Raw genomic sequence first — 140,736 nt, forward strand, 5'->3', positions numbered from 1 at the left:
CCAGTCCTGTTCCTCCAGAGTTCCTGTCCTTGCCCGGCTCCTCGCTTTGGACCCCGCTTCGCCCATGAAGGACTGTCTGCCGACCCTCAACTCAGGTCCTGGACCTCGCCCCACGGTAACCTCCCCCCCGGGACCAGCACAACTGAGCTAGATGGCCCAATCATCTGAGTCAACATGAAGCAGTTTCCTATTTTCCTGTTTAAAGCAACCCTTTGCTCATCAGCATGAGGACTAGAACCTTGCCATATTTCTTTGGGAGAAGGCCTAGGGCTTGGTGACAGAGCCCCCGTCTTGCCTGCGGAAGTTGCCAGGCTGAGTCCACAGGTAGGGCTAGGAGAATCCCCTGCCTGAAACTCAAGAGAGCAGCTGCCAGTCAGTGTAGGCAATACTGAGCTGCCTGGACTCCAGGGCCCAGGTTGCTAAAAAGAGGTTCTAAAGGAGGAAGGCAGCGGTGATTTCTCAATGTTTCATGGATGGACAGGATCAGAGGCACGTGAAGGGGTCCTCCGCTCTGGGGCACTGGGGCAGTTGGCCCCACAGCCCTCAAAGCTTTGCTTGCTGCAGCTACCTAAGATCAGAACAGCTCAGGCATCGAGAACCGGTGACTCATTTTCCTGCAGTATCAGTGGAAAGGGGGGAAAAATCATCTAGCAACAGAGACTCGGAGACACAGCAGGTTTCAGCTGCCCTTTTCTGGGTTTGGAATTTTTCTCCATGTGGTGAGACTGACGGCCGGCCTGGGCATGGTGGGGGCAGATTTGAACCCAAGTCTGAAACTCTTCACTCTACACCACACTGGCTCTCAGCATACATGCATGTTTTTATTGATTAAAGTATAATTGCAAACATACATTAATATACAGTGGTACCTCGGGTTACAGATGCTTCAGGTTACAGACTCCGCTAACCCAGAAATAGTACCTCGGGTTAAGAACTTTGCTTCAGGATGAGAACAGAAATCGCACAACGGCAGCGCAGCGGCAGCAGGAGGCCCCATTAGCTAAAGTGGTGCTTCAGGTTAAGAACAGTTTCAGGTTAAGAACGGACCTCCGGAACGAATTAAGTTCTTAACCCAAGGTACCACTGTATACATTAACTTCCCCCCTCAAGCAATATTTCAGGATTCTGGTTTCATTTCTGCGAAGCATACCATATTCTATCGAAAGAATAAAGAATCCATGTTCCAATTTTCCTAAATCATCCAACAGCAGAATATATATGTGTGTGTGTCTATTGATCTATTCTTGTGCGTGTTTCCAATCTGTTGTAAAATGCTTCCATTCTAAGCAAGGGAAGCAGCAGTGGGCAGGACAGGGTTAAAGGCTACTTGGGGTCAAGGTGGGGGCTGGACAGATCCAATGTTCCGCCTCTGGTTATAAAGCTGATTCCTATGTTTCTTTTTAATCCATAAGTTTACATTTAAGGGAAAGAGAAGCATCTCCCGTTGGACAAGTATTCCAGGCCGGAAGGACAAGTATTCCTCTCCCATGATATAAAAGACACAACACAAAAGGAAAAAGGGATTGGGAGGGAAGAGGAAAAAAGCAAGCTCAGGCATTCCTTCTCTGTTCCAATGTTGGAATAGAAAAGATTTCAATGGGGAAGAGGAGCCAAAGGTTTCTCAGCCCAGCCCTGCAGCTCCACATCTCCCCTTCTCTTTGAGCTGATGTAATGCCCTTGGCCAGGTGGGAGAGAGAGCATCCTTTGTTGCAGAAATCACAGGTAAATGGCCAGGCCTTTGTCTGGAAATGCCATAGCTGCTTTTTTGCAAGAGAGCCTGCCTTTTTCTTTCTCCTCCTTCCCTCCCACCACGCCAGGATGGGGATGACGTCACCCAGGTAGCTTGCTAGGAGGCAAATGAAGGAGAGAGAGAGAGAGAGAGAGAGAGACAGAGCAGTCTGAGTTAGACAGAAAAAGAGAAAAGGGGGAATGAAGTCTGGGCTCTGCCAAGATCTTGGAGTGCTGCCTCAAGAGCCAGACCATTGGGTCCAGCTGGCTCAGCAGCGTCTGCACTGACCGGCAGCATCCAGTGGGGAGGGTCTAGAGGCAAAGTGGGCGGAGAAATGCAAATGTTGACTTTGTACAGACTAGTTTCTGCACACTCTGCCACACCTATATACATTGGTACCTTGGGGTACATACGCTTCAGGTTACAGACGCTTCAGGTTACAGACTCCGCTAACCCAGAAATAGTGCTTCAGGTTAAGAACTTTGCTTCAGGATGAGAACAGAAATCGTGCTCCAGCGGCGCGGCGGCAGCATGAGGCCCCATTAGCTAAAGTGGTGCTTCAGGTTAAGAACAGTTTCAGGTTAAGTACGGACCTCCGGAATGAATTAAGTAGTTAACCTGAGGTACAACTGTGTATGTGTGTATGTGTGTGTGTAGAGAGAGAGAGAGAGAGAGAGCGCATTTTGTAACCCTCCATTTCTTCCAAAGAGCTCAAGGTGGCGTCCCTTCTGAAGGCAGCCCTGTTCAGGGAAGTTTTTAATGTGTGACATTTCAATGTATTTTTAATCTTTGTGGGAAGCCGCCCAGAGTGGCTGGGGAAGCCCAGCCAGATGGGCGGGGTACAAATAAATTATCATCATCATCATCCCTGGTTCTGCTCCTCCCACCCTCATTTAATCCCCACAACACCCCTGTGAGGTAGGCCAGGCTGAGAAGCAGTAACTGGCCCCCAAGGTCGCACCCATTGAGTTTCATGGCTGCTTTGAACCCTGGTCACTTCCAGGTCCTAGCTGGACATTCTAACCTGGCTCCCCTTCCCTGTCCTCTATTCGGACAGGCAAAGAGGCAGAATCAGACCTATTTCCAACATTCATGTGAGGGGTATGAAGCTAGGCTGGGGAGGGGTGTGTGGCTCAGAAAAGGGAGTGGCCTAAGGAGAGTCCCGAGGGCCATACAGAGAGGTCTGGAGGGCCACATTTTCTTAAATTTCCCAATGGATGTGGAAATGTGAATAAATGAGCTTACACGTGGAATAATGAGAAAAGCTGAAATTGACATATTTGGTCACCCGTTACCTGAAAGTCAATCTCCCATAAATAAATGGGATTTACCAGCCAATAATCACGGTTAAGCTCACGGGGCTATTTTTTACCATGCCGGCCTAGCTGAACCCTTTGGAGACAACCAAACCCTGCCTGATTTGCAAGGAAATCTCTCGGTGCACAAGCCTCCCTCTGACGTCCGCGGTGCATCTGTGCATTTTAAGAGCGAGGCCCAAGTCTCCACTGAAGCCACAAGGAGGGCCCTGTGTGTGCTTGTCTCCACAAAACACCCGGCAACATGGCTTGATGTGAAGACGTGTGCCTTCCCTGATAAGCCACAGAGTCACATCAACACAGCCTGGGGAGCCAGCCAGCCAGCCAGCCAGCTCGCTCCTGATGCAGTCCCTGGTCCTTTGCAGATTGCAGAACTGCCTCCTGCAAGCGCCTGGTGCCTACGCAGAGCTGATCCTGTGGAAGAACTTCTTCGTTTTCAGCCACTATGAGGAAGTTGGCAGAGAGATGCATTACTGTATAATAGAAACGACTACTGCTTTCATCTTCTATTTGGGAAGGGGCTGTAGCTCAATGGCAGACCAGGAGGTCCCAGCTTCAGTTCCCGACAGTATCTCCAGGAAGACCTGGGAGAGACTCCTTCCCTGAAACCCAGGAGCATTCTTGCCAGTCACTGTTGGCAATTCTCTGTATAATGCAGCTTCCTATATTACTGCTATTTCAAATGAATATTTTATACCATTTGAGGTAAAGCTCTTGTCGCCCTAGATTTTCAAAAAAAAATTTGCTAAATAAACGTATTGTTATGAATAATAACATTAGCAACAACTGGTGATATAATGCAATGTTTATAATAAAGGTAAAGGTACCCCCTGCCCGTACGGGCCAGTCTTGACAGACTCTAGGGTTGTGCGCTCATCTCACTCTAGAGGCCGGGAGCCAGCGCTGTCCGCAGACACTTCCGGGTCACGTGGCCAGCGTGACAAGCTGCATCTGGCAATCCAGCGCAGCACACGGAACGCCGTTTACCTTCCCGCTAGTAAGCGGTCCCTATTTATCTACTTGCACCCGGGGGTGCTTTCGAACTGCTAGGTTGGCAGGCGCTGGGACTGAGTGACGGGAGCGCACCCTGCCGCGGGGATTCAAACCGCCGACCTTTCGATCGGCAAGTCCTAGGTGCTGAGGCTTTTACCCACAGCGCCACCCGCGTCCCTAATGTTTATAAAGCACTACATTTTCTGAAATGCTGTACATGGATTGAAATATAAGACAGGACCGACCTGAAGGCCCACAGTCTCATAGACAGGACAGAGAAGGGAAAGGGGATAGGGTGGGTCTCTGCTCAGTGGTTAGAGCACCTGCTTCAATCGCAGACACATCTCCAGGCAGCGCTGGGAAAGGCAAAGGTGCTCTGGGGAGCTGCTGCTGCCAGCCAGAGCAGGCTGCACCAGGCTAGGTGGACCCATGGTCTGACTTGGGAGCTTTGGAGCAGCTGTTCTTTTGCTAGCCAGCCGGTGGATTGGGCCCAGGCTCTTTCTGACAGGCTTGGAATGGTTGCAGCCAGCCACCAAGCTGACAGGGTGACCTGAGGTCAGTTGCTACTTATCAGCCTAACCTACCCTGCAGGGCTGTTGTCAGTTCACCCCCATGAGGAGTCCACAAATCCCAAGGCCTCTGCTCATTCCTACCAGAGTGTAACACCCACAGTGCTTTCTTTTGGGGGGCTCCCTTCTCACAATGATTCTGTCCCTTGGGCGGCCCCTCACCAGCAAAGAGAAACCCCATGTGGTTTTTGTTTTTCTACAAACACCCCCATGAATTGATCTCCTTGGTACACTCCGTTTTCCTTTTCACTTCCCCCGCGATTCCCCCCATGGTACACTCCCTCCCCCTATTTGAGACACTTTCCACTATTTCGGAGGACCTTAAGGTCCATAAATAGCAACACCCTGGAGGTCCTGGGCCCTAAGGAAGTTAGATTAGCCTCAACCAGAGCCAGGGCCTTTTCAGTACTGGCCCCAACTTGGTGGAACGCTCTGCCTCATGAGACCAGGGCCCTGCGGGATCTGATTTCTTTCCGCAGGGCCTGTAAGACAGAGTTGTTCCGCCTGGCCTTTGGCTTGGAATCAGTCTGATTCCCTCCCCCTCTTTCTTTTTCCTTTCTCCTCCTGTGAAGAGGCTACATCCTAATGTTTTAATGTTGGATTTTAATCTTTTTAAAATTGTATTTTAATCAACTTGTTTTTATTATTGGTTGTTAGCCGGCCTAAGCCGGGTCTTGGCTGGGGAGGGCGGGTATAAATAAATTATTTATTATTTATTTATTTATTTTTTATTATTATTATTATTATTATTATTATTATTATTATTATTATTATTATTATTATTATTATTATTATTCCCCTTTGGTACACACCCAACCCCCCCCATGATTCGGTCTCCTTGGTACACCCCACGTTCCCTTTCCAACCTCCTCCCCCCCCAGGAACCCTTCTCTTAATTGTCCTGCTCCCACTTAGTACGCTCCACTTCCCCCCTCCAAGAACGCACTTTTGACACTCTCTCTATTTTGCTCTTGAAACCCTCCCTTTCCTTTCCCTCCATTCCCCTTGGTACGGTCCACTTTCCTTTTCTCTCTTTCCTCCCCCCTCCGTTTCCCACAGTTTGGTACGCTCCTTCCCCCCCTTCTTCTAACGCGATTCCCCCTCTGGTACGCCTTCTCTTTATTGTCTCCTTGTGCGCATGCGCGCTCGCACCCTTCTCTTCCCCTCCCACCCTCCTTCACCAAGCCGTGAGAGGAAGATAAAAAGCAGTTGACGTCTTTTTTTCTATTAGTCCCACCCTCTCGCTTTTCCCCCATGTGCGCACGCGCATTCCATCTCTCTGTCCGGCCCGCCCATTCGCCGTCCCCGCCTCCGCCTCTGGCTCCTCCCTCCTCCCCTCCTGCCAATCACCGCGCCTCCCAGTCAGTCCGCGAGCGCCGATGACGAGAATGGTCCCGTTCTGGTTCTCGCCGCCGAGCTCGAGCCCGGGCCCAAGTCTCGCGAGAGGGAGCCCGGTGGGCTGCTGAGGCAGTGGCTGAGGCGGACGAGGAAGGGCGGGCGGCGGCGGCGGCGGAGGAGGAGGAGAAAGAGGCGGCGGCGGCGGCTGAGGCGACTGAGACTGGGGAGTCCGAAGGGGGGAAGCCGGTGCTGGTGGCGGTTGCCCTCGGGGGTGGGGTGCGAGGGGTGTCGCCTTCGTCGTCACCATCCTCCTCCTCCTCCCCGTCGCCCGTGAGGGAGGCGCCGGCGGCCTCCGGCCCGGCCCGCCCTCCCCGCCTCCCTTCGGCCCTCCCCGCACCGGAGCGGACTGGGCGGGCGCAGGCCGGGCGAGGGGCCTTGGCGGCGGCAGCGACATCGGCCACGGAGGACGAGGAGGACCTGAAGGGTGAGCGGCTGCGCTCCGCGGAGGAGGGCCGGAGGACGAGGGCGGCGGCGGCGGCAGAATCAGAATCCTGCTTGGGGCGGGGCCTCCTCGGGTCGTGGAGGGGGTGTGGGAGGGGTGTGGAAAGGGTTAAAAGGAGACAACTCTCCCCTCCTCCCAAAAGCAGCGGCGTTGGGGGGAGGAGGGGACACACACCTGGGGGGAGGGGTCGACGTCTCCGGAGGGGGGGGCGATCTTCTTCCCGTACCCTTTTCAAATTTACATGGGGGTATAGCTTCCGAATGTGTGCCTGTGTATAGGTTTGTATCTCTATGAAAGCCTGTGTGTTTGTGTGTACTGTATATGTATGTATATAGTGTGTGTGTGTGTGTGTGTGTGTGTGTGTATAGTGTATACTGTAGTGTATAGTGTAACATTCCCTTTCTCTCTACACATACACACACAGTCTTTTTCAGACATACATTTGGGGGGGGGCACTGGAGACAATGTGTTTAGGTATGGATATTGCATGTGTGTATGTATATATATATATTACATACAACAGGCAAATATATAGAGACATGTAATGTGTAATATTGAATCCCGTATATGTGTGTGTATAGAAATTGATATAAATATATAGATACAACTTGATGGCACATGGGGGGCACTAGTGGCTTAGGTGTCTTTCTCTACTGGGGAAGAATCAGGATATATACAAGGGAAAGGGATTTGTCATCTCCCTTATAGAATAACAAGGAGGCGTGGATGCTTTTAAATGGGAGAGAGTCAGGAATAGGAGATAACTGTCCTCAAGAGGGGGGAGGGGATCAGGACAGGTGTAATACCTCTGTTGGGGATTGGATCTCTCTCTCCCTCTATAAAATAACTAACATAGGGTGTATCTTTCATTTGTTTTTGGTTTTTGGTGGTGGGGGGAGTGTCAATGGGGGATGAGGAGTTGCCTTTTCCCAATGGGGAAAATCCGAATATAATGTGAAGGGATAGTTTTCTATGGAGGGGAATTCTTTCCCACTCCCACAATATAAGACAGGGTTGTGGTGTCTTTTTATTGCAGGTGGGCAGTCAGGGCTTTGGAAAGTGTTGTGCCTACTAAGGAAAAGGATCTGAATGTGATATGGGGCGGAAGAGGAGGGCATCTTTATTGGGGAACAGGAGGTGATCAGGACATCATTTAGCCATTCACATGATACTTTTTGGGGTATGGGTGGGTGTGGGCAGTGATGTCTTGGGGCTGCACATCAAGGTTTCCTTTGTTGTTTATTTTAAATATGATATCCCGTCTTCCACTTATGCCAATAAAGGCCAATATAACAACAATATCCCATCTTCTTATTAGAGAAAATGTTACAAAAACAATAGAGTTGAATAGCAGGGGGAGATATCACAGGAAGCCCACCATGGTTGATTGGTGTTCCTGGGGGTGGGGTGCAGTGCTGCAATAGGGGAGGGCAGCACCCCAGATTGCCGTATTCCTTATAGAGGTCAAAGGAACAATATTGTGGGTTGATTGCTTAGAGATGTATTCTCTTCATGGTTGGAACAGGTGACAGGAAGGCAGAATGGAATTGCGTGTTCTTCAAGGAGTGGGGGTGAAGAGGAAGGGCTGCTAGTGGATAAATTGTGATGTTCTTTCTCCAGGAATGTAATATGTAATTTTTTGTGATTAAAAAGTGCTTGTAATTAAAAGTGAGATTTGTTATTGCAGGGTTTGTTTGTTTTCAGCGTTAGATATGTAGTGGATAGTTATCAGTTTTGTGACCTTTCCGAGTTTGGGACCCCTTCCCAGCTTTTAGAGTGTAGAAGACAAATCACAGGCCTGGCTCAGAGGGAGTTTAAGAGGGACATGTCTCCTTCTGTAGTGTAACTCATAGAACGGGTCTGCTTGGGGGGGGGGAGGATTCTTAGCTCCTGGAAGGCTGTGCCAGGATTTGCAAAGTGTTGCCCCTTCAGTTACGGCTCAGGGGCCTTTCTTTGTGCCCTGGGAGCCAAGCAGAAGACAGCAGGGCCACCTGCCTATTTTTAGCTATGTTCTTCTGGGTGGTATGTGACTGTCTTCCCTCAGCCCACTTTTCTTTGTCCCAAGACTGGGTGCACAAGTACGCCAGCATTTCCTGGTTGAGATGATGGCCTGGACAGGATAGGGGCATGGAAAGCTGCGCCCACCCCACAAAAGAGAAGCAGCTTGTAGCCTGCGTTTGCTAGTTGTGTCCGTATACCATTGGAGGCTTGTTCTAGTAGCCTTCTGGGGTAGCCAGAAATACCCTCCCCTTTTTGGATGCCTGTGGTGCTGCAGAAGTCTTTCTCTTTCCACATACACAGCCTTGGAAACTGTTGTACCCTTAGAGGTGGAGCATCAGGAGGCATAATGGCACCTCCTTTGGAAGGGTTGCTTACTCTTTTCTTAACCAGTAACAGGACCAGCCTGACACACTTTCCCCCAGTGACTTGTGGTGGGGATGGCAGTCAGTGGGGCCACTTGTCATTGATTTGGCCTGATCACATCCTAGTGAAGACCCTGGATGAAAGCTTTAAAAAAATGTGGAAATGAAGGCAACATTTATTTCATGTCTTCCTTTTAATTGGCCTGCTCATTTTTGCTGGAAACCTGCTTCTTTCAGAGTGACAAGAGAAAGGGGTGTGTAGTGTGGAAAAGGCTTTTTTTTCAGGCTGCCCAGGCTGCTAATTGATGACTGTGACCTATATTAAAAAGGCCTTGTGTTGATTCTCTTTAGTAATTGCTGTGCCCAGCAGCAAAAGAATCATTTCAGTGCATCCAGTTATCTTTTGGGATCTAAGTGTCAGGACTTATGAGTTTTCATTCCTTTATGATACCTTGTTTGACTATCTTACTCATTGCTGTTTGGCAAGATGGTTGAAAATATTCTTTGGTGGATACCAATACATATAAGTGCTCTGGCATCTTAGTGAGGGGTGTGGTACAAGGAACTGAGTGAAATTAAAATTGTTTTGTCATGTGAGTAATATATTCATTACTTCAGTATGTTGATAAATACCATAACTTAAGCCTTACATCTTCATGAGGTCATTTTTGAAGCCTTGGGTCTTCATGAGTCTATTTCTATAGCCAAGAGGAAGGTATTTTCTGTTTATCATGACAGAGTGTATTTTATATGTGGTTTATTTGGGGGGCAGTGGCTAAAGTTTCAATTGAGAAAATTAAGCAAAACTGTTCCTTCATTCTTGGCTAAACTCTGAATGTTACCTGCAAATGTGCCACATACTTTGTGACATTAATTCTGTCTATATTATGTATGATTCCTTTCTTCTTACTAAATGCAATACTTTAAAACATTGGTCTTCAGCTGGTGGGTTGGGTCCCACTAGCGGGTCACAGTCTGATCCAAGGTGAGTCAGAATAGCAGCATTACCACCATGCAAATATATGGCAAAAGATTAAGAAATGGGTCCTCAGGTGCTTATTTGGGTTAAAAGTGGGTAAAATATTTTCAGTCTTGTTGCTTTTCTGCAATTCAGACTTGCAAGTGGCAACTTGCCTGGCTGGCCATTTGTGGCTAGTAAGAATTGTCTCAAGGTGAATAGGTGTTTTGTTTAAGCCATTAATGTAGTAACGTGTCAACAAGACTGCTCTAGAATGTAGCTCATCATTACATATGGAACTTGAATCCACGCAGTAGGAAACTAGGATGTAATTCATAGAGATGTAGATTTCTTGCCATTTATATTTCTACAGTACTGTAGGCTGCTATACGCTTGTTTTTTCACAGAAGAAATGGATGCTTCAGACCTCACCCCTTTTAAATACAATATATCTTTTTACTATTTGCCAGCTGCTTGTGCCCAAGGACAAGCATGGCTGACAATGGGTTTGACCTTCCAGGTCAAATTCTTTGCAACATTTGTACAGTACTAATTCAAGCTGATGTGCCTCTGTGTCACATCCATATATTTTCTCAAAATGCGTTCATATGTTGTTGGTATGCCGGGGGCCACTTCCTTTTTATGCCAAGCTTTTGATGGATTGCATGGTTTTCCCAGTAGTGATGTATGGAAGTGAGAGCTGGACCATAAAGAAGGCTGATCGCCGAAGAATTGATGCTTTTGAATTATGGTGCTGGAGAAGACTCTTGAGAGTCCCATGGACTGCAAGAAGATCAAACGCATCCATTCTTAATGAAATCAGCCCTGAGTGCTCACTGGAAGGACAGATCGTGAAGCTGAGGCTCCAGTACTTTGGCCACCTCATGAGAAGAGAAGACTCCCTGGAGAAGACACTGATGCTGGGAAAGATGGAGGGCACAAGGAGAAGGGGGCGACAGAGGATGAGATGGTTGGATAGTGTTCTCGAAGCCACAAACATGAGTCTGACCAAACTGCGGGAGGTAGTGGAGGACAGAGGTGCCTGGCGTGCTCTGGTCCATGGGGTCACGAAGAGTCGGACACGACTAAACGACTAAACAACAACAACAACCTGCCTAGAAAGCATGGGGTGCAGTGCTGGACTCTTTGTGGAAGAAATGGGTGTTATAAGTATTCCGACTTCTATCTTTCTTGGTTTAGAGACAATTTTGACAGTTTACACGGATTATTTGTTTGCTTCTGAACCCCTGAATAGATAGAATGGGGTGGTGGTGAAATAAGCTTTTTTATTTTTAGTATTTCTCATTCTGTGTTTAGGTTTGTAGTATGTGGGATTGCTGAGAGCACTTCTTAATCCTCCAGCTTGTGAAGGTATTTTTCTAGGCCTCTTGTGTTGTGATTTATATTGGTTTTCTTGCATTTTATTGTACTCTGTTGTATATTTTTCTGTTCTACACTTTGGAGACTTTTATTATTTTTAATCATTATCATCACCACCTTAGATTTATTGTGTCATACTGAGACATCAGGTTGAAGAAATACTCATTCTCAATCATGGGTTTAAGGGCACTGTTTCTTTAGAAACAATAAACGGGTCTAAGTGCAGAGGTTAGTGGGTTCTTTTTTAAAAAACATGGACCATCAAAATAATTTTTTTGCATGTAGCAAACAGGTGTTTTCTGAACTTTGTAACATCTAAGGTAGACTTACATAAATGTTCCCATTTTATTTTTTTATTTTCTTTCTTACGAAACATCATAATCATCCCCTTCCCCTTTCAAATAATGATCCAGACATTTTCTGCGTTGGCATTTTAGAAGCTGTTACTTTTAAACCAAAATATAAGGTTAAATGCATAGGAGTTGGTGCTCTGTGCCTAATCCTTGGACTTGCACTCTCCCTCCTCACCTTTCATAGCAATTCTCTCCTTCTTCCAAACCATAGTTTGCCAGTTTGGGTGAAGTTGCAAGCTATGGTCTGCCAGGAAAACAGTGAGGAGAGAATCCATCCAGGCTCATTTACATAATGCCAAGCCACTCCCATATCTCCTTACATATTTCTTCCTGTGATACAGGTACGTGAGGGAAAAATTACGAAGATAACAGATGAGGGTGTGTAAGACAGTACAGTATACGTTACTCTTTTTACAGATCACTGTACTCATTGCATACCTGTATACATGGTGTATGTAAATATTACAAGGCAGTTTACCTCAATCACATGGCAGCCATTCTCAAGAAATATACCTTGTAGAATCTTGTGTGAAGAGTTAAACGTTGTTGAAAGTGCAGGAAATAAGTCTCCTTTTAAAAAAATACTTATTAAGTTCTGAATTTTTGGGATTTGCTATTTTTTTCTGTCTTGTGGTTTTTCAACTGACCCTGCTTTTGTAACTCTCAGAGATATATTTGTTACAGTAGCACGTGATGTGCAGAATGAGGTAGTCTTGTTTCGTCACGATGCTGTGAGAGCGTATTACCTGAAGATCTTGCAAGGCTAGTATTCTGGCTGAATGACTTTGAACTTGGCTGTTTGCTGGTTCAGCACATTTTAAATGTTCAAATTTCCTCTAATATTTAAACTGCTCATGTGGATTTTGTGTGTTAATTAGGCCAGAACCTTCAGCCTCAGGATTGTGTATGTCTTGGTGTAGCCTACAACTTCTGTCTTACCTTCGTTGAACTTAATGAATCTTGCTCCATCAAAGCCTCAGTCTGCCTCTTTGTTTTGGACCCTTCAAAGTGGGCAGACATTTGCTGCCATCCTGCTGCTCTACCAGTTTGTCTAGCCAGGTGTATGGCACACCTTTTATTTTGTGGCCTTTTAGTTCTATGGTATACAAAAAGAATTCTCTGAACCCATATGAGTATATATACAAAGGCATACATGTGACAGGGAAGAGGAGGGAGATAGAATTACAAGCCCCCTCCGGGGGGGCTCCGCGTGCTTCGGGCTGCAGGCTGCCGCCCCAAGCCTCGCGCGCCCGGCGGGACCTCCCACCAGGCGCGTAAGGCTTGCAGACACTTGCCCGAAGCAAGGGGAGCCCTCCGAAGGGCTCCGCGTGCTTCGGGCTGCAGGCTGCCGCCCCAAGCCTCGCGCGCCTGGCGGGACCTCCTACCGGGTGCATAAGGCTTGCAGACACTCGCCCGAAGCACGGGGAGCCCTCCGGAGGGCTCCGCGTGCTTCAGGCTGCAGGCTGCCGCCCCAAGCCTCGCGCGCCCGGCGGGACCTCCCGCAGGCGCGCAAGGCTTGCAGACACTCGCCCAAAGCACGGGGAGCCCTCCGAAGGGCTCCGCGTGCTTCGGGCTGCAGGCTGCCGCCCCAAGCCTCGCGCGCCTGGCGGGACCTCCTACCGGGTGCATAAGGCTTGCAGACACTCGCCCGAAGCACAGGGAACCCTCCGGAGGGCTCCCTGTGCTTCGGGCAACAGGCTGCCGCCTCAAGCCTCGCGCGCTCGGCAGGACCTCCCGCCTGCTGCGCAAGGCTTGCGGACACACGCCGGGGTTGCAGGCTGCTGCCCGCAAGCCTTGTGAGCCCACGGGAACTCCCGCCGGGCTTGCAAGGCTTGCGGATAGCTTCCTGAAGCCTGGAGAGCGAGAGGGGTCGGTGTGCACCGATGCCTCTCGCTCTCCAGGCTTCAGCGAAAGCCTGCATTCGCCCCATAGGACGCACACACATTTCCCCTTCATTTTTGGAGGGGGAAAAGTGCGTCCTATGGGGCGAAAAATACGGTAGTTGACTCTGCCTGTCATTGTCTTATCAGTCCCAATAAGCACCAGCTACCACTCCGTTAGACTTAGTTGAAAAAGCAAATTTAGGTACTTTTGCAGAGAAATGATAGCATTTCTGTAGTCAGAGGCGTTCTCCATCCACTTCTCACTTGCCTTACTCTGTTGGGCTCAGATGAGATGCTAAGCTGCTTGTGGTGCTGAGTAATCAACTTGCATAATAGTTGTTTAGTTCTAATGAGCACAGATAAATACTGAAGTCTTGGTTTAACAAAACACTTCGAGGGTGGCTAATTTTCAATCTTTACACCCAATAAAACATTTTTGTTTTCTTCCTATGTTCTACTGGCTCTTTCTTGGAAATAAGTAGTGCAAACCACTTTTGTCTGTCCCCACGATCCATTGTAAAGGGATCTTAAGTGAAGGTGGAGATGGGTAGGAAATAAAAACATTCCCTATACCTCCACCCATTTTTTCGGTTTGTGCCTCTTGACGGAGAAGAGAAGCATACAGTGGTACCTTGGTTTTCAAACGTAATCCATTCCGGAAGACTGTTCGAGTTCCCAAACATCTGAAAACCGAAAACTCAATACAGAAGCAGCATAGCATGTTTGACTTCCAAGGTGTGTTTGAAAACTGAAGCATTTACTTCCGGGTTTACAGCATTCGAAAACCGAAGTGTTTGTCAACGGAGATGTTTGAAAACTGAGGTACCACTGTATTTGCAAAACAGGGATTGGAGTGCTTGGAAGTGAGAAGTACAGTGGTACCTCAGGTTACATATGCTTCAGGTTACAGACTCCGCTAACCCAAAAATAGTACCTTCGGTTAAGAACTATGCTTCAGGATAAGAACAGAAATTGTGTTGCAGCGGCAGCAGGAGGCCCCATTAGCTAAAGTGGTGCTTCAGGTTAAGAACAGTTTCAGGTTAAGAACGGACCTCCGGAACAAATTAAGTACTTAACCCAAGGTACCACTGTACCTTAAAACCACCTTCCTTTGTCATCCTTCCCAGTTAGTTTGGACTGAGGTGTTAACCCTTTGCTCCAATTTAACATTACAGTGGTGCCTCGCAAGACAAAATTAATTCGTTCCGCGAGTTTTTTCGTCTTGCGATTTTTTCGTCTTGCGAAGCACAGTTTCGGAAAAGTTTTGGAAAAGCTTCAAAAATCACCAAAGTCTTCAAAAACCTCAAAAAAGGCTACCACACCACATGCTATGAGTTGCTCCTCGAAGTCAAGTCGCAACTGTATTGACTGTTTAAATAAAAAGGAAACAAACTTGCAAGACGTTTCCGTCTTGCGAAGCAAGCCCATAGGGAAAACCGTCTTGCGAAGCAACTCAAAAAACCAAAAACCCTTTCGTCCTGCGAGTTTTCCGTCTTGCGAGGCATTCGTCTTGCGAGGTACCACTGTAGGTCACAAAGAACTTGCTGTGTGAGCGTTCAAGAAAAATAAGCCCAAAGCCTCTATTGGAGTGCACAAAAGTAGTTTTGTGTGAACCTGCAGCTGATACATTTGTCTATAAGAAAAATCTGTTTCTTTGAAATTTAGCCAAATAGCATTAGTTGAAATATCTGTCTGATAGATGGTGTTTTTGGCCTCTTGAAATTTATTGAAATGCCGGGAGAGAGGAGGAAGTTGACTCCTGGACCTTGCTAGGGATGCATGCCTTCCACTAGGCTGGAAGAACAATGGCTGTGTGTGTTTGTTTCTACTCATCTTCTCCCCACATGTTGGTTAACAAGTTGTTCTATTCAATCATGTGAGGGTTGGAGGGATAAATGTTGGAGTCATACTGGCCTGGTGAAGCAGGACCAGTTGCTTTTTCTCTCTTGTGGGAGTCATAGTCTGAATAGAGTGGTACATTTCAGAAACATGTAAAACTGTAGTAGTTTGGCTCGTTCAGTCCACAGAGGCTTAGAATCTGGGATTAGGAAGCAAAGAAAATGCCATGGCAACGTAAGGCAAACTCCACATCCAGAATTATGAAAAGTAACAGCATGATTTTCTTGGTTTGCTAAGTATGTTTGGCAGAATTTAGCATTTCTGGTCACACAATTCTGCTTTTTAAAAATTCAGGTTTTTTGTGTAAACCAGCCAGTTTCTAAACATCTTTCCACATCCTAGATGCCAAAACAAAACATGGACATGTTTATAACTTTTCTTTCTTGAGCTTCCCCACCACCAATTGTCCAAAATACTGATTTTACCATCTCGCTTGATTTTCAAATGTGCTTGATCTTCAAGTTCTAGTTGTTTTTCCTTTCTGCTTCTTTTGACTGGCTTGATCTGTTTTCTCAAGGGAATTTGCCATGAATTACCTTTTGAACACTGCCATGAATGAAAATCTCATTAGTTCATCTTTTCTCTCCTGTTTGAGGGATTTATATCTTGTATGTGACTTAGCGTGGCAAATCAAATAGGCTTTGGGATATTTGCTTTGCATGCAAAAGCCCCCAGGTTCAATTCCTGGTATCTCTAGGTAGGGTTGGGAGAGGCTCCTGCTAGTTACCCTGGAGACGCACTGCCAGTCAGTGTAGACAGTGCTGAGCTAGATGGAGCAGTGGTCTGACTCAGTTTAAGACTATGCTACTATGAAAGATTTGAGGTGCAAAATGAATTTCCTCACCCTTGATTTCTGCTAACTCTGAGATGTCAGAATTCAAGCAGCTTTTGGTGTTACCTTCCCAAGGTTGTTCGTTTTAATTATCCCATTACTTTGGTGTGCAAGCAGTGTTCCACTTTGTTCCAAATCGATAATAGCTTGTTTTCTGGTACACTCTAGTTTTAGCTGATCTGAGAGGTGCTTGCACATGAAGCTGTCGTCCCCCCCCGCTAAATCTGTTGTGTGTGTCATTCACATGTTGTAGGTGATAGGTGTTGTAGGTGTTTTATTAGATTGGCTGCTCTCTGGTCACCCTATCCTTTGAGGGCTGTGTGAACTGGGCCGTCTTGTTCAGTGCCATAGCCTGACAGCATTCCATAGATTTCAACTTCCAGATACCAAGGGGTAGGCAGGCCTGCCATGGTTAGATTTGCACTAGGAAGCCTTAGTTGGAGCCCGTCCAGCAGGATAGGTACTGGAGCATGGTCAGATGCAAGCAGGATATTCAGGGCTGACGGGAAGGACTGGAGCAGCAAGTCAGCGTCAAGAACCAGGGGAGTCAGCCCAAGAGAGCAGGTCAGGAACAAACAGGCAGCAAAGGAGGAGAATCAATAGCGTTTACTTTTGAGTAAACATGACTGCAGTTGTGCGCTGCCACTCAAGTGACTTGAAGCTGATATGCCAAAAACAGGCCTCACTTCAGATACATAGGACACAATTTTCTCTGCATCCTGACTCCTCAGTGTATGGTGGTTGTTGCTTGGATTGGGTCTCCCATCTCCCCCCACCCCTCAAAGTTAAAAGTGCAAATCCATCGTTGCCCCTTGTCTCCTCTCACATTTGATCATTATGATGCACAAGTAAACCATGCACTGGTAACCTCAAGGTTAGATTACTGCAGTGCATTATACGTAGGGCTGCCTCTGAAGACGGTTTGGAAACTTCAGCTGGAGCAGAATTCAGCGTCTAGGTTGCTCACCGGAACAAGACGGTTTGAGTATATTACACCGATCCTCATCTGACTTTACTGACTACCAATTACCGGTAGTTTCCAGGACTAATTCAAAGTGCTCAGGACCACAATACCTCAAGGACCACCTCTTTTGATATGAACCCACTCGGACCCTGATAGCATCTTCTGAGGTCCTCCTTCATGTGCCTCCTCCTCAAGAGGTCCGGAGGGTGGCAACATGAGAACAGGCCTTCTCTGCAGTGGTTCCCTGACTGTGGGATGCTCTTCCAGGGAGGTTCGCCTGGCACCTTCATTATACACCTTTAGGCGCCAGTGTTCCTCTTTAACCAGGCCTTTGGTTGATTGACATTGTATGCCCTTTCAAAATGTGTTGGGGGGTTATTGGGTTGTTTTGTTTTTATTTTTGATTATGTATTTTGTGGTTTTATATCTTTATCCAGTCAATCGCTCTGAGACCTGCAGTTATAGGGCGGTATATAAATTTAATAAATTACAGTAACCTCCTTGAAGAAGTTTTTAAAAAGAGGTTTTCTAGAAGAGACTTTGCAAAGGTGTTTGTTAAACAGAGCTAGCTGCCTGACACATCAGTTCTTTTCTCCTGATAGGTTTAGTAGATGTTTGTCTGGATGCAGAAATCTTTTCTGTGTGCTCTGCAGCCTTTTCCACAGGAGCTGCCTCTTACTTTGTTGCTCTGCTGAACAGGCCCTGGATACCCAGAGGAACCAGCATCTCTTGTGTGTCACCCTGAATGAGACAGGCACGATGAATGGCCATCCTTAGCATTAGAGGCCCTGCAAAGAGCCCTTACTTGTTCATTGCTATTTCGGTGCCTCAGGTTTAAGATGACACCACTTCTAATGCTTCACCAATTGCTCCAGTGAAGTTCACATTTACTGCCCTTTAAAGTTCTCTTGGAGGTTGTGAAGCTTAAGTGGCATGACCTCAGGGGGAGGTAGCTGACGACTCTGTCTCATACAGCTGCTCACAGGACGCCTTCCACAGATTTGCTCCTTTTTAGCTGCTGAAAGATGTGGTGGAAGAAAGTGTCCTCCCCCTCCTGCCAGAAGAGTTGAGCCCCTTCCTAGACACTCAGCATAGAAATGCAGTAAAATTCCCTGTCCCTTTTCTGCCAGCCCCCAGCATGGCTAATAACTTTTTTTTTGCAGGCCAGTAGCTTTCGAAGACTAATGTGCAGTGTTGTGTTAGTGTGAGGTAAGCTCAAGGGAGGGGCTATTTGCCAGACAAGCTTACAAGTCACAAAGCTTCTACCTTCTGAACGCTGCTGCCTTTTACAGACACTTCCTAAACACTTCAGTCATGTGTCTGTGTATCTGTGAGAGAGAAACCTGGGGGGTCCAGTCCAGCACTGTTGAAAAATATGTGAGTTTTGCACGGGCATTGCTGTGAGGAACCAGGCAGAGGGCCTTCTCGATAGTGGCACCCTCCTTGTGGAACGCCCTCCCACCAGATGTCAAAGAGAACAACAACTACCAGACTTTTAGAAGACATCTGAAGGCAGCCCTGTTTAGGGAAGCTTTTAATGTTTGATGTATCACAGTATTTTAATATTCTTTTGGAAGCCGCCCAGAGTGGCTGGGGAAGCCCAGCCAGATGGGCGGAGTATAAATAATAAGTTGTTGTTGTTTGTTGTTGTAGAAGTATTTTTCTTTTCCCCCTGAAATGTAGAGGGACAGGACTGAAATCCAATCACCACCTGTGATACTGAATTCCATGAGTGTGGAATAGCAGAAGTCTAATAGAGGTAAAAAGCTGCGTAGACCTTTTTGGCACAAATTGCAACACTTAACAATACTGCGCTTGCAGTTGTCAGTGAACTTCATAGGTAATAAGTGCCTTTTGAATGCAGAGGAACTAGCTTCCAAGAAAACACAGTATTGCAGGATGGTGCTATGAGGTGACTGTTGGCCCATGAAATAAAATGGAGGATACATAAATGTCTTCAGAGAGGTGTGAAATGCTCACTGCTTTGTGACTGAGTAATAGGGACAACTTTTAATTCTGCATCTTGTAGATGGATTTCTCTCTTCCAAGTGCCCTTGATTTGCACCCTCAATGTGGACTGTCTTCAGAGTCAAAGAACTGAAGAAGTTGTTGTTTGTTGCAGTGCAAATTCACACAGGGAAGTCCTCCCTGAGCCCCACTGAAATGAGCAGGAGCCAGCACAGTTCATTGTGGCTTTTGCACTCAAACCTTAATTTGCTGATTCATAGCCTCACTTTGTCATTTGACATGGATAGAGGCTATGGCGTGCCAGTTCTATATTTCAAGCATATTTTCAATTTAATTCTGCTTTCAGGCGTCATTAATAGGTAACAGTGAAAGGAAAAAACTTGGTGAAACTCTCAGTTTGCCTCCCTATTCATAAAAGAGATAATAATTCTCACTGTCAGCTGAAAGCCATTCAGGAAGAATTTAATGGTGTGTTTAGAGGATAATTTTAATCTCTGTCTCATGCACTCTGTGGAATTGTAAGTAACCTCATGCAACATAACAGAAAATCCCTTTCCTCCCTGGCCCTTTTGAGCAATTGCGGGGATGAGGGGGTAGGTGTGTGTTTGTGGGGGGAATTAGAGGAGGAAATTCATTCCTGCTTCTACATTAGATACTGCAGAAGGAAAATAATTTGACAACTGGAACAGTGGTTGCTCTGCATCTGGCTTTGATGCTGCAAAATCCTGTCCTCAACTTTGGACAAGCATTTTAAAAAAAGAAGCATTGAAGTTTCATTTAACATGATGTCCTCAGTTTTGTCCCGTGTGAAATTGTTTCAAAAACCCAACTAGTGGTGCTTCTGAGTAGAAAGTTGTGAGAAGGGAAATTTGAGGATCTGAATGACCCTCCAATAACCCCAAAGAAGGTTTAAACAAAGTTAGAAACTTCACCAGTATGAAAATCTTCAAATAATTTATGCTCTATTATTCAGGAACTTCACATGAGATTTTAATGTTGTAATATGTTTTCTCTTTTATTTTTTTAAGGCTTACTGGATATTTTATTTTCAGAAGTTCTTGCTCCTGCCATCCAGAAACTAGGTGTAAAAATAAACTAGTCATGTGATAGGAGTCCATGCACACAAGAGGAGATTGCAGTTATGTGCAAACACTCCCTTTATTGTGATAGCATTGACACATGTGCTAAACTTTTAATTGTGTTTTCTCCAGATTGCCTCAGGTGCCATTCCAGAGGTGGATTATATGCCTCTCAGGCTCATAGAAGGCAGCCTGTTAACATACAGGGCTTGGAGTTAGCCTCTAGGAACATCACACTCGATCCTGTCTGCGTCTGTCAGATGTCTCAGAAGGAAGTGTGTGGTATCTTCCCCTGCTAGAATTATTCAAAAGACTATAAGGTGTCAATGTTATATACGTGTAATTCCTGATAAGTTCCAGTGTTTCTTCTCAGTGAATATTATTCAATTTATATACTGCCCTTTATCAAAAGATCTCAGAACGTATGCTCACCTTCACCAGATCCTTAAGGAACCCTTGTGTACTACAAACCATGAAATAAACCTTAAGCATGCCTAAGGGACACACAAGTAGCTTACCTTCAAAGTAAAAGAACACAGCAGTTGGCTGGTGAGAAACTGCATCTCCTAATAAAACACGTAGTGGAGTTCTGTCTCCAGACATGGCCATTGTGGTGAGGACTTTTGTTTTGTAATATTGGAAGAGAAGACATAAGAAAGCAGACAACTGTGCATCGCGAAAGAAAAGTGTGTATGCAATAGCTTGGGGTCTTCCTTGTACCCCCTTCAGATGCAGAATGTTTAGTCACCATGTACATTGGCTTTTCCTTCTTACACACCAGCGTCCCACCAATGGAGGCTCTCAACAAATGTAATGCAAATCAGAACACCCCCCCACATGTATTCTTCTCCTAACAGCAATTAGGTCTCATTTAACAAGAAGTTATAGCAGCAAATTAAGTGTGTTGCAGTGGGGATCTTTCATGGGCCTGGAAGTGGCTTATTTTTATGTATGAATGAATTTGAAAAGAAGATTTATTCATTTGACACACTAATTCTTGGCAATATTGTTACATGGTGACAACAATTATATAGGCGTGTTTCTACTCTGGAGGTAGGAGGTCTTTCTGCTTTTTATAAGTGGATTGACTCTAAAGACAATAATGCACAATTTGAATTGCATTTAAGAAGTCCACAGATTTATTGAGGTAAAACTGGAAGGAACCCAGTGGGTCATCTACTACAACACCCTACAATGCAGGAATCTTGACATAGAATTGTATAGTCATAACCCTAAACATACTGGATTTTATCAATACTCATATTCAGAGTAGACCTGTTGAAATTAGTAGGCCTGTGCAAGTCATGTAGAGTAATTTCAACCATAGCCCCCTTAATTTCATGGGATTTTCTCTAAGTAGAATTTAGCTGGATACAATTCGTTATTAACAGATTGCCATATAATAATAAAAATAGCATAGGAAATTCAACTTTCTTACCCTTCCCGGACATTTTAGGATTATCGTAGGCGTGCATTGTATAGACAGTCCCACTAGATGAGAGAGTTGTGGTGTACAGCATTAGTCCTCAAGGAGATTGTGCAGGAATCTTCCTGTGACATAGAGGTCTGCCCTCCTCCACAATGGTACCATTGGGTGGTTTTCATGGCATGAAGAGATGCTTATTTCCCTGTGCCCATGAGAATATTGCACCAGAGGTTTCCTTGCTTTGTCTCAGTGCATTCTCGCTATCAGGTTTTACCTTTCAGAGCTCTCCACTTCACCCATGGTGACTTACAAATGTTGACTGATGGAGAAAATCAGACAGGGCTCTTCCTAACCCTACCTAGAGATGGAACATGGCACAATCTGCATGTAGGTCAAGTGCCCTACAGATGATCTTTGCTTCCTGTCTTTACCACCTGCCACTTGAGATTGCTTGGTGTGAAAGTGCCATACCTAGCATGTCCATAAGTAAATTGCCTCACTATTAATATTATTATTATTATTATTAGTAGTAGTAGTAGTAGTAACATCTGTATCCCTTCTTTCCTTCAAGGAGCTCAAGGTGGCATACAAGATTCTTCCTCTTCCCATTTTATGTTAAAAACAACCCTGTGAGGTAGGTTAGACTGAGAGATGGTGACTGGCTGAAGGTGACCCAGTGAGTTTCATAGCTCAGTGGGAAATTGAACGCCAGTCTCCCAGCTTCAAGTCCAGCACTAGAAGCTGTCTTCCTGGTCAAATGGAACAGTCCCTTCCCCCTTTCCCAACCAATCCAATTAATACAACACCTGGGGGTGATTCTGTACTCAATGGGGCACCAGATAATTCTGCTTCCATACAGGGAATTTAGACTGATGACCTTGATCAACAGAATTCAACACAAGAGGTCAATCAAAATCAAAACAGTCACCCTCCTTTAGGGATCCATTGTTTCAAATATCAGGGCCCTGCCATGGGCTTCCTTCCTTCTGTTGTTTGATAGCAGAAAACAGTGGGCAGGGATGATGGGAGTTGTAATTCAGTAACACCTGCAGAGCCAAAGGTTTCCTGCAAGATTCGTCTCATCTTGCTGCTTCCTTGACCTAGTGGGTGGGCAAATCTTTAGCCAAAAGTGGGGGACCTCAGTGACAGAGCAGCAGGATATATTGATTATGGATTCCAATCTGAGGCTCCTCCATGAAGCCAGGAAATAACAAGGCACTCAACAAGCACATCTTTGACCTTTGGTCTGTTACTTTGGCACTCTAATAATGGGCTCTTTGTCTTCAGACACAGCAGACATATCAAGAAATTGTTCAGTGGGCCTCTCTTTCTGTGCTTTCCCCAAACCTCAAAATATGAAATAGGCTTCTCTGGATGGTGAGGTGGCAACTTGCGGGAGGTTAGAGATGGGGGCAGGGAAGTTAAGGGAATTAGCCTGCTCAAGTCCCTGGGACAGCTTAAGAGAAGTACCCTGGAGGAGAGATGGGGGTTGAGGGGGGCAGGAACTGTCCTTGCTGCTCTTGACACACTGCAGTGTTTTGTTGCAGATCCAACATCCTCCCAGTGGCACAATCTGGATTGGTTTGTTCTTCAGTGAGATAGCCTGAGTTGTTTTAAACCCAATACTCTGCTGCACCAGGGTGACTACACTCATGCATGCATCCATGTGCGTTGTGCTTAGGAGAGATGGGATGCTCCTCCCCACTCCAGGCCACACATTTCCTTCTGGTATTTAAATGTGGCCCTCCACACTGTAACTAATCCAGCTTTTAAGCCAATTTGCTTAGTCAATTCTCTCTTGCCTTTTTCACTTTCACTGTAACAGGTAGAGTATTGGAATTTGGGGCGGGGTGGGGGCTTTAAGATTGTCCATTGGCCAAACCTGGATTTCCATGTTTCATGGTCATTCTCCTCATTCTGAAGAAGGGAGAGCAGATGAGATGTTTGGGCAGTTGGGACTTTCAGCTCCAGGCTGGGTCCTTTTAGGACAGATGTGTCATTATTTGTAACCTGTCAGAACACAATAAACGCAGGCAAAAAGGTTGAGACAGCATCTTTATCAAGGTGGGTAAAAGTTTGTGTTATGCAAGCCTATAAGGCCCCCAAGGCTTCTCCTCTTCTAGCACAGACCGCAGTCCCTTCTGTAAGGGCCAGCTTCCTGGGCAGAGCACTTTTAATGTCTCAACTTCATTTAGGAGTCCATTGTGGAAACCTCAATCTATTCAGTTCTTTCCTCTGATCCTCAGTTCTTTTTCCCAGTCTCCAGATTCTTTCAGGTGTCAGTCCAAGCCCACTCCTCTGTAACAGTGGCAAGTGAGATTGGTAAATAATTTTTGCCTTGAACTCATGGAAAACCAGAACATATTGTCTCTCCTGAATTTGAAAGGTTTTTTCCTGGTTTCTTCCCTGCTCTGGGTCTGTCGAGGGGTGGGAAACCTCTAGCCCAGGGGCTGAATGTGGCCCTCTGGGGCTCTCTGTGTGGTTCTTGGGAACTCCTCAGGTCACAACCTTCAACAGCCAGACCTTTACCCTCCTTGAGTGTTTCTGCCTGCCTGGAATGTGTCCTTGAACTCTGATAATGATTATTGGGGTGTTTGAGAGTGTGTAGGCATGTGACCCTCAGAAGGGAAGGTGGCCCTCAGCTGAAAACTGCTCCTCAGCCTTGGTTTAGGTCTAGGCAAAGCAGGCAAGGGAGTCCATTGAGAGACGTCAGACTCTCTTTACAATAGCTTTGGTCTTCTTCAGAATATTTATTTTACTTTGGAATAACTTCTCTGGGAAGCTACAGGAAGGGCACATAGGATTCCTTGATGCAATCGCTCCAATTAGGGGGGGTGTTCTGTGTGTGTGTGTGTGTGTGTGTGTGTGTGTGTGTGTGTGTTTTGCCAAGGCCTGAGAGTAGTCTGTTTGAGCTTTCTGTGGGATTAGGTTAAATGACGGAGCCAGCATTATGCTTACTCTCCATTTTGAGTCCGGCTGCTTTTTTTGATTGGATTTAAGTGTTGCATTGTGTCTGATTACATTGTGTGGGATTTGTGTTTTTAAACTGTGTTATTGTGCAGCACTGAGAGATTATGGGCATCTGATAAATAAGCAAACAATGCCAACTGGTGCGGCGTCACCTGAGGTGCCCAGTTGGGTTAGGGTTAGACTTCAGACCGAGGTGGCTAACCTGGCATTTCCCAGAGGTTGTTGGCCTCCATCTCCCAGCAACCTGCATGACCATTGGTGAGGGACGATAGGAGCTGCATTCTAGCACCATCTGGAGGGCCACAGGTCCCCCATCCTTGCTTTAGGACAAACCTGAAATATTGCTCTGCTGATTATTACAACCATTTCTGGATTTGATAGTGAGCATATAGTACAGCCTTTCCCAAGCTGTGACCCTCCAGAAGTTTTAGATAACTGCACCTATCCACAGCAGCGGAGGGCCTCACCACACCTATCCCATGTTGATGGAGGGCCTTTCTGGGCCAATCCAGAGTGGTGGAGGGCCCTGTTGCGCTTCCCCATGGGAGCAGAGGGCTTTGTGGGCATCCCCACAGCAGCAGAGGGCCTTGATAGGTCTTTCTGCAGCCGTAGAGGGCCTCCCTGGGCATCCCCACAGAGGGAGGGCCCCATCGCACCTTTCTGTTAGGTGGAGGCTGCACTTCTCTGGGGCAGTGGAGAGCTTCCTGCAGTGGTGGAGGGCCGCGCTGCGCCTTCCCATGGCGGGTGAGGACTTTAAAATGTAAATAAGTAGTAGATTTAATAAAAATATTAAATAAACTTCCATATAATTTATTTAATATATTTTCAACTAATATAAGAGTAGTTTAAGTGATTTACTTGTCAGGTTGCATCTGCTTCCCCACTCGGAGGTCTAAGTGGAATCTGTGTGTGCATAAGCCCTACTAAGTTCAACTAAACTTCTACTTTCCTGGGAGCAAGCCCCATTAAATTCAGTAGGGGTTCCTTGTGAGTAGACATGCATTTGCTTGCACTGCTTACTGACAAACATCCTTTGCACCATTCTCACACAGTATCCAACCTCCCGTTTTAGCATAAGGCAGCTAGCTAAATCTTCTCCCCTCCATCTGCCCCCCCATGGAAAGCCCCCCCCCCCAGTCCTCATCCCTCCAATCTTTCCCTTTTTATCAAAGGGAGGGAGAGCAGGTAGGCTAATTCAACAGAAAATGATGCTCAGGGCCCACTGGTCTCCAAGCATCTTAAACTGCGGCTTCATCCTCATAATAAGTGTTGGAGATGTAGTAAGGGCATTGACATCTTAGAGTAGCTCCAGAACATGTGGACTAAAAGTGTCCCATTTTGAAAAGAATTATATGACCATAGTCAATTATATCATCCAAGCTGTATATTACTTTTTAATAACGTAATTTTATGACTTATACCAGCTTCCTTTAGCAGAAAGTAGACCAGCCAGCAAGAGCTTTCTTAATAAGTTAAATAAAAATCAAAACTGATAAGCTGCACTGATGCCTCAAAGAGGCCAGGAGATTTTGGAGTTATTAGATTTAACTGTCAAAGAAATGAAACTAGCGTACAACAGAACCAACTGTGAAAACATGTGGTACTCAAAATGACAACCAGTCTTAAAATGTTTGTGCAGAATATCAATTTAATGTTTGGGGATCCGCAACATGACACCCTCCCCAACCCAAAGGAAATATTTTTTTCTTGCTGTGCACAAGGGGATCCAGTTCATTCAAGTCGTTTTTCATGGGATCCCTGAATTCTCCTGCAATTTACTGCAAAAGCTTCATTGTTTAGCATTCTCCTGGTACACCAGATGCCCTATTAAAGGCAGTGGTGCCATGGGGAGGACATGAAAGGTGATGGCCTTGCTAGGCCAAACTCTTAAGCAACCCTTCAGGAGTGGGCAGGGATATTTCTAACAGCAGCTAGAAAAAGAGCTTGCACATTAATCAAAAAACCATTGGTCATAAAATAACATAATGGCTAAAGCCACAGACTCATAACAGCTACTCCCTCTTTCTTTGTTGTGCAAAGTTTAATGTGGCTTTATTCTGTGAACCCACCTACTCACCTGCCCTCAAAAATATTTCTTGGTCCAATATGAAACAGGTGCTTGCTGTTTCATGGTAAATGGAGTGAAAGGTAATAATTAAATTACGAAGCATTAAGTACAGGGTTTTTAGTGGGTTGGGATTGGGGATATGATCCTTGACGCCCCTGGTTAAAGTCAGATCTGCTTCCACCTGGTTTCTGGGCAGCCGATGGCAGAGATTCAGATGAAGGTGTCTGGAATCACAGAAGAAAACCTTGTGGTGACCTTGACCCAAAATGAGCTAAAACATGGGTAGGCAAACTAAGGCCTGGGGGCTGGATCCGGCCCAATCACCTTCTAAATCCGGCCTGCGGATGGTCTGGGAATCAGCATGTTTTTACATGACTAGAATGTGTCCTTTTATTTAAAATGCATCTCTGGGTTATTTGTGGGACATCAGAATTCGTTCATCCCCCCCCCCAAATAGTCCGGCCCCCCACAAGGTCTGAGGGACAGTGGACCGGCCCCCTGCTGAAAAAGTTTGCTGACCCCTGGCTATAACTCACATTAGGCAGCCATGGCAACAAAGGAAACTGACTTCTCTGCCCTTGCTAGGGACATGATATGTCAAGGACCATCCATTTGAAACTACCTGTCAATTTTGATAACCCGTTGAGGCCCTTTTGCGCATTCTGCCAACTTCTGAGGCACCATTGGGCCGCAGTGGCTGGTATGGTTGGGCAGGGAGACCAATAGTAGGTGTTGCCAAAGCCAATGACAAGCAGAGTCCTCCCCCCCCCCCCCCAGCTTTCTTCCCACCCTGCCTGCTGAGATGCATAAGGGCAACACTGAGGCTGAGAAGGCAGCTGGTGGGGAGCACCACCCTCTGGACCCTCTGAGAAAGAAGTCAGGTGGGGGGGTCCTTGTCATCCTAATGGACCAGCCTCCACTGCCCTTGAGGGTGTGGCTGATGTTACTCAGGATGTGGAATTCCTTTTGCTGGAAAATTTATTGAGCTCCATTCAGTTCCAGGACCTTTTTTTTAAAAAAACAACAACACAACAACATCAAAACTTTTTACCTGCTGCTTAGCGAATATTTTTTGTTGTATTTGTCAGTTTAATTTGCTGCGTGTTTTTCTTCCATTGTTTTGTTGTTTCCTTTCTGAACGTTCCCCCCTGTTTTTATTATGAAATTGGCTTTGGTGATGTCAGCGGCCTGGAGCATTTCCCTTTGGAACTGGGAATTTCAAATGAGAGCTGGAGAGTTGGTGGATCTGCTTTTAAGCTTTACACAAAGGCATTGGATCAGTCATAAACTGAGTGACCAGAATAGTAGGTTACCCTAAGGCTACCAGATTTTTTTTTTTTAAATGAATCCGGGGACACTTTTCAACTTCATCAGATTTTGTATGGGGACTGATTTGTCTGGGACTGTCCTCAGGAAACGGAGACGTCTGGTAACCTGAGATTACCCTCCTGCAGCTGAGTCAAACATGCATGCATTTTAGGGGACATTTTGTAAGGCCACAAAGTGCTTGTTTCCTCCATAGGTGAATGGGCTGTGTCTTGGGAGGACTCTGCTTGAACAGCAACTGCAGCTAGTGTTGGCTAGCATTGGAAGCTTGTTGCTGCCCTGTCTCTTGGTGACTCAGAGCTCATCTACATCGTGGTGGTGGTTGTGGATGGGAGCAGGCCATGGATGCTACCTCTCCAACGTAGATCTCCTTACCCAGGGAGTACATAGCCTTGCCCAGAGGCAGGTGTGTGAAGCCCTCTTCTCTCTGGTTAACACGAACAGATACGAGCAGGGTGGGGGGCAGCAGAAGGGCATTTAATAATAATAATAATAATAATAATAATAATAATAATAATAATAATAATATCTTTATTGTCATTGCCCCCTCTCAGGGATTGCAGCATTTGCATCCTGAACAATGTCTTTTTTGTAAGGGCCCAGTGCTGCTTAAAGATGGAATATGACCTCATTACTTTTTGAGCCAGGAAGAATTTCTCCCAGTAATACGGAGTGTGCTGTCACTTATCAGCGCCTCACCCCACCCTCTCTTCTGCTTGATGCTTCTGTTTATTGTTTGTTTTAGAAATGGACTGTAAATGCAAAAAAGTGTTCTATAATCTTAAATTCCTTCTTCAGAGTGAGGATTAAGTTGTAGCATTGTTGGACTTTTCCCTCCTATGTGAGGAATGCGGCAGATAGCATGCTTTCCATGGGGCCTGGCTAGCTTGCACCTAATTCTTTTGGCTGTGTGCAGTGTGTTCCTTTCCACAATCAGCCTTGTTATTTGGCCACGGGTGGAAGGGGAGGCATAGTTCCAGTAGCCCTCACCCCACCTGCTCTGGGGACCTGATCCGGATCGTGTGCAAAACTGAGCTTGAAAGGGGAACATCAGAGGGCAGCTTGTACCCAGCTCAGTCAGTCGCTACCTTCCCTTAAAGGCCTTGTTCAGAGGTGGGGCCCCTTTACAGTCTGAGGGCCGCAGTCCCCCTGGGGAGCCTTCCCAGGACTTCATGCCAGTGATGGGCTGGGCCAAAGGCAAGAGTGGGTGGAGCAACAGGTATAAATCTTCAGCCTTGAACAGCAGGCTAGTTTCTACACACACAAACAAATTGCATGTCCATCTCTATCCTCTGATAGCAAGAGGGTGCTGTCAGAGTTCAGTGACACATCTCCAGCAAGAAACACATAAGTAGGGTGTGATTCAGGGCCTGGGGAGAGTCCTGAGGGTGGGGGGAGAGAGGTATGGAGGGCTGGATTTGGCCCTCAGGGACCTGAATTTCTCCACCCCGGCCCAATAACTTAAAAAGCCAGGGAGAAGGCTTTAGGTAGGGGTAGACTAAAAGTGTGGCGTGGTGGTTTCTAGACACTTACAATATTGGCTGGGTTTGGAAATTGCTGTAAAGTCAGTTCGGTTGCTGCCCTTGGAGATTTAGCAGTTGTTTTCTGTTTGGAATCTTCCCTCCCTAATTTTATGTGAAATCATGGGGTTAATTCCTCTTGAAATGGGTTCTGACATTATCTTTTTTATGTTTGGCTAGCAAGAATGTGAATATGCATTTGAAGGGGTGGGTAGAGACGAAGGTCTTAAAGATCTGTCAGATTTGACTGCACAGTTTCTACATTTCTGCCTCCATTGCTATAGAAACAGGGTTTGCTGATCTGATGTGGTACTGGGAATACAGTTACAGTGTTGAAGATCTAGTTGCGTATGAGTTTTAATTGTGTAATCCATCTAGGTAGATCTAGGCATGCCTGATTTATGCAAGTGCTGTTCTAATTTGGGAGAAGCAGCATGCATGGAAAAGTGGATGCACACCACTTGGGCAGAGTCAGACCATTGATCCCTAGCCCAGGATTGTCTGCTTTGACTGACAACAACTCACCAATTCTCCCTCCGGCTTGCCAGCCCTACTACTGCAGATCCTTCATAGAGATGCTAGCAAATGCACCTTGGACTTCCATGTGTGACCCTTAAAGAGGAAGACCCCAGTTTGTTTGCTGTGCATTGTGGGAGCTCCTGAGCCCAGTCTCTGAATAGCCTACAGGACAATGATACAGTGTTGCTGCCTGGAGGAAGGGTGGGATATAAATTTAGTAAATAAACAGGAGTGCCTGCTTTGGATTCCTGCATAGACACAATCTGGTGGCATTCAGGATCTCCTTCCCCCAAAAGCACCTTGCAACGTGGATTGTAGCTTGAAGTGGACACCTTGTGCAAAGAGAACCTTTGCAATGCTGCAGCGGTTGGCCGAGGATTTGGTGTTAACTGTATTTTGATTTCCCTTCCTGTAACATGCTGCCTTTTCTCTCCCCTGTATCCTTGCAGTGATCCATGCTGAAAAGGCTCCATTCATACAGATGAGCCCAGGGTCGAGGTGGCACTTTAAACCCAGATAGTCGGTTGGCTAACTGCCCAGCAGAATGCCATCCACCAGCCGAGCGGGCAGCCTCAAGGACCCCGAGATTGCAGAGCTCTTCTTCAAAGAAGATCCAGAGAAGCTCTTCACGGATCTCCGAGAGATCGGCCATGGAAGCTTTGGAGCTGTTTATTTTGTAAGAGGGCTGGGGTTGGGCATGGAGGTGCTGTGGGGCACATGGAAAAGAATAAACTCACAGCTAGCTATTGGCAATCGCAAGGTGTCACTTGCCTCACATGACACCACTAATGAACATTAATGATGGTTGTGCTTTGCCTCTACAGTCAGAAGCAATAATTCTTCTGAATGCCTGTTGCTGGAAACTGCAGGAGCGGAGAGCACTCTCTCTTGTGCGCTCAGGTCCCACAGGCATTTGATTGGCCAGTATGAGAACAGGATGCTGGACTAGATGGGCCACTGGCCTGATCCAGCAGGGCTCTCCTTAAGTTTTTATGCCCACTAAGGGCCCATTGACTTCTTACTCTGCCATTGGCTGTATCTTCATTAATGCTGAGTTATTCAGATGCTGAGTTATTCTGCTCCTGCGCCTGCTTCTTTTGCACAGCTCTTGATTCATCCCCCCCCCCTTTTCTCTCCCACTTTAGTTGTTGGGTAGATCTCCCCTCAGTGGGTCTGCATGTTATTTAAGGGCTGGAATAAAAAAAGCCATGTAGACTGATCCCATGTTTACTAAGGTGCTCTGGGGGTGGGGGGCACTATAGCTTTGCCTGTCCAAAATAGAGGGTGCATGCACACAGCTGGCTCAAGCCATAGAGGCCTTGACAAGTGCAATCGGGAGGTGTGTGTGTCTTCCTTGTGACCCATGTCACAGGAGCAGGCATAGTGAGGGCTTTGCTTTGTTTCCGGTTTGTCTTGAATTAGAGGTTTGTCATTGAGGCTATTAGTACTCAACTCCAGTGTCCTTGTGAGGGACGAGGAGGGCCTCCCTGGAACAATAGCGGACCTAACAAAAGTGTGTTGTGTGGAAGTGGAGATGCTTTGCAAGGCTGCGTACTGGCATCCATTGTCAGTGTGGCATTGTGGAACACAGCTGGGAATTGTCACCCCACCCCCCTGCAAGCTCCTTGCACTTGCTAGAGCACTGCAGCGTGTGGTCCTGAGGGAGGCCGGCCACGCTCTGAACCAAGCGACCTGGAATTTTAACTCTGGCTGTTCTTGAGGCCTTGCAGGTTGAGAAGGCAAACATGCACACACAAAAGGATGGACTTCTGAGTCCTTCTCCTCAATTCTTAGCCCCTTGTCCCTTTTGTCATCCAGCTTTTGGAATTTGAGAGAAGCCTCAGAATGGTCAGTTTCCTCCCAAGAAGGATTAAATCCCTAATAAAATTAGGGATACAGGCATAAAATATTAGGGATACAGGATCCATTCTGGCATCGGCCACCCTCAAGCTTTCTTCTCTTTATGTGGCTTCTGTTAATCATATTTATTTTGAATGAGGAGCTAAGCAAATTAGACAAAAATGTTGACCAGTCTTTTCCAGCGCCTTCACTTGCTCCTTCTAACTGAGCCCTGTTCTCCCACCAAATCAAAAGTGGTTCCCCACCCCTGGCTCATGAATAAGGTATTGCCCAGCCATTACGTCATGTTAGTACTCAGACTGCGTGGAGTCTGCCAGTAATGCAGATTCTTGTGTCTACCCTGCAATAAATGACATTTCGCATTTTGGTCCTTTCTGGTTACTTGCCAGGCCAAGCCCACTTCCTCACCTTCTTCAGGGGGTGTCATTGCCAGAGACGGTAGTTGTGTGCTTTGCCTATGGAGGCTTTAATTGTGTGACACATCTGCAGAGGTCCAGAGCCATGCTAGGGCTGCTTGATTGGCACCTGTGGTCAAGAGGGGGTTCCCAAATGGCCGGCTGTCAGACCTGGATCCTCGCAGAGGCAAAGGGAGTCTATCGCTAGCACTGGCAGCAGCAACAGCAAAGAGCTTGCTGCTTAGGCTGGGAAGTGAGTCTGACCCAGCAGACTCTACAGGATTCAAGAGGTCTTGCTTGCCTTGCTTGCTCTAGTGCACAGCTCATTCACTGGGAAGCTCCCTTCCTCTGACCAGTGCTGGGTGCTGACTACAGTTTATTCCCCAACATCCCCATGTTCCAGCTTCAAGACCTACTGTGGGTTTGAGTCCTGATATGTTGGATTTCAATTTGGTGGGATCTTCTGCTAGCAGAATAAACGCTGTGACAGCATTGTGGTTATTGGTTTGTTTGTTTTGTACATTGCAGGCACATGATGTGCGCACCAATGAAGTGGTGGCCATCAAGAAAATGTCTTACAGTGGGAAGCAATCCAACGAGGTACGTGAGGCGTTTGTGAATGGTTGTGCTGCATCTGCTGACGTGAGTTCATTCAAGCCAGTCTCTGCCAACCTGGTGCCCTTCACAGGTTTTGGACTACAACTCCCATTAGCAGCAGTAACATGGCTAATTGTCAGGGGTGAGGGGAGTTGTAGTCCAGCACCAAGATTCTGTGGGAGGGGAGGCTGATTTAAGCTCTGCAACCATTGGGGGTGACAGGAACTCCTCGGGGTTCTTTCTCCAGAATGTTCCCTTCAACATTTCACTAGTTGAACCGCACACAGAATGAAAATACAAAGCAAATATAGAGAGCAGTAGTAACCAGTATCTTTGAGTATTCAGTGTCTCTGGGGACTCTGTCATAATGGGAAATTTCAGTCTGTGCTAGAAGGGGAGGAGAATAAGGCTTCAGGGATCCAGGTAGGCAGCAGGTGAGGGGCCTGCGGTGTTTGGAATTTTGAGGAGGGAGCCAGAGAGATGAAGTGTGGAAAAGATTGTTCTTTCCCTGAACACAAGAAACATTTTCCTGCCCTCATCCCTGAACCTTTAAGTGGTCCTTTCCCCCTGTCTTTAAACTTTATATCTGCAATCATGAAGAGTAGAAGTGTGCTTTCAGAAACCTACGCAGGAGCTGGGATTCTTGGGGATCAGTTGAATGCCATTCAGGGAAGCTTTATTTGCAGGCATGACCACATCCTTCCAGATTGCACCCTTAGCGATGAAGTTGGAAAGAAGTGCCACAAGAGATACTCCTGGGATTTCTTGAGTCTTGTTGCTTCTCCCTGTTGAATTAGCCGGGGACTGATCAGCTGTCCTACAACCTAAAAAGGGCCTCTTTGTGCAAAATGCATGTTATTATAACATCAGTAGCAAAAGCTGAAACGAACCTAGTGCTGTGGTATTCTGACTTAAGCGCACGTTGGCTTTCCTCTTTGGCCTTCGACATTCCATTCTAAAATTCTGCTTCAAAACAAAACACCCAAAGCCCCATCGCCTGGCTAGCTAACTAAAGAAAACTTGCTAGGAATGGTAGACATGAATGCAGCAGAGGCACCAGCTCAGACAGCAGAGCTTGCTTGCCTGCAGAATTTAATCAAAGGCAGATCAAGCAGAAGCTCCTCTCTCCCTTCCTGGCTCTTTGCTTTGAACAAATCCGTCCCAAGGAACTTCAGAAAGATACAGTGGGGAAACGGTGTGAGCGTGGGAAAATTGCAGGCCAGGCAGATTAAGGTCGGCTTTGAGTGCTACCAGCAAGAGCAAGCCTTGGAGGTTAGGAATGTCACCCACTCTCCTGGCAACCCTAGATCCGCTTGAGCTCTAGATCCTTGGCTGAAGACCCTTTAGTTTCATGTTTGAAAGGAAGTGTGGAGATTTTAATGTTATGCTGTGTTTCAAGAACTGCAGTCCTGTCTGGATTTTGTATGAACAGAAGCTTCCCTTGCCTGCTTTTCAGCCTAAGGGCTGCATTCCCTTTATGGAAATCTTCTGGGAGGGGGGCGCATGGTGGTGGTGGGTGGAGCTGCAAATGTAAACTTCTACTTTTGAACCATAGGCTGCTTTCTACACATACACACCCTCCGTCCTCTGTCCAGACAAGCAAGATGCATTATCAGTGTTTAAGGACACAGTCCAGCCAGACAAGAACACTCAAGGAGGGTGCAAAACAGGGCTGGTGAGGTGCAGGGCCTGAGGTTTGCTACTTCTGCCTTAACAGAACAGAGCTATTTATTCAGGACTGTCAGTAGAATGGGGGCGCATCCTGTGCACCAAAGATCAGTTATTGTTAAAACATTTTATTTTCACTATGGAATAACTGAACATGTTTTCAGAACGGCAGTTAAAGTGCCCAGGTGCCAGCAGGCTCTGAGGCTTGGTGAGGGCAGAAGGCCAGGGCAGAACAGCCTAGTTGCTGCTTCTTGCTGGCCTTGTCCCTGAAGCCTGGCACATTAAAAGCCCATTCGGCTTCTGAGGCTTCGTGATCACTGCAAGAGGGGAAAGGAGAAAAGCAGAGGTGTGTGACATGGAGTGTCAGCAACCAGCAGGGGGTTCACACAACAGCACTCTATCTGGGCTGTGAGGACTTATATTTTTTAAACAAAAACCAAAACAAAACAACCACAGCCTGCTCTGAACTTGCCCTGGTGCTGAACGCTTCAGGGTGAATATAGAATAGGATGCCTACCTGCCATGTAAAAATGCCTTTTAGTGGCCCTTCTCCTACCTGCGTCTTGAGGTACTGCAGAACTAGGAGTCCTTTCTCTGTTTTCCCCACACCAGCCTCCCGCATTCCATTTTTATTCTGTTCCTGAAGCCTTGTGCATCTTGTTTAACCATGCAATGGTGAAAGTCTAATTTATACCTGTTTCTCATCCTGCTGATTTAATTACTATTGGGCTATAAATACTCTGTTCACATGAATGAAGCACATGGTGCCCGCTTCAGAAATAAGGCTGGATTGTCTCCAGTGGGCGGGTGTGTGTCTGTTTTGAAAAACACAGTTTAAAAACTCTTTCTAGATTGCTCCTCTCTTGCCGAAAGAGAAGGCAGCTTAAGTTGCAGTTACATTTAATCATCATGCCAGCAACACTGAAGGGTGAAATGCAGCTACCTTCTCCTCCGTTCTTGCAGTCATAAGAGTTGGAGGTCATCTATTACACACACACACACCAGCTCAGTTCAGGATCAGCTAAAGCAGTGGTTCCTAAACTTTTTTTGGGCCACCATCCCTTTGGTTCCATAAACTCATCCCCAGTGCCTCCTACCCTGTAAAAGAAATTATTCAGAATAGCAGGTTGCACAACCCTTTAAGGAAGATAATAACACTGTAAAATTCAAAAGAGAAGCTATTGATTGCACATTTAGTCAAAATCTACTTAAAACAATTTAGTTTAATTAATTCAACAAAATTGATGCACTTGGTTTAGTAGCTCCCTCTGTGTCAATTTTTCCCCTTGGGCCAACGTGGCTGATCAGAGGGCCAAATTCCTCCGAATTCCATCTGTGCCACAACACTCCTGCTTCGGCAAGAGCTCTTGGTGCAGCAGAGTAACTCTTGTGTCTCCATGTGGAAATCACTGTATCTGTCAGCAGCTGCATTAGGGGCTACTTGTGCAAAGAAAGATAGAACACAGTGGTTGGGGACCTCAGGCCTGGGGGTGGGGTGGGTGGCAAATGCCAGGCTTCTCTGTTGGGAGTCTCCCTAGGATACACCCCTCACTGGCATTGCTCTGTGCCCTCAGCGGCGTTCGCCCGGCTGGGGCGAGTCTTTGAATTGTGCCGATGCCTCTTGCATGCCTGGATGGAGGATGGAAAGACGTGTGGGCGAAGCGACCTCTGACATTTGCCCGACTGAATTGTGGGCTGCTCTACAAAGGAAAGGGTTGCATCCGTTACTCCGTCCTGGTTTGCTTCTGGCCCTGCCCACCACTGGCAAACGGTCCCCCCCCCCATAAAGTTACCCATAAGGGAATGCAGCCCTTGGGCTAAAAAAAAAGAAGTTCCTACCCTGTGGTTCTGCAGTGGGGGTCAGTAGGAAAGGCAGGTTGAAATATGGGTTGAAATATGGATAAATATGTTTTAACTTAAGTTTATAAAGGTCAGCTGAAAGGGGGAACATAAAGCCTTAAACGTATCTTGTTCTTGAATGGAGAAGGGCAGCTGGTGGCTGAAGAGGAATGTGGCCGTTCCTCTGCCTTGTTGCTTCTGATCTTCTTAGTCATCTGCCTATGTATTTGTCCTGGTCAGATCATACCTGCCCTCTGCCTCCGATTCCCAAAAAACATTTTCTCTCATCTGTAAAGCTTGACCTTCTCCTTCTTTTCTCCCTTTTGTAGAAATGGCAGGATATCATTAAAGAAGTCAAGTTCCTACAAAGAATTAAACATCCAAACAGTATAGAATACAAAGGCTGCTATTTGCGGGAGCATACAGCATGGGTAAGCACATCTTTCCTTTCCCTTTGTGGAGTTGTGTGTGTGTGTGTGTGTGTGTGTGTGTTGAGCAGTGTAAAAAGGAAATGTGTGTCTGCTGGCTGAAGGTATTGAATCAACACCCTTCGCCAGCACTTGCCTTTTCCCAGTTCTTACCTCCTGAAAGTTGTTTACAATTCTATTGAATGAATGTATGAATTGCCATTTACATATATCTGAAGGTGATCTACAGACACACCATAAAAACAGCTGTGAGTTTTAAAAACAGTACAAAAAGACAACCACAGGTACATTTTAAAAACAATGCAAAATGAGCGTCCAAGAAAGGGACTGACTTACTCAGCTGGGACAGCTTGTTTAAACAAAAACATCTTCAGATGGTGGATGCCTGTCATTTTTCTACAGGCATGCCATTCTACAGAACTTGGGGCTGCCACACTAAAAGCCCTTCTCTGAGTTACTGTAGAGCCAACTTCTGATATTTTGGGGGCTTAAGGCGGAACTCTCCTGCAGAACGAAGTGACCTGCTGGGTATATATGGCAGCCATATATACATACATACACACACACACACACACATATATATATATATATATATATATATATATATATATATATATATGAGATCTTTTGAGCTTCTGTAAACTTCTTTGTCTAGCAGGCATTGACTGGATTATTGAGGCAATACTCTTGTCATCCGGTACCCTTGGCTTGTGAAAATTTTGACCCTGTATGTTAGAGATAGCTGTTTACCTTTTATTTTACCCCCTTTCATGGTTTTATCATCAGCCTCATTCCCTGCTTCTACTCTTGCTTGAGACTCAAAGCTCCAGCAAGATTCCTATCATACCAGGCATCTCTCTTGAAAACAAAACGCAGCATCAAAGCTTTGATGAGATTTATGGCATTCATGAGAAGAGTTTGCTCTAACTGAAGCGGCATAAGACATTTGCTCTATTGTATAGATCGCTCATGAAATATTTCGTTAGCTTTCGGCCAGTTCTTGGCCACTCTTTATTGAGAATTGCAATATGGAAGGCCTTTGTGGTCTTTTCATCGGCTTCCCAAAGCTTGTGGTTCTCCAGATGTCTCAGGACTCCCAACTCCCAGAAGCCAGAATGGACAGTGGTCAGGGCTGATGGGATTCCAGCAGTCTCTGGAAGGCTGCATATATTTCCCCACCCGTGCTCTACACAGTGCCCCATAAAACCATCATCTAGCTTCACTTTAAGGCTCTGGGATCCTAACATACCAGGGTGGTTGTGCCTAGAAACCTCTAGTCCAAAGTGCCCCTTTAGCCCTTGTTCAAATTTAAGCAAATGTGGAAGCAGCTTTTCAGTCTTCCTCCAACAAGGCTCTCAACCAAAGTTGCAGTCCAGTTGCTTACTTATTTGGAAGTAACAACCCCCCCAACCCCCCACCCCGAAAAATCAGTGGGTCTTGATTCTACATAAACATCTGCAGGAGCTGGCTGCTAGTGAGTGAGCCTTCTGGATGATTGACTAAATCCCACGTGACACGTAAGAGACCAAACTTTCAGCTGGTTTCTTGCCCTCTTAAGCCAAAAGCCTTTGAAGTTTTCTCTCTCCCATTTGGCCTGAATTTCTAGTTATAATGCCCTGCCTGCGTGATAGGAGATTTATTGATTCCTCTGGAATTTTAAATCCTAAAAGAAATACAGAAATGTGTTCTCTCAGCTTTGACGGAAAGGGGGCAACTTGTGCAAAACCCAAATTATAAGCCGCCTCTTTTGAGAACAAAAGTCAGTTGCTGGCATCCCTGTGTCTGTAATGTCCCTCAGAGAGGAAGTCCCACTTGGATTAGGGATGATAGGCACAGCTCAGACAGCAGAGCAGAAGCTTTGCATGTTGAAAACCCCAGTTTCAGTCTGCTGAATCTCCACTGGACAAAGGCGCTGTGCAGAAGGCTGGGAAGGACCTTTGGTGTGGCATAAGCCTGCTTCCTAGGGTTAGTGGAGCCCTGGGCTCCTTTGGCACAAAAGGTAAGACCCGAAGAAGAGCCTGGCTGGAGCAAGCCAATGGCCCATCAGATCCAGCATCCTTCTCACAAGGGCAACCAAATGCAAGCAGGACCCCAAGCATAAGAGCACTATCCTCCTCCTGTAGTTTCCTCCTGTGAGTGAGATGTGAATTTAATAAATAAAAATATCAGCTTGGGGTCAGGATACCTTCCTTACACACACAACAGTTCACTGCACTCAGCAGGAGTTGGCATCCCGCAGGTCTCGTCCTATCAGGAGCTCCATTCTGCACAGTCTTGAAACAGGGCCTTCAGCGTGGTGGCACCTGCCCTTTGGAACGCTCTTGCAGATGCAGATCCCATAGGCACCTTTTCTGCAAAAGACACCTCCCCTTTTGACAAGCTTTCTGAAACCTTTATCCCAGTTAGTGTCTGTCTTGGGGATGGAGTGGGTTTTATCTCTATGTGCTGCTGTTCTTTTAAACTGTTCTTATGTTTAAATCTGGGTTGTTTTTAAAAAAAATATTTTTCATATATGCAGTTGGTTTTCTGTGCATGTAACTGTCCATATAAATCCTGGAAATGAGTTCAGGATGCCTCATAGGAGCCAATTGTGAAACACAAAATAAATAGCAATCAACATGAGGAGGGAGAGGGGTCATGTTCCTGAAGATCAGGATAAACGTGCATTTTGTGAGATACTTTAAAACTTTGGCAATGCTGTTCCTCAGTCAAATGGACAGGTGGGCAAAGGCTCCTCCCAGTCATCGGAGGTTGACAGTCGGGGCCCTGCTGACACATTTCTTTGGGACACCTTGAGGGAAACTTGCTGGCGGAGACAGGCTACCTCTGTATGGCTACCCAGTACAGAAGCCGTGGGGAAAGACTGGAGAGGGTCGGTCCAAATAAAGCTAATGGATAGCCTGTTGAGGAATGTGGGGGTGGTGGGGTTCTGTCTGAGGAGCAGGTTGTCATCAGACCCTGTTTTAGGGTGTTGGGGGTGCTACCCTTGCCATTTGAAGCACTTACTAACACTTCCCCCCCCTTCTGCCCTATACAGCTTGTTATGGAATACTGTTTAGGATCAGCATCAGATTTATTAGAAGGTATGTTCCTCTCAGTCCCTTTGATTGCCAGGTGATCCCATGCTGTGTGAAAGGGAGGAAAAAGGAGATCCCCTGGAATGCCCCATAGGTGTATTTTATGGAGCCAATTTTTCAAAACTTGATGGTCTTTTTCTGCCGTTTCCCCCTCACCAGTCCCTTCCCCAATCAGGCAACTTCCCCCTATTTGGTTACATAGAGTCTTTGGCCCTGATTGGGTGGCCTCTGCCTGGGGCTGCTCAGCAAAGGGATGTAAACCCACAAAACAATTTTGTAAGGGGGCAAGGCCCACCACACTACCTTCTTAAAATGCTGGATGCTTCCTTGTAGTAGCCTGGTGAAGCACTTGAAAGGTGAGCTTCCATTGTGCTGCTATGTGAGAACCCCTGATAGTGGCTGGGGAGAGGTTAACCTTTTACAACCTTTTTGCTCATTTGTTCGTTTGTGGAGGCTTGTGATGTGTTTGACAGATTGGATGCTGATTGTCAAACTGATATTTGGGGAAACACAGGCAATAAAGTAACTTGTGCTGGCTCTTGAGTTCATCTCAGGGCACACGGCAGACTGTCTGGTTCCCAAATCCACCTGGCCCTCTCTGTGTTGTCGCCTACCTTACGGGCCTGGTCAAGTCAGCAGCGTGCATATTCAGCCCGTCCCTTCCTGTTTTGCTAACTGAGTTTCTCTTTCCTCAAGTCCATAAAAAGCCATTGCAAGAGCTGGAAATTGCTGCAATTACCCACGGTGCTCTCCAAGGTTTAGCATACTTGCATTCTCACAACATGATCCATAGGTAAGTCCTTCCTCACGACATCGCCAGTGGTGCCTGCTTGAACTTCACCTGCATTTTGTGGTTTCTCTGGGCAAAAAGCTTGTGGTTTTCTAAATGGGGTGGCTTTCCCTCTTTTTTCGCCAAGTGTACAGAGAACCTGCAGTGATGACTTGACTTAATAGGGCAGACACATACACGGGATAGGGGTGCGCTTGTGTACAGGTCACTGTGTGTTATGCGTTAAAATTCCCCAGTGCAGATCTAGAGTCTTCATGGGGTGCTATAAAGACCCCAACTACCACTGCCTTTGTCAAAAAATTTAGCAAATAAGGTGATAAAAACCCAACTCAACTTTCTTCAGTACATCAGGCAGATATGAGGAGCTGCAGTTTTGCTAATAATAATAATAATAATGATGATAATAATAATAATAATAATAACAACAACAACAACAACAACAATTTCTTTATTTATTTGTACCCCAGCCACTCTGGGTGGCTTCCAGCATATATAAAAACATAGTAAAACTTTAAACCTTAAAAAGCTTCCCTATACAGGGCTGCCTTCAGATGTTTCCTAAATGTTATATAATTACTCATCTCCTTGACACCTGATGGGAGAGCATTCCACAGGGTGGGTGCCACTACCAAGAAGGCCCTCTGCCTGGTTCCCTGTAGCTTCACTTCTTGCAGTGTGGGAACCGCCAGAAGGCTCTTGGAGCTGGATCTGTGTCCAGACTGATCAATGTAAACAAGGGGTTGATTTATCAGAAAATAAACACAACACGCACTAAGTTGTATCCACGCACTAAGTTGTATCGTACTCATTAGAATAGACCATTGAAATGGATAGGTGTGACTTGCCCAGGGCTTTTAATTTCAGGTCGGTTTGCTTTGAGTATAATTTACTTAGGTATGACCCTCTAAGCTTTACTGGCAGCCTGAGCCTGCAGTGACTTTGAAGGATATGAGAAGAGCCCATGTCCTGGGCCACGCGATTGGCAACCTGTCTAGTTCAACACCCTCACAGTGGCCAACCAGATGCTCCAACAGGAAGCCTGCCACCTCATGGTTTTCTTTGAGGCTCCACAACAGGGTGGACACAGGATGGGTTCATTGGTCCTGTTGTTCATGCTAGTGCTTCCTTCCTTCTTTACTACAGCTGTGTTTGTATGCACCGTATTTTTCGTCCCATAGGACGCTCCGTCCCATAGGACGCACCTAGTTTTTTGGGGGGAAAATAAAGGAAAACATTTTTTCCTTTATTTCCCCCCCAAAAGCAGGTCGGGGAAACCGAACCAGGTTGAGGAACAGCGGGATGGCGGCGCTGCGCCTCCCTGCTGTCCCCCGAGCTTGTGGGGCTGGCCAATGTCTGCCCGGCGCGAGGGGCGCTCTGCTTCAGGGCGTCCTGCCCGCCGGGCGGCAGGCTGCTATCCGCAGCATGGGGAGCCCTGCGGGGAACTCCTGCAGGGCTCCCCACGCTGCGGATGTATGTCCGGCGCGCAGGGCGCTCTGCTTCAGGGTGCCCCACGCACCAGGCGGCAGGCTGCTATCCTCAGCGTGGGGAGCCCTGCGGGGAACTCTTGCAGGGCTGCCTAGGCTGCGGATGTGTTCCCGAAGCACCGGGCATTCTGCTTTCAGGGTGCCCGACACTCTGGGAAGCAGGCTGCTATCCGCAGCCTAGACATCCCTGTGGGACCTCCCGCAGGGCGGCCTAGGCTGCGGATGTGTTCCCGAAGCGCTGGGTGCTCTGCTTTCAGGGCGCCCGATGCTCCGGGAAGCAGGCTGCTATCCCTAGCCTAGACATCCCTGCGGGACCTCCCGCAGGGCTGCCTAGGCTGCGGATGTGTTCCTGAAGCCTGGAGAGCGAGAGTCGGTGCGCACTGACCCCTCTCGCTCTCCAAGCTTCAGCGAAAGCCTGCATTCGCCCCATAGGACGCACCCATATTTCCCCTTCATATTTGGAGGGGAAAAAGTGCGTCCTATAGGGCGAAAAATATGGTAATCTCTTAATGGCAGGGGTAGCCAACATAGTGCCCTCCAAATTCTTTGCACTATAACTCACGAGTCCCAGCAAGTGTGGGATGTTGGGCGTTGTAGTCCTACAAGATCCGTGAAGGGTGGCAGAGCAGCAGTTTGGCTGTTCCTGTGTTGGGGCCAGCAAACAAGTGTGGCATGTTGACTTCTATTTGTTCCCCAGAGATATCAAGGCAGGAAACATCCTACTGACGGAACCAGGCCAGGTGAAACTCGCTGACTTCGGATCTGCTTCCATAGCATCTCCTGCCAACTCGTTTGTGGGGACACCATATTGGTAAGGGAGGCTTCAGCATTGGTATTGCTGTGGGAGTTAACGTTTTGCAGTTAATGGTCTTACATGCACGGCAGATTTCTGGATGACCCTTAAAGTGGGCTGGAAAGGAGATTACTTCAATGCCAGGTCTGTCATTCCAGAGTATAAATATTGGGGTCTAGCAATGAGTCGTTTTCCACTTGCCAGCACATTGTCACCCTTTAGTACTTCCTGAAATAGCTTATGAAGACTGGATAGGAACATAGAAGGTAGCCTTATACTGAGTAAGACCTAATATATACTTAAGGTAAAGGGACCCCTGACCATTAGGTCCAGTCGTGGCCGACTCTGGGGTTGCGGCGCTCATCTTGCTTTATTGGCCAAGGGAGCCGGCGTACAGCTTCCAGGTCATGTGGCCAGCAGGACTAAGCCGCTTCTGGAGAACCAGAGCAGCGCACGGAAACGCCATTTATCTTCCCGCCGGAGCAGTACCTATTTATCTACTTGCACTTTGACGTGCTTTTGAACTGCTAGGTTGGCAGGAGCAGGGACCGAGCAATGGGAGCTCACCCTGTCGCAGGGATTCGAACCACCGACCTTCTGATCAGCAAGCCCTAGGCTCTGTGGTTTAACCCACAGCGCCACCCGCTCCACCTGCTGTCAGTCATCCTGCCTTCCACCTTACCAGTCCCAAGGGACACCAAGTTGCCATTGCATCTTTCTCTGGCCCATCCTCATTTCTCCTTTCCCTTCTCCTGGTGAAGATTAAGTGACTCAAGAAAATGATGTGGAGGAAGAGGACGATAAGAGAACATCCACATGCAAGACATATATTCTCTCTCTCTCCCTGCTCTGCCGTTTCAGGAGCCCTCAGCCCTGCTTGTGTTCCCACCTCATACTGGGTTTCCTCAAGCAACTACGTAGCATCCTTGGGACCCCAGGCCTCCAGATATACTCATATTCTGTATTGTTTTCTCTACACCTCAGGCTAGTTAGTGTTGGTTAGTAGTCAGTGTTAGTCTTCATCCTAAAGGGCAAGGCAGAAATGGTCAAGGATTTTGGTGAGTGGATCTGCTAAGCACCTTAATTTTTCTCTCTTCAGGATGGCCCCGGAAGTGATTTTAGCCATGGATGAAGGGCAATATGATGGTAAAGTCGACGTGTGGTCACTTGGGATAACGTGTATTGAATTAGGTAGGCCATGTCTGCCTGTTCGAGTTCTGACTTCTCCCAGTCAAAAGTTGTACATTTTTTGCTGCTGCTGCTACTACTACTGCTGCTGCTACTACTACTACTACTACTAATAATAATAATATACTGCTTGCTTGCCAAAATGGCTTCTAAGTGGTTTTACAAGTGTAAAACCGTTTACAAAAATATATCCCCACAGAACTAAAATACACAACAAAACAATTTCATCAAAACATTAAAAAGCACCCATAATTAAACTGTCCAATAAAACAAACCCACTAAAGCAGCATAATAATTAAAGCAGTTTAAAACAGCAGTTAAAATGATTAGATGAGGAGTTTCAGGTCAGGAAATCAAGAGGATTGCAGTCTAAACAGGTATGTCTTCAAGAGCCGGCAGAATGCCAGTAGTGATGAGGCCTCTTGTATTTCAGCAACACGGGTGCTAAATTATGTCTTGCCCCATCTAAAAAGATTATTTTGGAACTGAGAAAGATAGAAAAAGAAGCAACCAAAGTTGACCAAGGGCTGGAGCATTTTCCCCCTTTGGAGAAAAATAATAGAGCACTTGGGTCTTTTAAAAAGAAAAGATAATTTGGATCCAGGGGAGAGGTTCATGAATTGGGGTGGAGGAGGAGAACAGAAAGAGACTTTCCTCATTCATATTACAGTGGACCCTCCGGATATGAATTAAATTCGTTCCGGGGGTCTGTCCGCAACCCAAAAAGTCCATATGCAGGGGCACTGCTTCTGTGCATGCGCGCAGCGTGATTTGAGTGCTTCTGCTCATGCATGCGCAGCAAAAGCCAGAAGTATTCACTTCTGGGTTTGTCGCATTTGTAACCCGAAAGTTACGTATCCAGAGTGGTATGTAACTAGAGGGTCCACTGTATTAGAATTTGGGGTTAGAGTTCCACACAGCTTCTAGTTAAACTGTGGAAATTTCTGACATAAGAGACAGCGATTTCTTTGGTGGCTTTAAAAAAAGGATTTGGTAGAAAGCAGATATGTCAGTGGTAGGACTGTGCAAAACATTCATCAGTTTGGAGAAGCCCCCCCCCCCCGACCCCTTTGGCATTTGGGTGGCTCGTTTGGCCATTGAAAGTGCAACAGTCATGGTATTTACCCCTCTGCTGCAGTGAGGAGCGGGAGGGTTTGGCAGGTGCAAGTGACCTCGTTCTATCTGGTTCTGTCGAGGATCAGGCACAGTCCGGCTGGGGCGCCACCAGTTGCTTCCCCCTCCATTAAGCAAACACTTTTTTCTTTCTGTGCAGCGGAAAGGAAGCCTCCCTTGTTTAATATGAACGCAATGAGTGCCTTATATCACATAGCGCAGAATGAATCCCCTACACTCCAGTCCAATGAATGGTGAGTGAATGCCCGAAGGAGGAGAGGTTGCGACACGTTTTGGGGTCAGTTGTCTGGGTTTCGGGATCAACATACCTAAATGGGCTTATAAGTCAGCACCTTGGTGATTTATTTATTTATCTGAGCAAAAATGAAATGTTAGATCCATCACAGCAATGCTTTCTTGAGAGCAGCATTTGCCATGTCAAATTGTAATGGTGGGTGGTTGCCTCTCCTGTGCGTCCAATTTCCGCAGTGGCTTCTGGTCTCTCGGTCCCGGCTGCTGTGTTTCCTCTGATGATCCTGTGCAAGTGATGTGTTGACATGGGCGAAAAAGGCAGCTGTGCCCTTGACTAAACAATAGTTGAAAACTTCTGTTTTCCCTTACCCTTTATAGGTCTGATTATTTTCGAAACTTTGTAGATTCTTGCCTCCAGAAAATCCCCCAAGACAGGCCTACATCGGAGGAGCTCCTGAAGGTTAGCTTGACTTCCTTTATTCTTGATCTGTCAGCAAACCCCCTCCCCCCCCCCAATATTAGAATCGCACATGTTGGTTACCCTTTCAGTCTTGTCTTTCCATGTTTTTCACGTACCATTTTCTCCCAAAGCCTAGCAGAACCTAGCTATTTTGTGACTTGATGGTCAGCACTCTGAGCCTTGTAAGTTAACCTTTCAACATTCCTCCATCCCTCCTCTTAGCAAACTTGTCAGGCCTCTCATTCTTGGGGCTTCCCATCTTCATATGTTGATACCGGTTCGCGGCCTCCTTACACCTTTGAGTTGTGTGAAAACCTATTATGTGTTAACAAACAATCTACCTTTCCCCTCTTCATCTATTTACATCACGTGTGTGTTTCTTTTATATGTAGTCCTCCCACCACCACACATGCGTGCAAGCAGGCTTCCCATCTTACTTCTCCCATGTTTTTCCTTCCCCTGACACAGATTGTGTACAAGTCGCCTGCTGCTTTGAAAAGGCCATTCTGTTTCTCCTTCCCATCTTCCCTGTAGATCTAATTTCATTAGCTCTGCTGACAGACAGCAGCAAGTACCAGTAAACCGGGGCGGGGGGTGTTGTTGTTCACTATTGATGGTAGTTCTTCTTCACTGCAAAGATGCTTTCTCTACTTACATTTATTTTTAAGCAAAGCCCATGGAGCTGCCTTATCCTGAAGCTGCTCCAACTGGCAGTGGCTTACCTGGATCGTGTTCTCTGCCATCAGCTGATCTCTGAGGTTCTTTTTCCTTTATGGACTGACCCAGTGCAATATTGCACTTCCAGACATCCTAAGTCATAGAATCATAGCTAGAGTTTCTGGTGGTGGTGAGCTTTTATCTAAACAGGGAGTAAACATACTGGAACTCGAGTGCCAGGTCTCTCTGCCTGGGACCCTCCAGTTGAGCAGTTCTGCATGCAGCTTCCCACAGGCCTTTGCCAGGCAAGGGATTCCCTGGGCTTCGGACTGACGGAAGCCTTGCCAGACCATCTCTGCAGTCGGCACCTATATCTTTTCCCAGTCCAGGAGAACGCTTTGCCTGTAGCCATGGCATGCTGTGGTTTGTGGGCAGAGCCTGAGGTCACAGGGCACTGACACTCCCCTGCCCGCTTGTGTCTTCTGCTGCAGCACGTGTTTGTCCTCCGGGAGCGCCCTGAGACAGTGTTAATAGACCTGATCCAGAGAACAAAGGATGCAGTCAGAGAACTGGACAATCTTCAGTATCGCAAGATGAAGAAACTCCTCTTCCAGGAGGCGCACAACGGTCCCGCGGTGGAAACCCAGGAGGAGGAGGAGGTAGAAGCAGAGGCTGGGCTTGGGGGGTGGGGAGGAATTCTTCACCAGCCTTTTGCTCATCACTGTGTGGTGCTTGCTTCTGGCATCGCCACCACGGTCCTCTTTCCCAGCAGCCCATTCATATCTCCATCTGAGCTTAACCTGCATCTTGGGATATGTCCACCATAAACTGCCCTCTGCAGTTTCGGCTGTCAAGCCACGGCCTTCCCTTCCATCATGCAACAAGGCTTTCCTCCTCCTGCAGTTTGGCAAGCACAGCCTTCACCCAGCCTGGAGCTCTCTGGGCGTTTTCAACCACAGCTTCCACCAGCCCCAGGCAGCACAGTGCTGGAACCCAAGGGACTTGTAATCCCAGACACTTGGAGGGCACCAGGTTGGGTGAAGATTGCCTGAAATGGCCGCAATTAGATGCTGCTCGTTTGCAAGAGTCGTGTTTTAAAATTGTAGCAGAACATTCCTTTCTGGTAACTTTTGGAAAGAGAGCATTGCTAAATCCAAGCCTGTTGGATTATCATCTGTGGCAAAAAGCAGTGTGTGTGTTTGTGTGTGTTTGCAACTGTAAGTGCTGCTCTTGATACAATTCTCAGTATTGTACAACTTATCCACATGATTTCTTTCTTGGGTATTTAACGAGGTCTGAAGTATCCTTTAGATTTCTTTCCCTGTAAGATCGAGATCAAGAACTGAGCATTCTGTATGAGGCTAGCCAAGCAAAGAAATTTGAACCCATGTCTTAACCCTGATGCTCTTGTCCACAAACACCTGCCTAGTTTGTGAAACTGGCTAATGTCTGGCAGACCCATGTGACATTTTATTTCCCCAAAAGACTCAGGGGTCTTTCCTTGGCTACCTGTAAAGCTGAACATTCAGCAGGGAAGAGATCTAAGTGCTGCCGCCTCACTGACAACGATTCTCATGTTACAGCTGCAGTGGGTTGCCCTGCTAACAACCCTCTGTGATGTTCTCCCCTCTTCCCTTCAGGAGCAAGACCACGGCATGGGCCGGACGGGAACAGTGAACAGCGTCGGGAGCAACCAGTCCATCCCCAGCATGTCCATTAGTGCCAGTAGCCAAAGCAGTAGTGTTAATAGTCTTCCAGATGCCTCGGACGACAGGAGCGAGCTGGACATGATGGAGGGTGACCACACGGTGATGTCCAACAGCTCCGTCATCCACTTGAAGCCGGTAATTCATACAGCAGCCGGGAGAGGGCATGATCTGTGTCTCTTCCCATGGCCCACCTGGAGCCAAAAGGGTCAAGAGGTTTCTTTTTTAATCAATCAGCCCCGCTGATATTTCTTCTCCTCCTCCTCCTCCTCCTCCCAAGGAGGAAGAAAACTACAGGGAGGATCCGGACCCCCGATCGAGAGCGTCGGAACCCCAAGTGTCTCCACCCCAAGTCTCTCGCCACAGATCCCACTACCGCAACCGAGAGCACTTTGCTACTATACGCACAGCGTCGCTGGTAGGTTCAACTCTCTCTTTGTGGAGCAGGTTAGGCCCTTGGCTAAGTAAGTGTCATCTTGGGGCTTTTCAGGGGGGGGTTTAATTATTATTTGTAATGCCTGCTCTGAGTAACATTAGATTCAACTCATAACAGCCATACTTCAGTGGCCAGCTTAGCAAAAACAAGGGGCAAAGCAAATTTCGGGGGGGGGGGGTTAGTAGAAACCTTTCCATTACGTTTAATGGGCAGCTGTATCAGACTCCTTATCCTGCAAGAAAGTCCTGTAACATGAACACAATGATAATGTTCAAACTTGAGAAAAATGCTGTTTTGCTTGGTTTTTTAATATAAAATGTTTTTGGGGGTTTTTTTGCAAAAGGAGGAGGAGATCTGCTTCTCTAACACGTTGCTTTTCTAGATGCTTGCTAGCTGAGGGGTCCCCCCAATATTCCCCATAACAATTCCTTCAGCTGACATAGGAAGGAAAGAGGGAAATAGAAAGCTGCCTTAGACAGAGTCAAACCATTGGTCCACCTAGCTCAGTACTGTTCACACTGACTGGCAGCAGCTCTCCAGGGTTTCAAATAAAAGGTATTTCCCAGCCGTACCTGGAGATGCCAGGGATGGAGCTTGGGGCCTTCTGCAGACTAAATAGGGGCTCCACTGCTGAGCTATGTATCTTCCCCTAAAGATACAACAAGATTCTAGTCCTCATGAGTTAAGGGCTGATTTAATAGGAACCTAGGAATATGCCTAATACGGAATCAGACTGTTGGTTTATCCAGCTCAGTACCATCTACACGGAGTGGCAACATCTCTCCAGGATTTCATACCTGGGAGATGCTGCCAGGCATCAAACCTGACACTTCTTGAGAGCCAGTGTGGTGTAGTGGTTAAGAGCGATAGACACGTAATCTGGGGAACCAGGTTCGCGTCTCCACTCCTCCACATGCAGCTGCTGGGTGACCTTGGGCCAGTCACACTTCTTTGAAGTCTCTCAGCCCCACTCACCTCACAGAGTGTTGGTTGTGGGGGAGGAAGGGAAAGGAGAATGTTAGCTGCTTTGAGACTCCTTAAAAAGGGAGTGAAAGGCGGGATATCAAATCCAAACTCTTCTTCTTCTTCTTCTTTGCATGCCAAGGATGTGTTTTAATACTGAGCTGTGCAGCCCATAGGCCTGCGCTCACGTGCCTTGGGAAACGTCTCCTCCTCTGAGTCGCTGTGGTCTGTTTCCCCGTCCTCCCTGCAGGTGACGAGGCAGATGCAGGAGCACGAGCAAGACTCGGAGCTCCGGGAGCAGATGTCCGGCTACAAGCGGATGCGGCGGCAGCACCAGAAGCAGCTGATGGCTCTGGAGAACAAGCTGAAGGCCGAGATGGATGAGCACCGCCTACGGCTGGACAAGGACCTGGAGACCCAGCGCAACAACTTTGCGGCCGAGATGGAGAAGCTCATCAAGAAGCACCAGGCAGCAATGGAGAAGGAGGTAGGGGGCAGCTGCTTCCGCACAGCTTCTCCGGTAAGGTTGGGCAACACAGACGCGCCATAAGATAAAGCCTAACGTGGCCTCCGCTCGTCCTGGTGCCCTCCAAATGTTTTTCTTTCTTTGTTTTATGTCATAAAGTTTATACACCTCTTGATTGTTAAATGAAAAACTTCAAGGAGGTTTACCCCAGAAAATATATATTGTTGATCATTTTACTGCTTTAAGACTTTCAAAAAGTTAAAATGACAGTAGACTAGAAGCAGATTAAAACTCGCATCAACTTTCTAAACATCTGGGTAGGAATGTTTTCGTAGGTGCTGAAAAGAGGACAGTGAAGGTGCCTGCCTGATATCAATAGGCATGGAGTTCTAAAGTGTGGGTGAGGCCTCACTAAAAGATTCGAGTTCTTACAAATGCAGAACGGGTATTATGTGGCACCTGTACCATTATATGGGGTAAGGAAATCTTGTAGGTGAGCTGGTCCCAAGTTGTTAAGGGCTTTCTATACTAATAGCAGCACCTTGAACTTGGTCCAGGAGCCAAAGGGCTGGTGGGAGTTTTCCAAAATAGCTGGAGGGCCCCGGGCTAGCAGAGGTTGGCTTAATGCATTCTCTGCTCTTGTCCAGAGTGTCTGTGTGTGAATAGGCAGGCCTGTGTTACTGTTTCTGCATTTCAAGCATGTCTGACGATGCAGACACTGTTGCCCTTGGTTGCCCCCTGAGCCGCTTACCACTCTCTCCTGGGCCTTTTCTCCTGGGTAGGCGAAAATCATGGCCAACGAAGAGAAGAAGTTTCAGCAGCACATTCAAGCCCAGCAGAAGAAAGAGCTGAACAGCTTCCTGGAATCCCAGAAAAGAGAGTATAAACTGCGCAAGGAGCAGCTCAAAGAGGTAAAGCTCATCTCTTAGAAAAGGGGGGGGGGCTGATGGCAGCAAAAGAGCATTCATCCAGTCACTGGTCTGATTGGCAGTTAGAAAAAGTTTGCCTTTTTGTACAATTAAGACAATTATTCAAGACGCTTGTGATCACTAGCACTTTTGTTTAGCAGGGCCTTTTGAAATAGTGGTGGCAGTTGTTGATTTATTTATTACCTGCCCTTCACCTTAAGGTCCCAGGGCAGGTTAAAGCATTAAAAACAACATTTAAAAACAACTTGCAACCTTAAAAATAAAAAACATGCACCTCAACTGTCAAAACCCAGGATGGAACAGGGTGCTTGTCTTGTTTTATAGAGGTTTGACTCTTGCATTGTCCTAAAACCCAAATTTTTAAAACCCTTCTCTTTTCTGGGACAATGTCACTGCTGGCATTCCTATAATATTGTACCTGGTCTAGCTCAGCCACTCATGCAGAAATTTGCCTATTACAAGCTGTGCCTGTGGAAAGGAAGGCCTGTCCTCCAGCAATGATTCCTCTGTCCCCATAGATGTTTTTATCCTGAGTGTCCACGATGGCAGGGAACCCTCCGTTGGCAGAATGTCCCCTTCTTGCTGCTTCTCTGTTCCATTGAACTGTGTGTGCCCTTATCTCTGCACTCCTTGCAATACCAAAGGATGCAGATAGAGAGGAGCCTTCTCTCCTTCTCCCCTTCTCCCATCTTCCTACAAGCCAAGCTAACTCATTTTATTTATTTATTTATTCATTTCATTTGTATGCTGCTTTCCCACAAACAGAGCAGTTTATGACAAAACAGAAGTGCATTTCAAAACAGAAACAATGTCATAATAATATAGCAAAACAACACAATAACAAATACAATACCATACAAAAAAACCCCAAACCCTCAGTACTAGATATAACAAGATTCCTTAAGCAACATCCACCAGCCAATAGCAAAAACAGCAAGGGAGCTTTACAGTTTCACCTTGGTCCTAGAAACAGCCCCTCCCATCACGTTGCTCACAGTCCTCCTGCAGCAGATTATTCTTCTAGGGCTTCCAAGGGCAGCAGGTGGGGCAGCAGGCAGCTCCCCTCCCATGACGTTGCATTGAGCCCTGCCCCCTGTGACGGGAGACCACCTGCTCTTCTTTCTTCCAGGAGCTGAATGAGAACCAGAGCACTCCCAAGAAGGAGAAGCAGGAGTGGCTGTCCAAGCAGAAGGAGAACATCCAGCACTTCCAGGCGGAGGAGGAGGCCAACCTGCTCCGGCGGCAGCGGCAGTACTTGGAGCTGGAGTGCCGCCGCTTCAAACGGCGGATGCTGCTGGGGCGCCACAACCTGGAGCAGGACCTTGTCCGGGAGGTGCGTAGGAGGCCCCATGACCCATCTAGCCCAGCATCCTTTTCTCACAGTGGCCAAATAGGGTACCCAAAGGGAAACCAGCAAAGAAGCATTGCTGCCTCTGCGTAACCACCTTGGCTAGTAGCCATCAATAGCCCTCTCCTCCTCCATGAATTTGTCTAATCCTCTTTTAAAGCCACCCAAGTGGGTGGCCATCACTGCTTCCTGCAGGACTGAGTTCCACAGTTTAGCTATGCACTGTGTGAAGAAGGACTTTAAATTTCCCGAGTCCTCCATCTTTATACGCTGCTTGATTGTAAAAAAACAAAACGAAACAGAGTGGTTTACTAAACAGATAAAACAATAGTGTTATCATAACCAGCAAGAATAATTTATTTTTTTGAAAAGTTATTAAACTAAAAACAGATTAAACCATGCAGCAGCGTTCTAGATATCTGGATAGGCTTGTCTTAGAAGTCACCAAAAAGAATACGATGAAGGCACCTGCCTGATAACAACAGTCAGGGAGTTCCAAAGTGTGGGTGCTGCCACATTAAAATATCAAGTTCTTACGGATGCAGATAGGGTGTTGCACCTGTAACAGTGCTGGATCTGCTGATTGAAGGGGTCGAGGGAGCATATATGGGGTAAGGTGATCCTGAAGGTTTGACTTGACCTCTGTCCAAAGAGTTCAGGGCTCTGTACAGCAATAATCAAAACAACCAGCCCAACTGCAGATCAGGGTTGGAGGAAAACTGTGAAAGGATAGGTAAACTTAAAAATGGAAGCAATGGCCATTACAGATTGAGCAGCGAGATTGGTGGTTGAGTAAAATAGCTACGTTTTAGGATGGGCAGAAGCAGACCACATTTCAGAAGTACCTTCTCAGATCACAAGTCATAATTGTTCAGATTTATAAAGCTCTTCATAGCCAACAGCCATTGATGCAGTGTGAAGTGAGATAAAATGGCATAAGGTACCGTATTTTTCGCACCATAGGACACACTTTTTCCCCTCCAAAAATGAAGGGGAAATGTGTGTGCGTCCTATGGTGCGAATGCAGGCTTTCGCTGAAGCCTGGAGAGTGAGAGGGGTCGGTGCGCACCGACCCCTCATGCTCTCCAGGCTTCGCACACCTCTCCGCAAGCAGCGGGAGCCCAGCGCTGGGCTCCCGCTGCTTGCAGAGAGTTGCCTGCATGCTGAAGCCTGCGCGCGCTGAGCTCAGCGCGTCCAGGCTTCACGGACCTCTCAGCAAGCAGTGGGAGCGCTCCCACGGCTTGCAGAGAGCTGCCTGTTTGGGGGCTGGGGTCGGGGGAAGCTTGAGCTTCCCCCGCCCCAGCCCCGCGCCTGGGGGGAAAATATTTTTTCCCCCTTTATTTCCCCCCCAAAAAACTGGGTGCACCCTATGGTCCGGTGCGCCCTATGGTGCGAAAAATACGGTACTTTAAAAACAAGATGAAGAACAATAGATAGGGGTGTGGTTTGTAGCTCAGATACCATTTTTCCCAAAAGGGTGATTGTGCATTCATGGGAGTTGAGTCTGTTGGCAGCTCTTAGCTGCAGTAGTATAATGGAATACCCGTGTGCAGAGGCCATCTATCTCTGGCCACGAGGGGACAGCTGCCCCCTTCCTTCCCTCCCTGGCAGCACCCTTTGCCTCGGGCTCTCTGACCCAGCCAGGAAAATACTTGCCTGGTCCTGATGTCCCCTCTTCCTCGCTTCCCCCCAATGACTCCCCTTCTCCTTGCATCTCAGGAACTGAACAAGCGCCAGACGCAGAAGGACCTGGAGCATGCCATGCTGCTGCGCCAGCATGAGTCCATGCAGGAGCTGGAGTTCCGGCACCTCAACACCATCCAGAAGATGCGCTGCGAGCTCATCCGGCTCCAGCACCAGACAGAGCTCACCAACCAGCTGGAGTATAACAAGCGGCGGGAGAGGGAGCTGCGGCGCAAGCATGTCATGGAGGTGCGGCAGCAGCCCAAGAGCCTCAAGGTGAGCTGGTTCAGGGGGTGAAGGTGGGCAGCTCTCTGCCCACGGGCCCCATTGTGTGTTGCGGGAAGGCACTGCCCAGGACTGGTTGCATTCGGCCCATATTGAGCCTCTGGGAAGACATGTTTGTTTCCTCAAGCGTTTAGTCTGCAGCCTGAAGGGCTGTTCCAGCAGCCCCTTACTTGCTGCCTTCTGGTGTCATCTCCCCCTGCCTCTGGGGTTGCCTTCTGGGGCTCATGTCCTTTGCACAGCAAGCTGCCTTACAGCGAGCCCAGCTCATTGGCCCATCTATCTCAGTACATTGTATACAGTGGCTTTCCAAGGTTTCAGGCAAGGAATCTTCTGTAGCCCAGCCTGAAGATGCTGTCAAGGAGTGAAGCTGATGCTGTACCACTGGACTGCAGCCCTTTCCCCACCTCCTCCTTTCCCAGCTGAGGCAGAACCCAAAACTTGCCCCTGGCACTTTGCCTACCCCAGAAGATAGATGAGTGAGGAAGCCTCAAGCCGATCGTTCAGCCAGGAGTGCCAAGGGAAGGAAGAGTTTCATTGCCCACCCAAAGGAGGCCCAAGGTTCCAGCCCTCTTGCTGACTTTGCTGTCTCGGGAACAGGAAACTGTGTGAGGCACATGGGCCATGCATCTCTCCCTCTGGCTTGGGCAACTGACCAGAGGAGGCTCTCTGCACCTTGGTGACCCAGATCCTGTGCCAAGGAAAGCCCAGCTCGGTGACCTGTATAAATTATGCAAGTTGAGCACATTTCAAATTTCCTCCTATTTACATAATCCCGTCTTATCTAGATGGTGTTGGGCAGTGAGGAGGGCAGGCAGCTCTCTGCAGGGCTCTGTTGCCTGCCTTCCCCTTTGGCCTCTGGAAATCTGACCCAGCTTCCTCTCTGTCCCCCAAGCCCTGAAAAATATATGTGCTGCTACCAACAGGGTGACAGGCTCTTCAGGCCAGAAACTACTGTGTGGCAGCTGAGGGCTGGCAGGCTGGGCCTCACTTTCATGGTGTTTTGTGTGACCACGGTTGAATGTTTTAAGTGGGCCATAGCTCACTGGCAGAGCGCCTACTTTGTATACAGAAGGTCCCATGTTCAGTCACTGACCGTGTCTGCAGGTGTGGTTGAGAGAAAGCACCCCCGGCCTGGGACCCTGCAGGGCTTCTGCCAGTCAGTGTCTACAGTACTGAGCCAGATGGACCCAATGGTCTGACTCGGAATTAAACAGCTCATCCTGTTTCTGTGTGCATCACTCTTGCCAATACTCGTTTACGTTCTATTCCACATCTCCCCCTCTTATCTATGGTAAGGCTGCAGTAAGGTCTAAACTACCCTTAACTGACTCAATATACTGTGTGAGTGCGTAAGGCAGCAGGTCGCTTCTTCTCCAGGGAAGTCTGGCATAGCTTACCCAGTAAAGCAGTGTCTGGGTTTGGGTTTGTCCTCAAGAGTCTGTTTCAAGTGGGGCACTTCTCAGAGCATGCTCAGTGTTCATGCCCCAGGGTGTGGAAAAACCACCAGCAGGCCTTTCGTGGAGGGGTTGTGCCGTTGGTGGTGCTGTTGGGGCTTCCAGGCTGGAGATGGCTCTGCAGCTCAAAGCCCGTTAGAAACCCCTTGACATGGCAGGCCTGTCCTCTAAGAAGGTTGACGCAGAACCGTTGTTCTCCTCCCCTCCAGTCTAAAGAGCTCCAGATCAAGAAGCAGTTCCAGGATACGTGCAAGATCCAGACCCGGCAGTACAAGGCCCTGCGGAACCACCTGCTGGAGACCACCCCCAAGAGTGAGCACAAGGCTGTCTTGAAGAGGCTCAAGGAGGAGCAGACCCGAAAGCTGGCCATCCTCGCAGAGCAGTACGACCACAGCATCAACGAGATGCTCTCCACGCAGGCTGTGAGTTTCCCCATGGAGCCCTCTCCTTCCTGGCAGCGGTGGGGGGTGGGGGCTGTTCAGTCCCATAACTGACATAGAATCATGAAATAATAGAGTAGGAAGGGACCCTGAGAACCATATAGTCCAACTCCCTGCAATGCAGGAATATGCAGTTGTCCCATAGGGGGATCGAACCTGCAACCTTGGCATGAACAGCACCTCATGTATCCAACTGAGGTATCCAGGCTGACCAGACGTGGTGTTGGTGGAGCGTTGCTGAGCCTTGGCCACAGCCAGGGGCTGCCTCTGTGGGTTCCCTGGGAAATATTTTATTTATTTAAGCTATTTATAGACCGCTTAATTGCAGAATTAAGCCGTTCTTTTTTGTAAGCCATTTTGAGGGTTTTTCTCTTTCTTTTTACAATGAAGCAGTGTATAGATTTTATGAAATAGAAGCATTCATTCATTTAAGTGGTTTGCATAAAAATTAAGAAGCAGTAGGTCATCAAGGTCAATTAACATTCATCCTAAATATGGAGTACTTCCTTTCAGTATCTGCTGAAACAGAAAAGTCTTTGTCAGGTACCTGAAGTTTCACTGGGGAGGGGAGGGGACGACTGTCTAATCTCAGCTGGGAGGGAGTTCCATAGAATCCAGCCCATAATAATGAATGCATGCCTTCTGGCGGATAGAAGCCTTGCATCTGAGTCATGAAGAACTGCTAACAGACTCCTCTGAAGATCTCTGTGACCACCAGGCAGCGATAGAAGGAATTCTATCCTTATACTAATGTATCCTGGACCTAAGTTGTTCAGGGCCTTGTACATTAATGCAGGAATCTTGAAGCTGGCCTGGGAACACATGGGCAGTCATTGCAGGCTTTTGAACACCAGAGTGAGGAGCCCTTTCCACCTCCCTCTTCCCTTCTTAGCAAGCCTCACAACCAGCTTCCCTTGCAAGCCCTCTTCCACAGCTCAGTTTGTTTGCTTTTGTCTTGCAGCTGCGATTGGACGAGGCGCAGGAAGCAGAGTGCCAGGTCTTGAAGATGCAGCTGCAGCAGGAACTGGAGCTGCTCAACGCCTATCAGAGCAAGATCAAGATGCAGGCAGAGGCTCAGCACGACCGGGAGCTGCACGAGCTGGAGCAGCGGGTGTCCCTGCGCAGGGCCCTCCTTGAGCAGAAGGTATGACATGGGCAGGCAGCCTGGACGTTGGCGCATTAAAGTAGGACAAGGGCACAAACACACACACACACAGTATTTTTTCCACACGGATTTCTTCAGAATTCTGTCATTTGCTTGACATGCGGAAGAAGCCATCCAAGGTATTGGGGTCAAGTTCACATGTAACACTAAACTCTGGGACAGCTTGTGGTTAACTCATGGTTTGTTAAGCAGGCCATGGCTTTGTGATGTGTTTGAAGCAGGCAATAGACAGCAGATCTGTGGGGTACAAGGAAGTGGCCATGGGAACCCCAGTCCTGTGGCCCAGCTAAGTTGGTGATGGTAATAATAATAAAAATAATATTTATTTGCCACCTTTTCTCAAAGGAGCTCACAGCCATTGAGATACATTAGGCCAAGAGATAGTGACCAGTCCCCAAGCTCTGTCCGCATTTGAACCCTGGTCTCTCCCATGTCCTAGTGCAGGACTGAAACCTCCACCCCACCACGGTCTCTCATGCTGTGCAGCATCCTGCACTTCACCTGCTACACCAAAGACACAATAATATTGTTAGAAAAAGAGGCGTTGTAGGAATGGCAATGTCCCTACGCCTACAGTGTCATTGGTGACCCAGTCGCCCCACGGCAGTCTCTGTCACTGACAACACCCACACATGCCCCATGCTGTTGAGGGTTAATGGCTGCACGGGAGGTGGGATTTAACCTCCATGCCTCCGTCTCTACCCCTTTTCTCCCTTCACCCACCTGTCATTAACAGTGGTGTTGTAGCTAAAGTGGCTGAAGTTACGGTGCCGCAAACTTTACTCTGCTGCCGTATCTTGGCATTTAAGGTCAGCATAGGGAATTTGGTGGCAGTGCAACTGGAGGTTAGGTTTCAGTTTTACGCTGTTCCAATCTTTCTCCCTGTGCAGAGTTACTAGCCTGTTTTGTGCATTTGCGAGTGGGTGGTGGTTGCCTTGCAGGAGGCATGTGGTGAAGAGAAAGGATTACGGATCCTCTCTGGGTACCCTATTTGCCCACTCTTGGAAGCAGCCTTCCACCTCTCTCAGTTTCTGCGCAAAAGTCACTGTCTTTTAGTGCAGGTTTTTTAGTTCTTTTGGCTCTGCAGATGTTGTTGAACCACAGCTCTCACCAGCCGCAGAAAGGATGGCCAAGGGCCAGACAGGACTGATGGCAGCTGCAGTCCAACAACATCTGCAGGGCCAGAGGTTCCCCCATCCTCTGTTTTAGGGAACCAGGCAGCCTCTGCTGCCACCTGCTGGCCCCCTCCAGTGTAGCTATAGGTGTGTGTCTCTGTAAACTCAGTCCAGATCTCATAGGTGTGAATGAAATTCCTGAAAATCGTGATACAGTCAGGGACAGACTGCATTACAATGAAAACCAGCTGCCTTTCTGCATGTAAAAGGAGCTCCGTGGTTCCCTTCCATTACAAAACCTGAAATTAGGCCATGTCTCTGGAGAAACTGTCCCTCTCAGGGTCCAGAGACCACTCCAGTTTTTGGAAAGAGTCCAATTTGGATTAAGAGTGTGGCTGTCCTGTGACTTGACTCTTGACGTCACAACATTTGACCCCTTTAACTCAAGCGGCTTCAGGGTGAAGTGGTGATTTATTTCTTCATTGAGGTGCATGCTGGTGCTTACCTTTTATTTTAATAATAATAATAATAATAATAAATTTTATTTATATCCTGCCCTCCCCAGCCGAAGCCGGGCTCAGGGCGGCTAACAACACTAAAATAGTGCAACATTATAAAAACATTATAAAGATTAATTAAAATCAAAATTGATGGCAACCATAAACTAAAGTTCTGTAAAGATTGCCAAAGGAGGGAGTCAGGCTGCGCCCTGACCAAAGGCCTGGTGGAACAGCTCTGTCTTGCAGGCCCTGCGGAAAGATGTCAAGTCCTGCAGGGCCCTAGTCTCTTGTGACAGAGCGCTCCACCAGGTTGGAGCCACAGCCGAAAAAGCCCTGGCTCTAGGGATATATTTCATTTATATCCCACCTTTTCCCCCAAGGAGCTCAAGGTGTGGCCTACATGATTCTCCTCCTCCTTTAATCCCCACTACAACCCTGCAAGGTAGGTTAGGCTGAGAGGTAGTCACTGGCCCAAGATCACCTAGTGAGCTAAATGACTGAGCAGAGATGTGCTTTATTTTCCGATGCAGTCAAGGCCTTTGTCTGTATAGAATCATAGAAGAGTTGGAAGGGACCACAAGGATGATCTAGTCCAACCTGCTGCAGTGGCGAGGAAGGCCGCTTGCCCCCCACCCCCCGCCAACAAGACTCTGTGCCCTCAGAGATGTGAGGGCTCTTAGTTGCTCCTCCACAGGGAGTCACCCCCAAGACAGCCCCAGGGAGTGAGCAAGGGTTTTCACGCAGGACACCCTAATTTGTCTGGATTGTGTGGATGTTGGGCAGAAAACCTAGGCTGGCAGCTGGTGAGCTCTCCCCTCATGGCTTGTTTTGTGGCTTAACCTAAATCCTTTTCGCCAGGCGGCAGGTTCTGACTGCCCAACGTCTTTGCCTATTGTAGGGTGGAAGCAGCCACACCCTAATCCATTGCCGGAGTCTGTTAATAACTAACGTGTGCCATGATTGATGAGGGCAGGTGAAGCGCTAGTTCTCGCAGGCCGAGGCCAACCGGTCGCAGTGTTTGTTAGGATTGCGGTTTGTGGTGCAGGGGAACGGCAGCACCTGTTTTGCATCAGCACGAGGGTTGCATCAGCACCGCTTTCTTCACCACCTTCTAAAGGTTGCTGCGGGGCACCTGTTCAGTATTTGCTGTTCCGATCTAACCCCGCCCCCCCATCTTCCCCCACCCCCACCCAATTCTGTTCTGCCCAGATCGAGGAGGAGATGCTGGCCTTGCAGAACGAGCGCACGGAGCGGATCCGAAGCCTGCTGGAGCGCCAGGCCCGGGAGATTGAGGCGTTTGACTCGGAGAGCATGCGGCTGGGCTTCAGCAACATGGTCCTCTCGAACCTCTCCCCAGAGGCGTTCAGCCACAGCTACCCGGGAGCTTCCAGCTGGTCCCACAACCCTTCTGGGGGCGCAGGGCCCCACTGGGGTCACCCCATGGGTGGTCCGCCGCAGGCGTGGGGCCACCCAATGCAGGGCGGCCCCCAGCCCTGGGGTCACCCCTCTGGGCCCATGCAGGGAGTCCCCCGGGGGAGCTCACTTGGGGTCCGCAACAGCCCCCAGGCTCTGAGGCGGACGTCCTCCGGGGGACGGACAGAGCCAGGCATGAGCAGGAGCACGAGCGTCACGTCGCAAATATCCAATGGGTCACACATGTCTTATACATAATAGCTTCGAGAGGTCTGTCCCTGAGGGTGGCAAGTCCACTGGAGCTGTCTGCCAACAGAAGCTGCCAAGGGGCAACCCCACCCCCCTCCCCGGGAGCCCAGACCCGGGCAGCACGGACTCCGGGTGCCGACTGGCGAGCGTGTTCATTTTGGGCAGCATTTAATGTTTTGGGTTTACTAATTGGGATGTCATAGTATTTGGCTGCAGAGTCTCTCTTAGCTTCTTTAAGAAAAAGGAAAGATTATTTTAAAGAAAGCGGTTTGGAGTCTGGGAGAGAGGTGCTGCTTTTTCAGTGCCAAGGGGTCAGGGGAGGCCATTCTCTCTTAACAGAAGGAAGGAAGGAAGGAAGGAAGGAAGGAAGGAAGGAAGGAAGGGTCGGTCTCCCCTATCCCAAGCTCCTGGTGAATTAGGCACATTGGGAGGGCAAACCCCGTGGCTTCTTGCTTTGCTCTCTCTGTATTTAAATGCCCCTCACCTCTCCCTGCTTCATTGGGGGCCCATCTCTTGCTACAAAGGGACTCGGGGGGGGGAGCTGTGCCACTAAAGAGAGGAGGTCCAGGAGGGCGAGGGGAACCGCGCCTGCTGATAGAAGTTGGGGGGGAGAAAGGGGGCAAGCAGACAGCTCTGGACACCCCACCCCCCCGCTGGCGCATGCTGTCTCCCCGTTGCACTAAGGTGAAGCCGCTCACTTGGAGCACACCTGATCGCTTGGACAGAACTGCACTAGTCAAATGCACCTGCTAGAAACCTGTTTGCAGTTCAGCCCAACAGGCTGTGTTGTGTGTGTGTGTGTGTGTGTGTGTGTGTGTGTATGGTTGTGTGGTTGCTGGAGGGGGAAGAGGCAAGGCCAGGGAGGGTCTGCTGTTTTCTAGCTTAATACTGTGACATCTCACGTTAGTCAAGCATCAGAACAATTCGCGAGGCGCCCGGGATCGTACCCCACTCCCCTGCCTGCCTGCTCTGCTCTTCAGAAACTTCTATATATTAAAAAAAAAGACTTTCAGCCAGCCAGTCCAAATTTCCAGAGGTGTTGTGATTGATGCCATAAGTTTCAGACATGCCATTTAGGGCAGGCAAGGAGATCTCTCTCCTTTCTGACACTACATATTTTATTTTATTTTTTGCCAGATTTTTTTTTGGGGGGGGGGGAGCTAACCTTGGGCTTGCCACAGTTTTTTCCTCATTTACATGTAAAGCTGTAGCCAATGTGTTTCCAAGTGTGTTTTAGTTGCCATGGGGGGGGGGGTTTACACCTCTCTTGCCCTGCTGCTGACCAGCCTGTTAAGCTGCCTCCATTGACGTTTTACGCTACATGCGACCCGTCCTTCGCATGAGTTCTCAAGAGGTGGGGGACACCCCCCGCACTGTTTTTAAAGCCATTTGCGACTGCTTTTGGTGACCTTTTGCCCAGAGGCTCTGCTTCCAAAGAGCCACTGTGCATGCTCACACACACATGTAGATTTCTGGGGCTGGCGGCTGGAGAACAAGGTTTTTGGGAGAGCTAGACACGCCCCTCTCCTTTTGCGCTCAGGATCTTTGGGACCTCAGTTGCCAAGGCAGCACAAGAGGTACTGTGACTCGCGTCAAGCCAGGGGCTAAGCAGAGAGCAGCTTGGCCCGAGGTTACGAGAAAAGGAAAAGAAAGAGTTTCTCCTCACTACAGGAGCTGCTTCCCTCGGCTGTTCGTTGTAAAAAAACTTTTAAAAAATTCCCTTGCACATTTAAGCAAATGAAACACTAGCTAACTAACTCTAGAATTTTTTATTTTGCCTTTTAACACATCTTATAGGGCTCAGAATTGCAAGGTTTCTTCCGAATGTTTTTGGTGTCCAACGCGACATCTTTGTATAGAAAAATACTCTAATGTCTTTCACACTGCAGCTCAGTTCTTTTTTTTTTATCAGTGTGACTTCTTTTTTTAAAAAAAATCTTAGCTAAATTAAAAAACAACCACTCCAGATCCTTAATCTCTCTCTCTCTCTCTTTCTCCCTCCCTCTCCCCCTCTCCCCTCCCTCTCCCTACAGATCTTTGGTTGATCATAGCACTGGGAACAAGCAGGAGGCCACTAAGCCAAATCAGCCCCTTCCAGGGGGGTGGAAATGGGTGGGGAGAATCTTGACTTGGGCACCATTGTCCTAGCATATTAGTGACTCTCTTGAAAGGGTCGCAGTGGGCAAAGCCCTTTTTGCCCATGTGTTCTGTGTATCTCGCGTGAAAAAGATCTCAGTAGTGCTCAGATCCTTCCTCGCGAAACTAACTTCACAGAGAGGAGAACTCTCATGCCTCTTCTCTTTCCATTTGACATGAAATTTGAACTAGTTAACTTATTTTTAAAAGGGGGGGGGAGAGAGAAGAACATTGTCATTTAACTCCAAAAGGCCCTTCTACCCTGGACCCCTGGAATGGGTCTCCGTTTCTAGGCAGTACCACATCAGTAACATGGTGCTAATATTGAATGTTTTTCTCTGGGTGGGGGCAAAGAGGGGAGCGCCTCTCGTTCCCAAGCATGTCCACAAACGCACAGACCAAGGAGCAATGATATGAGCCAGCCTTGGTCAAGCTGGGACCCTCTGCCTGCTTCAGACTACAAATCCCATCAGCTGATGGGAGTTGTAGTCCGAAGCCACTGGAGAGCCCCAGTTTGGTGGGGGCTGAATTATGAGCGGTACTTGAGAACCCCTCCCTGTCGCTTCATTCATGCATTTTTTGCTTGCATTGATGATGAAATTTTGGGCAGGCTCCACATTGGGAGGGGGTGGGAGTGTTCTTTCCTAAAATAATCTTGTTTGTGTGATGCAAAACAAGGCCTGACTGCTGCCTCTTTCACCCCCTCCCCTTCCACGCTGCCCCATTTCAATATTAGCGCTTAACAAAAAAAAAAAAAAAGAGAGAGAGAATTGTGGTCTTGTAACCAGGTCGTTTTTCTCTTCCTGCCCCTCCCCCCCCAAATGTATATCTCATCACGTGCCAGACCCTGGACTTATTCAAGGAATTAATATTTTAATTAAAATAGTTTGCAAAAACTGCATCAGATCCATTGGTCTAAATGTTTTGTGTGTGTGCATAGTTGCAGGTGTGTGTGTGTGTGTGCCGAGAGGGTCTGAGCAAGCCACAAATCCCTACCAAGAAAAGCCAATTACAATTTTAATTCCATATGGATGCAGGTTCTATTTCCTGTTTTCTGTGATGGGTCAAGAAGAAAGCCAGATTTTAAATTTGTGCTTTTTTTCCTGAGGTGCAGCTGCACTCTGAAATGATTCGCAAACCGGATAGATGTTTGAGAAAACCTCAACCTTCCAGCCATGTTTTTAAGCCTTGGGTCCCCAGATGATCAGGGATGATGGGAGTTGTAATCCAGCAACTTTGAAGAGTGCTGTGTGGTCTACTTGCATCCCTCCCCTCTCCAAAAAAAGCTTGTTAGCATCGTTCGTTCGTTCATTCATTTTATATTTATCCCTAGAAGCTGCCTTCTGGTGTTCCCCTCCCTCCCATTTATTTATTTTTAGCTGAAGAATCTGTGGCCCTCTAGACTTTTATGCACTACAGCTCTTGCCACGGTCCCTGTCCATTAGCCCTGCTGGCTGATGAGTAACGTCTGAGAGGGACAACAGGCTTCCCACCCCTGACTTGTGGTCTCTTCATCTTTTTCCTGGTTGCCTTACTCAGCCTTCACCACAATGTCCTGGCATCAGCAGTGGAATCTGCAAAGCAGCCTTGAGGCCGCCTGGCACCTTTCAAGAGCTTTGGGCAGGGCTGGTGGGAGTTGTAGTTTGGAACACCAGGCGGGCAAAAAGACTGTTGTAAGGGAACAAGTCCAAACTGCAACTGCCTTGAGCAACAGGAGCTGTAGGAGCAATTTTCTGGAGGGAGGCTACCTTCTCTTCAGCTTCCCTCCTCCCTGGTCTCTCTACATTTTTTGAGAAAATAAAATCCAAACCATAGCAGAGTTGGAAGGGGACCCAGCGAGTCGTCTAGTCCAGCCCTCCACTGTGCTCCTCTCCAACTTCCTAGCTTTCTGTTTTGAGGTGGTAGAGCCAGAGCAGTCTGGCATCTTGTGATCTGTTTAAAAAAGCCACACACACACCCCAAAAAACCTGCAGGTCTTGTAAATTACTTTTTTAACACAATGGAGTCTCCTGTGGTCAAGGGACTTAAAGAGATGGTTCCTTCCCAGGAGGTTGAAAGCAGACTCAGAATGACACCTCTAGGTGCATGTTTCATGTGGCTGATTTATTTCTATTTTCTTTCCTCTCTTCACATTAGCTGCGCAACCACAGGCCCTGTGAGCCTAACAGCCTTCATCCTGTGCTAGGAAGGGCAATGTCACCTCCGTGGACCACAGCCCCTCGCCTTCTAAAATGCAGAGACATCTATTTTTATAGAAAAATGCTCACAAGCACATCCCATTTTATAAACACAGGTTCTCAGTTCTGTAGTTACATGTTCTGTATAGAGCGATGAGCTCTCCTCTTTGGCACTGAGACATTAAAAGGTATTGTTTTCAAGGTGCTGCTGCCTGCTGTCATGAACCAGTCTTTGAGGAAAAACAAAAAAAATTTTTCCTTCCAGTAGCACCTTAAAGACCAACTAAGTTAGTTCTTGGTATGAGCTTTTGTGTGCATGCACACGAAAGCTCATACCAAGAACTAACTTAGTTGGTCTTTAAGGTGCTACTGGAAGGAAAAAAATTTTTTGTTTTGACTATGGCAGACCAACACGGCTACCTTTCTGTAACCAGTCTTTGAGGGGCATCCTTCAGTCTGCATGAGGTTGATTTGGTGGGTGAGGGGGAAAGACCCCCGTCTCACCTTATAGATCACCAAGAGAGTGTCCACTTAGCTTTTCTGGAAACCGGCTGGTTTGGAATCTTGTAAGCCAATGTGTCTGAAAGAGAGAATGAAGAGGTCTAGATCGCTGGTCTTCCAACTGGTGGATTAGGAGCCACTACTGGGTTGTGGCCTGATCCAAGGTGGGTCACAACAGTACTACCGCCATCCAAAGATATGGTAAAAAAGAGAATTTGGGTCCCCAAATGCATGTTTGAGTTAAAAGTGGGTCTTAGGTCTGAAAAGGTTGAACATGCGAGGTCTAGATCATGTTTGGATAGAGACCATCGGTCTGATTTCTAGACTTCTGCAGCCAGTTCAAAGTTGGTGTGTGTTTAAGAGCTAGCAAGTACCCAGATGATGCTAACTTCTGAATTGAGAGGGCATGGATAGAGACCAGTGGTGGTTCTGGTGGTGTTGGACTCCCAACAGCCAGAAGGGTCTGTGGGCAAGGAAGATGGGAGTCCCAACGACATTGGGGGGCAGCTTTCCCATCCCTGCAATGGGGCACAAATAAAACACTGCCTTAAAAAGTCCCTGGAGGTAGATTGTCCCACATACAAAAGCAAGGGTAGCTGTTTTGAGTTTTCTACCTTTCTGGTAGTCATGCAGCAGATAAATTGGAAAGTGACCTGATCTGGGTTGGAAGCTGAGCTCTGGCCTCCTGTCCTTCAAACTCCACAACCCAAGGGCTTCCTTTCAAAAAGACCTGGCCCTGGTCTTCTTAAAACATCCTTCGGGTCCTTGGAGGAGACGTCATAGCTCAGGGAGGACATATCTGAACCAGCGGCAGGAAAATCTGAGCCAGGATTGCTGTTCATTTTTCCCAATCAATGTTCCTTCCGAGCTTGACTGCCTCATGGTGTTTGAGTCTGACTTACTCTCGCCAAGCAAGGATCATTTTCTGCTTTCCAATTCCGGTTGTGTAACAAATGGAACATCTGCCCCTTTCAGGAAAAACCCTCCTAGCTATTGTTGGGAGCCCTCTCCCAAAATCTTAGGTAAACACCTGTTCCCAGAGGGTGAAAGGGCCGTGTCAGCAAATGAGGCTTGCATGAACAAGCGAGGTGTTTGATCTGCAAGCTTGAGTGCCTCTTAGCAAGCAGTCCCTTCCCTAACCGTCGCTGCCACTCCAGGCTAGGTTCCTAGTGGAGGATGGGGTGGAATACGTGGACCATCCTTCTGTAGCCAAAACCTAGTTGTTTTAACACATTTTTAACTTCCTTTAAGCAATTTTTAAACATTTAAGCCTTGTTTAACCCAAACTTCCATGTTGACCTCTCCCCCCCCCCCCGGTCAAACGCAGCCTGGTCTTAATGAGGACCGGTCTCCTGCCACCAGGAAGCAATGCAAACATTAAAAGAGGATTTTTCTTCACCACTAGCCCCTCATCCCTCCTCCTGCCCTCTGGTGCTTAGTATCTCTGGCAACTCATTTAGCGGGAAAGGAAATGTGTTCGCTTACCTGTAAAGAACAATCACAGCGAATTGACCTGAGTGAGGGGAGCATAAACTGTATGTGCTTACCTTTGAATTCTGGAAATTCTCCTCTTCCCTCCCCCGCCACCACCTTTTCGGTACAAAATGTTTAAATTGGTTTTTCCCAAACTTGGACCTTCAGCTGTTTTTGGACTACGATTCACATCATCCCTGACCACTGGTCCTGCTAGCTAGGGATGGTGGGAGTTGGGTCTCCAGCTGTTTTTTAGACTACAAATTTGGTAAACACTGGTTTCAATAGATTTTGTAAGGCAACTGGATCCAAACTTAACATTATGTGGGCTTGAGGAAGTTTAGGGTTGTATCCAGCTGAGTTTACTCAAGACTACTCAGTTGAAATTAATGGACCAAACTTGGTCCTGTTGGTTGATTTCAGTGGGGCAACTCTTGAGTAGGGCTAACAATGGATACAACTCTTTGTGTCTGATTCCCAAAGTTTGGGATGGCTGGATTCTTTATTGTCTGCCTTTTTAAAACAAATATCCTCTTAGCTGTGCCATTTTTTATTTTATTTTTTACAAGGTGTGGGAGACACTTGTCCTTGGATTTGAGAGAGGACAAAGTCCCCAAACCCAGCACTTTAGGGAAAGCAGTGAATTGGATGAAGCCCCATTTGCTTGCTGTTTAAGCCCAGAATGGCAGATTTCTATGGCAACTGCTGGCTCAGCAGAAAGGCTGAAAAGACTAAAGCTAATGAACTGAAACTTCCAAACTCTGATTTGCAGCAGAAGGGAGCTTTTTTTGCTTTTGGTTTTTAAATAAAACGGGGGAGAATCCTGGCTCAAAGGCAGCGATAGGTAGACTCTTGACCTGTCTGCAAGTTGACCTTCCCCTCCTTCCAACCATTTTCTGTTTGTGTGAGATGTAAGGAGCTCCAACCTGAGCATCCTCAACTTTCCTGTGAATGATTGTGGTGCTGAAGCCTGTTGGCCTCTGCCTGTCAGGTTTGATTGAGAGTAAAAACGTGAGTTCTCTTGGCACCTGGGGTCTGACACTGACTCAGAGAAAGAAAATAATGTGGCCAGCTGGACCCTCTGATAGAGAATGTGGGATCTAGCAGGAGGTGATTTTTGCAGGAGCGATGGGGAATTTAGCATATCACCTGTAAAGATGTGACCGTATTATGACAGAAGCTGTGCTCCTGCATACACACAGTCCATTGAAAGCACGTCGCTCCCCCAAAGAATCTTGGGAACTGTAGTTTTGGAAGCGTACTGGGAACTAGCTCTGGGCAGGGTGAACTAAAGTTCCCCGAGTTCTTTGGGGGAATGTAGGCTCTGTGTGTTGGGCAGGGGAGAGAATTGTTCCCTGGATACAACTGGCTCTGTGTTGGTGCGTGGGGCTGAGCTGACCCACAGGCCTTGAGAAAGCAGTGACTTTGGTATCTAGCAAATGCAATCGCTACCAAAATGTGTGCCCCTTCGTTTTTCCAGCTTAGAGAGTAGGCTTGATGCAGACGGTGTGTTGTTGTTTTTTAACACTCCAGTACGTACCTCCACACACAAAGAAGCTACATTGGCTTGAAATGGGTGTAAAAACGCTAAAAGGTTTCTGTTCTTAAAATAATGGACACATCTATTGCTTCTGCCTGCCTTCTTCCATAAAACTGGCCCAGGGGGTGGCCCTGTCCATCGGCTTCCTCCTCTTCCTCTTCCTCAGGCTCAGTTTCCCCCTTGTCAAATTCAGCAGCAGGGAGGAGGGGGGACAGAACTAGTTGGCCCTGCCTGTCTTTAGCTCTAGCGCCCCCTGCTGTTGGGCTCCCTGCCTTCCGCCCTACCAGTCTCAATGGGCACCAGCCATCACTTCCGATGGGAGATTAGTGCCAAGGAGGAAATGACTTTGCGTCAAGTGTGGTTTCTTTCAACCGCCCGGCTCCTCGCTGCATTAATCGGACAGGTGGGCAATTCCGCCCGCCGTCATCTTAAGGCCTCCGAGGCGAGAGTGTGAGTTGTGAATAGTGTACATTTGACATTTAGAAGGAAAAAACAACAACAACTTGAAAGCTTGCTTGTATCATGGAGATTATTTTAAAACAAGAAGTGAGACTTGATTTCTAATGAACTATTAACACAACTTTGATGTAAGTTTTATCCCACTTGGGGTTCAAAAAAAGCATCTTGAATGTATAATCTTCCTCCTCCTCCTGACTTGTAAGCCGTAAGGATGGCTTATTCTGCCAGTGGGGTGTTCTATTTATTAATTTGTATAATTACGGTAATTTCCTTTCTCTTCTTGCATTCATGGCTTTTTAGTCTGGGTCTGAAGTTAGGGTCTCCCTGTTCCTGCCTAACCCCCTCCGCATTTAAATAAAATCCCATTTTGTACATTACAATTACGACATTTTAAATATTTTTCAACGCAGTCCTCCTGTCTTGTTTTTATTTCATCATTCCCTATTTGAAGCATACTCTGCAAGCTATCTGGTCATTATCTCTGACCATTGGCTCTCCTAAATAGACCATCAATTGAAAGGAAGAAGGAACCAAGCAAACCCGGGTAGCAGATTTGCAAATTGAAAAGATGATGCCCACTTGGAGTTGTGGATCACTTTGGCTTGGTAGAATGGGTTAGGCAGCAAAATGTTAAAAGGATCCCTCGGTTTTGGGAGAGAGAACTGAGAGAATCTTAGAATTGCAGAGTTGGAAGGAACCCCAAGAATCATCTAGTCTAACCCCCTGCAATGCGAAGTGGGGCTGATGGGGGTTATCAACCTGCCAGGGGCGGATGGGAATTGTAGCGCAAAAAAAAATATCTGGAAAAGAACCCAGTTGGCAAAAGATGGTGCCCAGGCCCACAGTAGCTTTTTATTTTTTAACATATGAGTCCACACCTTCCACCCAGATTCCTTAAAAGCATTGGGGCAATCCCTCTCTAGAACAGCCTGTATTTTGGGTGCAGAGAAGATCCAGAGGAACTGGTTTTAAACAGTGTCAGCCTGAGCTCATCCTTTCACCAAACCTCCTCCATATTGCCGTGGTTTCACAAAAGATCGAGGTGCATTCATTTGGCTGGAAGCTTCACAGCTTCATTATTTTGGTTTGGGGGATTTTGTTTTTTAAAAAGCTTTATCCGTAGCAAGCCAGTTGCACGCAAGTCTAAACAAGGACCAGGTTGTCCCCCAGCCGCTTAAGGCGGAGGCTTTGCCGGGCACCGACCTTTGAGACCCAGCTAGAGGTGTGCATTTTCGCCGGCGGGCAAAGCGAGCCTCTCTCCTCGCTCTCTCTTGTACAATACTTCTCGTCAGTATTCCGGTCTTTTCTTCTGGTTCAGGCGTACACGATAGCTCATATAACCTGTATTAATTGTATAGATTGTGCATTTACAGCTGTTACCAACCAAGTTGTTTCGGGGGCAGTTGGGGGAGGGGGAGGGAAATCAAGAGAACAAAAAGAGGTGATATGTAATATTTTGTTTGTAAGTATCCTTTGTATCATAGCAAAGGAAATGTTTAAAAAAAAAGAGCTGTAATAAAGTAATTTTAGTAGATGGCGTCTCTGCTTCGTTTGTTAACAGAGGTCAGTAATGTAATGCAGGAATCACAGCCCTCTGGTCAGCTGCTGCAATGCCCATCTCTGCCTACCCTCCCTCTTAAAACAGGGGTGGGGAATCTTTTAAAAGCCCATACAGGCCAAATCTCCTTTTGGGGGGGTTGGGGGGGTCACATGAGAGTGGTGGGCGGAGCCAGAGGCAAAAGTGGGTGGGGCAATGCATGCAAATTTTTACCTTTGCACAGTAGGTTGGTGTTTCTGCACATGGTGTTTCTGCGTCTCCATCCCCATCGTTCTACCCGGACACAGAGGTCCAGCTCCGAGGGTCTTCTGGCTGTTCCCTCACTGAGAGAAGCCAAGTCACAGGGAACCAGGCAGAGGGCCTTCTCGGTAGTGGCACCCGCCCTGTGGAACGCCCTTCCACCAGATGTCAAAGAGAACAAATACCAGACTTTTAGACGACATTTGAAGGCAGCCCTGTTTAGGGAAGCTTTTAATGTTTGATGCATTACTGTATTTTAATATTGTGTTGGAAGCCAGCCAGATGGGTGGGGTATAAATAATAAATTATTATTATTGTATTACACATCCCTCTTCATCCTCCAGGTAAGCAAGAGTTGAAGGCAACATTTCCAGCCAGGCAATAAGCTCAACGAGGGTGCACTGCAGGGCTGGGGAGAATCCCAAGGGCCAGATAAACTCACAAGCCAAATTTGGCCCCGGGACACAGGCTCCCTACCCCTGCTCTTTCTTATTCTCACAAGAGGGACTCAAAGCGCTTTACATTAAAAGCAGCTAAGAAGGACATCAATAAGAATTTGAACCCTAGGTGGCAAGATAAAGGACAACCACTGTTTTCATGCAATCCTGGGCTGGGGGCATTGTGGCAAGTTGAAATGGCAACCCCCATCTGCCCACTGCAGCCCCGTGGAAGGCTGTTCCAGAATCGCAAGAGCAGGTCAGAGTAATCCATGATTTCCCAATGACAGCAGATTCTTTATTATGATGCCGTCATGGACCCAAGCACACTGGCAGCCAAATATCCTAACGTACAAGTGGGTTGTAAGACAGAAATGATGTAAAATACCGCACAAGGAATGCCTTAGCTAAGACATACAGCAGGATACCTTAAAACGTGGGAGTGAAGAGTTTAAAAATCAGTAACCAGATTTAAAAAGGTACAAGAACCGTAGCTGGACAGGACAGCTGTACCTAGGGGGAGGTTTCCTTCCATGTTAAGCAGCCAGAGGGGGAAACCTAATCACAGCCTCTGCTAATAATTTGTTCGAATCTGCAACAAGGTAGGTTGGATCCCCTTCAGAAGGCCCTGCCTGGAGGTTTTGAGATGACAGGAGCTGCCCATTTAATTCAAAGAATGGCAGCGTTGGAAAGGGAGTCAGAGAGGCATCTAGTCCCACCTTGTTCAATGCAAGAATTGCAGCGAAAGGACGAATGGACGAAATTTAATGATTATTTAGTTAAATTAGTTAAATTAATTGGAAAAAGCTTGCAATTACCAGTTAGGCTTAGGATTTAAATAAGCAAAGTGATGAATTATCATGTTTAATGCTGAATTGGGAAGATAAAATGATGTTAAGTGATTACGTTAAGTTTATAAGAATTTTGATTTGGAAAACCGTTAAAATGATATTCATTGAAATTCAACTGGGGGGATACGCGGAAGTCACTTAACAATGTTAACAAGATTAGCTTTAATAAGGTTATGATTTATGTTTGTTTATTTAGTTAGTTTGTTAGTTTATTTGTTAGTTTGTTGTGTTTATAACTGTGAAAATCAATAAAAAATTTTGAAAAAAAGAATTGCAGCGAAATTCAGCTGCCTTTATGGGCACCACAGGCAAGAACGATGGGGGCCAAATATTCTGTCGCTCCCTTTCTGCAAGGACAGAGACCCTTACATCCCTTAAAATACCCGGCTCATTTGCCCTTGAGGATTCCTGGTTCTGGTTGCTCCAGGAGTCGTGTGCAGCCTGTTGCTCTGTCACCGTGTGTACGACCTTTGCCAGCTGAAGAGGTCGAGGCCAGGCAGGGCGGCCCCCCTGTTCCGCAGAGGGCCACGCCGCCGGCAGCAGCGGTGCTGAGCGGTGGCTGTCCTTCGGCGGGGCTTGTCCTTCACCCTCTCTTCCCCTCGGAGAAACTCCGCCAAGGTCTGCAGGTACTCCAGCACCACTGCGTTACCCCAGGAGCCTTTGGGATCTTTCCCGAGGAATCCGCAGTGTCCTCCGTGCGGACTCAGCAGCAGGAAGAAGAAAGGGTTGCTTTGGAAGAGCTCCCACGGGATCGTGTCCTCGGGAGCCCCCCGGACGGGGTCATCGGCGCTGCAGAGGCACAGGACGGGCACGGCCACCTCGTCAACGTCCCGCAGGGGATCGTTGCTGGCCCAGTAGGTCTCCCAGCTCATCTTCTGCCTCTGCTGTGGGCAGAAGAGGGCAGCTTCAAAAGCTCGCAAGGAGCTGCTCCCAAGGACCCTGTCCATCTCAACCACCTTCTCCAGGGCCTCGGTGTACCTGGAACACAGAGCAGCGGGTGGGGAAGTTTTTTTCAGGCTGGGCTCCGCATTTTCCAGGGGGCCACATGCCAGGGGAAAGCAGGCAGGGCAACAAATGCAAATTGTACCTTTGCACAAGAGGCTGGTTTCTGCACACACCCTGCTTCTCTACCCAAGAAGCACCATCAGGGTTCTATGTGGGGCTACCTTTGAAGGTGACCTGGAAACTACAACTAATCCAGAATGCATCAGCTAGACTGGTGACTGGGGGCGGCCGCCGAGACCACATAACACCGGTCTTGAAAGACCTACATTGGCTCCCAGTATGTTTCCGAGCACAATTCAAAGTGTTGGTGCTGACCTTTAAAGCCCTAAACAGCCTCGGTCCAGTATACCTGAAGGAGCGTCTCCACCCCCATCGTTCTGCCCGGACACTGAGGTCCAGCTCCGAGGGCCTTCTGGTGGTTCCCTCATTGCGAGAAGCAAAGCTACAGGGAACCAGGCAGAGGGCCTTCTCGGTGGTGGCACCCGCCCTGTGGAACCCACTCCCACCAGATGTCAAAGAGAACAACAACTGCCAGACTTTTAGAAGACATCTGAAGGCAGCCCTGTTTAGGGAAGCTTTTAATGTTTGATATATTATGGTATTTTAATATTTTGTTGGAAGCTGCCCAGAGTGGCTGGGGAAACCCAGCCAAATGGGCGGGGTATAAATTATTTATTATTTATTATTTATTATTTATTATTTATTATTTATTACTTATTACTTATTACTTATTACTTATTACTTATTACTTATTACTTATTACTTATTACTTATTACTTATTACTTATTATAAGGGGTCATTGAGATTTTTAAGCACAGAAGGCAAGCTTGCTGGATCAGGGCAGTGACCCATCCAGTCCAACTTACTATGCTCAAAGCCACCACCCAGATGCCTATGGGAAACCTGCAAGCAGGATTCGATCTCAAGAGCAAGGTCTCGTGTGGTTTCCAGCAACCGGCATTCAGAAGAAGCCTTGCCACTTCCCACTTTGGAGGCAGAGCAGAGCCAGCTTGGCTAGCATCCATCGGCAGCCCTCTCCTCCTCCATGAATTTGTCTAATCCTCTCTTAAAGCCAACCAAGTTGGTGCCCATCGCGGCCTCCTGTGGCAGGGAGTTCCACAGCTGAACTGAAGGAGGAGTTCCTTTTGAGCTTCTCATCACTTCCTGCCCCGTATCGGTTTCCCCCCACACGAAAGGGGGGGGGCACCCACACTTCGCTTTTTCAAAGAGATCTGATTAAAAGCCAGATCCTGTAGATTTGAAGACCACAAAGCCACAGCAGGAAGTGGGAAAGAGTGTCAGTCTTTTTGCTTCCTCCATCACCTCTAGGAACTGAAGGGGGGGTAGCAACCACCTTCACCACCTAACGGCCATGGGGTGGGGCAGTATGTGTGTTAGGGGGCCTTCAGGAGTTTTATGGGTGCCCCCATGTGCACCACCACCAGTTCAGGCTATTGGCATGTGGTCAGTGGACTAGGGAAACTAGGCTAGTCCTCTAAATGTTCTCCTTGTGCCCAAAGCCTGGAAACCTTCTGCCCAAGTTAGGGAGGGAGGCATGATGCTCATGTGAGTGACACCAGGACATCAAGGCATCATGCTTGTGACATGCCCCCCCCCATCTCCCTCACTGGCCCCTCTGGTCCTAACTCTTCCCCTACGAAAAATTTCACCCCATACCACTGGTTCAGGCCCTATTCCCAACCCTCCAAGTGTCCCTATTTTCCAGATTTACAGAAGCTGTCCTGGTTTCTGATTTGATCCCTTCATGTCCCACTTTTCCTATTTTCATCAGAGAAATGTGGGAGGGCGTGCTATGCCAGAAGGTTTGGAAATACCCATAGCTGTCAACCTTCCCTTTTTTTGCGAGAAATTCCCTTATACCAGCACTGTTTCCCGCTGCTCTCCCGGATTGTTAGATATCCCGTAGACTGTCCCTGGGACAGGTGAGGCTGCTGATCCTTTATTTTCGAGGCTGCTGATCCCTTATTTTCAAATCTGAATGTTGACAGCTATGGAAATACCCACCTGCTGACGTTCCTCTTCTGGGGCAGGAGGAGACTCCATTCATGCAGCCAAGGGAGGCCAGCCTCAAACCAGTCCTGGGCCTTCAGAATGGGCGAGATGCAGGCAGCGCCACACAGGTAGCTGGACGAGCCGCATTCGCCCAGGTAAGAGAGCAGCAGGCCTGATCCTGACCCTTCGCTCGCGGCAAACAGGGTCCTGGTGGGGTGCCGGAACCGGATGTATGCCACTGCCTCTTTCAGGTCGCCTGGGTCGCCAAAGGGCTGCAGCCTGGGCGTGGTCAGTGGGCAGCCGTTGTGCCCACGCCGGTTGAAGATGACCGGATGGTAGCCTTGCCGGAGGGCCAGTCGGCACAGATGCTGGACATTCCTGCTGATCGTGCCAGTGGCGTTGGGCACCACCAGGAGAACCGCTGCGTCAGTGGCTTTCGTGCCTCCGTCCACGGGTCCGGACACCCAATCCAACGCAACGATGCCCTCGTCCGCCAGTTGGAGGTGGTCCCTCGAAAACTCCAGTGGGCGATCCGGGGGCCACAGGAGCTGCACAGCAGTCTGCAGGTTTGGCCACCGCTTCCAGGACCACCCCTTGGTCTCCAGGTGGGCAGAGCGGCAGAAGCTCTTGACCAAGGCCTGAGCCAGGGCAGAGGGCTTGCAGATGAGGCGGCAGCCCCCTACAGGAGACCCCCGTTCTTCTCCCAAAGGGACCCCAGCAGCCTTGTGCTCCTCCTCTGCAGGTCCCCGTCTTCGCGGCTGCCTCTTGCCATCGGAGGATCTGCCGGGAGGAGCCTGGCTGTGCCAGAACCACCAGGTGAGGAGGGCCAGAAGGATGCAGCCCACAGCCCAAAAAACCATCGCCTCTGGGCTGCTGGGGCCTCAGGCAAACACCTCACTAGAACTTGCTGAGAGTCTGGCCAGCTTGTTCTGGAGCTAACTGGTGCTTGGTTACTTAAGCAAATAATTTATTTGTCTGAGGGTTGCTGGGGGGGCGGGCAGGAAAGCAGGGGTGATGGGTGTTGCTCCTGCAAGTGGGTTAACCCTTCTGCTTCCAGAGGCCCAAAGGCGGATGATGATCCTCAGAGCTTTTTTCCCTGGGGGTATACAAAGGCATGTAGCACAGGCACCTTTTTCCCTATAAGAAAAGTACTGGTTAAAAATCTGGCACTAACTGTGAGTACCAGCACCATTTTCTTCCAGAATAAAAGCACTGATTATCCTGTATATTAGATATTCCCTCTCCCTCCCAGCGTCTCCTGTTTTTCTACTCTGCCTTGTTCAGCCACAAGGTCTGGGCGGCACTTTCCCCTCTTTAACCTTTGCTCCTCTGGAGGCTGCTGAATTACGACTCCCATCAGCCCCAATGGCCCAGGGATGATGGGAGCTGTAGTCCATCAGCGCTTATAGAATAATAGAAATGTAAGATTGGAAAGAACTCCAAGAGTCATCTAGTCTAGCAATGCAGGAATCAGAGCAAAATTACTTCTCACAGATGAGTCTCTGGCGTCTGTTTAAAAACATCCAATGAAGAAGAGGCAACCCACTTTTGGGGGAGTCTGTTCCACTGTCAACCAGCTCTTGCCCTCATGAAGTTCTTCCTAATGTTTACTTGGAATCTCCTGTCTTGCGACAGACCTTCATATTTGAAGACGGCTTTCACATCCCCTCTCAGTCTTTTCTCCTCCAGACTGAGCACCCCCAGCTTCCTCAACCACTCCTTGCAAGACTCAGTCTGTAGACCCTTGATTATCTTGGTCCTCCTCCTCCTCTGCACACCTTCCAGCTTTTCAACATCCTTCTTAAATTGTGGCGCCCAGAACTGGACACAGGTACTCCAAGTGCGGTCTGATCAAGGCAGAATAGAGTGGCTCTAGCACTTCCTTTGATCTGGACACTAGACTTCTGTGGAGGGCCAAAGGTTCTCCACACCTGACTTAAGGGAACAGGTGGCTGCTTCAGATAGCCTGACTGCAAATGCCTGCCTTCCTTCCTTCCTTTCTTTCTTTCTTTCTTTCTTTCGCAAACTTGTACAAAATCTGGGCAAAGTTACTGCAAGCTTTATTTTTTGCTTAGTTTGGGCTTTATTCCTGTTTGGTGCCATTGCAATCGAGGCACAATTGTTCATCAGATTTCACATACATCCAATTTTTTGCATGCAATTCACAGCTCAAAAAAAGAACCAAAATATATTTTAGAAGTGTGTCCCCCCCCCCAAAATGTGGACATAAGCCACCTGAAGTTTGGGAGAGGAGGCATTTCCCTCAAACTTCAGGGCACTCCTCAAAGTGTCATTTAAGGTTTACAGCAAAAACAAAAAACTACACTGCTGCCCTGCTCCAGTACATCATTGCTCCTAGTTGTTTTCAGTGGTGATTAGTCCTGGAGGGGAAATGGGGCACTGCTCCACCAACTTCCACTTGCCCTCATCCAGTCCAGAGGGTGGCCCTACCCATCAGCTCCCCCCCCCTTAGTCTCAGTGATGGGGGTGGGGTGGGGTGGGAAGCTTGGGGATAAAACTGGAGTTTGTTATTTCTGCCTGTCATTGGCTCTGGCGCCCCCTACTGTTGGACTCCCTGCCTTCTGCCCTATCAGTCCCAATGGCAACCAGCCATCACTGGGGGAATTAGTTAGCCTTTAAATTTTCCTTGATAATTATTCTGTTTTCAAATCAAGAGGCTGAAGACTGACGTTCCCCACGCTCCTCTCTATGCGTCCATCTGGCTGTTATGACTCAAGGCTTATCAAAGACTGACTTCCATCCATCTGGTATTCAGGAGCCTTCCTCCTCTCAAACAGTGGATGTGCAAATTAATAATCAAGACGACTGACTGCTTGGATCTAATTTTAATGCAGAGAAGTTCAAGGATGAGCATGCCACTGTTTCCAAGTAAGTAGGTAAGAAGAGCCTGCTGGATCAGGCCAAAGGGGGCCCATCTAGTCCAGCATCCTGTTTTCACAGGGGCCAAATACCCTAAATAATCCAGATAGACTGCCTCTGGACCTGGAGGTTACATAAGACGAGCCCAAAGAAGGCAACCTCCCAGGATTGTTTTGAGGATAAAATCCGTGTGAGCGAGGACTCTGTAAACCACGTGGAGCTCCTTGGGGCAAAGGTAGGATATTATCATAATAAAATGAATAAAAGCAACCTCAGAAGAGCTTGCTGGCTGCCGCGTATCGGGGCAAAGGCCTGTTTAGCCCGGGATTCCTGTTCGAGCAGACAACCAGCTGCATCGTTAGCAAGCCGGCAAGTGAGACCCGAGGGCACCCGCCCTCTCCAGCGGGGAGAGATGCTTGCTCGCCCCAGCCACTGATCTCTCCGGTCCCTTCTCCTGCGTGCATTTGTCCGATTCCCCTTTCCAGCTGTTCGAGTTGGTAAAGAGGGATTTCACCAGGCGAGCAGCGCTTGCGAAACGGCATTCCCTCCCTGGCCCGTAGCCAGCCGGCTCGCTCCTTCCCAGGCTCCGCCTTCCCGCCGAGCTTGGGGTCCGGCGCGCCCGGAACTCCGACGGCCGCCAGGCGGTGCGCTTTTACGCGCAGAGCGCACGGGCGGAGCGCGAGGAGGCGGCGCCCGAGGGACCGGCCCAGCCTTCCCCGGCCCAGCCCAGCCGCCGCCGCCGGACCGGATGGGGGAGCCGCTGCTGCTGCTGCCGCCTCCGGGGCCCCCGATCCTGCTCTTCTTGCTCAGCCTGGCGTCCGGCATCGAGGCGGGGAAGGTGAGGCAGAGGCGGCGCGCTCTTCTTGCCAAGGAGGGAGGCGCTCTGGGGCGCCGGACTCCTAAGTCCGCCTCCAGAGTAGACCCATTGCACAGAGATGACCTTAAAAGTTAGTGGTAACTCGCCGCGATCTGTTGATTTCAGGGGCTGCAAAGCTCTCGGCGGCGGCTGCTTTTTTTCAATCCCTCGTTTGACTAGGAGAGTGGAGACTAGCGGTTCCAGAACCGGAGTCGGGCTTGGGGTGAGAGTGGGGGAGCTTGTGAGTTTTGGCCCCGAAGAGAAGGCCCCGAGTCTCAGAAGGCGGTGGGCCGTGAATCCTATGAGGCTGTGGGGCACTCTCTGCACGTGCTCAGAGGCTGCTCCTAAATTCCAGCTACGCATCTTCTTGAGCAAACCCTCGATCGTCTCTCCCGCCGCCCAAACTTTCCTGTGTGTACGTCAGTGAGCCAAGCGCTGTCTTGGGGTTGGGGGTGGGTTTAAGTACACACGTTTTATAAAGTAGCAGATTCGTACCAAAACAAACTTTTGAACGAAAAACAAGTCGCCACTCGGCCTGTTGGGTTGGATCCAGCGTTAGTCATACGCAGAGTAGACTCACAGGCACTAATAATGGACGTGAGTAAACTAAGAGCGTTAAGTTTAGTGGATCTCTTCTGAATAAAACTTCCTTTCCAATGCATTGCCTGTTAATTGGGGTTCCAGAGGAGCAGATAGGACTATCAGGCTTTGAGCCTTATTAAAAGCTAGGCTGAATCCTGTTTAGGTACAGACTGGCCATTAAAAGTTGCTGGCAGGACATGGTAGGAGACAGGGGTGGGCAAATAATGCCTGCTTTGGACCACTTCCATGGTGTCAGGATGCTCTCCTCTGGGCCCAATCCGTGACCTGCAGTTGGGGCTTTTGGCTGCTCCTAATAAACCAGAAAGAAATAACCGTCCCCCTGCACACTTTTAAAGCAACACATTCAAATTTTTCACATTCTGAGGTTGAAACATGCTGGCTCCCTCTCCTAGTCAAATTTCAAAACTCTGCACTTGGTGTGATTAGCGGCAGGTAGCTTTTCCAGGGTGCCTTTTGCCCTCCCCTGGGACCTCTGAAGGTTTTGGACCACAATTACCATCTGTGGATCTCCAGGGTCTCAGAAAGGGACCCCTTTCTCAGCACAACCTGGAGATGCTGTTAGGGATTGAAGCTGGGATCTTCTGGATGCAAAACAGGTGTCCGATCACTGAGCTATGGCTCTTCCCCTAAAAATGAAACATAGGTTCTAGTCCTCATGGTTCTGGATTAAGGGCAGGATTGAAGAGGTGAGGACAAAACATAGCTTACCTTGGAAAGGAGGGTTTGGTGAATAAAAAGCATGGTGTTGCGAGGGAGAGATCTTTTGCGGGAGGGAAATTCAAAGTTGTTTGTTTTCTTCCTTGCAGCCCAGTTTTCAACAAGATCTCCCCTCCGAAGAGCAATATCGCTGTCGTGGGGTATCCTGGCCAATCCCTCAGCAGGTAGAAAGCTAGCTCTGAAGCCATAACCACTCGAAAATATTTTCAGGGGCATTGGTACCCCAAAATAAAACATTTGCACGCAAGGTGTCCAAATTCTCATACCACAAGAAGCCAAATTCTCCTGCCCACACCATCAAAAATTCCAGTCAGTTTGCATGATTTTGCATAATTTATTCTGGTTTTGCAACTCACGGCAAGGAATCAAAATCTCATTCATACTACCCTCCTTTGGGTTTTGGGTGTGAATCACATGCTTTTTAAAAAAAGCATATATTTGGAAGGGCCCTATTCTGATAGCCATTCCTCTGCCTTGTAAACACCTTTTAATTTAAAGAGAGGCATTTTGGTTGGAAACGGTTCTTAACTTTTCCTGGAATGTTTGTTTGACCCGCCTGGTACCTGGTGGGTGAGATTTGGAAGTTGTTCTGCCTGGTATGCTTTGACTCTGGTATCTCTCTTTGTGTATTATTTTCCCATCTCTTCCCTCTCATCTTATTCCCAGTGCTTGTTCTAGAAATTTCTTGTATCTACTAATTTTGCTAGCGGGCATCGTGGTTGCTAACCTGTATAATGGCTTCTAAATGTTGCTCAGTGCCTTGGGCGTTTTATGGTGTAACAATGTTTTAGGTAAATAGGAAGGTAAATAAACTGAACTTCAGAAAACTGGATTGTGTGTGCCCCATTCCAGAGTTTAAGAACCTGATAAATGAGCCCGGCAGGATCAGGCCAAAGGGGGCCCGTCTAGTCCAGCATCTTCTTCTCACAGTGGCCAACCAGGTACCCCAAAGCCAAACCCACAAGCAAGACCTGAGCACAGCAGCAACATTCCCCATTTTGGATTCCCATGAACTGGGATTCAGCGGCACTGACTGCCTCCGACAGAGGAGGGAGAACATTACCTTTTACTATCCACAATGGTTAAGGTAAAGGGACCCCTGACCATTAGGTCCAGTCGTGGCCGACTCTGGGGTTGCAGCGCTCATCACGCTTTATTGGCCGAGGGAGCCAGCGTACAGTTTCTGGGTCATGTGGCCAGCAGGACTAAGCCGCATCTGGCGAACCAGAGCAGCGCACAGAAACGCCGTTTACCTTCCCACCAGAGCGGTAGCTATTTATCTACTTGCATTTTGACGTGCTTTTGAACTGCTAGGTTGGCAGGAGCAGGGACCGAGCAACGGGAACTCACCCCGTCGCGGGGATTCGAACCGCCGACCTTCTGATCGGCAAGTCCTAGGCTCTGTGGCTTAACCCACAGCGTCACCCGCGTCCCTATTGTGGATAGTAAAAAAGGTAAAAGGTAAAGGACCCCTGGACAGTTAAGTCCAGTCAAAGGTGACCTTGGTGTGCGGCGCTCATCTTGCTTTCAGGTCGAGGGAGCCGGCGTTTGTCCACAAACAGATTTCCGAGTCATGTGGCCAGCAGGACTAAACCGCTTCTGGCACAACAGGACAAGCCCGATCGGCAAGCCCAGGAGGCTCAGTGGTTTAGACCACAGCAACATCCATGTGGCCATCCACTTTTACCTTTATCTTGTGGTCAGTAGCCACTGAGAGCCCTCTTCTCTGTGAATTTGCCCCATCTTTTAAGGCCAACTTAGTTTGTGTCCACAGCACATATTCTCAATGTGTTCGCCTTATATGTCTTGACCTGTTCTCTTCAGCCTATTAATGCATATTATTTATTTTTAAACCCTGCCCTTTGTCAAAAAAATTCCAGCTGCATTTGCAACGACAATTAGGTTAAAGTTCTTGATAAAAGTGTGATAATTAAAAGGACAAATCAGTCCAGGGGTTAATTGCGAAAGCTTGGTTTTAGTGATCAGCAAATTTCCAAGTGAACAAAGTAGTTTCTCCCTGACTCCAAGTACTGAAACAGCACCTAGAGGCTTCTTTCCATAATTTTGCTGTATCTTGACCCATTCGGCTTGCATTTGGAGTGTGGGATCGGGGCCTCCAATCTGGCTTCAGTCTTGATGGGGATCTGGTTCCGGGAGGATCCTATTTCTTCCCTTCTCCTTTAATTCCCAAAGCATGCAGAGGCGGGGAAAAGGGTGTCCCCTGCTTGTCTCCCATTGGTCCCCACCCAAAGCCAGGGGCTCCTCCCTTCTTCCTCTGGGCCAATGAGAAATTGCCCAGGTGGCATTTCGAAGGCGGTCCCTCTCCTTCTCCCCCCTCATTCCCCACAGAGAAGCATGGGAAGGACTGAGACGCTACCTTGTGCCAGGATTCTTGCCACCCGCTTTGGGGGACGGAGGAGGGCAAAGGGATCGGTCCCAAGCTGATCAGGCCCCATTTCTGCAGGGCTTGATTTGTGTAAAAGTGGCCCAGTAAGAACTTCAGAAAGAAGCTGGATCAGGCCAAAGGGGACCCACCTAGTCCAGCCTCCTGTCCTCACAGTGGCCAAACACTGCTTAAAAACCTAGCAGCCAAGATAGAATGCCTCTGAACAGCGGCAGCTCTCCCCACTTGTGATTCCCGGCAGAGTTGGGACACCAAGGGTCATCTAGTCCAACCCCCTTAGATTTCTTTATATCCCACCTTTTTCTCCAAGTTGCTTGATGCTTTCCCACTCCTCATTTCAACCCCACGACAACCCTATGAGGTAGGTTAGACGGAGAGGCGGCAACTGGCCCAGTGTCACCCATGGCTGAGTAGGAGGATTTGAACCCCAGTCTCCCAGGTCCGGATCCAATACCCTAACCACTACACCACGCTGTCTGTCTGATATCCTTACTCTGTGAGCCTGGGAGAGGCTGGCTGCCAGAGGGGGCCCAGAGAGTCCAGCATCCTCTTCTCACCGTGGCCAACCAAATGCCCCAAGGGGATGCCAGCTTTTGGTGTGCTAGCCCGACGGTCCTCTTTATACGGAATCTCGTAACCTGTCTCATGTCTGCTTGTGGCACATGCATTGCCCCATGTGGCAGCTAACAGATTGAGGTTGAATCCTGACAACACAGAAGTACTGCTTTTGGGGGACAGGTGGGGGGGGACTCCCTGGTCCTGAATGGGGTAACTGTGCCCCTGAAGGACCAGGTGCGCAGCCTGGGAGTCATTTTGGACTCACAGCTGCCCATGGTTCCAGGGCGGCTGTCTACCAGCTCCACCTGGGACGCAGGCTGAGACCCCACCTGCCCGGAGACTGTCTCACCAGAGTGGTGCATGCTCTAGTTATCTCTCGCTTGGACTACTGCAATGCGCTCTACATGGGGCTACCTTTGAAGGTGACCCAGAAACTACAACTACCGGTAATCCAGAATGCGGCAGCTAGACTGGTGACTGGGGGCGGCCGCTGAGACCATATAACACTGGTCTTGAAAGACCTACACTGGCTCCCAGTACGTTTCCGAGCACAATTCAAAGTGCTGGTGCTGACTTTTAAAGCCCTAAACGGCCTCAGTCCTGTATACCTGAAGAAGCATCTCCACCCCCATCATTCAGCCCAGACACTGAGGTCCAGCTCCAAGTGCCTTCTGGCGGTTCCCTCGCTGCAAGAAGCCAAGTTACAGGGAACCAGGCAGAGGGCCTTCTCGGTAGTGGCACCCACCCTGTGGAACACCCTGCCACCAGATGTCAAAGGAATAAACAACCACCAAACTTTTAGAAGACATCTGAAGGCAGCCCTCTTTAGGGAAGCTTTTAATGTTTGATGTATTATGGTATTTTAATATTTTGTTGGAAGCCGCCCAGAGTGGCTGGGGAAGCCCAGCCAGATGGGCAGGGTATAAGTAATAAAAGATAATGATAATGATGATGATGATGATGATGATGATAACAACAACAACAACCACCTGCCAGTTCCAGACCTGGCCTGCTGGGGCCAAAAGCGTTGCCAACCCATAGACAGATGCGCTTGGGGGACTGACCATTAGGAGATTTAACCCAAGATCAGTAAATGGTATATGAGTATCTTCATTTCTTTAAAAAGTCTTCTCTCCATAGGATGGGGGCATCGTTTCTCTCGACCACCAGTGCTCTCCCCTGTTCCTCCGCCGACAGCTGACCCTCCTGGCCCGAGCCTGCCTGCCCCACCAGGTCCGAGCCCCGCATGACAGCCCCACAGGACATTGGGTGAGTGTGCTGGGCAGAGACTGCCAGGCAAGGGAGAAGAGTCCCTGCCATTGGCCCTCCAGGATTTGGGGAGTGGGAGGAGGAAATCACAGTTGGGATTCGAGGGTCATCTAGTCTGACCCGCCGCAAAAATCACGGCTAAAGGGGCTGTGTTTGCTTTGGCTAGCCAGCTCTTTTGCTTTGCAGCCCCTGCCGCTGGCAAAAGCAGAAGTGGCCCAGGCTGTCGCTTGGCTTGAGAGCCACATGGCCCAGCAGACCTCTGAGAAGCCCCTGACAGGTGGGGAACGCTGCCATTTCCTGAAGCAAGCATCTGCGGCGGGCGGAGGTTTGTGCCCAACGCACCTGGCACAGGTAAGGTGATGGTTGGTTGGTGGCGGAAGGGGAAGAGTGCCGCAGGAATCGCCGCCGATAAAATCTGACGCCTCTTTCCCCTTCCCAGGCTTTGCGGAAGCTGCTCCAATGCTGGGAAGCCGCCCGAGGTCCCCGGAAACCGCAGAGACCAGGTAGGAAGCGCCGGGCTCTTCGTCGCCAGGCAGATGGCCTTCTGCAAGCAGATGTGGGTGGCGGAAGGCATTCCGCAATCGCCAACCCCGCGAAAGGTGCAAACGGCGGCCCACCTCCCGTTACCCTGAGCTTGCAGGCTGAGCAAAAGGACATTTCGGAGTCAGTAGACCTCGGCGGACAGGCCCAGCCGAGTGCGATGCCCCTGCCAGGCGGCCTTTTGGGGCAGCAGCCCCTCGTCACACAGGACATCCGCCCCTCGCTGCCCGTCCTGCACACCGAGGCGAAAGCAGCCGGCAGCACGGGATGCCGGTGTCCGGATGGAGGACTCGACAAAGCGCAAGGCCACGAAGGCAGGAAGGAAGCCAGAGGGTCCCAAGCGGGGGTCCGTGTCCCCACCCCCCGCACTGAAGAGGCGGCCTGGGCGGCCAGTGCCCTCACTTTCCTGCTGGTGGTGCTGACCCTCGCCGTCCTTTACACCCGGCTCCACCGGAAGTGCCGCCGTGGCAGAAGCCTCTACTGGACCATGAGCACCGAGGAGGGGAGCGACACAGTGGCTGGTGAGTGGCCTGAGGAGAAGGCAGTGGGGTCTCAGCCCTCCCCCCATGCAGTGGGGCAGGTGCAGCATATACACATATCCAGAGCACACTCAGTGCCCAGTTTTAACCTCTGGGGAAATGCTGGTTGTTTACCGTAGCGACCTAAGATTGGATAACCTGCGGAACTCCTGGCCACAAGATGCGGCCTACTCGAGCTCCGTGCTTGATGAGGGGAATGGGAAATGCTGGTTGCCGGCTGTTGGTAAACTGCGGAACGCTCTGCCACAAGATGCGGCCTGCCCCTGCTCTGTGCTTGACAAGAGGGGTGAAGGCTTAGAGCAGTGCGGATGAGGAAATTTTGGCTTTCCGGGTGTTGCCGGGAGTCTAGCAGTGGCAGGAGATCCACAGCTTTTCCTGAGATTTTGCAGCACTTCTGGATCAGGCAAAGTCATTCTGGGGGTAAATATTCACAGTTACCTTCTAGCAAAGCTGAAGGGGGGGGTCTCTGCATTCAGGCAGCCCACCTCCCAGTTACCTAGAGGTGTGGTGGGCCATCCCTCACTGGAGAAGTTCACAGCAGAGGTTGGAACCACATAACACCAGTCCTGAAAGACCTACATTGGCTCCCAGGACGTTTCCAAGCACAATTCAAAGTGTTGGTGCTGACCTTTAAAGCCCCAAATGGCCTCGGTCCAGCATACCTGAAGGAGCGTCTCCACCCCCATCGTTCTGCCCGGACACGGAGGTCCAGCTCTTAGGGCCTTCTGGCGGTTCCCTCCCTGCGAGAAGTGAGGCTACAGGGAACCAGGCAGAGGGCCTTCTTGGTGGTGGCGCCCGCCCTGTGGAACGCTCTTCCATCAGATGTCAAGGAAATAAACAACTATCTGGCATTTAGAAGACATCTGAAGGCAGCCCTGTTTAGGGAAGTTTTTAATGTTTAATAATAATAATAGCAATAAAAGATCAATCTGTTGGGAGCTTCCCAAAGTGGTCGGGGAAACCCAGCTAGATGGGTGGGGTATAAATAATAAATTGTTACTACTACTACTAATACTACTACTACTAATAATAATAATACAGTGGTACCTCAGGTTACAGGCACTTCAGGTTACACTCTCTGCTAACCCAGAAATAATACCTCAGGTTAAGAACTTTGCTTCAGGATGAGAACATAAATCGCACGACGGCGGTGCAGCAACCCCATTAGCTAAAGTGGTGCTTCAGGTTAAGAACAGTTTCAGGTTAAGAACGGACCTCCAGAATGAATTACGTTCTTAACCCGAGGCACCACTGTAATTTGGAAATGGCCATCAGCTAGTGAGGACCCAGATGCAAATTTTCATTCAGGAAGAGTCTTCTGTGTTTGCCACCCAGTTGTTTGATCGGTTTTATACCTGGTGAGGTATCTCTTATCCTACCTTGAGATGCTGTGATTTAGACCTGGGACCTTCCTGTTGCGATGTGGTCCCCTGCCTAAAATTTCAGTGGGGCTGGCTGCAGTGGGGACGGGGGGGATGACTGCTTTGCTTGACCCCCTGGTGAGGTGTGGAGGGTCCCCTATTACGTTTCCATATCTCTCCACGGACCCAGAGTCGGCAGGAGACTTGGTTCCAGGGGGTCAGCAATGGGGCTGGCCCCCCTCTTCCTGCCGGCTTGCAAAGTCTTTCTGCTCCTTTCTCCTTTTGCAGCTGTGATCAAGCGCCGTCTCCTCTCCGCCCAGACCAGGCGCAAGAAACGGAGTCGGCAGCAGCAGCAGCTCCCACCCAAGGCGCCTCTTCTGCCAACGTCCTCCAGCGACAGCTCAGATTAGGGACGACCCTCTTGGGCGGAGACGTCCAGCCGAAGGCCTCCCGGAAATCTGGGCTTTGCCAACGGAGCAAAGAGGAGGAGGTCGTCTGCAGGCAAGACTTTGGTGTTGCGCTGAAACAGCAGCCTGACCGTGGTCTGTTTACTCTCCGGAGGAGCTGGCTCCTTGCCTTCGTTTGTTTTTCTTACGCAATAAAATCTTTTATTTTTGCTACGAAAGCAGGGTGAGGCATCACTAAAGCAACTGGGAGGTTTGCAGATCAGGGGGAAAGGCACGCTTTGCACTGCAGGCACAGAGCCCAGTCTGTTTTGCGTGGGTCAGTTTTCTATACCCATGAGGACTAGGCGCTTGGGGTAGCGAAAACTGTCCTGTGAGCTGCATGCCAGCAGCCAGGGAAGTGCAAGTGGTAGGAAAAGGAGCCTCCCCTCTTGAAACTTTTGTTTTTGTAAAATTTTATAGAAGGGGGTTGGGCTGGATGACCCCCTGGGGTCCCTTGCAGCTCTACAATTCATTGATTCTATCAAAAGTTCAAGGGCACTTTCCAGCCTGGCCAAAGCACTCAAGGAGAGCATGTGCCACCTGGGATTAGGCTGCAGAGAGAGGTACAAAGGGCCTGGCACTGACTGGCAGTCGCTCACTGGGGGTATTTTTAAGGGATTCATTTAATACATTGACACAACCTTTTCTTCCAAGGAACTCAAGGTGTCGTACGTGGTTCTCCCCCTCCTCATTTAATTGCCATTTAATTGTGAGGTAGGCAAGGCTGAGCCAGGATCATACCCAGTGAACTGCATGGGGATAAATTTGGGCCCTGGTTTCTCGCAGGTCCTAATCCAAGGCTCTAACCATTATGTCACACTGCCTTGCACTGCTCTACTGCTGGGCGAAATTCCTGTCCTAGATCCAAGGAACATGCGCATACTCAAAACACAGTAATCTTCCAGGGCGGACGAGACATTCGGCCAACTCAGCCAGTTCTGGGTGGGTAGGGTAATGGGTTCAAATGACCTCTGTACAGTGTGGCCATTTTTAGAGGGGAGGAAATAAGTTATTCCAACGGGGCAACCCCGGGAGATGCTCACATCTTTTTATTTGTTACAAATGTACAGGACAAACAAGATTTCCAGCGCAGTGCCCAGATACAGCCCTCCATAGCCATGTGTCTCCCCCACCCCACTCCGGTAGCCCACCCCACATTCCCTCAATGGCCTGAAAAACTTCACAGATTTCAAGGGGGCCGGGGGAACACGACTGGCCAGTGAGAGGGAAGTGGGGGGACGGGGACTGATTCTTTGCTATGGAGGCAAAGGCAGACCCCATACTCTCCCCCCCCAAAAAGGAATGATGGAGGGATTTGTGGGGGGGGGGGGGGAGAAGTGATCCAGCCGGTGGTTTCCGGGGAGGGGGGCGGAATGCTGCCCCGACCCACAGCACCTAGACGTTGTAATTCCAGTGTTAACACTATTAGGGGAGGGAACGTGGTGAGATAAATACATTTGGTGTTTATATATCTCTCTATACATATATATATATCGGTGCGTGGTCAGGTGGGTCAGGAATGGGACACATACAGTTCCACGCACTAGATGGGAAGGTGGGGAGGAGGAGGAGGAAGAGTAGTGTTTGCAAGGGGGGGAGAGAGAGAGATTTGACTCCCTTCAGGAGGACCCCTGCCCCGCTAAAAAGGGCAGGAAAAGCTAACCTGTGGCCCTTCAGGTTTGTCAGGATGTGTCACTTCCATCTGCCTCTGGAGCCAACTCTGGTCAATGGGCTGCGATTCCTGCCTTCCAGGGGGTTGGGCTACATGAACTGTGTGGCCCCTCTCCAGCTAGGGGTTCTAGACTTGAACTCGCAACCGCCCCGAGCAGTCAGCACAGGCGGGGTTGATTGTGATGACGACGACAAACGCAATAGTCCCGCAACATCTGGAGTTGCTGCAGGGGTGGAGATCCTGTGGCCCTCCAGATGTTGGTGGAAGAGAACTAAGGACGTTGCCTTAGACAAAGTCCAGGCCATTTGTCCACCCAGGACTGTCTGCACTGACCGGCAGCAGCCCAACAGGGTTTCAGGCAAGGGGCCTCTCCCAGCCCTGCCTGGAGATGCCGTTGGGGCTTGAACCCGGGACCGTCTGCATGCAAGGCAGGGGCTCTGGCCTGCTTCCTCCCGGATCTTGAACGCCACACAGGTACACCCCCCCCAGTGCCAAAGGATGGGGAGATGGGAATATTTACAGGGGGAGATTTCTTCACTGCGCAGGCACCCCAGCGCCATGGGGCGTGTGCCCTATAGGGCCCCGATCCTGCCCCCCACAAGCTGCAGTGGGGAGCCTTGATCTATCCCAGCCTGGGCAGGCGGGCTGATTGGCAGGGAGGGGGGCAGGTGAGTCGGTGGGGAAAGGACACTTCCAAGTGGCTGCACCCCCCAAAGTCCTCCAGTGGGGAAGGGAGGAGCTGGGGGGGGGAGGAAGAGGGGCTGCTCCAGCCTCGCCTGCCCCCCGCCTGCCCGCCCTTCACTGCTTCTTCTCGCGTGTGGTGATTGTGACCAGCTGCTTGGCGGCCTTGGCGATGTCGTAGGCACACTGGATGACCTGTTGGGTCAGGAGCTGGTAGTCCACGGGGGCCCCCGGCTCCGGGGGGACCGTCTTGCGGCACTCGCTCTGCAGGCGGTAGGCGCTGGCGTTCAGCAGGCGCAAGGAGCTGCGCACCGTCTCTAGGGCCGGCTTCTGCGGAAGGAGCGGAAAGGGAGGGTGGCGTAAGACTCCCAACTCACGTCCAGCGTTCCAGAGTTCAAGTCTAACCTCCTAATTGTGAGCTCGCAAGGCGGGCTCCCAGCCTCGCTGCTGACTAAAGGGACTCTTGTCTGGCCTACGCAGCCAGTTCGGAGTAAGGGCCTGAATTAACCCTGTACATCAACCGAGTTTGGAGTAAGGGCCTGAATTAACCCTGAACATCCACCGAGTTTGGAGTAACGGCCTGAATTAGCCCTGCATATCCAGCCAGTTTGGAGTAAGGGCCTGAATTAGCCCTGCACATCCAGCCAGTTCGGAGTAAGGGCCTGAATTAGCCCTGCACATACAGCCAGTTTGGAGTAAGGGCCTGAATTAGCCCTGCACATCCAGCCAGTTCGGAGTAAGGGCCTGAATTAGCCCTGCACATACAGCCAGTTTGGAGTAAGGGCCTGAATTAGCCCTGCACATCCAGCCAGTTCGGAGTAAGGGCCTGAATTAGCCCTGCACATCCAGCCAGTTTGGAGTAAGGGCCTGAATTAGCCCTGCACATCCAGCCAGTTCGGAGTAAGGGCCTGAATTAGCCCTGCACATCCAGCCAGTTTGGAGTAAGGGCCTGAATTAGCCCTGCACATCCAGCCAGTTCGGAGTAAGGGCCTGAATTAGCCCTACCCTTCACCAACCCAAAAACATGTGCAGAGAGCCTCAAAAGGTTGCCTGTTTTGCTTTACATTTCCAAAAGTCGTCATCATTAGGCGGTCAATTTTTTAAAAATGTATTTCCTAAAAATTATATCCTGCTTGATCATAGGAAAATAACATTGCAGTGGTTAGACTTGTTCATCTCTATGTGTATGTAAAAATTCAAAATAATGGGGGTGGGGGCAGGTTGAAGGGAAGTAGAAGTTGGAGCTTGGCTGCTGGGGGGGGGGGAGAGGGTCCCATGTTGCTGCCCGACCCCCCCCTGGCCTATTTTAAACTATCACTTCCCACTCCCTGCTTCTAAGGAGCCCCTTAGAGCTTGCTGGATCAGGCCCATGGCCCACCTAGACCAGCATCCTGTTCTCACAGCGGCCAAACAGATGCCCCAGTGAAAAACCTGTAAGCAGGATCCGGGCAGGAGAGAAAACTCTCCCTGCACTTTCCAGCAACTGATGGTGGCCATGCCTGTCTCCTGTGGCAGGGAGTTCCAGAGTTTAACTGCACTGCCTGAACGCCAGACGTCATTTTATAAAGTTCCACCACGCCATCTCTTGCTTGTCTTTTCTCTAAACTGCAAACGGCGCTGCAACTTTTCCTCACAGGGGAAACTTCCCAAGCTCTGCAACATCCTTTGGGAGGTTTTTACGTCCTGGAAAAGCCCCTGGGAGTGGCATCTGCTCATTCTGAGGACATTTCCTGGGCTGGGAAGGAGATTTCCCTCACCCAGACCCCTCTCTCGGCAGCAGCGGTTCTCCCGCGCTCTCCTACCTTGGGGAAAAGCGACGCCATTTCCGTGACGGCAGCGTGAATCTTCTCCGAACAGGGGACGAAGCTGCTGGGGTTAAGAAGGGACAGAATGAGGCCCAGGCCCAGAGCACTGACTCCTTTCCCCACACCTGAGTTACAGGTTTTGCCAGTTCCCCACCCCAGTCACCGCATTAGATCCCTTTAGGGGTTCAAGAAGAAAGCAAACTTGATTCAGCAGAGCAATTCTGATTCCTTAAGAGTGTTAGAGGGAATCTGCCGCCTCCCCAAGTCCCGGATCTGGGCACCCCTCCTTGCTAAGGAAGCGGCAAGCTCAGAGCAGGAACTCGTGCAGAGACACACAACAGGCAGATGTCCTCCAAAAGGGCCAAATCCTGCAGCTGTCTCCCCAGCGTGAACAACTGCATGCAAACAACAGCAAAAGGTATACCAGAATGACAACCTTGCGGAGGCTGGCTAGGCGGAAGACCAGAACGGAGAATCACACAGAGATGCAACAGGCACACTCATTTTCATTTCTCACGGCCCGTCACCCATCTGTTCCTCCCCAGAGGATTCCTGGAGGGATTCATCCTGACCTGTCGTGCTTGAACTCCTGGGCCGCTCGGAGGAGCTCCTGGATATTCTTTGTGACCTGTTCCGTCTTGAGAATGACGTCTTCCGTGCTGGGCAGGCCCGGGTCCAGGTCGCCTTCCAGTGGTTCAGGTTCTGGGTGCAAGTCATCGTCCTTGCTGAGGTCCAGCAAGCGCTTCCCGTCCATGCTGAGAAAGGGGAGGGGGGAGAGAGAAGCAGAGTGGGTTTGGGGGCAGGGAAAGATGCCACCCTCCTGATCCCTGATGCCCACTCAGATATTGCCATCATCAAGAGCCAGGGAGGGTGCTATTTCTAGGCAGGAAACACGGAGAGCGCCAGAAGAATCTTCGCTTCTGTTTAAAGGAACGAAATAAGTTTCTAGTCCTTATGGTGGTGGGGGGAACCCCAGAAGCTTAGAGAATTGCAGAGCAAGATTTCCAGCTGTTATAACGGAGAGGGGAGATATCTGAGCTGCTGATGTGACCCTCACATCCCAGTTTGTCAAAGCAAGGATTACACAAGAGTCGCATAATGTTAGCAGGCTGCAGAACCGAACTTCCCTCAACGCAGAATTTGGCTTGCCGGCAGTTGAGGGGTGTCTCCAATGAAACTCTACTCTGAGTAGGCCCACTGCAGAGAATGGACTTAAGCATCTGTATACATTTTCGCTGGCTCTGCTCCCAGGATAACTGAACACACTGGATGCAGCCTGGAATTCTTAGTTGCTTTTGAGCCAGCAGGTCTTCTCAAGCAGCTAGTCCTGTGCAAGTCCCAGAAAGGGATGCCCTGCACAGCCCTCGCCCTCACCTGAGTGGCAGATCCCCGCCCTGCGTGTTGTCATAATCGCTGTCTGTGCCACTGCCGTGTCGGTCCAGTTTTCCAGTCTAGGAAGGGGGGGAGAGAGAAATTGGGCAGAGTTAAAAGGGGGGGCTGGCAGCAGGCACCCCTGTTGTGTAACCAGAGCAGAAGCTTGCTTTGCATGCAGAGGGTTCCCAGGCGTCTCTAGTTTAAAGGAACTCCAAGCGCTGCTGCCGGTCAGAGCAGGTAATACTGAGCTAGGTGGACAAAGAGTCCAGCCAGGCAGGGAGTGGGTGGAGCCCCCTATTTTGCATGCAGAAGGTCCCGCGTTGAATCCCTGCCATAAAAGGTGGCAGGGCTAGGAAAGGAAGCACCCCCTGCTGAGACCCGGCATAGCTGCTGCCGGTCAGAGCAGACAGCATTGAGCTAGATGGGCAAAGAGTCTGATCTGGAATAAAAAGGAAGCTTCAGACACTCCCCGCCCCAAAAACAGAAATGTCGTAAGTCACCATGTGACGTCCGCTCTCCGGAGCGCAGGACAAGAGGGGAGAAGACTGGGGGAATGGCATTGACGAGATGGAGCCGCCTTTCCGCATCTGAAAGGGAGAGGGCAGGAGGCAGCCGTTAGCCAAACGCAGAGAGACCAGATTCCGATGGGCAGAGGGATCACTTTGGCAGAAGCCCAGGAGATTTTATTTTCATGTCTTCTGTCTGGTTGTGGACCCCGGCCCTCAGTAGCAGCCCAGAAGGAGCGAGATATATTGGTTTTTGCACACATTTTCCAGCATATCATCCTTTTCAAAAATGTTGGCTACCACAGCCTAGGACTTCCTTCAACCTCGACTGATGGTTTTCTAAAGTCTTTTCTAAGTGTGCATCTTGTTACTATAATTATTGCTACAAATTCATATCTTAAATATAACTATTCTGAATTCTCTTCACAATGATTTATATAATACTCCCTACAAAACTTCTTTTAACCTGACAAGGGATGTTAATTGGTTACAATTGCTTTCCAAATATATCATAAACCTCTTCCATTAGTAAAGTCTGGTCCTGCCGGTTCCGAATTTTCCCAGCTAGTCTCGCCATCTCGGCATAGTTCATCAACTTCTCTTGCCAAGGAGATTTTATTTTCAAGCCTTCTGAGTGACCCACTTTGACCCATGGAACTGTCCCTGTTGCAGGGGCCACAAAACTCTCCTTCCACATGTGTAAGAAACCCATTTTTGCGTGTGGCAGCGCCTACACTTTGGAACTCCCTGCCAATTGATAATCAGGCAGGTGTATGCTCTTTTGGGCACCCGATGAAAACATTTTCACTTAGACAAGCCTACCCACACATTTAGAAACTGGTGCGAGTTCTAATCTGTTTTTAGTCTATTTTTATTGTAACTTTTTAAAAGCCTTAATTTTTTAAATTAATTCTTCTTACTGATCATCTTTTCGTTTTATCTTTTTTTTGGTAAACCACTTCAATGTTTCTTTCCTCCCCACCCCACCCCCGCCCGGTAGTCAAGCAGTGTATAATTTTCATGAAAAAAATAAAATAAAAATGGCAACATTCGCCAACCTGGTGCCCTCCTGCTGCTTTGGACTACAACTCCCATCAGCCCCTGGGTGAGCAAGGAGTTTATGATGAGGGCTGCAGTCCAAACTTTTTTTGAGGGTCTGAGGTCGGCGAAGTCTGTCGTAAAAAGCAACCGGGGGGTCACATTAGGGAGGCGGCCGAGCCCCAGATCTTTCACCCTGAGACCTCCCCCTTTTAAAACTTAAAAACAAAGTAAATAAATAAATACTTTGCTCATAGGGCTCTGCAGCAAAGCTAGCGAAACTGCCTCCCTACCTGCCTTGGCAGGTTAGCGAAAATTAGCTATCTGTACATATAAACGAGCAGAGTGTTGACATTACATTGGACCCCGAGGCTTTGAAGGGTATAGCAATGGCCCCTGGAGGAAGCGCCACTCACCCGGTAGATGCTGGCCTGGTTGTGGATGGAATACAAGGCTTCCTCGTCCACCTCCTGGAACAGCAGAAGAACAAGGGGGTGAGCAGGGGGTGAGCAACAAAGCAGCAGCACCTGTTGGATTGCAGAATCCCAACCCTGCGGACGTCACCCTCCTCAACTCACAGCTCTGCACAGCAAGGAACCCACCAACCAACTTTTTCACATTTAAAGCAAAGCATGCTGGGGTGGAACAAGAGGTCAGGTGGGAAAATGCACCCAAACACTTAACACCCACCCACAAATGCCCCCTCCCCTCCTTGGCACTCACCCCGGGGTGGAACGGAGTGGAAAGGCGGGTGACCAGGTCGTCCATCGGCTGCTGGCCAAAGGGCTTGAGGGCCCCAGTGCCCGGCTCATACATGGAGAAGGCGTGGCGGTCCCGGCGGTGGGCTCCTGTGGCCGTGGAAGCCACGTGGCTGTGGTCGGGGCGCTCGCTGGGGGGTGGTGCTGCCGCCGGGTGGATGGGCCCCACCTGCTGGCGAATCTGCATGTTCTCCGCCTGCAGCTTGTGGATCTGAAACGCGAGAGGAAGGGGCACGGGACTGTCAGGGCTGGATCCGGCCGAAGGCAGCTCATACCTCCGAAGGCGGAATCACAATTGGAGAGGATTTTAACGGATTGGAGGAACTGGGTCAGAGTTAGCGAAGTTTATGCACTTATCAAATTTGTATACCGCCCATCATCTGCAGATCTCGGGACACTCTGCAGCATAAACATGCAAGATAAAAACACAAAATACATTTAAAAAAACCCAGTTAACTCTACCCTCCCACTCCCATTTAAAAGGATGAATTTCAATAGGGAGAAAAGTCAGGTTTTGCACTTAGGCAGGAAGAACCAGATGAACAAGTATAGAACGGGGAACACCTGGCTTACTAGTAGCGCATGTAAAAAAGATCCAGGAGTCTTAGTAGATCACAAGTTTCACATGAGTCCACAGTGTGACGCAGCAGCAAAAAAAGCTAATGCTATTCTAGGCTGCATCGAGAGAAGTCTAGTGTCCAGATGAAGGGAAGTAATAACCCTACTCTATTCTGCCTTGGTCAGATTCCTCCTGGAAAACTGTGTTCAGTTCTGGGCACCAGAGTTTTAGAAGCTTGCTCCCTCTTCCATGGGACAGCCCATCAGATATTTGAAGATGGCTCCCATATCTCCTCTCCATCTCCTCTTTCCCAGTTTAAACATGCCCAGCTCCCTCAACTGCTCCTCATCAGGCTTGGTTTCCAGGCCCTTGATCATCCTGGTCACCCTCCACTGCACACATTTCAGCTTGTCAACATCCTTCTTAAATTGTGGTGCCCAGAACTGGACACAGGGCTCCAGGTGGGGCCTGACTAAGGCAGAGTAGAGAGGGACTATGACGTCCCTAGATCTAGACCAGGGGTCAGCAAACTTTTTCAGCAGGGTCACTGCCCCTCAGACCTTGTGGGGGGGCAGGACTATATTTTGAAAAAAATAATGAACCAATTCTTATGCCCCACAAATAACCCAGAGATGCATTTTTAAAAAAAAGACACATTCTACTCATGTAAAAACACGCTGATTCCCAGACCGTCCGTGGGCTGGATTTAGAAGGTGATTGGGCCGGATCCGGCCCCCCGGGCCTTAGTTTGCCTACCCATGATCTAGACCAGTGATGGCCAAACTTGGCCCTCCAGCTGTTTTGGGACTACAATTCTCATCATCCCTGACCACTGGTCCTGTTAGCTAGGGATGATGGAAGATGTAGTCCCAAAACAGTTGGAGGGCCAGGTTTGGCCATCACTGATCTAGACACTAGACTTCTCTTGATGCAGCCTAGAATAGCACTAGCCCTTTTTGCTGCTGCATCGCACTGCAGAGAACTATCTGGACCAAGAGTCGTGACGTAACATAAGGCAGCACCCTCCATTTCCCTGGCCTCAGCCGTCGATCCCAGACCCTTTCTTTCTTCCGCCTTACGAAGTTGCCAAATTTCACCACGCGGTCACTGCTCCTGTTCAGACCACTTCCAGGACGCTCCCTTCCCAACCCCCCCAACCCCCCAGCAGCAACCTGCCTCTCTCTGCAGCCGCCTCAGTTCGTCGCTCAGGCTGTTGTTGACTTTCATCAGCTGCTGCACTTTTGCTTCGGAGGCGGCCAGCGCCTTCTTGACCTCCAGGTACTCCTGCAGCGTGATGGGACCATCTGAGAGGTCCGAGGAATCCATGCTCTTTTTTTCCAAGCAGAGAGAGAGAGAGAGAGAGAGGTCAGTGAAATGGGGTCATTACTGGGGTGGACACAAAAATGTTCCAGGCATAAAACAACATGCTTTGCGGAATGCTTGTAAATCAGTGCGGAATGCCAACAGCAACAAACCAAGCAGATTTTGCCAGGAAATGGGGTTGTTCCCCCTCCCAACACCCCAGACAAAGCTGGAAGAATTTTTGCCATATTAGTTTCTAAACTGTACTCTATATTGCTTCATTTAATTTACAGATCTGCTAACCCCCCCCTTACAAAGGTATAGGAACCAGATATTGGAACACATTTCCCCCCAAGGATTGGAACAAAACGTGTGAATCGTGACCCTAAAAATCTGTTTCCTTAGGGAAAATTCTTCAAAATGACTACGCAGATGGTATCGTGCTCCTTTGCAAATGTCAGAAATGTCATTCTCCAGCGTTGGAAGGGTCGCAATAAACCTGGTGCGCATTATCATTTATGGTGGGAACGTAAATCGGGGCAAGATTTCTGGAATTTGATTTTGATGGAAATGAAAGCTATGACTCAGGAGACTAGTCCTCATTGCTGATTGCCACACATCACGGTTCCCTCTCCCCCTTTTTCCCAGGGGGGAGGCTTACCCGGGCGCGGTTATTGCGCCCTGCGTTGGCACTGCGGAGGGGCTCCTGGTCCGTGTCCTCGTCTGAGGCAACGCTGTCGTAGTCGTGTTGGTCGTCGAGGTCGCTTGGGCCGTGGAGGGAGGAGTCGAGGATCTCTGCAGGGAGAAGGTGACAACCTCGTAAAGGGACAGGGTGGACCTCCAGCCCCCCTGTTCCCACCGCACCCCATCTCTCTCTTGCCCCCTAACCTGTGGGGCTGGAGAGGCTTTTGCCCTGCTGCCGACGTTTCGCCTCGCTTAAGATATCGATGATGAGGGTGGCAAATTCCCGGGCATTGAAGCGGGCAAGTTTCTGCCGTCCCTGGTAGAAAGAGAGAGAGAGAAAGAGAATCATTATACCAGCCCAGAACGGAGGCAGAGCTCAGCCCGGATCCAGGAGTCGTGATGAGCACCCAGCGTCAGGATTAGGACTTTCTGCTTTAAAAGACAAGACAGTTCCCCTCCTCTCCATTTTATCTCACAACAACCCGGCAAGGTAGGCTGGGCTGACAGGAGGTGACTGGCCCAAGGCCACACACATTGGGCTTCTTGGCCAAGAGAGGGATTCGAACCCTTGTCTCTCGCAGGTCCTATTCCAACACTCTAACCACTACACCCCACTGGCTCTCTGGAATCTGAGCAGGCTCCAGGAATTCCAGCCCTGGGTTCAAGGACCAGACAGAACCCCCAGCCAGCTCTCTCCATCCTTGCCCTCCAAGAATTAACCACAGTAGGCAGAGAGGGCCGGCCTCAGCCACGCAGAAATAAGTAGGGTCCCACCCGCTTTACCTGATTGCGCGTTGCAGAATATTCGGGGTTCACGGGAAGGAAGGGGACTGCGCTGCGCTCCGTCACCAGGGTGCTGTGGTTCTGCGTCGTGAGCCAGACTTTGTAGGGAGAAAGGAGGGCAGGCAGAAAGGTATTGTTAGCCAGCTGTCTAGCCGTCCGGCACAGACACAGCCGAAAAGGTTTGGGGGGGCCAGGTGGCATCATCCCAAGACTCGCCCCGATAAGGGGTGGGCAGACCACAAATGCTTTTGCTGGAAGGGAAGACCAGATGCAGAAATATCCCCTATGCTCAGTCCAGTGTGTTTCAAAATATCTGCATCGGGGACACTGGGGAAATAATGCAAAATGGGAAATATAAGATGCTTTATTTTATCCATCTGATGGAGTGGACCCAATGGCCCTGAAGGCGGATTCTGCATGTGCTGTGGAGGGAAGTGAGGGACTCGTCCACCTGGGAAGGTAACCCAACTAGGAGAAGGAAAACTCTGATCCTAAAGCTCTGCTGCCTTGCGGGATCTCTTTGGGAGAAGAAAAGGCTCAGAGCAAACCCTACACAAATTCAGAGTGAAGTCCCTAAGGCGGTTGGATGGCGCCTTGTACACCTCCCTTCAGCAACTCCTGCAGCCAAGCTGGTGCCAAACATCTTTCTCTGCTTTCCTTTGGGCCACATCTTGTCATCTGTGCAGCCCAGGAGCTCCCTCTGCCCTGCCCAGGCTTGCACCCCAGGGAGGTATTGCAAACACAGCTGTTTGACTTCACCCGCAGAGGCACACTCCATTGTCTCTCGGGACAGATGGATGCCAACGTATTTTATCAGTGCCCCTGAGGAAGTTTGAAAGTAGCACTCATTATGGAACTTGCTGAACTGACTGGGAGACTCCGAGACCAGAGAGAAGAGACGGTGGAAGAAAATCGGAAGAAGTTTAAGGAATATTTGAAAAAAATATGCTAATATTTAAATCTTAGAATAGCTTTGGAAGTGGATATAGGCCGTAGGGTTAGAAGTAGAAGATAGTGTATTTTAAAACAGTATTATTTGTAAGTGATAAAATGTGAAGATTTTTATGGTAAAAGTAAGTGTGATTAAAAAAAAATGGTTAGAAATTATGATATATGTAAACTGCTAAAGATGAGGTAAATTGAAAATCAGATAGGGGGGACTTGGGGAAGACCACCTAACAGTGTTTAGAAAAAATAAGGATAAGACAAGAATTTGTTTGTATTTTTTGTTTTTCTGTTTGTGTTGTTTATTTGTGTTATAAAATGAATTAAAAAAAATTGGGGGGGGGGAATGAAAGCAGCACTAATTGATGCTTCCACACCCTTTTGCAGGCTCTCACTTCCTGTACCTTTGTCTGCCCTAGTTTGGAAAGAAAAGGGCTACATTCCCCCAAAGAAGAAGAGTTTGGATTTGATATCCCGCTTTATCACTACCTGAAGGAGTCTCAAAGCGGCTAACAATCTCCTTTCCCTTCCTCCCCCACAACAAACCCTCTGTGAGGTGAGTGGGGCTGAGAGACATCAGAGAAGTGTGACTGGCCCAAGGTCACCCAGCAGCTGCATGTGGAGGAGCAGGGAAGCGAACCCGATTCACCAGATTACGAGTCTATCGCTCTTAACCACTACACCACACTGGCTCTTGAAGAGGATTCAAGACATGTTGGGCTACACTAATTGAAACTTTAACGTCCTATTCCAGCCCCTCACTTCCTGTACTGTTGTATCTCCTTCTTAGGAAGGGACAGTTGGCCTGAAAGAGACACAGCAGTCCTTTCCTGGAAGTGATACGAGGTCATCAGTGATGGCAGATCTCAGTGGCGTAGCGTGGGGGGTGCAGGGGGGGCCGGCCGCACCGGGCGCAACATCTGGGTGGGGCGCGCGCTCGCACTCGCAGCTCTCTGCCCCTACTAAAATCCACGGGTTAGGGGGCGCAAATTACTTGCCTTGCCCCGGGTGCTGACAACCCAAGCTACGCCACTGGCAGATCTGGTCCCTGCCTGGCGACTGTGACAACAGGATGCAGAATGAGGTGGGTTCCCCTTTGGTCTGACCCAGCTGCAGGGCTCTCTTCTGAAGTTCTTGCTGAAATCTCCAAGCCACTGCTCCGTAAACATCACTGCCTTTTGGGTGTGTATTATTAGCAATTCTCGGAGACGCCCAGATGACAAATCTCTGAATCTGACACTCGGATCTTTAAGTACCCTTGAGCAACTCACTCAGGCTGTCAAGAGCAGTTCCTTGTCCTATGAGCTGCCTCACAGGGTCGTTGTTGCAGGAGGATGCATACACACACACACAACTACAACACAGGGAGCCATTGGTCCATCTAGCTTGCTTACACTGGCCAGCAGTGGCCCTCCAGGGGTTTCAGGGCAGGGGGGTATTCCTGGCCCTGCGTAGAGGTGCCACTGGGGATTTAACCTTCTGCATGTAAAAGAGGTGCTCTACCAGTGAGCTACAGCCTGTCCCTTAAGATACAGGAACCTAAGAAGCTGCCTAAGAATCAAGGAGCTACATGTATCACCTAGCTCAGTATTGCCAACACTGACTGGCAGAGGCCCTCCTGAGTTTCAAACCCAGCACTTCTGAGAAATGCCATGGGGATTGAACCCAAGTCCTTCTGTATGCAAAGCAGGTGCTCTACCACTGAGCTCTTCCCCTAAAAACAGAGCAAGATTCTAGTCCTCATGATTCCAAACAAAGGGCTGGTTTAAGCAGGAACATAAGAAACCACCTTATTCTGAGTCAGGCCATTTGGTCCATCTAGCTCAGCGCTGACTGCACTGACTGGCAGCGGCTCTCCAGGGTTTCAGGCAAGGGGTCTCTCCTTTGCTGCCCAGGGATTGAACTTGGGACCTTCTGTATACAAAGCCTTACTCCCAAGCTGTGGTCCAGCTTCTAAAGTCAGGTTCCAGTCCTCATGGTTCTGCTGGAGTTTGAACCCGGGACCTTCTGCATGCAGAGATGGTCAGCAAATGAACCACAGCCTTTCCCCAGAAATATGATACTGCAAGTCAGACAAGCGTGCTCCCCAGGAAGGCAATCTCACGCCAAGCGCTGGTGGCAGAGGCAAATTACTTCCACATAAACATGTCCCGTCGTTGGACTCTTCAACTGGGAAAGGCCAGCTGCTCCTCTTTCCCCTTTTATCACCATCATCATCGATAACAGTTGCGTCAAAAGCTGAAAATGCACTCAATGCCCCCGCTTCTCCAGAAACACAAACACCCGAACCGTGCTCCCCCCCCCCCAAAAAAAACCCCAGGCAAGTCCCCAGCTCAACTCGCGCCACCCAGATCCCTCGGGGCACAGCTAGAAAGACAACAGCGCTTGTACAGATTACAACCTCCCTGTGGCCTTTTTGAAAGCCACCCCCTTTCTGCAGGCAACTTCTGGGAAGAAGAATAATCTTTTTAAAACTGCAAGGGAGGAAACCGGCTACTCCCGAGTCGCAGGGAAGGGAGCAGCCTTGGCTGATGCCCAGACAGGGTGGGTGTTGGTGTGTGTGAGTGGGGGGGTGACCCACCCACCCCCATAAAGGAATCCAGCCTGGGAGTTCTCTGGTCCCTCAAAGGGCTTGCAAGCCCCACCCCAAACTCAGAAGGCTCCACGAAAAACCCACCCACCTCGCCCAGGGACAGTCCAACCGCTGCCCACCCCCCAAATGCACACACAAACATCCTCTTACCAGCTTCGTCCGGACTCTGGGGCAACTTTTAGAAAGGGGCCTGGAGTTTGCAGAGGGAGCAAAAGGGAAGATTTATCCCTGCAAAGGATTCAGCCGGCCAGGAATGAAAGGGGGGGGGAGGGGAGGCCCGCTCCAGGGTGGCCGGGAAAGAGAGAAAGTGGCCACGTTCCCACAGAACCGCAGCCAAAGCGCTTCGTTCTGCCGCCTCGCTCTTTTGGGTGGGTGGGTGGGAAAAGAGGGGGGAAATTCGCTACAACGCAGGACTTAGCCTGCTGGAAGATGTCAGGCCTGCCCCCCCTTCCCGAACACCCCCCCTTCCCACGCCGCTCTCCCCCTTTCCCTGCTGTCCCAAGGGGCTGGGTTTGGGAATGACTCAGCCACACGGCCAAGATTTCGGGCTTCAGGCCAAGGAGATGTACGAGCCGCGCCTGGGCAAGGAATCGCTGGCGGGGTGGTTTTTTCCTTTCTTGCTGGAGGAGCGGACAAAAACGGATTTGCAAAGATGCCCGGAGCAGCACTTTGGGGGGGGGGCAGCATGGAAGAGAGACAGAGGTCTGGTCAAAATCCTGCGTTCAAATCCCGGCTTGAGGGTTTTCCTACAATGGGAATCCAGGTGGCAGCTGTGGGAGACAGGATGCTGGACCAGCCCCCCCTTCAATGCAGGGATCCATCCAGCTAAAGAATCCATCCAACCTCTGCTTTAAAAACCTTAAAAGCCTTTGGTCTGATCCAGCAGCCAGGATCTTCCTAGGCTCTAACCTCGGACGCCGGAGACAGAATTCAGCTTTTGGAGAAGGTGAATTTTGGTTTTAAAGAGGCAGGCTCCCAGTCAGGATGCAAGGGCTGTGCTAGCCTGAGGCTGATGTTGTCTGAAACATCTGGAGAGCCCCAAGTTGGGGAAAGGCACCAAGGCAATCTGCAAACAAACCACTGACCCCTTTCCTCCCAAAAGCTAAACCGGGGGGCAGAGGAAGGAAGTGAGCCACACGCATTGTCCTGATTCAAGAACACAGGAGAGGTTTCAATGGGCTGTGCAAACACACCATGCATTTATTCCCCACTCATTGCAATAAAAAAAGTCCTGGGAACTGTAGTTTGCTGGGAAATATAGCCCTGCCTGGGGTAAACTGCAGTTCCCAGGACACTTTGGGGGGGAGTGCACTTTAAATGTGTCTTGCCTGTATGGTGCACACACAGGCTGATGCAAGGCAAACAGGCGTACCGAATTCGAATCTTAGGAAAGGGGAGGTAAGAGTGCGGCATGCGGAATTGCGGCAAGGAGCCAGCTTGCCCCGTATTTATTCTCACATCTGGGTCCCTCTCTCTCGAGATGAAAACCGAACGCCAGACATTTTACACACACAGAGACCAAATCTGAAAATTGCAACCATTAAGAACTCACACCAATCTTTACTACAACAACCCACAAATTAAAACGAACTTCAGCACCAAAACGAGACAGACCAGCAACAGCAGAACTAAATAATTAGAGGCTCTGGCCACATAATGCTCGTTTTGCATTTGTAAAAAAAAATAATCCATCGTTTAGTACGGCAGCACACAGCCTCTGGAACTCCCTGCCTCTTGACACCAAGAAGGTGCTTTCGCTGTACGTTTTCCAGCACCTGCTAAATACATTTTCCGTTAAGGCAAATGCAGAATGCCGATGTTTGTTTTTATCTTATCGTTGGTCTTAATTTTCTTTTGTAGGTTTTTAACAATTGTGTTCAACTAATAACGTCCTTGTTTTGCCCTTTTTTTGCAAACTGCTTAGAGTTTTGCTTGTTTGCTTTGCAATCGAGTGTTATGTAACTTTAATGAAATAAAATAGTTTTTTTAAAAACAACAACGAACACCACCCACCAGAATAAAACACCAAACTAGTTTTAAAAGCCGGCAAAGGGTGAGGGACGTAGAGAAGGGGCAGATGAACCCTTCTCCCCCCCCCCATTGGAAGGCGATGGCATCTTTTTGCCCCACAAAGACCCCTGCCTCTTTTTCCCAGGGCCGGCGCAAGACATTTTGTAGCCTGTAGCGCAGAACAAGATGGTGGCAGCCTGCGACCACATGCAAAAGACATTCAGACCAGTAGGAAAAACTTCCTTTAAGCGTCCTCTGTCTCAAAACAAGGTGGCAGGCAGGCTTAAGGAAGGAGTAGAGGAACCTCACATTTCTGGCCTTCAGGTTCTCCATAAGTCACCTCACACCCCAGGGAATTATGAGTTGTGTGGGGGGGGGGGACGACAGCTCTCTTTCCACCATCACCACCACCCACAGTGGACGCCAGTGAGCAGAACACACAAGAACCCTGGCCCAGAAAAATGATTCCAGGCGGCTCTCGCAATTGAGCCAATTTGCATTGACACCCCACCCCAACTAATAATCTTTAGTCTCTTCTTGGAGTAAACCACTAAAATACTTTATATAAAAGGGGTGGGGTGGGAAAGAAACCACGTTCTTTCAAATTTCAGAACAGAAACTGCCATCACCAAAGTTGGGGCAGAGGCTTAATTGTAGAATTGCAGAGCTGGAAGGGAACGAAAAGGTCCTCTAGCCCAAACCCAGCAATCGCAGATAAGGGGAGAAAATGTAAGTTTGGGGGGAGAAAATACAAGGCGAGAGGAAACAGAGAAATAAGTTCGGGCAGTGGAACTAGAGCAGGCATTGGCAAACTCCGGCCCTCTAGATGTTTGGGACTACAATTCCCATCATCCCTAGCTAACAGGACCAGTGGTCAGGGATGATGGGAATTGTAGTCTCAAAAAACATCTGGAGGGCCGGAGTTTGCCTGTGCCTCAACTAGAGGGTGTTAGAGGGAGTCCGGATGAAGCCAGAGTTCGAATCCATCCACACACACACCCCAATAATAATAATAATAATAGATTCTTCCAATGATATTACCACAAGCAACTGAGTGCACATTGCCACCTAAAGGCCAGAGGAAGAACTACAATGAATAAACTGATTTTTAAGAAGGGGGGGGGAGAGATTTTATCTGCCCCTTATTCATAAGTCTTCAAGCTGGGTAAAGCCTATAAGCATTGGAATCTCCTTGCCACCCCCCAAAAGACCGGGAGGATATGACTGAGAAAGGGGAAAGCCCCACCCTCACTCAACAGGGGGTTGGACTAGATGACCCCCCCAACTTCAAGCCCCCCAAAACTCTTCACCTGCATCATTCTCCCGGCGATCCACTTCATCGTAGACGTCCATGGCGAGTTCCTCAAAGAGACGGTTGCTTAGCTATATATATATTTGGGGTGGGAGGGGAGAGAAATGAGATAAGAGGCCGGCTCATTAACAGGGTTCCAGGTGGTAATTGGGGGAGGAAAGTGTCAGAGCAGAGAAGTGAATGGTTGTAACTGGGCGGTCCAGAGGGGGAAGCGTTGCTTAATGGTTACAGCCAGCCATGAGCCAGACTCGTGAGCAGGAAGTAATCCCATGACCCAGAGCTTCCCCAAGTGGGTTGTGGGGGTGGGATTCCCTGGGGGGGTGACAAGAGTGCAAGGGTGTGTGTGTGTGTGTGCTAGAGGTGTAAATGACTCTCAGATTTCCCCAAAGCGGAGGTCACTGGATCAAGTTCATCAGTTTTGTCCAACTAATTAATCTCCATAGTTTTAATTGGATTTCTGAACAAATGTGCAATCAATGACTTTGAATTTCATTGTGTTGTTATGTTCCTTGGGGATGTAAGATGCAGGAGAGAAACTTGCATTATAAACTGAAGGCAGCCCTGTTTAGGGAAGCTTCTAATGTTTAACAGACCACTGTATTTTAATACTTTGTTGGAAGCCGCCCAGAGTGGCTGGAGAAACCCTGCCAGATGGGCGGGGTATAAATATATTATTATTATTATTATTATTATTATTATTATTATTATTATTAACTACTCAACACTGTATTCCAAAGAAAATCTAAAGTACCGTACTTTTCTGTGTATAAGACGCCCCCTTGTATAAGGTATAAGACACCCCCTAATTTTGGGGACTCCAATTTCAGAAAATGGCCCAAAGTTTTTTTGGGGGAGCATTGCCAGAGCTGTTGAGCTTTTTGGGGTGCGTCGCGGGTGTGAATGCAGTAAATCACTAACCTGACGGTTGCAATCGCTTGCGCCGGCTAACAATCGCTCGCGTCTGCTATAAGCGTCTGCCCGGTCGCCAACAGCGGAAGCAAAAAGCAAGCACAATTGCCGCAGCGGCAGCCCGTCCTCAGCCGCCCTTGTCGCAGCCGCCAATCACACCACAAATCGCCAATGACAATCTGCAGCTCGCGGCTGCAACCAATCGCCCCCCCCCCAGTTTTTAAAGCTTATTTTTGACTTAAAAAAACCCACCTAGTCTTATACACGGAAAAGTACGGTCACTTTTAAAAAGCAAGTAGGGGAAGAATGCCTCTATTTGGAAGAAACTGCCCCCCAAGAGAGAAAAGGAACGTCTTTATTCAAAAGAGGCACACACCCCCAAGAAGAAATGCTTCTATTTAAAAGAGGTTTTCCCTCCAGAGACAGGGGAATGCCCTTATTTCAGGGAGGGGATCTGCAGGGCCTCCAGATGTTGGAGGTTTCTGTCTCCCAACTCCCATCATTGAAAAACATCTGGAGGGGGTCATGTTGGCTCCCCGGTTCTGGCGCAATAAAACAGCACGTTTTCAAGGGGGAGAAAGCCTGGGGTGAGGAGATCCATTTCTGAACTGGCCCCGGGGGCGTCCTGATTCTCAGCGAGAGGCTTACGACACCCCACCCAGGAACCTCGCCCCCCCATCACCCACAACAAAACCCAGAACTGTCCTCAATAATCCCTGGAAGACGACTTACCGCCTGCAGTTTCTTCTTGGCTGCTTTGGCAAGCTCAGAGAGGTCCAGGCTGTGGGGAGAAGGGCAAAGAAGCCGTCAATCTTCTTCCAGCGGAAATGAATCGGGGATCAATGCCCATTTCCATGCACCCCACCAACACACACACACACACCTTACATCCTTCAAACACTGCCCGGTGCCAGACCGTTCACATCTACAGAATACCCCCAACGAAGAAGTTGCGATGAACAGATTTGTAAGGGCTGGAGGTTTTTAAGGTAAGGGTGGATGACCATTGGTCAGGGATTCCTTAGCTGGGATTCCTGGGGTTGGGCTAGATGACCTTTGGGGAACCCTGCCAACTCTACAGTTTTATTCCGCAGGGCCTGTAAGATTTCCCGCTCTGGGATCCCACAGCTAATTCTCCCCTGGTCTCCTCGCTGGCCCAAATAGGACTAATTTAGCCAGCTAGCCCTGGTGATCATCTAATGTTTATTGGATGGATTTCCCCCCTAAATCGATTTTAGAACTTTGAATTTATTGTTATTCATGCTTTTATACTGTATTTTATGCTGTTTTTTGTTGAATCACAATTAAGTGTCTTAAATTTGTTGTTAGCCGCCCTGAGCCCGGTTTTCTGAATCGGGAAGGGTAGGGTATAAATAAAAATTTATTATTATTATTTATTATTATTATTATTATCATAATTGAGGGGGGAGGCAGGTTCATCTACAGACTGATGTACGCAGGTGAGAGTGCGCTGGAGATTATAGGCCCTTCTTATGCCGTATTTTTCGCTCTATAACACGCACCCGACCATAACACGCACATAGTTTTTAGAGGAGGAAAACAAGAAAAAAAATATTCTAAACGAAACAGTGGATGTATGATTTTTGTGGTTCATGCTGTGGCCACAGACATGTGATCTGACGGTGAGTTTGGAGTAGCCCAATGCAAAAATCCTGAGGATCCATGTGGATCCATGCTTTGTAACCACGTTTTTGCACCACTGTGGCCCCAGGCAACAGTGGGTGCGTGATTTTTTTGGTGCAAGATGTAGCCATGGACATGCTATGTGATCTGATGGTGAATTTGGGGTGACCCAGTGCAAAAATCCTGAGGATCCATGTGGATCCGTGCTTTGCTCCTTTAAAGCAAGCAGGCTCTCTGTCCCTCTCTCCTCCCCACTCAGCGGCTCTTCTCCCGCTTTGCTGTTTCAAAGGGAGCCACGGAGGAGGGAAGGAAGGGGAACCATGAATCCTCTGCTCACGACTGCAGCAGATCCCCCCGCCATCCGTAGGCATTCGCTCCATAACACGCACAGACATTTCCCCTTACTTTCTAGGAGGAAAAAAGTGAGTGTTATGGTGCAAAAAATACGGTATATCACACTTCCGTCCGGTTTCCATACGACTTTGCTTGCCACCAGTGGTGGCGGCATTTAGCCAAATCTGGCTAGCCACAATGAGAAGCGGGTGCTGGACTAGGTGGTCTCCAGTAGCCAGGCTCTCTCCGGATCCCTAAACCCTTGGGCAGATTCTCTCAAGGGCGACCTTCTAAGCATTCATAATCCTGGGGTTTTTCCAGCCCTGCAGAAGACTGGGGGGTGTGGGGAGAGACTGACAGGCCAAACACGGTCACAAAAATATTCTATTTATTCCCACCCTCCCTGCCATTTTGCATCCAAACTCCTCCAAGCCCACCCCATAAAACAGACACTGATAATCCACGTTATATCTCCCTAGACCCCACAGAAATTTGGAGGGCATGTGTGGGGCACACAGGGCGATGGTGTCGTCATGCAGACGGAAGTTGAAGCCTTGGTACCTTTGAGACATGCATTTTGGGCGCACTCTGAACTCCGAAAAGGCAGCGAGGGGTTGGAAAAAGAGAGAAGTGAGGATGTTAAGGAAAAAAACAAAAGCAGAGCGTTATGTAGCCAAAGGGTGGGGATTCGCACTCGCCTCCTGAAGGTCTCGCAGGTGCTCGCTGGGTCAAGATATCAAGCCAGTCTCTCTGTGCCTAACACTGACCCAGACCGTGCCCAAAACTGAGCCGAGGGATGCAGTGAAGGGGGTTGGACTAGATGACCCTCAGGAACCCTTCCAGTACAATTCTATGCTTCTAATACCAAAATACACCACAGTCTGGGGGCCTAGACAAGCAGCCAGGGCCCCCTGTATCTGGTGCAGAGGACCCCCCCTTTGGGGAGGGTGAGAGCGACCCACTTAAGAACCCTCCTCAGAGACGTCAGAGGGGCCACCACCACTCAGCCCTCGAGGCAGAAGCACCCAAAGGTCAGATCTGAGGAGCAACGATGGGGCAGGCTCTTGATTCAGCTGTAGACAGCTCACTTGGTCAAGCATGAGACTCTTAAATGCAGGGTTGTGGGTTCGAGTCCTGCCTTGGGTGAGATTCCTGCATTGCAGGGGGTTGGACTAGATGACATTTGCGGTCCCTTCCAACTTAACAATTCTATAATACACCGTTTTGGCTCCTGAACACCGCAAACCCAGGCGTGTGTTTTCCGGTTTATGAACATTCTTTGGGACCCGAACGTCCAGCGGGGCTTCCGATTGGCTGGAAGAGCTTCCTGCATCCAATCAGAAGCCATGCTTTGATTTCTGAACATTTTGGAAGTTGAACGGCCTTCCGGAACGGATTCCATTTGACTTCTGAGGTACGACTGTACCAGGACGCAGTTTAGGAGGCCAGAGCAGTCGTTCTCAAAGTGGGAGGCCAAGAGGCAAGGAGGCAGCCGGGGGCGCAAACGACTATCAGACTTTGAAATAGCTGGCCTCCCTGCATCAAGTCCGCCGGTTCTGTTGAGTTAAATGGTTTCAATTGCATTTTGAACAAACATGCCATGAATTGTCACTGTTCCCCACCTGTCTGCCATTTGCGGGATGATGTAATGCCCATTCTTGTGGTCTACGTAGAGAGACAAAATAAAGAAAGGAAATGGGTTGAGTGAGATCGAAAGCGCCTTTGCCGAATCCAGTCACCCTGCCCCCCTTGCACAGAGGCAGGTTCGCTGGCTCACTGGGACCCCTGCATTGCAGGGGGTTGGACTAGATGACCGCTGGGGGTCCCTGGGCCGACTCCCTGGTTCCACAAAGATTAGCAGGATGGCTCACTCCCCAGTACCACCGAAATATATATTCCCACTTGCTCTGCTGCAGCAGAAACAGTGAGTGCCAGGAATTATTTGGAAAGGTAAGGGTTTCAAACAGCAACAGCCATGCCATCGTTACATGTGAGTGAAAGAGCAATGGCCCTGTGGCAAAGTTTCCTGGGAGAAGAGCGACAGAGAGGAAGTTCCTAAACAGAATCAAGTCACGCCACTCTTGCCTTAATGGTAAACACAATTCCGATCGCTACATTTTTTAATAAACCAAGAAAAATAGCAATACAGTGGACGCTTGGGTTGCGATCGTGATTCGCGTGGGATGCACATTTGCAACCCGCAGCGTTCGCAACCCGCAGCGGTGCGTCTGCGCATGCACAGGTTGAAATTTATCGCTTCTGCGCATGTGCAACCGCCAAAACCCAAAAGTAACCCGTTCTGGTACTTTCAGGTTTTGGCAGGCCCATAACCCAAAAATACACAACCTGAAGCACCTGTAGCCCGAGTTATGATTATTGCACAAAAGGGGAACTTGGAAAAGGACGAGCGAATCACACAAGCAGAGCAAAACACCTTATACCGAGTCAGATTCATTGGCTCATCTAGCTTAGTGTTGTCTACACTGACTGGCAGCTGTGGCTCTCCAGGGTTATTTTTTGGAGGGGGAGCTGTCTCTCTCAGCCCTACCTGGAGACTCTGGGAATTGAATTTGGGGCCTCTAGCGTGGAAAGCAGACGCTCTCCCAACGAGCTGCAACCCTTGTCTTAGAAATTACCATACTTTTCGCTCCATAAGACGCACATTTTCCCTCCTAAAAAGTAAGGGGAGATGTGTGTGCGTCTTATGGAGTGAATGCAGGCGAGAGGCTCTGCTCAGCGCTCCCTTTCATGAGCTGCGTGGAGCGTGTGTGCGGCTCTTGGGGGCTTTTCCACCTCGCGGAAAAGCCTGCAAGAGCCGTGCTCCTTTTAAAGAGTGTGCTGAGCGTGTGTGTGGCACTTGCAGGCTTTTCCCCAAGGAGGAAAAGCCTGCAAGCACCACACACACATTCCACACGGCTCGTGAAAGGGAGCGCTGAGAAGAGCCTGGGATGAATACAGGCTTTGCTCAGCGCTCCCTTTAAAGAATTTATTTTTCTTGCATTCCCCCTCTAAAAACTAGGTGCGTCTTATGGAGCAAAAAATACGGTAGATGTCAATCCTCAAGGTTCTGATTTAGGAGCCAACCTTAAATAGGAACACAGGAAACATCGTGTGCTGGCTCAGAGGGTTGAAACTTTGCATGCAGAAGGTCTCAGGTTCAATCCTGGACATCTCCAGATTGGGTTGGGAGAGATGCTTTATCTGAAATCCTGTATAGCTCCTGCCAGGCAGGGGAAACAACACTGAACTAGGCTGGCCAGTTGTCTGGCTCAGTGCATGGCAGATTCCCTGTTTCCGCTCTGCAGCTGTTTTGTCTTGAACAGGGACTCCTCCCTGAGCCCCCAGCTCATCTGTGTTCAGAAGGGAGGCTGGACAGGCCGCTCAGCAGGAAGCTGCTGCAGCAGTAGGTTGTTATCCCAGAGGTTCGGCTCCATCCCGCTCGGAACATTGTGCGGTTCTCTTACCTGGCTTTCGCCCGCAGAGGTAGAAAGCCAGCCTGTCCGTCAGCTCGTACTGGCATTCCACCAGGCGCTCGGCCAGTTCGTGCTGAGACGCCTGCCTGTGGGGAGGGAAGGAGGGACAACAGTCAGACGAGGTAGGCCAGGGAGAGAGAGGGAGGGAGGAAGAACCCACCCCAGTAAACAGGACTCGTTACAAACTTAACACAACAGAGCGGATCTGCTGCAATCAGGAACCACAAATGGGTAACCATCTATTAGACTGCTGATAGGTAAAGATAAAAAGGTTAATAATAATAATAATAATAATAATAATAATAATAATAATAATAATTTATTATTTGTACCCTGCCCATTTCCCTGGGTTTCCCCAGCCACTCTAGGCGGCTTCCAACAAAGATTAAAAATACATTAAAATGTCACACATTAAAAACTTCCCTGAACAGGGCTGCCTTCAGATGCCTTCTAAATGTTAGGTAGTTGTTTATCTCTTTGACATCTGGTGGGAGGGCGTTCCACAGGGAGGGTGCCACCACCGAGAAGGCCCTCCGCCTGGTTCCCTGTAGCTTTGCTTCTCACAATGAGGGAACCACCAGAAGGCCCTCGGCGCTGTACCTCAGCGTAAGGGCAGAACGATGGGGATGAAGAAGCTCCTTCAGGTATACTGGGCCAAGGCCATTTAGGGCTTGAAAGGTCAACACCAACACTTTGAATTGTGCTCGGTTAAGTCCAATCAAAGGCAACTATGGGATTGCAGCACTAATCTCGATTTCAGGCATTTGTTGAGCCGGCGTTTGTCCACAGACAGCTTTCCAGGTCATGTGGCCAGCAGGACTAAACCGCTTCTGGCACAACGGAACACTGTGACGGAAACCAGAGTGCACGGAAACGCCGTTTACCTTCCCGTCGAAGTGGTACCTATTTATCTACTTGCACTGGTGTTCTTTCGAACTTCTAGGTTGGCAGGAGCTGGGACAGAGCAACGGGAGCTCACTCCGTCGCAGGGATTCAAACCGCCAACCTTCTGATTGGCAAGCCCAAGAGGCTCAGTGGTTTATACCACAGCGCCACCCTGTTGACAGGCAATATTGGGCCAGCAGTGGGCAGGGCTAGAGTCAGAAGTGGGCGGGGTTATACATGACACCCTCACCTGGCATAATCGATGGGGCTGCGTCCGTTCACGTCAGGTGCCCCGGGGTCCGCCCCGTAGACGACGAGCAGCTCCGCCTGGAGGATCTGGCCTGCCTTGGCAGCAACGTGCAGGGGCGTCGTCCCTTTCTCCTACAAAAAGCAGAGGATTTTGCTCTACCACCGCACACAGCACATGCCCAGAGGCACTCTTTCTCTCTATAGCCAGGCTCCGCCAATTAAGCGAAAAGGGCAGATATTCCGAGACCTAACAAGGTGCGGCAGAATAAGAAACCCGACACTGGGAGATGGGGCAGTGGCAGGGGCTCACCGGGTGGAAGAAGTTGGCCTGGGCGCCCAGGGAAAGAAGGCGCAAGCAGGTCTCCAGGTTTCCCGTCCGGACGCTTGAATGCAGTTGCTGCGGAGGAAGGAGGACGAGGAGGAGAGAGGTCAGGTGGAAGGAAACACAAAGCTATCCACAAACATGTGCACACACACACAGGCCAGCGCCCCCCCCCCCCACGGAGGGACGAAGACCCCAGAAAACAAGAGCTCATATACCCCATTTAATCCCTCTCAACCACTTCAGGCTGGGAAGCTGGTATGGCTACAGATGCCACACAATACTCATTCTTCATTTGTAAGAAATCCGTATTTCAGCCTGGCAGCTCCTGTCCTTTGGAACTCCCTGCCTAGTGACATCAGTCAGGCGCCTTCGCTGTGTACTCCATTCAGCAGCTGCTAAAAACTTTGCTTAGGCAAAGCCCGTTTTTAGCTTATTCCAATTACTATTTTTTGAGTTATTTTAAATCGTTGCTTTTAACCAATGCTGGGGGACACACAGGGGTACACATACCCCTAAACATTTTGTGAATCTAAGTTTGGCCTCACTGAGGGGCAGTATTTCAATAAGAGTAGGCAAATGAGAGCACCCCTAAACATTTTTTTTAAAAGAAAAAAAGCACTGCTTTTAACTCTGATGGTTCCCTGGAGTTGTTCTTTTCGTAAACCCCTTTCAGGTGCGCACACAGAGGTGTCTACCTTGCTGAGGTCCTTGGCGGTGACGCCGTCGTCGTCTCGGCACGGGAGCTTGTGGACAAAGGCCAGCATCTGGTATTTGGCACGGATGAATTCAGACTTGGTGGGGCTGCGATACAGAACAGGAGCAGATCAGTGAGGAACCACACTAAGGCGCCGTCCGCACTACAGATTTAAAGCACGATTATACCACTTTAAACAAACATGGCTTTCCTCCCCAGAAGGAATCCTGGGATCTGTAATTTGTCATGAGTGTTGAGCGTTCTTAGGTGACACCCCCCATTCTCCCCCTCACAATTCCTAAAGTGGTGTGACCATCAATTCCTCTTTTTCTGGGAACTCTGGGAATTGTGACTCTGTGAAGGGCACAGGGGGAGGGATCGCCTAACAACGAACTACAGTTCCCAGGATTCTCTGGGGGAACTGTTACAACTGTATGATGCTCCTTTAAATGAACTGCACAGGTGAGGCCTTTCTCCCCAACAGGGATTTATTGATAGCAGTGGCCTTGAGAAGACTCAGGTAGCCTGGAAGCTCGTCAAGCTTCTGGATAATGAGGGCTAAGAGCACCTCTGCACATGACCAGAGGCACTCTTTCCCTCTCTGCTCCACCTCCTCCAGCACAAGCTTTGGGCCCTGCCCTGGGAAGGCTCTAATTCTTGGTTTGAACATTTTATTAAAAACAACAAAATATTGTTGTTTTCTGCAAGGCAGAAAACCATAATAATAATAATAATAATAATAATAATAATAATACCAAGAAATGCAATTGAACATAAAAAGGTAAAGGTAAAGGTACCCCTGCCCGTACGGGCCAGTCGTGTCCAACTCTAGGGTTGAGTGCTCATCTTGCTCTAGAGGCTGTGAGCCGGCGCCGTCCAAAGACACTTCCGGGTCACGTGGCCAGCGTGACGAAGCTGCAGCTGGCGAGCTGGCACCAGCGCAGCACACGGAAACGCCGTTTACCTTCCTGCTATAAAGCGGTCCCTATTTATCTACTTGCACTTAAGAGTGCTTTCGAACTGCTAGGTGGGCAGGAGCTGGGACCGAACGACAGGAGCTCACCCCGCCACAGGGATTCGAACCGCCGACCATACGATCAGCAAGTCCTAGGCACTGAGGTTTTACTCACAGCGCCACCCGCGAACATAGAGACCTGCAAAACACTTTGACAGCTATTCGTTGTTTTTACCTTCTTCCATCATCATCATCGTCATCATCATCTTGTAGAAATGTAGAGTTGAAAGGGACCTCAAAGGTCATTTAGTCCAACCCCGTACAATGCAGGAAGCACAGCTAAGCTGACAGGTGGCGTCAGAATTTAAAGCCATCAGAGCGATGTGCAGAGAAAGAACAGAATGAAACTTGGAAATGCAAGCTCTGCGAAGGGCAAAATAAACTCCCTTTCATTTTGCAGTAGCTCAAACGCTGTCAGAAATGATGTGGGTCCCTTACCACCTCAGACAACCCACACATCATTTCTGAAAGAGTTTGAACCCTCTAAGTGAAGTGTGGAAATGACCGACATTGTCCATGGAAACCTTAACTCCGCTTCTGCCTGGTCTGGTGCCCTTTGGATGCTTCGCACTACAATTCCCATCAGCCCCAGCATCAGATAGCCATGCCTGCTGGGGATGATGGGAGTTGTAGTCCCAAACATCTGGCAAAGGCGGAGTTATGACTTTGTCGGGTGTCTTCTGCAACCAGAGCTGCTCCTGCTCCTTTTCCAACCCTTTCAGACGTCCGCTCCAAAATAGACAGAGCTCTTGGGTCTCGTCTCTCTCTGCTGCGGTCAGCAAGTTCAAAATTAGTTCCCCGCTTCGTTTGCAGAACTATTAAAAGGGCCCTTGCAGGAGGCTGAGATGTCTGAGTAGGCCAGGAATACGGCCACAGATAAAGAATAGCGGCACAAGGGATAGCTCAGTCGGTAGAGAATGAGACTCATAAAGGGTTGTGGGTTCGAATCTCATGTTGAGCAAAAGGTTCCTGTGTTGCAGAGGGTTGGACTGGATGACCCCCAGGGTCCCTTAAAACTCTACATGTCTATGATTCGATGTTCAGAGAGGCCTTGGGAGAGTGTGTAGAACAGCTGTCCCTAACCTAGCACTCTTCAGAGGTTTTGGACTACAACTCCCAATCAGCACAGGTGCAGTCCAAGACAAAGCCAGGCTGCCTAGGGCTGATGGGAGTTGTAGTCCAAAACCTCTGAGAGGCCATCAGGTTGGCAAAAGCAGATTTAACTCTGAACAGAATAAAAGGATGAGCTTTAAAATTGCCCTCATCCTTTGGGTTGCACGGTCTACCTTCCAATTCCAGATGGGTGATAAAATGATAAGAAAAATATTGAAATGCGACGTTCCCTTAGATTCAGTGTTGATACTGCTCAACTGTACATCGCTTATCACAGGCAAAGAACATTTAAGGGACTTACATCCTATCTGCTAATGGCTCAAAAGTTACATTCTTGGAATGAATGCTTAATAAAATTTGGGATTTGGCTACAGTGGCAAAAAAAACGATGCCTCAAGAACCAGAATTGCAAGTGAGTACAGAAAACAATTCTGAGAAAATTGGCTGCTCCTATGTAATATTGACAAGGGTGGCACTGTGGGTAAAAGCCTCAGCGCCTAGGGCTTGCCAATCGAAAGGTCAGCGGTTCGAATCCCCGCGGCGGGGTGCGCTCCCGTCGTTCGGTCCCAGCGCCTACCAACCTAGCAGCCCTGGGTGCAAGTAGATAAATAGGGACCGCTTACAAGCGGGAAAAATTCCTTCCAGTAGTATCTTAGAGACCAACTAAGTTTGTTATTGGTATGAGCTTTCGTGTGCATGCACACTTCTTCAGATACACACCTGAAGAATGTGGAAGAATGTGTACCTGAAGAAGTGTGCATGCACACGAAAGCTCATACCAATAACAAACTTAGTTGGTCTCTAAGGTGCTACTGTTAGGGTTGTACAGTGGTACCTCAGGTTAAGTACTTAATTCGTTCTGGAGGTCCGTACTTAACCTGAAACTGTTCTTAAACTGAAGCACCACTTTAGCTAATGGGGCCTCCTGCTGCTGCCGGGCCGCCGGAGCACGATTTCTGTTCTCATCCTGAAGCAAAGTTCTTAACCTGAAGCACTATTTCTGGGTTAGCGGAGTCTGTAACCTGCAGCGTATGTAACCTGAAGCGTATGTAACCCGAGGTACCACTGTACCAGAAAATCATAATTACAGCTGGCATCATCCAGCGGCCCCGCTCTTCTGTACGCACCCCGTAACCCCCACAAACATTACAGAATGGTCAATGCCCACCGCCATCCCTCCTTGCGGGAGGAACGAGCTCCCCCCATCTCCCCAGGTAGGTACCCCCCCAAATCCTCCCCTAATCCACCGGGACTCACTGGACTTTATCCTGCGGGTTAGCCTTACGCTTCCCGCTCTGGACCTGCGCCGGATCAAGCAGCGAGTGTTCCCATATAGAATTGGCACCGTTACTTGCGAGAGTGTGCACCATCTGAGGACCGGGGGGCAGGGATTGGGGGGGAGAAAAAAAGAAGAAGAGAAAAATCAACAGGGAAATGGCAAGTTTACCTGCAGGATCACCTTGTTGCATCGATGCTCATCTGACCGCTTTGGCCTGTGGAACTGGCACTTGTTACAGGTGCCAGGATAAACTCTCCTTTTAACACGCTTGTAAGAAACCAACCTCTGTGGAACTCCCTGCCTGTGAAGTTGGTATACTCGTTTTCGGCGCCTGCTATAGGCAAGGCCATCCAAGCATGTAGAATTTCGAGATTAAAACACATGTCCTTTTCAGCATGTCACTGCTTATAATTACCTTTCAATTGCTTTTAATACCTGCTATTAATTGCTTTTTAACAATACAGGCCTTGAACGTCCTCTCTGAATGATTACATGGTGTGCCTCCCCAGTGCCCCCAGAACTCCTGCAAAGACTGTGGCCTGGTCCCCCCCAGACCCAAAGCTGAGCAAAACTTATTTAGGAACATAAGGAGAGCCTGATGGATCAGGCCAAAGAGGGCCCCCTATGCCAACATCCTGTTCTCACATCGGCCAACCAGATGCCCCAGTACAAAACTCTCAAGTAGGACCCAAACACAAGAGCACTTTCGCCTGCTGTGGCTTCCATCAACTGGTAAAGGTAAAGGGACCCCTGACCATTAGGTCCAGTCGTGGCTGACTCTGGGGTTGGGGCGCTCATCTCGCTTTACTGGCCAAGGGAGCCGGCGTACAACTTCCAGGTCATGTGGCCAGCATGACTAAGCCGCTTCTGGAAACGCCGTTTACCTTCCCGCTGGAGCAGTGCCTATTTATCTACTTGCACTTTGAGGTGCTTTCAAACGGCTAGGTTGGCAGGAGCAGGGACCGAGCAGCGGGAGCTCACCCCGTCGCAGGGATTCGAACCGCCGGCCTTCTGATCGGCAAGTCCTAGGCTCTGTGGTTTAACCCACAGCGCCACCCGTGTCCCAACTGGTATTCAGAAGCATTTCTGCCTCTGACTGTGCAGGCAGATAGTAGCCATTATGGCTAGCTGCCATTGATAGCAACTCCTCCTCCATGAATTAGTCCATTTCTCTTTTAAAGGCATTCAACTCGGTGGGTGTCACTGCCTCCTGCAGCGGGGAGTTCCACAGTTTAAGTATGTAAAGAAGTCCCGCCTTTTGTCTGTCCCGTATCACCCAACACGCAGCTGCATTGGATGTCTATGAGTTCCAGCACGTGGACACACAATTATGACATACGCAAGTTTATAAGCTTCTTTCACATTGCCTCTGATATGCCTTCTAATTTGAACACTGCAACCTTCCTTCACTGGAGATCCTCTTAATAATTTTTTTTATTGCATTTTGGTGTGCTGGAAAGAGAGATGGAAGAGACAGGTCCCTGCCCCCAAGGAGATTACAATTCCTCTTTAACCAGGCCTTTATACATTTCACTGATTTTACAATCATTTTGACATTTCAAAACTTGACTTCCTTCCCCCACTGTCTGCGGTTCCTTAAATTTATTTTTAATATCTTCTGCATATCCAAATTAACTTAATTTGTTCATTCGATCATCTTCTTTAAATATATGCCTTATGAAACAGCAGGTTATTACAATAATCCTGCCAATGTTTTAAATCTGTTTATAATTTATCTGTAAATATTCAATAAACCATTTCCATTCTTTTATAGAAAGTTTGCTATCTTGATTTCTTATTCTTCTGGTAAGTTTTGCCATTTCTGCATATGGATTATGGAATATTTTGTCTTGAGATCTACAGGCATAGGGTGGTATACAAATGTTAATAATATCTAGAAATTTGTCAAGAATGTATAACTTGCTGCTGAAATGGAATACACAAGATGAAACGGTTAAATCAAGTATGATTAAATGGGCTCAGGACATTGGTCATAACATCTTGTTTGCTGATTGGGAAAAGTTGTGGACCACCGGGATGAAATTTACGGCATGTAATGCCTTAAGAGAAAATATTATGAAAATGATCTATAGGTGGTACATAACCCCAGTCAAGCTTGCAAAGATTTACCATTTGCCTGATAATAAATGCTGGAAATGTAAAGAAAAGGAAGGCACATTCTTTCACCTTTGGTGGACGTGCCCGAAGATTAAGGCATTCTGGGAAATGATCTATAATGAACTGAAAAAGGTATTTAAATATACCTTCCCTAAGAAACCAGAGGCCTTTCTCTTGGGAATTGTCGGCCAAGGGGTGTTAAAGACGGATATAACTTTTTTTATGTATGCTACAACAGCAGCTAGAATACTTATCGCGAAGTACTGGAAGACACAAGATCTACCCACTCTGGAAGAATGGCAGATGAAGGTGATTGACTACATGGGCCTGGCAGAAATGACGAGCAGAATCCGAAACCAGGGAAGAGAAGCAGCGGAAGAAGAATGGAAAAAATTTAAGGACTATCTAAAGAAATATTACAAAATTAATGAAAGTTAGAATGATGTTGGACCAGAAAGTAAACGGTTACTATTAGTAATGGTTAAGACAAGGAGAATAAGGAAGATTAAATTAAATTTAAATTAGGGAAGATTTGCTGAATAATTGATTAGAATCTGGAATACAGGAAAGGGAGGCATGAGGAAGTCGGGGAAGAAAGGTATAAGAAATTAAGATATGAAATTGTACTTGTTTCTTGTTTCGTTTTTGTTTTTGTTTGTTTATGTATTTGTTGTGTTTATTGTAATGTTATGTTATGTTTTTGTGGTTATAAAAATTTCCTAATAAAAATATTATATAAAAAAAAAAATACAAATGTTAATAATAATAGTAATAATAATAATAATACTGTATTGGCCTGAATATAAGCTGCACTTTTTTTCCAAATTCCGATCGTGAAAAGTTAAAGTGTGGCTTATATTCACGACCTTACGCCTCTGGCAAAGTGGTGTGGCTCCCCAAACCCCCAGAAAGCAGCCCAGGACCGCGGGGCAATGGTGCCCAGCCCTCCCGCTGTTCCCAAACCTCCCCAAAGCTGCTGAATTTTAAAGGTGCGGCTTGTATTCGGGTGCGGCTTATATGCAGGCCAAAACGGTAATAGCAGACTACGCTTCAAAATCAGCCAACCAAAACAAAAAGTCTATAAGGATTGGAGAATCTTTAAAGAATATTTAGAAAACTGTGGAATAAAAGGAAATATCTTGGCAGAATTAGACTGATCCCTGTATTGTATAAATATAAGTTTGTAGGGAGGTAAAAAAGAAATTATATAAGAAATATGTAACTGTGGATAGACAAAGTACAGTGAGATTAACTGAAAGTCAGTTTTAAACTTCTTTTCTATAAATTTTATAATTGTGTTCAATACCAGGAGTATATATGATGATAATTATATTAATCTTCTTATATCTTAGCGTGTGGTGGTTTGTTTGATTCTTCTGTTATTTGTTTGTTTGATTGTATGTTTGTTTATTTGTATGTACGTGTGTTTTTCATAAATGTATTTATTTTAAATTAATAAAGATATATTTTTAAAAGTCAGCTTTGTGCCACCCTTCTGTGGATGCCACTGTCCCTTCGCCCTCATCCCGAAAGCTGCCCCCACTCACCTGCAACAAGGTGGCCGACCAAGGGCTGTGTCGAAGGTGCTTGACGATGGATATATGGCGCCCCAGACTGCGATGGACGCTGCAACATTCGTCGCAGACCAGCACTCCGCGATTGATTGACGCCCAGCCAGGGTCTGGAGGGAGAGAAAACCACAAGTTTGAAAGTTTGGAAATCGCGACCCTTAATGTCTGTTTCCAGTTTTCTTAGGGAAAACACCTTGAAATTGCTATGCAGATGGTATTGCACTCCTTTGCAAATGTCAGAATTGCTTCCTTCCATATCACCTAATGGTTGGAGATTGCGATGAACTTGGTACATCTACCTCTCTTTCAAATCAAAACCAGTGAAGGCGGTGAAGGTCCTGTGTGAGTGCCTGGAGGCGGTTGGAGGATGGGTGGCGGCTAACAAATTGAGGTTGAATCCTGACAAGACAGAAGTACTGTTTTGGGTGACAGGAGGCAGGTGGGTGTGGGGAACTCCCTGGTCCTGAATGGGGTCACTGTGCCCCTGAAGGACCAGGTGCGCAGCCTGGGAGTCATTCTGGACTCACAGCTGTCCATGGAGGTGCAGGTCAATTCTGTGTCCAGGGCAGCTGTTTACCAGCTCCATCTGGTATGCAGGATGAGACCCTCCCTGCCCACGGACTGTCTCGCCAGAGTGGTGCATGCTCTAGTTATCTCCTGCTTGGACTACTGCAATGCGCTCTACGTGGGGCTACCTTTGAAGGTGACCCGGAAACTACAACTAATCCAGAATGCGGCAGCTAGACTGGTGACTGGGAGCGGCTGCTGAGACCACATAACACTGGTATTGAAAGACCTACATTGGCTCCCAGTACGCTTCCGAGCACAATTCAAAGTGTTGGTGCTGACCTTTAAAGCCCCAAATGGCCTTGGTCCAGTATACCTGAAGGAGTGTCTCCACCCCCATCGTTCTACCCGGACACTGAGATCCAGCGCCAAGGGCCTTCTGGTGGTTCCCTCACTGTGAGAAGCCAAGTTACAGGGAACCAGGCAGAAGGCCTTCTTGGTGGTGGCACCTGCCCTGTGGAACGCCCTCCCACCAGATGTCAAAGAGAAAAATAACTACTAAACATTTAGAAGACATCTGAAGGCAGCCCTCTTTAGGGAAGCTTTTAATGTCTAACAGACCACTGTATTTTAATACTCTGTTGGAAGCCACCCAGAGTGGCTGGGGAAACCCAGCCAGATGGGTGGGGTATAAATAATAAATTCTATTTTATTCTATTTAGGATGGGAATGTGCCAGTAAGTCGATGTAAGATTCCTGGAACTTAATTTTGACGGAAACGAGACAGGTTACTAAAGAAACCATGGTTTGCTGTCCAAAATTAATGTTTCTGATGGTGCCAATGTAGAAAAAGTGCCAAAAGAATTGGTCTCCTATATGATATTGGCATAGTTATTTGCAACTCAGTGGAAAATGGCCCAAAATCTCACTCTGGACGCTTGGTATCAATCACTCTGGAACAGAGCTAGAATGGAGAAATTGCGCATAATTTGGGATTTTGACAAGGACCAGGCCCTTTTAACATGATTTGGTATTCCTTTATTACATGGACAACAGAGCCAACATTTTCAAGACAACTCTTGTACCAAGCTTGGCAAGTCTGGAACCAGATAATCAGATGATACTTATATTCTTTACTTGGACTTTGTTATTTGAACCCACGTGCAATCGGACTCAATTCTCCATGCCTATTTTACAGCTTTGTTTTTCATCTTTTAACTTTCAGCTCTTAACTTCGGTTCTCTCTGTTTTATATATAGATTACAAAACGAAATTTAAAAGAATATTTACGAAAAGAATATGGAAATATATGTTTGGAGAAAGGACGCAGGAAGCTGCCTTATGCTAAGCCAAACCACTGAGCCCATCTAGCTTAGTACTGTCTGCACTGACTGGCAGCAGCAGCAGCTCTCCAAGGTTTCAGGCAGGGAGTCTCTCCCAGCCCTACCTGGAAATGTCAAGGGTTGAACCAGGGACCTTCTACATGCCTAGCAAGTGCTCTATAACCCTGAGCTAGAGGAGGGGACGTGTGTGCTTTGTGTTACCCTGATTTCATGGGAGGACGGCTTGTGCACTTTTCTGAAAAAGGCAAGCTGTAAATTAATAACACGAACAATATCGGTAAGCAGGAATGAGGGTGACGAGGCTTCTGAGATATCACTGCAGCGCAGCCAACGCTTTGGAATTATTTATAATTAAAAACAGCTACAGCTGCCTTTTCACACCTACGAAGGCATCCTCAGAGCAAAGTCATATTGTCAGATCATTAAAAATAACTACATCACCCAGTAAAGTCAAGATGGCATCAGATGCAAAGGCAGCGCATTTAAATTAAAATAGATTTGGGGGCTCTGGACTTCTGACTTGTCTCTAATTCTCAGCTTGGGGGGCAGGGAGAAGAGAAGCTTTTCTGTATTACTCTTATTCTTATTAGCAGTCACTTAGTTACTTAAAAGGTAACTTGTTTTGCATTTAAAAACATAAATATATTACCCTACACCATACATACAATATACTACACAAATAGACTACTAAATATGATTTTATCTGGCAATGTTTTTGAACACCTGATACATTTTGTATGAATATGAACAGTGCATACTACCATGGAATATATTTGACACTATTCATTCTTTTTTAAAACTTCATTTTAAAAAATCCTTTATTTTTATTCCTCTTTCCTATGGCATATTTTAGCTCGATGTTTCGTTGATCGTACTTTCAAATTTACAAAAAAAATGCACTATGCCATAAAGAAGAACAACAATTATCATACAAAACATTAACGTTTTCATGCAGCATGCTCTTTCCCACCCCCAAAAAACGCTTTGTACATGCTCAGAGGACAGTTTCCACACATTCTGGGGCTAAGTCTGGGCTCAAGGCCACACTCCTCCATTTGGCCACTGGCTGTGGGAGGGGGCCCTTCCTCCCCACCAGGCCCCAAAGATCTGGAAATGCATATTCTGCCCCCTCCGCAGCAAACCTTATACCAGGGAATTTTCACGGGAAAGCTAGGAGGGGGGAGATCACCCGTCAAAAATCTATTGATGCAGAAGAGACACACCTTGTCTCTCCTGCCTGGTTGCTACGGAAACCCGAAAGGCCGCCCTAGAAACATCCAGGCAACTCTTCCCCTTCCAGCACGATGACAAAGAGAGAAATTGTTGAGTGTGTTTTAGGCCTTGACACTTTAAAACAGGAGTCGGCAACCTAAGGTCCATGGGCCACAAGCGGCCCATGGGGGTCGTTTAAGCGGCCCACAAGCCGCCCCCAAACTGAGCCACCTGTTTGGCGAGTCTCCATGTGCTGCACTAAACCGATGCAGCGCAGCGTGGGGACTCACTTCCGCGACACCGGAAATTGCGTATCCACATGCGCATGCACCGGAAATTGCGCCTGCACAAATGCAGACGCCAGAAATCATGGGCATGCATGCAATCTGGCCCACAGAGGGATCTCTACTGGAGTAAACCTTGCCAACCCCTGCTTTAAAAGCACCCTCAGGTGGGAATCTCAGTCTTTCCACTGTCTCCACTCACCTCACCTCGCCATAGCATGATTTAAGGACATAATGACATCATAAGAGCAATGTTGAAACTCAGATATATAAGCTAGAGGAGGCTGTTAAATAGTTGTTGTTGTTATTATTATCATTACAGTGGTACCTCAGGTTAAGTACTTAATTCATTCCGGAGGTCCGTTCTTAAGCACCACTTTAGCTAATGGGGCCTCCTGCTGCCGGAGCACGATTTCTATTCTCATCCTGAAGCAAAGTTCTTAACCTGAGGTAATATTTCTGGGTTAGCGGAGTCTGTAACCTGAAGCGTATGTAACCTGAAGCGTATGTAACCCGAGGTACCACTGTACAGTGGAACCTCGGTTGTCAAATGTAATCTGTTCTGGAAGACTGGAAATTCCTTTAAAAAATGGAGAAACGCACCTCGGAAGCCATTTGACCTCTGAGGCGCGTTCGAAAACGGAAGCATTCATTTCCGGGTTGTCGGCGTTCGGGTTCCAAATTGTTCGGCTTCCAAAGCATTCAGCAACTGAGGTTCCACTGTATTGTTATATTTGGAGCCCACCCATGTGACTGGGTTGCCAACAGATATAAAACACAATAAAACCTCAAACATTAACCATTTCCCAATACAGTGGTACCTCGCAAGACGAAATTAATTCGTTGCGCGAGTTTTGTCTTCTTGCGAGTTTTTTGTCTTGCGAAGCACGGTTTCCCATAGGAATGCATTGAAAATCAATTAATGCGTTCCTATGGAGACTGCCTTCAGACCAGGTCTGGGGACAGAGGGGAAGGTGCGCTGCGCTTCCCCTCTGTCCCCGGACCTGTTCTGAAGGCTGGCGGCCGGGAGAAAAGCCCTATGAGAAAAGCTGTCCCCGGAGATTTCCCTATGGGCTTTCGTCTTGCGAAGCAAGCCCATAGGGAAATTCGTCTGGCGAAGCACCTCAAAAAACGGAAAACTCTTTCTTCTTGCGAGTTTTCCGTCTTGCGAGGCATTCGTCTTGCGAGGCACCACTGTACAGGGCTGCCTTCAGATGTCTTCTGAAAGTTGTATAGTTCTTTATCTGTTTGACATCAGGTGGGAGGGCGTTCCACAGGGAGGGTGCCACCACCGAGAAGGCCCTCTGGTTCCCTGTAACTTCACCTCCAGCAGCGTGCAATTTTAGAAACTACAGATATATAAACTAGGTTACCAAATGGCACCTTCATCTTTCTGAGACGCCCAGTGTGGCTCCCGAAAGTGGGGCAGAATGGGCGCCTGGGCCAGATAAAGCGTCAGAGGAACAATCTTGGAGGGAGCGCGTGAGGAGAGAGGAAGAATCAAGGCTGCAACATTCACCCTGTTCTAACTATGCCCCCCACCCCCACCACCACCTTCCTTCTGCACCGCACAGCTACCAGACTTCATGGTTAAAACATTGTGCAATCTTCACACCTCCCTTTTCCTATGTGCAAATAAAACTAAAAACCAAAAGAGGGGCTCCCACGCAAGTAGCTATTCCAAGCTTGGCACCCCCACCCTCTACTCCCTGGGGATGCACCGAAATTTGCAGCGCCAACCCTCCACTCCCCACCCCACTTTCGGGAGGATTGCAGCATTCGCTGACATGTTCCTCAGCTCCTGACACCCAAGAACCCCGCCACCCCCTTCAGAAGAACCCAGAAGACTCTCATCAGAAGTCTTCTCCACCCACAGCTCTGCTTGGCACACAGAAGGTCCCTGATTCAACGCCTCGGGTCTCTAGGAAGAATTGGGGCGGTACCCCCTGCCCGAAACCCGAAAGCATGGTGTAAACAAAATCAGGCCAGGTGGGGCAATGGCCTGGTTCAGTCAAAAGCAGCTTCCTGTGTCTCGATGTACCCAAGACCCAATTCTGCACCACCAAGGGTCTGAAGAGACAATGGAGAGAGCACTTCTGAGCATGTGAAGAGTTTGCGCTCAGTGACCCCCAGGGTATCATTGATCAGGTTGTGGGGTTTTTTTGAGGGGTACATTGGAGAAACAAGAGAGGGAAAGACGAGTTATCAGGTTATTTATTTTGCAAGATTTATAATAAAGCTGTTTACAAAAAACAACAACAACAAGACACTGGCAGGGGTTTGGACTAGATAAATGCCCCACCAAAGCATCTCTAAATCCTGATGCTGCCCCCCTGACACATAATAATAATAATAATAATAATAATAATAATAATACATTTTTATTTATATCCCGCCCTCCCCAGTCAAAGCCGGGCTATTATTCAAAAAGTGAACTCCTATTCACATAGAGGAAGCCTATAAAAGGCCATTAACGTAGTCTAACTCTTTCTCGAATTGCCCCCCCCTTTAAAAATCAAATTGCCCCCGCCTGTGGGGCGTGTGCCCCACAGGAACCACAGGACGAGATGATCCTCAGAGTCCCTTCCAAGTCTACAATTCTGTGATTTAATCGGTTAAAAAAACCAACTATTTACAATTATTTCAAAACTACTTTTGTCTGAAAAACAAACAAATGAACAATTAACAAGGTGCAGCTAAATCACATAATTGCCAATCTGGAAGGGATCCTAAGAGTCATCTAGACTAACCCCCTGCAATGCAGGAATCACAACTATTGAACCCTTGGCGCGCAGCGCTTAAACCCTGGGATCCTCTCTGCTAAGATTTCTACGTGGGGCCTCTGCTGCCTTTGCCACTGTGACACGCCTGGGAGGGACGCCTGTCCCTGGGTGCTGCCCAGAGGCTCCGAGACGTCACTCGCCTCCCCCTTGCTGGGAGGCCCAGGCCCTGGCTCCCCCTCCCCGCCACCAAATCACTGGGGGCCTTTTGTTCCTCCGGCACAAAAGGGCGTTTGAAACCAGGGAAGGCCGTTCGCTGGGTGGGGGCGGAGAGATGGCCGGCACCCTGCCTTGGACCCAGCGAAGACTCACGCCAGCTGCCAGACAGGGCCGCTTCAGAAAATGCCACCCTGACCCAGCTGCTAGAGGAGGCGCCCCGTTGCCCCAGAGACCGAAGGCACAAAGAGCCACCCTGAACAGAGGGGCCTTGTTGGGCAGGTGTCCATGGCCCCCACAGTCACCCTGGCTCAGAGGAATGAGGGACACCCCAGACTCAGCAAAGCTCCCCTCCCAAATGACAGAAGCAATGCCTCCATCTATACAGGGGTTTCTCCTCCCCATTGCGGGAGGCCGTTAAATCAAGAGTCTAAATAATAATAATAATTTTATTATTTGTACCCTGCTCATCTGGGTGGGTTGCCCCAGCCATTCTAGGTGGCTTCCAACAGATAATAAAGGTAAAGGGACCCCTGACCGTTAGGTCCAGTCCCGGACGACTCTGGGGTGGTGGTGCTCATCTCGCTTTATTGGCCGAGGGAGCCGGCGTACAGCTTCCGGGTCATGGGGCCAGCATGACGAAGCCACTTCTGGCAAACCAGAGCAGCACATGGAAACGCCGTTTACCTTCCCGCCGGAGTGGTACCTATTTATCTACTTGCACTTTGACGTGCTTTTGAAATACTAGGTTGGCAGGAGCAGGGACCGAGCAATGGGAGCTCACCCTGTCGTGGGGATTTGAACTGCCGACCTACTGATTGGCAAGCCCTAGGCTCTGTGGTTTAGACCACAGAGCCACCTGCGTCCCTTTCCAACAGATATATATAAAAAAATCAAACATCAAACATTAGCAGCTTCCCTATACAGTGGTACCTCGGGTTACAGACGCTTCAGGTTACAGACGCTTCAGGTTACAGACTCCACTAACCCAGAAATAGTACCTCGGGTTAAGAACTTTGCTTCAGGATGAGAACAGAAATCGTGCGGCGGCGACCTCAGGTTAAGAACAGTTTCAGGTTAAGAACGGACCTCCAGAACAAATTGAGTTCTTAACCTGAAGTACCACTGTACACAGCTGCCTTCAGATGTCTTCTAAAAGTCGTACAGTCAAACCTCCGTTCCGGAAGACCGTTCGACTTCCAAAACATTCGACAACCGAGGCGCAAAGGGCCGCTGGCGATTTCAATGGCGAAAATGGTGAGGAACGTTTGAAAATGGAAGCAAATGCTTCTGGGTTTTTGGTGTCCGGGTTCCGAAACGTTTGGCTTCCAAGACGCTTGAAAACCGAGGTCCCACTGTATAGCTGTTTACCTCCTTGACATCTGAAGGGAGGGCGTTCCACAGGGCGGGAGCCACTACCAAGAAGGCCTTCTGCCTGGTTCCCTGTAACTTCACTTCTGACAGTGAGCAGCGTGTTGGAAACTCAGATATATAAGCTAAGTACCAAATGGCAGCTTAAATCTAGGTTAACGGTTGCCACAGAGGAATGTCTATTCACCAGGGGGTTGGTCAAGATGACCCTCAGGGTCCCTCCAATGCTATAATTCTACAATACACTCCCTGGATAGCTCAGCTGGTTAGAGCAGGGGTCAGCAAACTGTCCCTCAGACCTTGTGGGGGGCCAGACTATATTTGGGGGGTGGTGAATTAATTCCTATGCCCCACAAATAACTCAGAGATGCATTTTAAAGAAAAGGACACATTCTACTCATGTAAAAACACCCTGATTCCTGGACCATCCGCGGGCTGGATTGAGAAGGCGATTGGGCCGGATCCGGCCCCCGGGCCTTAGTTCGCTTGCTGGTTCGATCCCCATACGGGACAGCTGCATATTCCAGCATTGCAGGGGTTGGAATTTCTGCAATTTCTAAGACCCTTGATTCTTTTGTAACCCATGAACGGAGGCCCTTTCAGCCAGGACGTGCCAGGGATCAAACCTGTGCCCTCCTGTACTTCACACAGCTGAAGAAAAATTGGTTCTTTCCTCGATCGCCACCTCCCCGCTGTGGGTCTGCAAGGGAGGGGGGAGCTGTGTCGCCCTGACAAGAGGGCCTTTTCTTCTCCATTCCCTTTTCCAGAACAGAGAAGCAAGCAGGATGGAAAGGTCAAGGAGGGAAGGAGGCATACAGGGAGAGACAAGCCCACCGCCCACAACCCCGCCGGCTCCCTCACCCAGCTTTGACCCTGCCGTGGCCAAGAGGCCACGCTCCAAATCCCCTAAAAGAACCACAGCCTCCCGTAATGGTTCCAACCAAGTCCCCTTTGCGGGGGGGGGGGGCGTCGAGCCCTGGGATTGCATTTGCTTTATTTATTTATTTTATTACAATTGTAATTATTAGCATTATAAATATATTCAGTGCTTTTTCGGGGGGGGGCGCAGGGGTATGCATACCCCTAAACATTTGGTGAATCTAAGTTTGGCCTCATTTCGATATGAGCAGGAAAATGAGAGTACCCCTAAACATTTTGTAAGGAAAAAAAAGCATTGAATATATTTATACCCTGCCTTTTTCCCAGACCAGGGCTCAAGGCGGCTTGCAACCAATCAAAGCAACTCAGAGAAAACACAAAACAGCTAAAAAGCTAACCGTTGGAAGGTAATTCAACTCTGACACAATCAAAACGATATAAAAATCATTTTATGTATCTTTAGGCGCTAGGCAAAAATGTTCCTCTTCAACTAGGCCTTGGGCTGATGGACGTGCAATGCCCTTTTAAAATGTGTTGGTGGGGGGAGTTATAGGATTGTTTTCATTTTGTGATTTTATGCTGTTTCTCCCCTGAGACCTGGAGGTGTAAGGAGGTATACAAATTTAATAAGCAAAACTAAAATAATAAAAAAGCAAGCCTATTAAAATCTGGAGAGTAAAAACAGCACAGAACTATTAGGAGCCCTTTCTTTAAAACCAGGCAGTTCCCAAAAGCCTGACCGCTAAGTTGCTAGTCCTCAAGGTTTTGAAACAGGAACGTAGGAAGCTGCCTTCTACCAAGTTGGACTCTGGGTCCATCCAGCTCAATACTGTCTACACCGACTGGCAGCAGTGCTCCGGAGTTTCGGGCAGGGAGCCCTTCCCCGCCCTACCCGGGGACCTTCGGCCTGCCAAGCGGCTGCTCTGCCACTGTTCCATGCCCGCCTCCTATTCCTCACCCAACTCTGGGATGCGTCACTTCCATTGTTCACAACAAACACCCAGCCTTTGCCTCAGAGTTCCCCAGCCCCCTTGGATGGGCGGCCACAGCTGGCAGCAACTGTTCCTTCTTTGGGCGAATGGGGGGGGCATGTTTTGTGTGGGTACGGTGGCTTCAGAGCCAAGCGGCGGCTCCCAAATCGCTCGCAGGCCGCAGCTTCCGCCTGGCCTTGTTCAATCATGTCTCAGAGAGGCCTGTGGGATGCAAATCTCTGCCAGAAACAGGGCGTGGGAGACAGCTGGGAGCCCAGAGGCCCGTCCTAAGAAAACCCAAATCAACCGTAACCAGCCTGCTGCCTGTTCCTGCTGCACCTGGATTTGGCTCCCAAAGAACTGTCAGGTTGAGAGGGACCCAAGCGGTCATCTTGCCCAACCCCCTGAAATGTGCGGGGTTTCGTTTGTTAGGATGAGTTGCTGGTACGATACGATAATCTTTATTGTCATTGTCCCATACAGAACAAGAAAATTGAAAAAAATTACACCAGACATTCAAAAACTAACAAGCCTGCTATCCCAGCCTGGTTAAAGGTAAAGGGACCCCTGACTGTTAAGTCCAGTCGTGGAAGACTCTGGGGTTGCAGCGCTCATCTTGCTTTATTGGCTGAGGGAGCCGGAGTACAGCTTCCGGGGTTATGTGGCCAGCAGGACTAAGCCGCTTCTGGAGAACCAGAGCAGCGCACGGAAACGCTGTTTACCTTCCCGCCAGAGTGGTACCTATTTATCTAGTTGCACTTTGACGTGCTTTCGAACTGCTAGGTGGGCAGGAGCAGGGACCGAGCAATGGGAGCTCACTCCGTCGCGGGGATTCGAACCGCCGACCTTCTGATCGGCAAGCCCTAGGCTCTGTGGTTTAACCCACAGCGCCACCCGCATCCCTCCCAGCCTGGTTAACCCCCTAAAAATACCCCATAATTAAATACAATATACTCCTACAGAGACTACTTTACACTGCATTTAAAACCAAAATCGCATTTGGATTAAAACTGTTTCTCAGGCGGTGGTGATGAATGACTTGGGCAAGCAGGCTGCAGTTCAATGGGAGAGCACCTGCTCTGCCTTTAGAAGAAGAGCCAGCAGGATCAGGCCAAAGAGGGCCCTCCTAGCCCAGCCTCCTGTTCTCACTGGGGACACCAGATGCCACAATGGCAAACCAGCATTCAAACACGAGAACAACTCTCCCCTCCTGAGCTTTCCAGAAAGGCTGCCTCCGACTACAGAGGCAGGGCGCAGCCCTCCTGGCTAACAGCCATCGATAGCCCTCTCCTCCTCATCCTCTTCCTCCAAGAATTTGCCCAGTCCTCTTTTAAAGCCATCCAGTCCTTCCTGTGGCAGGGAGTTCCATTGTCCAACTCTTTCTTCGGTCTGCCCTGAATCTTCCAGCCTTCAGCCTCCCTGGGTGTCCACCAGTTCTAGCATTAGGAGTGAGAATGAAAAGCTTTTCTCTCCCGCCTCCCTCCTTGCCTTGCATAATTTTATTAACTCCTGACTTGCCACTTCTTAGTTTTCCTGTAAATGAAAAAGACCCGACTCTCCTCCCTGGGGAGTCACTCCACTCCCTGGTCCATTTGGGTCACCCTTTTCCAACTCTGCAATGCCCTTTCCCGAGGCCGGGAAAGACCCCTTGTCTCAAACCCGGAAGCCACTGCTGCCAGTCACTGCAGGCAGCAGCCAGCAAGATAGCCCAGTGGTCTGCACAAGTCCCTATTTATACCAACCCTTCAGTCAGAACCATGAAGACTAGAACCTGGTTTTATTTTTAGAGGATAAGCTGTAGCTCAGCCCAAAAGATCCTGCATAGCAAGTAGAAGTTCTGCCTGTAATGCTGCCAGCCAGTGTGGACAATACTGAGGTACATAGATGGGCAAGTGCTAAGGAGTTCCTAAGGCCCACAAAGGGGAGGAACTTAAAACAGAGCCAAACCTCCACCACCACCAAAGCCAGCTAGGAAATGAGGCCTGGGAAAGGGGGTGAGGCGCAGGACTCCTGGGTCCCTTTCCCCACCACCAAACAGTGATTTCATGGGGAGGGTAGAAGAGAAGGCAAGATAGGTGTCAACAGACTTGGGGGGAAGCAGTCCCAGCCCCTAACTTGAAAACAAGCCTGACACCACAGCCCTACTCAAGGCAGGATATGCCCAGGGCTTGCAGATGGAGAGCCCCTCCCGGCATTTCCTTCCTATTCTGGCCTGGGGGGAAGTTTAGGGCTGACCTGCGGAGTTTGGATTGCGGAGAATGGAAAGAACTGGACAGAAATCTCCAGCCCAGGCTAACAAAACAAGGCAGGCTCTGCTTCAGTGGTTCCCAATTTATTTGAGGGAACTGTCATCCCCCCCCCCGGTTCCATAAACACATCCGCAGTGCCCCCCTGCCCCACGAAAAAGCATTATTCGGAACAGCGGTTTGCATGGCCCACGAAGGAAGATCGTAACACAATGAAACAATTAATCACACGGTTGTTCAAAGTTAAAACCTTGTGGTTGATTAATTCAATGAAACTGGTGAGCTTGAGGCAGGGAAACCAACTTTTGAAAGTCTGGTTGGCCTTGGCATCAGTGCCACGCTGCCTCTCAGCACCCCCCCCCCAGGGAATCCCATCGCCCCCCAAATAGTGGTACCCTCCCCTCTGGGAATCTGGAGTCTGCAGCACATAGGGCATGGGTGAGTTCCCGTGTAAGGACAAGCATCATTCTTAATAATTATTATTATTTATGAATTTAATTTACACCCCTTCCTACCAAAGGAGCCCAGAGCAGCATCCAATTCACCTATCAACTTTGCTGTCTGCCAGCCAGCCTCAGCCTCACAGGATACCGAAAAATGCCATGCTAAATCAGATGACCAAGTATATCAGGTGATAGACTCTATACGGCCGTAGAGACTAACAGGCCTCAGTAGGTAATGGGTCCAATCTTCTTCAAAGTCATCTAACCTCACCTTGTGGCAGCGAGTTCCATAGGCAAACTCACTGCTCCATGACATCCACTGCCAACACACTGGAATGCTTTTATTCAACTGCACAAATATTGCTTTATCACTTTTTGTTGACCCAAGTCTGTAATCATTTGCACTTTATTCTTATTTTATCACACACTGCTTCGGTAAGTTTTGGACCAATGGTTGTCCTTCTAGGTCGGTACTGCTTACACTGACTGGCAGCAGCTCTCTGGGGTTTCAGCCAGGATTTCCATGCCCCTCCTTCTCAATTAGGGGTCCCCAGCACCAACCGGCAGCGCGGGCGAGGACCTCTCCAGCCGTTCCTCCCAGCCTCCCATTCGCAAGACTTGAAGGATGTGCGTGGGCTCATCCTGCACAGATGGCAGTGAAGAGAGAGTTGACTTGGCAGATGTCTGCATTCTGTGCCCCCGGGAGCCTCTGGCACAGAGGAACGGCTTGTCATGCGTCAGGAGAGACTTCTCTGCCAGCGGCATCCCTCTTCCGCCTGCCGCCAAGGAAACCGGGAAGGGGAGCTAGATCTCCACTCCTGGGTGGATCAGAAAGGAGCCCCCCCCCTCCCGGGTTCAGAGCGATATCGCCCCACAAAATCCAAGACAAGAAACTGGGGTTCTCCAGTGACCAGTAGGAATCACTTACTCTCAGCCACACAGGAACAAGAAGGAGAAACACCCCATAAGCTGGGGCAGGGAAGATGAGGCTCTCTGGATATTGCTGGAATACAACTCCCATCATCCCCGACTGCTGGCTCCTAGGGCTGATGGGATTTGGAGTCCCACCATACCGGGAGGGTCTCCGGTTTTACCCACCCTCAGGATAGGCCTTGCAAAACCACAAAAGAATATATTTTCAAAGCGTCCCCAAAGAGTTCTAAGCAAAAGGAAAGGACAAATGGGAGAAATAGGAAGGAACGAACAGGGGAAGGCCCAAGATCAGGTCTAGTCCACCTGCGTCGGGAATCTCCAGCAGAGTCACGCCCAGCAATCAGAGGCCGCACCTGCCCTTTGGAACTCCCTGCCTCTTGATATCAGATGGGCTCCTTCACTGTAGTTTTTTTGGTGCCTGCTAAAGACATTTTTGTTTTGACAAGCCAGTCCAGATATCTAGAACACTGGTATGGGTTTTTTTTTGTTCATTGCTGGTTTATTTATTTTTTTAATGGTTCTTACTCATAATTATCTTTTGCTTTATACTTTTCATAGACGACATTGAGGTTTTGGGGTTTTTTAACAACCAAGTGGTATAAAGATTTTGAGAAATAATAAATAAATTTGAAGCTTTCCGGACACTAGGGCCATCCCAGCCTCTGCAAGCTTAAATTTAATTCATGGGTAGGTAAACTAAGGCCCTGGGATTGGATCCGGCCCAATCGCCTTCTCAATCCGGCCCGCAGACGGTCCTGGAATCAGCTTGTTTTTACATGAGTAGAATGTGTCCTTTTGTTTAAAATGCATCTCTGGGTTATTTGTGGGGCATAGGAATTCGTTCATTATTGTTTTTCCAAAATATAGTCCGGCCCCAAACAAGGTCTGAGGGACAGTGGACCAGCCCCTTGCAGAAAAAGTTTGCTGACCCCTGATTTAATTTCTTATTTCCTCCCCCCCCCATAGAAGCTGATACTTCATTCTTTGTTTATTCATGGCCCACCCTCCACCCTAAGGACCATCTTGGCTGTGGGTCCTGGGAGACCTGCTCCCTGCCTCGCACACCTTTTCCCACCTGGCCTGGGAGGGCGGAGCTTGGACTGACTCCAGCTACAAAAGCAGAGGCTGCTGAACAGACTTTTCGGCTGGGGTGTTGTTTGGGGGAGGGTTGTAATGGGCGGGGTGTTTTTGCTGTTGGCTTTTGTGTATCTATATTTCAGATCTTGTGATTTATGTGGAAACCGTTCCGTTTGGCTGAGTATTTTTCAATGTTTTGTTTATTGTTTATGACTACACTTGCTATGTTATAGTTATGTATATTTTTCGCGTTGCAAGCTGTCTTGAGCATGGCTTGAAATGTGGAAAGGCGTGATACAAATAAAATTAGGCATTTATGTAAAGTCCCATGGCAGGCTGCAACATTTGCAAGAGCTCAGTATTTTGGTGGCAGCATCTGGACTTCGGAACTCCCTGCCAATTGACTACCTCCGTAGCTATAAACCCTTTTCATCTCCTGCTAAAAACATTTTTGTTTGGCAAGCCTAGTCAGATACTTAGAAAGCTGATGCGAGTTTTGATCCGTCATTCTTTTAACTTTTCCAAAGTCTAAAATGATTGTGGTTAATTCACTCCCTCGATCGTTTTACTGTGTCATCTTAATTATGAACTGCTTTGAGGGTTCCTGTTGTTACAATCAAACAGTGCATATATTATACGGAACAAATAAAATAAAATGCAATAAAATAAAAAGCAACTTATTTAGATTATTTTTTGCAGAGCGGGTAGATGTGGATGGAGGGTGTGTCTTGCCCACACATAAGGATGATAGCAGGGGAGAGGAGAGCAAGGAGCAAAATCCTGCTTTTACCGTCTGCAGGAAACAGACCCCCCTCTAATGTTTTTCTCTATTGTTCACTTCCTCAACAGGCCATTCTGCAAGATAAGGACTTCTGACCCAAGCCAGGGAATCCTCCAGGCCAACACAGAAACCTCCCTGCACTATTATTGTTGCCCTGCATAGTTCAGTATCGCTTGCCCTGACTGGCAGCAGTAGCCCTCTCCAGGGTTTTCAGGCGGAGGGGCGGACATACCCAGTCCAATCTGGTAGGTGCCACAAAGGACTGGAGCCACAGTCTTTTCCCCACAAAGCAAGCGGGAGGAAGATCACAAGCAGGGCACTCCAAGGTAGACTGCTCCTGTACAGGGAGGCTCAGATTTTGCTCCTGCTCCGATCTAGCCCATTCTTCACCGAGTCAGGATAGATCCCACAACTGAAGGACTTGTAAGCAGCTGAGGACCTTCCTCCCCCTTCCCATTTTAAGGAACAATTCACACAGTCATCCCTTGACCCAGAATCAGTATTTGTGCCGAAATGCTGTAAATACAGAAGATTTCCTATCCCATTGCAAGTGCAATGGGGTTGTTAAAAAAAGGAAAGAAAGATCTGAGCTCTCACATTCAACTGTCGGTAATCGCAGGAGGCAGCCTTACACAGACAGAGTCAAACCATTGGTGTATCTAACTCAGTACTGCCTACACTGGCTGGCAACAGCAGCTTTCCAGGGTTTCAGGCCCTACCAGGAGATGCCAGGCGTTGAACCTGGGACATTCTGCATGCCAAGCAGGTGCTCTAGCTCTAAGCTATGATTCTTCGCTTTCAAACAACCCCTAAGATACCAGTCCTCATGATCATAAATAAAGGACTGGCTTAAATGTTTATTTACCGGTACCTCTTTTTTATCCCACATTTCCCTCCAAGCAGCTCAAGGTGACAGTTCTCCCCTTCCTCATTCTAATCCCCTACAGAGCCAGATCACTGGTGCATCTAGCTCAGTATTGTCCACACTGACCAGCAGCAGCTATTCCAGGATATTAGGCCAGGGACACCCCCAGCCTTACATGGAGATGCCAGGGGGTTGAACCCGAGAACTTCAGATGCTCTACCACTGGGCTATAGTCCATGGACAGCTCAAGAGAGTGAGCCAAGTTAGAATGAAGGGGCACGATGGGGCACAGAGATTGGTTTTGAGTACAGTCATACCTTGGTTTTCGAATGAATTTTGGAAGCTGAACGTCTGACAGGGCTTCCACAGCTTCCGATTGGCTGCATTAGCTTCCTGCAGCCAATCGGAATCCGTGCTTTGGTTTCCGAACGTTTTGGAAGTCGGATGGACTTTTGGAACGGATTCCATTCGACTTCCAAGGTACGACTGTACAGTGGTACCTCGGGTTAAGTAATTAATTCGTTCCGGAGGTCTGTACTTAACCTGAAACTGTTCTTAACCTGAAGCACCACTTTAGCTAATGGGGCCTCCTGCTGCCACCGGAGCACGATTTCTGTTCTCATCCTGAAGCAAAGTTCTTAACCTGAAGCACTATTTCTGGTTTAGCTGAGTCTGTAACCTGAAGCGTATGTAACCTGAGGTACGACTGTACTAGGACTGAGCTGAGGGCCCTTCTTCCATATCTCCCCAAAAATCTGTTCCTAGTTACATCAAGCTTTCTTCATTTCAGAAGCCTAATGGCGGTGATGGGAAGAAAAGTCATTTAACGTAGCAGGAGGAAGAAATCCTTGCAGATCTGTTGCAAACCACCCAGAGGTCTCCCAGTAGATCCCAATCTCCCAGTAGATCAATAGTCAGAGTCATTAACCAGCTGGGGCCAAAAGCTATAGCTCCATGGTAGAGCATCTGTCCTGAATACAGAACACCCCAGGTTTCATCTCTGCCGTTTCCAGGTATGGCTGGGAATATCTTCCACCTAAAACTCTGGAGACCAGCTGCCAGTCAGAGTAAACAGTCCTGAGCCGGGTGGCCAACAGACTGACTCTGCAGATGGATTCCAGTTTAAAGCAGCCTTTAATTCAGAACCATGAGGACCGGAATCTTGTTTTCACTTTTAAAGGAAGAGCTGTAGCTTCCTGGTACAGCACCTGCCTTGCACGCAGAAGGTTCCAATTTCAATTCCCAGGTAGACCTGGCAAAGACCCTCCCCCTGCTGCTGCCAGTCAATAATGCACTAGGTAGCCCAATGGCTTGATTCAGCTTGCAATCTAGGGGGACAGGGTGTGCCGGGTTCAAGCACATAATCCAGCAATGTTATTTGGCGGATTGTTACATTCTGAAACAATTTAGCCACATTTGATTGTCGCCGTAATGATGCAATGATCTGCATTTATTTTCCTTCTGTGGCAAGCTGCTGCTTTCAGCAGACTTATACAGAAAAGTTGTGTTATCAGATCTAAATATTAGCCGTACCACCGCTCAGCAGCATCTTCAGGTACGGCTCAGAGAGAACCTTGCCTGAAACCCTGCAGAGCTGCTGCCAACCAGTGCAGACACAATGGAGCTACACAGAGTCACATTCTGACCCACTATAAGTTGCTTTGTTCCTAAATTATAGGGGCCTAGTTTTGCTCCGTAAAGCAACCGGCCAACCCTGGAACCCCCAACCACAAGTAAAAGAAGATCGCACCTGTGCCCAGGTGAAGATGCAACTCAACACAAGCAGACACACACCTGGCGAGGGATCTCTCCATCCCCGCGTGAAACTTTTAATTCCTGAGAAACTACAAATAGCAGCCAAGACGCCTGGATCTCCTATTAATTAGCGAAAGCGGGGCAGGAGAGAAACAGCTGAGATTTCCTGCTGGAGAAGAAGGTTTTACAATTCAGGCCTCCGGATTTTATATAACGAGCAAACGCCCCATTTCAGATCCACAGGGAAGTGGTGTTTATTTTTGGAATGGGTGGGAAGAGGGAGAACTCTGCCCCAATGATCTTACAATCTCCTACACACACACACTGACCCCAAGGAATGCCAGGCCGCTTTAGGAAGGCCTTGGTTGAGCAGCTGAAAGATGGGGTCACATGTGTACAGATGTCTCTCCTAGGGTAAGGGGGGGTGTTAGCGGGAGGGGGGGAGCACCCGGACACCTGGGTTCTGCTTGCAGGATGGGAGCCCTTCTGGGCTCTGTTCCAGGTTACTAGAAGTGTGATAAGTAAGGGGTGTGCGAAGGCCTAGGCATTTTGGGGAGGCGCCCTCCCCAGCGCTGGCTGGGAGGGGCCCTAAATGATGCCTGGGAGAGGATGGGAAAGAAAGAGGGGCTGGGTGGGGCAGGAGGCTCCTAGGCAGTCAGACCATTGGCTCATCGATCCCTGTACTGTCCACACAGACTGGCAGCAGTTCTCCAGGGCACCAGAGAGGCGGGGTAGAGATGCCACCAGGAAGTGAACTTGGTGCCTTCTGCATGTGGAGCAGGTGTCCTTCCTGCCCCCGCCCCCAGCCATGGCTATAGAAATCGCTGAGAAGCAGCATGAGCAGAATCAGAATGCAAATATCCCTGTCTGTGATTGATAAGGGGGGAGGGGGAGGATCAGGACGCCTGGGTCCTATTCCTGGTGCCTCTATGGGCCCTGTATTCCTAGTCTCCCTATGATGGGGAGGTGGGTCCTATTCCTCATATTTCTATGGGGAAGAGAATGGCTGGCTCATATTCCCAGTGCCTCAATTGGGGTGGGGGCACCAGGACGCCTGGGTCCTATTCCCAGTGTTTACGGGGGAGGGGGTCACCAGGACACCTGGCTCCAGGTGTTTCCCCTGGGGTGCGGGCACCAGGGCGCCTGGGTCCTCTCCCTGGCGTTTGTAGGGGTGCGGTGCGGTGCGCCAGGACGCCTGGGTCCTCTTCCCGGGGGCCGATGGGGGCGCCTGGGTCCCCGCGGTGGGGGCGACGCCAGCCCGGCAGCCCGAGGGCTCGCCTTTCTCTCCCCGGCGAGGCTCCGCGCTGGTCTCCCCGCAGCCGCAGCGGGAGCAGCAGGCCCGGCCGCGGCGCTCGCCCTACCTGGCGGCCGGTGGCGTCGGATCGGGCGCCGGAGCTGGTGCTGCAGGCCCGGCCCCGCCTTCCCCGCCTGCCTTCCCCGCCCGCCTTCCCGGCGCCGCCGGGCTCACCTGGGGCGCTGCAGTCGGCGCACACCTCCGCGCGGGGCACCTTGCGCGACATCCTGAGCGGGCGCCGCGCGCCGCGACCACCCCGCCGGCGCCGGGCTCCCTCGGCCGCCGGGCTCCGGGGCTCAGCGCGGCGGCGGCGGGGGCAGCAGCAGCAGCAGCAGCGCCAGCAGCAGCCGCCTCCTGCGCCTCCTCCTCCTCCTGCAGGAAGAAGCCAGGCGGGCGGGCGCGCAAGGCCGGCCCTCCGGAGGCGGAGCGAGGCGCGCGGCGGGAGGGCGCAGCCAGGCGCGACCTCGCCGGGAACGAGGAGGAGGAGGAAGAGGAAGCAGGACGCCTGGGTCCCCGGGAGCAGCGGACGCCTGGGTCCCTTCCAGACCCGCGAAAAGAGGGAGGGAGCGAGGGGCGCCACCCAGAGAAGGATCCTGGCTTCTGAAGCTCAGGACACCTGGGTCCTTTCCTCCTCGGGGAGACTGGATGCGCGCAGCAGAAACGCCTCGACTTTGCAGGGCAGGAGCCTCGGGGCGGGCTCTTTGCACATGCTCAGGAGCGCTCTGAGAGGAGGGTTCCATTTTAGTCGGGGTGTATTTCATTCGTTTATTATTATTATTATTATCTAAATAAATGTATCATTATTGTGTACTGTTTCAATTCTGCTCGAGTTTATTTGCTTTCTAACAATTCTCTTCCGTTTTAGCTGTTTGGGTTTGTGCAAGCTGCCTCCAGTCCCGGGCTGGGGAAAATGTGGGATAACAACATCAACAATATT

At 48.9% G+C, this 140,736-nt stretch overlaps 4 protein-coding genes across 9 annotated transcripts; 2 read left to right on the forward strand and 2 right to left on the reverse strand.

Moving 5' to 3' along the window:
- Positions 1–6,306: 6,306 nt before the first annotated feature.
- On the forward strand, positions 6,307–63,743 carry TAOK1 (TAO kinase 1). Of its 2 annotated transcripts, none has more exons than XM_053366748.1 (20): positions 6,307–6,429; positions 30,405–30,631; positions 32,739–32,810; positions 36,644–36,745; positions 39,780–39,825; positions 40,516–40,612; positions 42,791–42,904; positions 43,986–44,077; positions 45,348–45,441; positions 45,818–45,899; positions 47,048–47,215; positions 48,197–48,400; positions 48,543–48,680; positions 49,912–50,181; positions 50,910–51,038; positions 52,186–52,389; positions 54,124–54,363; positions 56,036–56,248; positions 57,228–57,410; positions 60,256–63,743. In XM_053366748.1, the coding sequence occupies exons 2-20, from the start codon at positions 30,500–30,502 to the stop codon at positions 60,715–60,717; spliced, it is 3,042 nt and encodes a 1,013-aa protein (XP_053222723.1). In that variant the 5' UTR covers positions 6,307–6,429; positions 30,405–30,499; the 3' UTR covers positions 60,718–63,743. The 2 variants fall into 2 exon arrangements, with proteins under 2 accessions (XP_053222723.1, XP_053222724.1); XM_053366749.1 differs by having other exon boundaries at positions 6,308–6,429; positions 49,912–50,148.
- An 8,607-nt stretch (positions 63,744–72,350) lies between these two features.
- On the reverse strand, positions 72,351–76,735 carry ABHD15 (abhydrolase domain containing 15). The gene is made up of 2 exons (XM_053367265.1): positions 75,112–76,735; positions 72,351–73,058 (listed from the first exon to the last, which is right to left on the reverse strand). Exons 1-2 carry the CDS (start codon positions 75,957–75,959, stop codon positions 72,533–72,535), a joined length of 1,374 nt encoding a protein of 457 aa, XP_053223240.1. The 5' UTR covers positions 75,960–76,735; the 3' UTR covers positions 72,351–72,532.
- A 1,890-nt stretch (positions 76,736–78,625) lies between these two features.
- Positions 78,626–87,451, forward strand: TP53I13 (tumor protein p53 inducible protein 13). 2 transcript variants are annotated; one of them, XM_053367206.1, is made up of 6 exons: positions 78,626–78,817; positions 80,245–80,319; positions 84,258–84,386; positions 84,573–84,737; positions 84,826–85,447; positions 87,115–87,451. In XM_053367206.1, exons 1-6 carry the CDS (start codon positions 78,728–78,730, stop codon positions 87,234–87,236), a joined length of 1,203 nt encoding a protein of 400 aa, XP_053223181.1. In that variant the 5' UTR covers positions 78,626–78,727; the 3' UTR covers positions 87,237–87,451. The 2 variants fall into 2 exon arrangements, with proteins under 2 accessions (XP_053223181.1, XP_053223182.1); XM_053367207.1 differs by lacking the exon at positions 78,626–78,817 and adding an exon at positions 78,824–78,926.
- Positions 87,452–89,551: 2,100 nt separating this feature from the next.
- GIT1 (GIT ArfGAP 1) lies at positions 89,552–140,092 on the reverse strand. 4 transcript variants are annotated; one of them, XM_053366633.1, is made up of 22 exons: positions 139,974–140,092; positions 120,879–121,012; positions 117,192–117,304; positions 113,808–113,913; positions 113,098–113,184; positions 112,789–112,919; positions 111,645–111,739; positions 109,803–109,845; positions 108,742–108,768; positions 106,936–106,984; positions 105,293–105,365; positions 98,435–98,532; positions 97,856–97,967; positions 97,629–97,762; positions 96,842–96,994; positions 95,072–95,317; positions 94,765–94,818; positions 93,305–93,391; positions 92,805–92,881; positions 92,003–92,185; positions 91,428–91,494; positions 89,552–89,955 (listed from the first exon to the last, which is right to left on the reverse strand). In XM_053366633.1, the coding sequence occupies exons 1-22, from the start codon at positions 140,023–140,025 to the stop codon at positions 89,743–89,745; spliced, it is 2,334 nt and encodes a 777-aa protein (XP_053222608.1). In that variant the 5' UTR covers positions 140,026–140,092; the 3' UTR covers positions 89,552–89,742. The 4 variants fall into 4 exon arrangements, with proteins under 4 accessions (XP_053222608.1, XP_053222609.1, XP_053222606.1 ...); XM_053366634.1 differs by having other exon boundaries at positions 91,428–91,491; positions 139,974–140,091; XM_053366631.1 differs by lacking the exon at positions 108,742–108,768 and having other exon boundaries at positions 139,974–140,090.
- Positions 140,093–140,736: the final 644 nt, after the last annotated feature.

The sequence above is a fragment of the Podarcis raffonei genome, chromosome 15, assembly GCF_027172205.1.
Source record: "Podarcis raffonei isolate rPodRaf1 chromosome 15, rPodRaf1.pri, whole genome shotgun sequence".
Classification (NCBI taxonomy): Eukaryota; Metazoa; Chordata; class Lepidosauria; order Squamata; family Lacertidae; genus Podarcis; species Podarcis raffonei.

What these genes read in the sequence shown, in the direction of transcription:
- TP53I13 (XM_053367206.1), top strand. Translation starts at nt 78,728, where the DNA reads ATGGGGGAGCCGCTGCTGCTGCTGCCGCCTCCGGGGCCCCCGATCCTG. An exon ending in CCGGCATCGAGGCGGGGAAG is followed by an intron (nt 78,818 to 80,244) that starts GTGAGGCAGAGG and finishes TCTTCCTTGCAG; the next exon opens with CCCAGTTTTCAACAAGATCT. An exon ending in GCCCAACGCACCTGGCACAG is followed by an intron (nt 84,738 to 84,825) that starts GTAAGGTGATGG and finishes TCCCCTTCCCAG; the next exon opens with GCTTTGCGGAAGCTGCTCCA.
- TAOK1 (XM_053366748.1), top strand. Translation starts at nt 30,500, where the DNA reads ATGCCATCCACCAGCCGAGCGGGCAGCCTCAAGGACCCCGAGATTGCA. An exon ending in GCTTTGGAGCTGTTTATTTT is followed by an intron (nt 30,632 to 32,738) that starts GTAAGAGGGCTG and finishes TGTACATTGCAG; the next exon opens with GCACATGATGTGCGCACCAA. An exon ending in AGCAGGACCTTGTCCGGGAG is followed by an intron (nt 52,390 to 54,123) that starts GTGCGTAGGAGG and finishes CTTGCATCTCAG; the next exon opens with GAACTGAACAAGCGCCAGAC.
- ABHD15 (XM_053367265.1), bottom strand. Translation starts at nt 75,959, where the DNA reads ATGGTTTTTTGGGCTGTGGGCTGCATCCTTCTGGCCCTCCTCACCTGG. An exon ending in CAGAAGAGGAACGTCAGCAG is followed by an intron (nt 73,059 to 75,111) that starts GTGGGTATTTCC and finishes TCTGTGTTCCAG; the next exon opens with GTACACCGAGGCCCTGGAGA.
- GIT1 (XM_053366633.1), bottom strand. Translation starts at nt 140,025, where the DNA reads ATGTCGCGCAAGGTGCCCCGCGCGGAGGTGTGCGCCGACTGCAGCGCC. An exon ending in GGTCGGCCACCTTGTTGCAG is followed by an intron (nt 117,305 to 120,878) that starts GTGAGTGGGGGC and finishes CCCGGTCCTCAG; the next exon opens with ATGGTGCACACTCTCGCAAG. An exon ending in TGGCGTCGCTTTTCCCCAAG is followed by an intron (nt 89,956 to 91,427) that starts GTAGGAGAGCGC and finishes CTCCTTCCGCAG; the next exon opens with AAGCCGGCCCTAGAGACGGT.